General features: G+C 43.7%; 2 protein-coding genes across 4 annotated transcripts; one reads left to right on the top strand and one right to left on the bottom strand.

Moving 5' to 3' along the window:
• Positions 1 to 14,735: 14,735 nt before the first annotated feature.
• PCGF2 (polycomb group ring finger 2) lies at positions 14,736 to 89,755 on the top strand. Of its 3 annotated transcripts, none has more exons than XM_030221556.1 (10): positions 14,736 to 14,982; positions 49,457 to 49,590; positions 64,317 to 64,413; positions 64,883 to 64,938; positions 65,040 to 65,090; positions 65,196 to 65,304; positions 69,844 to 69,892; positions 71,723 to 71,818; positions 78,218 to 78,298; positions 86,721 to 89,755. In XM_030221556.1, exons 2-10 carry the CDS (start codon positions 49,479 to 49,481, stop codon positions 87,063 to 87,065), a joined length of 996 nt encoding a protein of 331 aa, XP_030077416.1. In that variant the 5' UTR covers positions 14,736 to 14,982; positions 49,457 to 49,478; the 3' UTR covers positions 87,066 to 89,755. The 3 variants fall into 3 exon arrangements, with proteins under 3 accessions (XP_030077416.1, XP_030077414.1, XP_030077415.1); XM_030221554.1 differs by having other exon boundaries at positions 71,720 to 71,818; XM_030221555.1 differs by lacking the exon at positions 14,736 to 14,982 and adding an exon at positions 38,460 to 38,464 and having other exon boundaries at positions 71,720 to 71,818.
• A 2,972-nt stretch (positions 89,756 to 92,727) lies between these two features.
• CISD3 (CDGSH iron sulfur domain 3) lies at positions 92,728 to 133,568 on the bottom strand. The gene is made up of 3 exons (XM_030221209.1): positions 133,327 to 133,568; positions 110,010 to 110,138; positions 92,728 to 94,420 (listed from the first exon to the last, which is right to left on the bottom strand). The coding sequence occupies exons 1-3, from the start codon at positions 133,381 to 133,383 to the stop codon at positions 94,229 to 94,231; spliced, it is 378 nt and encodes a 125-aa protein (XP_030077069.1). The 5' UTR covers positions 133,384 to 133,568; the 3' UTR covers positions 92,728 to 94,228.
• Positions 133,569 to 134,355: the final 787 nt, after the last annotated feature.

Below are 134,355 nucleotides of genomic sequence, written 5' to 3'. Positions count from 1 at the left end.
ACAGGTGACCATTGCCGACAGCTGTCTGTCATGCAGGTAACGAGTTGATTTGGAGCATCTACCTGGTCTGTAGGGGCCAGATCTCTTACTGGTTGGTGGGGGATCAAATACTTATTTCCCTCTGCAGAATGCAAATAAATTCATATACTTTCCACAATGTGATTTTCCGGATTTAATTTGTGATGTGCTATCTCTCACTGTTACCAATAACCTACCCTTCAATTATGGGCTGCTCATGTCTTTGTCAGTGGGCAAACTTACAAAATCAGCAAGGGATCAAATACTTATTTCCCCCACTGTAAATATCTGGATAATGGCTGCCATTATTTTGGATATTTGCTTGTGGATATCGGCCCCAAATTTCTACATGAAAGTGTTCTGCTTGCTGACAGTTAATGACATTGAAGGCTATGGTACAAGCAAGCAAAGATATCACCCTTAAGATCTGAAATTAAAGGACAGGTAGAAGGAACAGGTAAACACAATTTCCATGTTCTTGCTTTCCGCTCCAGCTTCCTCTCATATAATGGAAAGGAGATTGGGAGATGCCTAGCAATTAGGGATGGTGTCATAGTTGAAATTTCAATGTTCTTGGATACTCTGCTGTTGGAACATATCTTTTACCAACAGTCAGTTGTTTTTCTGATTTAAAAACAGTTATCTCTGCACAAACCCACATGAATTTCCGGGTTTAATGCTGGCGGTAGTCAGCAAAGCACTGATCACCGCCGGCTGAATATCAGAGCCAGAGAATATTATGATGAAAGTTGTAATTGATTTTAAGCAGAGGCTTTGATTTTAGGAAAGGAGGAGAACCCTTTGCTTCTTAATCTTCTTGCTCTGGAGTCTAAATGACTGAACATCAGATCACAGATTCCTTGGGAGTGACTCTTCTCCAAAGTCCATGGAAGTCTGCTATAACTTCTAATTAGCTAAAAAAATAAGATACATCTTATATACAGAAGTATTTGTGAATTATTATTTTCTTTCTTACTTTAACATCATTAACTAAATCATCCTTAAAGAAACAAAACACTATGCTTGTCATGAAATCCCTAGCCACCTGCCTGGGGCTACCCCACAGCCACTTAGAGGGTCTATCCCTAGCACAGCTCAGGTCTGCCTACACCTGCTGCTTGTGCTCTACACTAGCACCCTCCTCCCACCGACTGGGTCCCAACCGCCTCTAGGCAAGTCTCCCGCTCTCAAATTATCCCCAGTGATTTCTAGGTTACCGGACGCCAGTGGCGTTCCTACAGGGGCTGACACCCGGGGCGGATCGCCGATGCGCCCCGCCCCCCCAAGTGAAAAAAAAACCCAATCCCATGGCGAACCCCCCCCCCCCCCGGGTACACACCGCTGGGGAGGGTGCCGCGTGCCTGCCGGCTCTTTGTTTTCATGCTCCCTCTGCCCCGGAACAGGAAGTAACCTGTTCCGGGGCAGAGGGAGCATAAAAATGAAGAGCTGACAGGCGCGCGGCACCCCCCCAGCGGCGTGCACCCGGGGCGGACCGCCCCCACCCCCCCCTTGGTACGCCACTGCCGGACGCCACACAGTGGTCCCACAGTTCCCAGAAAGCACTCACAGTACCAACACACAAACCACCAGAAATTTTAGTCAGTCCAGACAAGCAGAGGAGATAAACTGGAAAATGCTTATTGTCAGGAAAAAATTAGAACAATTAATAGAAAAGGTGCAATCATCAAACAGTAACAAGTAACTGAAATATGGATCAATTATAAAACTAACTAGACATTTGTATACTATTTAAATAGTACCTGGGGAGATCAGGACATATAGCTGCTCACAAGATCAAACATAACTTTCCACAGGGCCTCAGCAAAGAGATCCTTCTCTCTTTTCTCCCTGGCTAAGACTGGAGCAAAAGCCAGTACATTCTAAACAAAATTGAGTTCCTGAGCCAATCAGAGCCCAGAACAACAAGTTTTAAAAATAGCTGGCTACATCACTCCAGTTTACCTCTTATCTGTGCTAACTGTAGAAGACACGGTCCAGGTGTTTGTAACAGCTTTAAACATGCACTACCTGCTGGCCAAACTAGAGAAACACAGTTCAAGAAATAATACAACTTATAGGCTTAAAACCCACTGTTTTGTCATAATGCTACATTCCAAAATCCAGGCAAAAGTTACAATTCTTCATTTAAAAGGACCCCACTGTCTATTCGGAGATACCAGTAATCCATTAACTGTTGCATATTGAAAGCCAACTCTAACTGGATGGCAAGCCTGATCTATGACTTTTAAATGGCCTGGGAATACTTTGGCAGTAATATGCACATCCCACTCAGGATAGGAAATCTCAGTCAGTTCTCAATAGTGATATCTACTGGCCAAGCTCAGGATGCACATCTGTGAGGTTCTGCACTTGAGGGACTTATGGTCTATGACCCTGGCTGAAGGCTGCCACTATGATGGCTGAGCTAGATGGGTTTGGGAGGGAGAAATAGGGGAACTCTCCTCAGGTGCTTGCAAGTGAAGCCTTATGGTGCCATAGCTGGATGATGAAAAAAAATCTGGGAAACCAAAAATAAAGGAACACACACACACACATGGTAAATGATTGCAGATAAAGACTTGCATGGTCCACCCTGTCTGCCCAACAAGGTAAGAGACTTTATTCCACATTCACTAATCAGTCTCTGATAACTGCCTACGGTGCACTTGCAATTATTCCTCATTCTACTCGCTCCTCTGTGTAGATTTGTAGATTTAGGCAATATCCCCCAGATTCTATAAACAACAACTAAAGTTGCATATGCAAATCAACACGCGTAGCTGATTTGTGTATGCAACTTAATTGTTTAACAAGTTAATCGGCGCCAATAATTGGCTATTAACAAGCAATTATCAGCAATAATTGGCACTAATTAGAATTTACACATGCAACTTTCTAAGTGTATTCTGTAAAATGGTGCACGTCAATTCTAATTGGTGGATCACAAAAGGGGGCATGGCCATGAGAAGGCCATGGGCGAGCCATAGGCATTCCTGAAAATTACTCATACTGTTAGAAAATATGCCTGATCTGCGTCTAAATAAATCATGGACATTTACACCAGGTTTTAGTTGGCATAAATAGCTGCACCTAAATTTTAATCATGAGACGGCCGCTACACATATTCTATAAACTGCGTCTAACTTTAGGCAAGCTGTGTTTTTTTGGTCAGCACCGACGTTTTTGGTGCCATATGTAGAATGTGGCCCTTTATGTGCCACGACTAGACTGTAACTCTTTAATATCTGATTGTTAATCTACTATTATGTTCTACTATTATCATGTTACCCAAGATCTTTCTGTAATACCAAATGTATATTTTCTTATGTATTTCCACTATTCATGATATATTGTAAGCCACATTGAGCCTGCAAAGAGGTGGGAAAATGTGGGATACAAATGCAATAAATAAATAAATAACTCTATAAAGTAGGGCCTGTCTTTATATGTCTGGTAGCAGTATAGAAAATATGGAGTATAAATTGGACCCCACATATTTTACCTGATTGCACAGGTATATGGGGAGCTAGATAGGCCTGTGTCACTGAATGGATGGGTAGGTGGTCAGTTCCCCAGCAGTTCCTTCCCCAGGCAGGAGTGGGAGCCTTTTGTGGGCTGAAGCAGGCTGTTGCCATGACGCCCCTCCTCATTCTGCCTGGACAAGGCCTTTGTTTACAGCAGGGCTCCCCTTGTCCAGATGACATATGTTCAATCTGTCTGCTTCTCTTTCTTAAACCAAAGATTTATTGATCAGGCTGCAGACATGAGGCAGTAATAAAATAAACCACTGAAAATCAAGGCTCAGCGGGGGCCAGTAGGGGAAGACAGCCCCCCCCCTCAACTGAAATTCAGCAAAGGTGAAGAGAGGAGGGGAGAGAAGGGGTTACCTTAATTCAGACTGTTTCAGAAGACAGAATCTCTGGCACAGTAAAGGCTGTCAAACTGGGCTCTGTGTTCTCTGGCCACAGCAATGGACTCTACTCCAAATCTCACATCCTCAAATGGACTATTGCCATTTTGCTAACATTGCTCTATCTAATGAGGCACCTGGACCAGACTGTCTGTTTTTGAAGACAGCAGGGAAATGGAGGTGCTTTTATCTAATATCTTGCCCATCTACCAAAAGAATCACAATTTAAAGATAATAGAAAGCATGTTTTCTGCTAATAAAAATCTAATTATTTTTGTTAATAACATACATACTGAAAGGTATGAGAGAAATCCAAATAAAGAAATAAATGTAAAAATGTCTAAGGTCTGGACAATTGTTTGTGAAAGCTCTGTACACAGAGGTTTCAGGTTTTCAAAGGATACACTATCCTGCTTATAATCGAACGAGAAAAACGCCCAAGTTCCGACCTAAATCGGGAGATGGACGTTTATCTCACAAAACCGAATAAAGCGGTATAATCGAAAGCCGATTTTTGGACGTTTTCAACTGCACTCCGTCGTGGATGCGGACAAAGTTTATGGGGGCGTGTCAGAGGTGTGGCGAAGGCGGAACTGGGGCGTGGTTATCTGCCGAACAAAGATGGGCACATTTCACTGATAATGGGAAAAAAGTATGCGTTTTTAGCTAGAATTTAGGACACTTTTCCTGGACCCTGTTTTTTCACGAATAAGGCCCCAAAAAGTGCCCTAAATGACCAGATGACCACTGGAGGGAATCGGGGATGACCTCCCCTGACTCCCCCAGTGGTCACTAACCCCCTCCCACCACAAAAAAAATGATGTTTCACAAATTTTTATTTTCACCCTCAAATGTCATACCCAGCTCCCTGGCAGCAGTATGCAGGTCACTGGAGGAGTTGTTAGGGGGTGCAGTGGACTTCAGGCAGGTGGACCCAGGCCCATCCCCCCTACCTGTTACAATTGTGCTGCTTAATGCTTATTAGTCGTCCAACCCCCCCAAACCCACTGTACCCACATGTAGGTGCCCCCCTTCACCCCTTAGGGCTATAGTAATGGTGTAGACTTGTGGGCAGTGGGTTTTGAGGGGGATTTGGGGGGCTCAACACACAAGGGAAGGGTGCTATGCACCTGGGAGCTCTTTTACCTGTTTTGTTGGTTTTGTAAAAGTGCCCCCTAGGGTGCCCGGTTGATGTCCTGGCATGTGATGGGGACCAGTACACTACGAATCCTGGCCCCTCCCACGAATAAATGTCTTGGATTTATTCGTTTTTGAGCTGGGCGCTTTCATTTTCCATTATCGCTGAAAAACAAAAACGCCCAGCTCACACATTGTTGAATAAAACATGGGCGTCTATTTTTTTCGAAAATATGGTTCGGTCCGCCCCTTCACGGACCCGTTCTCGGAGATAAACGCCCATGGAGATAGGCGTTTTCGTTCAATTATGCCCCTCTATATGTACAGGTTGGGATCTGAACTTACTACATTACAAACTTTGAATGTTTTGAATCTGTTTGATAATGCATGTAGCTAATAATAAAAACATTTTAAAAATCTCCTTAAGGGTATCCCTCAGTAGATACCAGCCAAAAGCCTTTTCTTGGGATTGGAGTTAGTGATTTACCTAGAGGTTATTAAAGGTCAGACCTAATAAATGAGAATCTATTTTAATCCTGAGCATTAAGTCAGTGTTTTTGACTTGTTTTGGTTTAATAATGTTTCACAATTGTTTTATCTAGTTCTATTCTACTACTACTATAAATCACTTCTATAGCGCTACCAGTTGTACGCAGCGCTTTACAATTGAACATGAAGAAAGACAGTCCCTGCTAAAAAGAGCTTACAATCTAAATCAGGACAAACAGACAGGATCAATAAGGATAAGGGAAGGACAGACAGAAGGACAGAAGGATAAGATAAAAGTGACAAGTCAGGAGTTGAAAGCAGCATCAAACAGGTAGGCCTTTAGCCCGGATTTGAAGGCAGCCAGGGATGGAGCTAGACGTAATGGCTCAGGAAGCCTATTCCAGGCATAAGGTGTGGCGAGATAGAAGGATCACTCACATTAAAAGCCTGTTTAAATATTTTCACAAATCTGTTGATCAGTTGTGGATCCCTAGATACTCATCTATATCTTAATGAACAAATGTCTCCCCTGCCTCTCCTAGGAGTACCATTACAACTGTAATTTGTTCAGTTCTATGAATGGGGAGTTTCTTTATGGTCAGGTTTTGGTGGTTGATTTTTCCATTATTATATATAGTTTTTCTTATCTTTTTTCAAGATCTTTCAAAAGGTGTCTTGGAAATATGAGCTGTAAATGCTTAAGAGACATATCATTAAGCAAAAATGAATACAATTTGAAACATGCATCTGGTACCATGAGTGATAGCTTTTGTGAAGGTGTGTGTATGAGATCTATATACAAAAAGTCACCTGAATGTTGATAAAGTAGAAGGCTAAAGCCAAATGGCAGGCTGAATTGCCCAGGATTATCTATCTGTCCATCCTGCGCCCCTGTCCTTTCTCTGTCTCTGGTTCCACTCTCTTTGATAATCTCTACCAGCAGATACATTACCACCTTTAGTAAGAGCTTAATACCTATTTTTTTTTTTTTTACTAGGTAGTAAGGATGGAATTGGTCACCAAGATGTAAATTTGACAGATTTTTTTTTAGTCATCTTCATTATATCTTATAACTCTAGTGATGTTTGCATATCTTATAAATCTAGTGATGTTTGCTTTAGAGATGGACAGAGATTCGTTCCTAAAATTATATTTCCACTATATGGATCAAGATTTCCTGGGTTCCAAGATTAAGATTTTTCCTGATCTATCGAGGAATACTCAGAGGTGTCACAAAGAATTCTTGGCCCTACAGGCTCTGGGGATGAGTTTTCTGCTTCGCTTTCCATGTACTTGTATTTCCTTTCAGAATAATTTTTATGTTTTTAGTGATCCCGGGCAACTACTAGAATTTGTGGTTTTTAAGGAAGAGTTGGAAGTACAGACTTGACTTTCCTGTAGCTGAATTAGGAGCATTGCTAAACGCTGGCTGTGGCATTTCTTTTTACTTTGACATCTTCTCATTATTGTTAATTTCCTTTTAGTAATGATTTCTATATGTTGGCTCCTGTTAACTGGAATTGTGGACGTATGGGATTGTAAGTTTCTTTTATATTTGTCTTTTTATGGGAAATTTCTTTATCTCTTCAGTTTCATTCATGTGATATGATCGTATCATTTGAAATATTAAGACAATATTTAGCCCTTTCCATCCCCATCTTAACATTACAGAAAATTCTCTACTTTATCCATTTTGAACAATAAAGCCTTGCACCTTCCTAGAGAGAGTCACTGCTAAAAATGTATTTTTAATTGCCTATTCTGCTGTTTGTACAGCTTTTATTGTAAAATTAGAACATTAAAAGTGTGTGTCCATATTACATGCAACTATTTAAACTGGTATAGTATATGCACTTCCAAATTCCAGTTCTTGAAGTAATTATATAGACATGCAATTTAAACTTATGAATGTCTTGAAGAAATGATAAGGACAGCAATTATATAGGAAGACTTCAATAGCATTGATGATGTGTGGGTGTATGAGGTGTATGTATTCTGTGGATGAAAGTGGTATATAATTACTCATTGGGTGTGCATGAGGTGTATTTTCTATAGGTGTATAAATCTATGGCATGTTATGGGTGTAGAAAGGGCCTTGGTATTATTACCATTAATCTGGATTCTAGAAGTATTAGTTGAGTCTCTTGATCACATTGGCTGATTTCTGTAGAGTGATTAATTCAGCTGCAATCAAGCATTCATCTGCATCTGCTAAGCAGGGCCTGACCAATCAATGGCTGAAATTCTCAAGGGGGCAGTAGCTATTAGGGGAGAAATTTGGTTTATAATTGCCCCCTGATCCTTGGAAATTGCTCTGAAAAGATGTTTTCGGCTGTTCTCCTTTATGTCTTTCATTTCACCCTCAGCGAAAACCATGAGCCTGGGAAAGGGAAGCGCTGCCAGGGCTTTGGACTGGAGAGGTTTAGGCAGGTATTAAAATGTGTTATTTATGAACAGTCCCATAGCCTTCTACTTGGATACATTTAAAGATCTACACTTTGTGCGGATATGAACTGTCTGTGTCCGGATAAGAAAATAGTGTGACGATTCATATGGGGACTTTACCGTGACAAACATAGCTGAAATTCAAATAAATACACCACAGAACAAAGAAAGACACTCAATAAATTCACCGATAGATAAGATTGGGGGGGGGGGAGGGGGGAAGATCGCAAGGTTTTCTATTGTATAGCCTCAAGAAGTACTGATGTTGAAACGTCGAATTCAGTTAAAATGATAGTTCAAATAAAGTTTAAAGTTTTGTAGACAGGTATGTCTTGGTTTAAACTAAGTATGAAGGGCCTGACGAAAAATCACAGCAGAGAGAGCAAGATACCGGACTATCCTATGACTTAACTGTAATATTCTTCTGTCACTCTGCTTGTATTTTCCTGGTTCTATTTTTACAAGGGACTTAACTCTCCTTGTCCTTTGAATTGTAATGTTGAGAATATTAAGGGGATTTAAAGACAATAAGGAAGTGAAAGGAGGTGCAGGGACAGAGATGCAGAAAGAAAGGCGTTTGATATCATGTGCTAAGGATTTTCCCATAGATACAAAACAGCAGAATCCCTTCGGTACATTGGCTCTTAACGCTTTTATTATTATTATTATTATTTGTAATAAATGAAGTTTACAGTTCACCGGGTAAAATCGATAGTGCCAGTTTCAGGGTTGCTTGTATTTCGGTGCAGATTTCTATCATATGAGTATATACAAAAAAAAAAAAAAAAACCCACACACATCCATCTATACTCAAAATTATATCACAAATGGGGCCCGATGTGCTAAATTTTTGTCCATAGGTTAAAAAAAATGGAAGAAACCCTTAAATAGACAACTCCCCCCCCCCCCCCGCGAAGCAGTAAGAGAAAGGGATAGATAGTGCCTGGGGAGTATTCTGGGGGAACCTTGTTCTCAAAAGCAAGAAGGAAGCTGCAGGATGACTGAAAGAAGACAAAGGGGAAGGATGGGACGTGTATAGGGAGGGAGGGAGAAAGGAAAAGCCCAGCACCTACAGAAACGGAGAGGGGGGGGGGTTCTAGCAGCAAAAGAAGGGGAGAGGGTAGCGGTTCTTTAGATCCCTGTTTTGGAAACATCTTTTCTAGAGACACCCCTGTAAAACGTGTGTCTTTGTCAGAGGTATTAGCCTCCTCCAGCAGCTTCAGGGTGGCTCATTCTTCGGGTTGCTGGGAAATGCCCTGACATTTTCCTGTACTCTACATGATTTGAACGTAGATAGAGCTTAATAACTCAAATGTGCTTTGAAACCCCGTGCAAGCTGATTTTTTTTTTAATGTTCTTTGATGGTTCAATATCGTTTTCATTAAATCTGCTTGACGAGGAGTCCAAGGATAATTCCTCTCTCTCTCTGTAAATTAATCTGTCAGTTATAGGCAGGCCGTGGCAGTGTAAAACCCCACAGCTATAAAATCTGGAAGACTACAATTAAAACAATATATATATTTTTTTAACAAAGCTGATATAATATTGTGTCGTATCAAACGAAGATGCAGCCCAATGCAGAACAGAGCCAAGCGCTCAGGCTTCTTGCTTTCATGTTTACCTGCTCCTCTTTAGACTAGAGAGACCACCGCAAATGTTCTGTGTGTGCGTGTGAATAAATGATATATATACAGACAGAAAGATGCATATAGATTAGTGTAGTTTGGATACATACTTATTGATCATTGCTAGTAGATTAATCGATGAAAATGTGAATACTAGATGCAGTATTATAGGTGTGTTCCAATTCAAGTATTTATCTGAGCCTCTTTTGCGACAAGGGTCGAAATAAGGCTCTAGAAAAAGAGGAGACTAATCTCTGAGAAGATGAGGTTTGTTTGATTGGAAGAGCAAAACCATGGAACTGCTGCAGCTCAGGCTAGAGCAGATTTCAGGATAACTGGTTGTCTTTTAGTTAATGGCCTTGTATTCTGTATACTCGGTGCTATATCTCACCCCTATCAATGCTGGATACAACTGTCTTCTGAATGAAGGGTCTTGTACAGAAATAAGACGCTATGAAAGGAAAGTCTCTTTTATGCGTGTATTTCATGGAGGACTGACTTGTTTTATTGCTTTTGACTCCGGTTTCTTTTTCTGAAATCACAATCCTGACGTTTAAAGCCTGACAGTCAATCAGAGACCAGTAAAATCCTACAGTAACAGGGAAAAAGTCTTGAAGAGAAGTCCTGCAAGAGATTGATTTACAAGAACATCCTACCAATACATGCCCCAGTTCAGAACCCCACCTGGGGCTGAAGCGCTTCCCCCACCCCAAAAAAAAAAAAATCATTAAGCCCTACGTGTGGTTAAAACCAATCCGAATCAGCAGGAAACAGATTTTAAAGAGTCGAGGCAGCGACCGAAGTGCAGGAAAAACTGGACTAGCCAGCCCAAGCCTCTTCTGGTTTATGTTTGCTGTTTGCAGTTGTTTTCAAAGAAATAGTTTTGATTGTTTGGGGCACATCTAGTTAAATCAATGGCAGTCCAGAAATAATGTGGCTACTCTTTAATAATATACTAGGATTCTTCTGAAGATGTACCTTACCCCAGTCAGTCTCCCCTCTCTTCACGTCCTTATAAAAGGGACTTCTACAATCATACCCTTGGGGGTGTCAGATCAGCTTTAGCCTCCAGTCTTACGACACAGGATAATTACATATATAACATTGTTGATCATGGGAGTTGCTCAATATCCCTTTCCCCTTTCAGCAAATATTTTTCTTGGGGAAGAAATCAGTACAAGTAGTTACGGTCAGAACTGGCCCAATCTTTCATGGGGTTCTGCAGAACTCAGAAGGCTCATCTGCCCTGTTCTGGCAGTACTTACAAGGGCATTTCTGCTCCATCTCTATGGTTCCAGCTCTTGTCCTCCCTAAAAACAGGAGATGGTCATACACGGACAAAGACGCTCCAATCTTTTGTAATTATTCTCCCCTTCATAACATTAAGTGGGTTCGTTTAATAATATACAGTGCTACAATTTTTGTCTCCATATCACATCCTAGAAAAAAAAAACGTGTCCGGGACAAATCTGTATCCCTTCTGTACTGAGTTTAATGGGGAGAGGAATTATGTATTGGGATGTGGGAACCGGATAGAACTATTTTAGCGTCTGCCTTTCATTTGAGTTATGGACGTATATCACAGCCGGTGGTTTGCAGCTTTTCAAATGACATATGCAGCTCCACTTGCAGGTTCTTTTTCTACGTTCGACCAGATTTTGTTTTGTAAGTAAGAACCCTGTAATGCTAATGGTGAAGGATCTTCGGAACTTTCTGTCCTAGAATTGATTATCCTCTTTTCTTTTATAGACCGAGATGCCAAACTTTGAGAGCAAATACTGCATTTCATGATCTGCCTTTACATTTATTGACACAAATCATTCAAGCTAGCGCATGCAGGGTCTGGGAGGACCTGGCTGTCAACTGATGAGCCGTAGCGAGACCTTGTGGCATTGTGGAAAAGGACGAGCTATTTTAAGAGCCATTGCTCTGAAAGTCCTCTTCAGTCTGAAAAGGTGTCCCGCTTTTTATCTAGAGCTGAAATAACCCCGTTTTGATGATTGAATTAATTAAATGCATGGCATTGTCTTTCCTTGACAGACTTGATAAAATTCAATAGAGAATTAGGAAGGAAATATGACTATACCGTGCAAATATATGATTATAAGAATGTAAATTCAGTGAAGCGAAGCATCTTTACTCTCTATTCAGATTGCACTGTGGTTTTTTTTCGCCGAGTAGCTAAAGAAAATGGGCCGACTGTTTATTTTTCTTTGCATATATTTTTCCCTTCCATCAGTTCTTTGTTGTCGTAGTTCGCTCTGGATTTGCCCGTAACTGTCCCTGTGATTTTTGCACTGTTACTTCTCAAGTTCTGCTTCGTTACAAGATGGAGGAAGACGCACCAGTCCGAAGTGTTTCCCACGAGTCCTACCCAGCAGCGCTCAAACTTCCGAAGCCACACTGAAGTGTGAAAAAGGAAAGACTTGTTTCTCTCCCTCCCTTTCCCCGTCCTACGATGCTTTCTGTAGCCTGGCTACTTTCAATGGTCTAGATCACCTGCGATGGAGAGCAAGTAGAACAGTGCCGGAGTCTGCCTCCTCTTCCCGACAAGATCATTTGCTGCTTGAAAATCAGGCTTTTAAAGCAAGCTTAAATTGGAAGCTAGAAAGAAGAGGCAAAAGCTTCAGTCCTCCTGGGGAGTGTCCTCCGGCCTGCTGGGGCTAGGTTTTAGGAGACTTATGATGTTGCAGGCTAACATCTGGAAATCTAGCCATGTATCTGTCAGTGTTAGCTATATGGGTGGACGTGATTATTCCTTGCAGGAGGAGGTGAAGCATTTTGTTTAATTTCTTTTAATATTTCTGTTGTCTGATAGTACAGTTTTATCTTTAGATTGGTATAGGAGACAAGCGATCGAAAATGTCCTTTCTATACACTTTCGGCCATTTCACAGTCTATTTTATTGATTTTGTTGTTCTAACTCAAAGGAAGTTCTGTAAATTAAAGTATTAAAGCAAAAGGCAGGGGTTCGAACTGTTGGAGGAGTTAATGTCCTGAGATCACCGTCTGCCAGCTCTAGAACTGAAAAGCTCAATATAGCCGGGAGCTCTGGAGCTTTCTGCTCCAGTGCTAAAATGGAATTTCCTTATCACTCTAAAGAAATACTTTAAAATTCTCTCTCTCTGGCGAGGTATTGGTGATGATAGTTCATCAGAAACTGCTGGGGCGTTCGCTCTTGGAGAAACCTAAAACAACAAAACAAATAGGAAGAATGAGGAAATGAAACAATGAGAAACCTGAAGGGTGATGTCATTACTCACAAGCTCTAGACTCCTCTACCTCAACCACCTTCTAGAGCAGAAGTAACCCGGCAACTCCTTCTCCATAACGTTAAAAGCTACGCATCAGACATATAGAAAACAATACTATACTGCTTCTTAAAAAAAAAAGTGAAGGAAAATATAATTCATAGAAAATGTTTTATAAGTCATACCATGATCTGTTTTTGCCAACAAAAAAGGGGGTGTTTATTAATGTTTTCCCTGTACTTTTGATTTCATGTCTTGCGTGTACAACAGGTATTAGACGTCCCCTCTCTTAATTTCTGACAAACGCCATGGCTGCATTTCCTCGACGGCTGGAAGGACCCTGCATCAAATGTGGGGAAGGGTCTTTCCCTGCAAACAGAAAAGGGCGGCTACTCTAGCGGTTACTTACCAGCAGTGCCTCTTAAAACTGCACATTTTCTTTCACAGGAATCAAATTGTTTACAAAATAAAAAAAAAATCTTTAAAAATATGTATTCACGCGCCGTGACATGAGCTGACACCTCCGAATTTTAAGAGGTTTTTCAGTTTCACCTTAATCTGCTCCAGGGTTTTGCTATTGCTCTAACACCCCCCCCCCCAAAAAAAAAAAACAAAAAAAAAAACCGTGTAGGTGTGTATATGTGTGTGCATAGGTTATTCACTGGAAAGAAGAAAATAAACGAGACAGAAACGCTGTAGTTTTCAAATAGATGATGAAAAGTCGTCTTCTCTCTTGGAACTCCTACCACCAAAAATGAAATGGCAAAAAACCCAAGAAACGGATCTAAACTGATTTCTGCACCTTGTCCTCCTCCTTGGTTGTAACTGTATGAACCTAGCACTACGTGCTCATCCCGACCTGATCGCAAGAATAGAAAACAGTGGTCCTATAACAGTTCATGTGCCCTTCGTTTTGTCTTTATTGAGATCATGTATTATATTGTTAAGACTTTAGCTCATTCTGTGTGTTTTATAGGAAGGAAGGCTGTTGCTTTACAAATTACAGAACACTGAAAATGCCACTTGCGCACCGGAAAATTCAGTGTAAAGGGGACATGGAAGTGAAGAAGTGAGAAAAAGGTATTTAGTCGTTCTCGTGAAATAAAAAATGTCCTTCCATAAGCTTTATCTTTGGAAAAGGACAGGCTGCCTCCCACATCTGTAGTGTGTGGAAGAAGAGAAGCTTTAAACAGGTCCATAGTACGTAGAAGCAAAGAGAAAAGGTGTGAGGACATTCTCCTAAAACTAGACACAAAGGTTTGCCAAAATTCTTGAATGGTTTCATCCCCTTTTGCAGCTGCAGAAACAGATTTATTACAATAGATTTATGTTTTCCATATTTCGTTGAACTCCGATGGGATAAAACGTTGTCGCAGTTTAACGATGCAGTGTTTAAATTGAAGAGTAATTTCGTAAACAGAGATTTTTTTTCTGACCCTATGATCGTTTCGTTTGTGCTCTTCCTTGTCGGTGAACGTCTGAACCGCATTCACTCCCTTTTATAGTTCTGGGACACAATTCTTTGCCCTGTGGCTTTTTCGCTCGGGCACTGAAGTTTGGGGGCTGCGCTTCAGTTTTGCGGGTGACTCCTTTTCTAGATATCTCAGCAGAGCTGACACACAAAGCCTGTGCAGCAGCAGCACTGGGGGTGTTTCTTTTGGTTCACGTATCGTTTATGAAGGAATCACATTTCAAGTATTTTTTCCCCTTTTCCCTCTCTTTTCCCATCTTTCCTTCTATTTTCCCCTTCCCCCTCCCCCTCTTTCCCCTCCCCCAGACTCCCTGAAGGCCGCGGGTCACGTGCTCATCAACGGGGCGGGGCTTGCTCTTGTCTGGAAAAAAAAAAGCCATATTGTGCCTTCCCCGATCCAGGAGACAGAAACCCAGGAACAGGAACCAGGAACCGGGGAGAGAAACAGGACCAGGTGCAACTGGAAAGGGAGACGGGAGAGAAGCGGGAACAGCGCAGGACCTGGATGTAGAGTCCGGCCTGGAACGGGGCCAGAACGGTGGAGATCCCGGGAGCGGGCGGGATCAGATCCTCCCTGGCAGCTGCGGCCCCCGCCGCCTTTCAGCCTCAGGACGGATTTTGCGGTTCCCACCCCAGGTGAGCAAGAGCTCGGGGGAAGGGGCTGGAATGAACAGTTCGGAGGTGGCTTCATATGTCCCCTTTTGGAGCTGGGGGGGGGGGAAGGGTGTCTCCCTAGCCCTCCCTTCCTATGACAGCGATCTCTCTTCTCTTCCCAAATTTTTACTGTTCTCTTTCCCATATATTTACTCTTCCCCCTTCCTATATGATAGCGATCTCTTTTCTTACCAAATCTTTATTCCTTCTTACGGCTGTAGGTCTCGCTCTCATTTTTTCCCCTATATTCTCAAGTCTTCCCTCCCCCCCCCCCAAAAAAAAAAAAAGCTGGAATTCTCTCCTCCTTTTTCCAGAGCTGGAAGATCTATCTCCCAACTCCCGGAGCTGGGGTCCCTTCTTTCTCTCTTGGGTAGATCCAGGCTGTGCTGTTTGCTGCCCTCTGGGGATGGGGAGGTGGGAAATATATGATGGGTAGCCTCTGTTTCTGGGTTGAGTTTTTGTTTTGCTTTTCTGTAATAAATGTTTCACAAAATGGCCGATACTGTGTTACTGCTCTACTTTTCTAGCTGCTGCTTTCCTCTGAAGGCTTTGCTGGGTAGGTAGGGATAGAGGCCTCTTCTTCACGGAGGAGTGCCCAGAGGTCAAGCTGGAAAGGCTGGAGCTAGAGCTGCATCTGCCTCCCCAGGGCTGGAGGAGGAGCAATGAGTGTATGTGGAGAGGCTGTGAGATTTCTGGTGGTCCATGTGTGGATGGATAGCAGAGCCATTAACACCTGTGTTTGGGGTTATGCATGCCTATACGAGGGCACTGGCCCCCTGTGTCTTACATGGAGGCCTTATGTGGGGTCTAAGGAGGCCATGCCTCTAGAGTATGGGATTCTGTGAGTGCCGCCCCCCATGGGCACCTTGCCTTTAATGGCTGTCCATAAGTATGTTGGGGACCATTTGACTATCTGGAGGTCTGTATGCAGAGAGAGGGGGCAGTTTCTTGGGTGTATTAAAAGCAATGAGTTCCATTTCCCTCAGACTTTCATGCACTTTTTGCTGTATTGGTGATGTCAAGGCGACCAGAGGAGTTGATGCATGTTAATTTACTGGAGATTGGATGCTATGTAGATTTGTAGTAGATGCTAACGAATCGATGCAATTTGTAAGAAGGAAGTTATCAATAGCCGAGGTCAGTGGGTGCCAGGGGCATCCTACAGGGAGCTGCCATCCCTGAATATAGGAGGAATTACCTGGTGTAACATTAACTGTAAGGAGGGGCTCTCCGTAGCGATTTAACCGTGAATTGCAAGAGTCTATATAATAGTCATCTTCAGACGCTTGGCCTCCTGGTGATTCAACACCAGATCGTTAATTGCAATTAAAACATCTCTTGTGGATTTAGCAGAAACAATGTGATTATGATAATTTTAAGCCTAGAAAAAAAAAGTTGTCTTCTTTTTTTTACCCAGCCCTGATCCCTCTAGGGAGCCAGTTAAGCACTCTCACCTAACAGATATAACATACAGCAAAACCCTGCCTGCTCTGGTTTCTTTTTGTGGATTATAAATGCATGGCTATTTTAGATCTGAACTTTCCCTGTAATTCTACCTTCTTTCTCCTCAAAGTAACACTGTGCTCATACTGAGATTTTTCAGTTATGACCTAACATTTAGTGGCTGCACTGCTTATCTGCAAAATCGATTGAAAGGCTTAAAAAAAAAAAAGCTATGTGGGCTTTATTTAAAAAAGAAGTGGTCCCAAGAAGCTAAGAGACTGGGACTGGGTTAATTGATACAAAATACACTGATGATTTTCTATGGGGGGTGGAAGGAGGCAGGTGGCAGTGACACACCCTTGTCTTTGGAATACATTATTTACCTGATACAAATGATTAGTTTCATGATTAAAGAGAACAGAGTATTCATTAGTTCAGGTCACTGCTAAACCAGAGTTGCTCAAGAGAGAGAAGGTGCAGAATATATTGTACCTGGTAGGGTGGCTAGAAAGAAGGTACAGATTGTTGTTGGTACCTTGGAGATATGGGTAGAGAGAAGATGCAGTTTGTTGTTACTGTAGGTTGAAGGAACCTATAGGTGTTGCCTTTCTATCAACCTTGACCTGAAAGAGTCCTCATGACAGTCCAGTAATCTTAACGCTTTGTCTAGCTTTCAAAAAGTCCAGAAAATGTCGCCCAATAGCTGAAAACAAAGGAGGCCCCTCTATTTATTCTGCTGCAGTAAAGAGATCACATGCCTTCAAATGTAATCCTGAATGTCTTTTTTTTTTTTTTAATGTGCACCACTGAGTGTCCCACACTGTGGAGGCTTTTTATGTGTGTATGGATAGTATGGGAATAAGCTCTACCATGCTGCCCGACATGAACATGCAGCAGCTAGAAGGAGGCTTGCAGTCTTGTTCACTTTGGCTCCATTCCCAAATATTGCTGGATAAGGAAGGGAAAGTAAACCTTTCTGCATGTGCAAAGGTGATGAGTCGGGCAAAATAATAAAAATACTTAGCAATTAAGAAAAAATATCCCCCCCTCCCACACACAGACACATAATGTATTTTTTTCTTATTTATTTATTTCTCAAACCATATATATATGCCAATATTTCAGACAGACTGCCTATCCAAATTCAAATTATTTCTTAAAACAATTCAAAAGCAAAATAAAATGGCAGGCACAACATATACTCCCCAGGATAACTACATTCAGCTCCAGACCTCCTGCACCTTGGAAGGCCATCACAACCCTACCACCTAACTCACTGAACAAGAAAGTAGCCATGTCTTTATTCCTAAAGGTCCAGTAGCTTTCCTCCAACATGATGTCCACTGATGAGTTCCTGTGAGGAATCTCATGGTAGAGGTATATGCCAGGACAGAAAAGTTAGGGGTGTTTATTTTCAAAATTATATTCCATGACTGGCAATATCTATCTATCTATCTACACACACACTTAAATGTTTTTTCTTTTTTGTTACATTTGTACCCCGCGCTTTCCCACTCATGGCAGGCTCAATGCGGCTTACATGGGGCAATGGAGGGTTAAGTGACTTGCCCAGAGTCACAAGGAGCTGCCTGTGCCTGAAGTGGGAATTGAACTCAGTTCCTCAGGACCAAAGTCCACCACCAGGCCACTCCTCCACTCCTGTAGGTAAAGGTGAAAGTGGTGTGTGTGTGTGTGTTTATCATTTATTTATTATTTATTTATTTAACACATTTATACCCCACATTTTCCCACTAGGTGCAGGCTCTATCATATGCCTGTGTAAGTGCATGTAGAAATGAATAATATAATAGATGCAGGCACACAAATCTATTTCTTCTTATGTGCTTCTGTTTGAAAGGGCAGTTAAAATAAATATTACTTTAAAAAAAATTCCTGTTATAAATATGCTTATTTTTAGAATGTTTTCCTATTATATTTTCATTTTATTTGCTAATTTGTTTTTGCCTGTAAGTCAGAAATAGTCTTCCCCTGTACAGTTTTATACACATAAAATGAAATGGCTGACCAGACAGTGGAACCAGAGATCATTAGAACCCCACATATTTAATTTCCTATAAAGCATATTATCTACACACACTCCAGTAAAATACAATATTGCAAACCCTCAATTATTGTCCTGTTTCTTCTTTAAAAAATATTACATGAATTATCAGATAGCTTATAATGAATACGGATTTCTGGTGAATTAATCTATTAAAAAATAATCAACAGAACATTTTATAATTCAATAGTGGAGATGGCATTACCTAAAGTAGCTTGTTTTGGGCATGAAGAAAGTCGCTCTACCACTGTAGTTTTCTGTAGAGCTGTGGAGACGGTATGTTCCATAGTTTGTTTAGAACTTTTAACACAAAGCCTTTTACTAGGTTGCTGAGGGAGATAAAATTATTGAGCAATAATACATAGGAAAATATGTAACTTCTTGAATATAATCATTTTCAAGATCTCATGGTATTTTAACGGCACTGTTCTGATGTCCAAAATAGAGCTGGACATACTAGAGCCTCGATGTAAACTATAAAAGACCACAGTAGGAAAAAGCCAGCTCGGAGCAGCTTTCAGCACTGAAGAGCTGGTTCACGGGTCACCGGGGACAGATCCTAGGGGCAAAGAGCTCTCCCATTTCCAGCTCTGATCTTGTCCGGGGGTCTTGGAGCTTCCAGCACGTTCCCTTTACATCTGAAAACCATTTAGACTGGAGTTGAACGGCCAGTTTCCCCTGATGCCAAGACTCCTACAAAATCTAATTATCCCTTGACAGATGAGAATAGAGTTGGGGCAAGTTGAGCAACGGCTGGCTATAGAATTTCCATTGTTATTGTTTATTTGTTGTACTATTATAATTACAAAAATCTCAATACAACTTAAGAAACTTTAGTTTCAAAAGTGGAAGTAACAAACTGTACGAGGTTTTCAGATGCACGTTCCCAGCATTGTTGAGACAAACTGGCTGTCCGGGTGTTTATTTTATGCTCAAACACCGTTCTTTTTCTTTCTTTCTTTGTGATTCTTCCACATGGAACAGATTTTTGCATCTTTTGCAGTTGGTGGTTTTGTTTTTGATCATCAACTGGGCACTTCGGCTACAAAATGCGGTGATATGTAGCGTATCCCCTGTGAGCTCAATTCCAGGTAGCTTTGCTATTTAATAATCAGGATGTCTGAGATGTACCGGCTATGATATCTTTTATCGAATTTATAAAAGCAAATGAACTTCACAGAGCAGGCAGATCCTTTCTTCAGTTGGTTTAACGAAAAATATCGCAACCTGAAAAGAATCACATTTTTTTTCCAGGATCCAGCGAATCTCTGCATTTCCCATCCAGGCTATGTGAAGCGTAGTAAGTTCAAAATGAGACATTTATCTCAGCCAGATATTAGATGTCAGAAGCCTTTAGCTTCTGTAATTATATCAGTTCTTTGCATCTTTTGCACGATCTTGTGACCGCAGCACAACCTTTTATAGCAGTGATATTGAGTTTGGTCTAGTAGATGGGTATGACTTGCCCACATTTCTGCTGCCAGGCGCGGTCAGTCAGCTATTAGGCTGTATCTGAGGATTGTGGTCTGATTTGCTGTGCTTATAAATCCATCTGTTCCCATAACTGGAACAGACTTTCTGGTTTTAACCGCAAAATTAATTTCGTCTTTAATCTGCCCTGTGCTCCTCTGCTGCTGAGTCTGAGAACTCTTACTGTTTTCTTCAACGGCGAGACGACATCATTCACATTTATGAACTCGAACTGATGTACTTTAGTTTTAGAAAGATCACACTGGACGGCCGGGCTCGGTGCCTGCCTGCCTGGGCTTTCGGTTATGAAGGCGTTTATTTCCCCATAGAAACGGAACGAAAGAGACGCCTTTCGTCGAATTTACACCGCATACGCCTTGGATTTCAGGGTCCGGCCGGGGATTAAGGTTACGGGGTTGAATGTACTGCATAGAGACAACATTTCCCAGTTGTTAAAGAAGAGGTACCAGTTTAGTTCTAGGAATTAGTGACTATAGAAGGATAGTACCCAGCATCGTAGTGGAGTGGTGGTACTAAAATAAGCAGTGGATCCCAGCCCAATACTGTGCCCAGTTGTTGGATCAGGAAGGCTCTTTACGTTGTATTCTTTTCTGACATGCGTTACTCCATGTAAATTAACAACAATTTTTAATAGCGTCCTTCATAAAAAGAGCAACCTAGTTATTATTATTATTCTTTGTTTACTGGCCTTGATATGCGGGAAATGTAGTGTTGTTTATATATCTAAAAAAAATCAATTGGGGGGACGACGACAGCAGTGATTGCTTGAGGGACGGATCCCAGTATAGCGTAGTGGGGAGTAGTGATTGGATAAGAGAAAGATCACCAGCAATCTCCGGGGGGGGGGGGGGGGGGGGGGGGGGGAGGCAATGAGTTTCAGGTGCATTCTGGCTCCGGCAAGGATAGCTTTTAATGTTTACTAATAGTGTTGGCACTTTGCCAGCTGAATTTCATGCTGGTAACTATGGAGACCAGAAGGGACCCTATCAGCTGCCAGAACGTCATGTGCAGTTTAAATTGTGAGGTGTCAGTGCCAGAGGGAGGCTCTCTGCTATAGGAGGAGGAGGAAGAAGAAAGCAGCAGTCAAAGGGGCTGGGGGCACCTCACTCATCAAAACTTTCCCTATTAAAAAAATGGACAAGTATTTTAATTGCAAAGTTTTAATAGTTATTCACCAGTTTTATTTTTTACAAAAGACTAATTTAGAGTTGGAGTGGTTAACTGATAAAGAGTTGTGGATTTAGCCATTAACATTTTACACCTGTCAATTCCATTTTTTGGAAGCATACAGTAGTTGCTTCTCTATCACCACTTCTAGCAGATATAAAATGCAAGCAGAAAGGCTGATTCCCAGTTCTCCCTCATTTGCTCTAATAGTTAAAAATAATATTCAGAACATTTGCTAACTGTTGGAGGGTGCTAGAGAAATCATAACATGGGCAACAGCAACTGCTTCTCCTCCCAATGTTCACTCCCCCCCCCCCCCCCGACTCTTTATGACATCTTACCCACAAAGTTAGTTCAACCAGTTTGAATTCAAAGTAAGTACTAAGTAGATTTATCTATCAACCCTATAATGAAATAAAATAAACACTTATGTGGAGGTTAACAGACCACAGCTTTGTTTATTGTCAGTAAGCTTCCATCAACACCCAAGCTATCATAGAGAATTAATAATCAATTTTAACAGAACTCGAACCAACCAAAATGTGGTACCCACCTTGTCAGCTAGGTAGTTTGCCACTGGCCTCATGGCTGCTGCACACCATCCCGCCATTCCCAGCTGGGGTTTAAGGAATCCAGCAATGATAACAGGTCAGATGACCCAAGCATTACACCATAATTCTCACCGCCGGGTGAAAATTAAGGAGTGCAATTTGTAAACAGACAGCCCAAAATTAGTCCAAACTATCCTGACATCCTAGGTCTCAGAAGCAGATAGTCCATCTTTCCTTTCTTAAGAGCATGAACATTTTTGCCATATGCAACACATTTTAATTAAGATCCTGTGTTTTGAAACTCAAGGGCATTTTTTAGATAGAATTTCATGCTTTTTATTTTACTTGGGGATTGAAACATTGTCTGGTCATATTTAAAAGCTGAGCTATACCTATTTCATAGCAGCCAGCTTTTCCAAACTCAGCATATGTGACCACTCCCTGCACACAGTGAAGGAATTTGCTCAGTCTTAGGGGCACTCAAGCACTCATTACATTCCACAGAGCTGCCACCTATTCCTGACTCAATAGAAAATGCAGGGTTAGTAATTATAATATCTAGAGAAGCAATAAATCAGCTGCTAGATTATGTTTCATACCTTCTCCATCAGAGACAGCAATAATCCCCTTGGATACTGGTAAAATTCCTTCCTTGGTTTTGAACACTACAAATAAACACTTCAGTTATAACAGTACGGGATTATTTAATGGGCAAAAATTCACCTCTGGTCTAATTGCTGCTTTGTTTTGCCTTTTGGGCACATAGCCAGTGCTAAGTCTGACAATCTCTATGGAAACCTAAAGAACAGGCTGCAAATGGCTTTAACTACTAAAAGAAATTGCCCATATTAAAAATATAAATACAGAGGAGACGAGGAATGCAGACAGCTGGCACGATTCCCATTTTGATTGGAAATGTTAGACTGTTCCAAGCTGTATAACTCGGCCTAGGTCTGGAGGGACAGTGGGTTGAAAGAAGAACACAATTGGGGGTGGGATAGGAGTGGGGATGCTTACTTAGTAATTCTCTGCAAAGTGGCCCCCTCCTGAAGTTTAGAGATGTGCCTGCTTTGCTCATTTGTCACTTTTCTGGCTGCTAAATTGTGTGTTCCCTTCTGCCTTGGCTTCTATGCTGCCTATTACAGTATTGTTTGTATCTTACTGACATATATCATATTTCTGTTATATGATTGTTCCACAGTGCTACTAAATGTGTATATTTCTGATGTTAGTCCTATTAGTTTTCAAGTTGCCATTTCCAAGTTTTACCTCATTGATTGTATTTATGCTTATATTTGGTCATTTTACTATCGTTATCCTGGTAACAAAATTGTAAGTTTTTTTTTAACTATACCTGTTTGTGCCTTGGGTGAATCTCTTCATAAAGGCAGTTAATAAATCAAAACAAACAAGTCCATCACTTTCTATCTATTGCCTAATCAGGCACAGATCTAAGGACATTTGGGGACAGTAATTGAGTATTTCTTCCATTATTTCATGGTTTGTTTTGGCTCTTGCAAATGCATCTGCTTCCAATTGAATATATTCATAACTTTCATGTTTATTAATTTTTTTGGACTGCTTGCCTTGCTTAAAACAAGCTGTCCAAAGTGTGTACATCACTCATGTTGCTTGCATGTCCAGTAAGCCCTGTCTCTGTTCTCCCTGTTTTTGAAGGTGTGAAAGGTAGAACAAACATAAGGACATAACATAAGCCATTCTGAGTCAGTCAAAGATCATTGGCGCTGGCATCCTGTTTTCCCCAGCAGATTCCAAGAAAAAAGGTTACCCTTGGAATGGGCTTGTCCGCATCTTGTTGTCTGCTTTTTTCCAAGTTACTTAGGGCCTTCTCTGAACATCTAGTATGGGACCGGTTTCTCCTAGATTAATAACAAAAATCCCATCACATTCACTGGAGAAAATAGTGCCTAAGTACCACAGAGCCTTCATAAATCAGCCCCTGTGGTGCTCTTTTTGAAGCAGATGGACATCTCAAAATGGCCATAAAAATGTCCATTGGCCAAAAACATCCAAATTTTAATTTTCAAAATATAGAATTTGGACATTTACACTGCAGTTTGCTCAAATAGAAAGGAGGCATTGGGGGGGGGGGGGGGGGGGAGTGTTTTGGGTGGGAATAGGGGAGACGCAAAATTAGGATGTCTATCAGCAATAATGGAACAGGAACAAATGGCCAAGTCTAAAAAGAAGGACATTTTTATCTAGATCTGTGTGATAACATGAGTGAGGATTGAGGGTGGGCATTCAGATTATACAGCCAAACAAGGTTACAAAAGTAAAGCAAAACTCTTTATTAACTCAAAAGGTTGAGGCCTATTAGAGAGATCTGTTTTGTTTTACTTTTGAGGTGGATTATTGCATGATTTTTGCACTTTTTATAGGGCATGTGTGGAGACTCTATGATGGGTATGCAGGCATGAATACTTGTCTTTGGAGGCTATTATCAGAGTAGCCCCCAGCGGATTTAGTGATGCCTTGAGCATCATCCCTGTGGTGGAAGGAGACAGTTGGACAACTGAGCATTCCCATTCATTTATTTAATTTCTTATTAGCTTTTTGATAATTTTTTAAGTTTTTTTTCTAGTATTTAATATTTTTCCTTCTAAAAATATTGCATTTTGTAGTGGGAACTCTCAAGAAGAGCAGTTAAATTATTTAAGGGAGGGGTAACTTCTCTAATCCATTACTTTGTGCATTATTTTGTCCTTTATTATTATCTTCCCTGTTTATGGGCTCTTAATCCTGGAGCTTTTTTGAAGAAAAAGACGGTAAATAATAAACTTTCTTCAATGGTGGAATATGATCCAAGGAATGCTTTAACATTTCCATCAAGTATTTTTTTTAAAGGCATTGACTGGGATCACACCAAACAATTTGGGAAAAATTAACAAGCAGAAAATTTAACCTATGATTGAAATTCTCAAAATGTTCCAATTTCTTACGTATAATCATATTTGTCCTTAACCAAGGTAGCAATCAATTCCTGATCAGATTAACTTGCTGCATCTGTAGAGAACAGTCCATCTTAAACATCTCCACACTGCTTGACAGAGTATCAATCTTACTCACAAGCACTGATAATTCAGCTGTAGTCTTGGACACTGAGGCCTCCATTTTCACCAGTACCCTCCAAATGCCCTCAAGCCTTACTCCACTCAGTGCTACAGCTGACAGCGCCTTCAATAAATGGACCCTCGGCAGCACTGGAAATCCGAAGAAGGGCTTCCCTCTGATGGTGCCCAACAATGCCTTCCATAATCCCTTCCATAATGCCTTCCACACCACTGCAGCCTTTCCTTTCACTTCTCCTGGACAGGGGGGTGGCTTGCAGATCAGAGGAGACAAAGATAGATCTAGGCCCAAACTTTCCAGCGCTCCTCTGCTGGAAAGAACCAAAGGCTCTCTAACTCTGGCAGAGGCAGAATTACTGGTTGCATACCTCTCAATGGACTGTTGCACAGGAGTGGATGTACAGCTGGCAGATGTACCCAACTTCACCACTCCTTTTCACTTGGTAGGAGGCACAACAGGAACAAAGGAGAGTGGAGGAGTGGCCTAGTGGTTAGGGTGGTGGACTTTGGTCCTGGGGAACTGAGGAACTGAGTTCGATTCCCACTTCAGGCACAGGCAGCTCCTTGTGACTCTAGGCAAGTCACTTAACCCTCCATTGCCCCATGTAAGCCGCATTGAGCCTGCCATGAGTGGGAAAGCGCGGGGTACAAATGTAACAAAAAAAAAAAACAAGACAGAGATTCAGACCCTCTGAGACATAGGAGCCAACTTTTCAAAATTATTGGGGGTACTAAGCCCAATGGAAATAACCCCTACCTGGACACATACAAGGAATTTTCTCAACATTGGGGGTGCTCAAGCACCCACAGCACCCACAGTCAGCTCCTATGCTCTGAGAGGCAATTCATGTGGCCATTTTGAATCCTCTCCAGGACATCCCAATACAGACTTGGGCATTGTCGAAAATGCCCCTTCATGTGTACTGCACTGGTCTTTGATGATAAATATATGTTTAATTTAATTCAATATAACTTTTTAAATGTTGTCAATCCTCACCAATGGCTTGCTAAAGGCAGATTACATTGGTAGGGGGGGGGGGGGAGTTATAAGATGCGGTAAAAGGCAGGATTTTACTGCACCGTAATTTACCATGATAGTCATTAACCTGTAGTATCGCAGGTTGCTAACTCTTGTGGTAAATGAATAATACAGCTTGTGAACCACCTTGCAAGCAACATTATTCAACTTGAACCCATGCTGTTGGGCCATCTCTTAAAGAGGCTAGCATCTCTATCTAGAAGAGGTGGCTAAAGCATCCCCAAGCCATGTTCCTCTAAAGCTCTCACTAAATCAAGCCCCCCCTGAAAGTGAATCCCTCAACTGCCTCCACCCACCCTGAAGGGCTCCCTATTGGTAAGGCCATCCTGAAAGTCTCCTCACTGCCATTGGAAGCCCCCCTCCCCCGAGGTCTTCTACCCTTGCAAAGGCCCCCCTTTGGCCTACCATTGTAGAATACCTGGTGGCTAGTGGTTTGGGCAGCAGCAATCCTCAGTTGGTCTTGTCCTCACCAGCACCATCATTCAAAATGGTGCTGGCAATGCCTAGCAGTAGTCTTGCCTTTATATGGAAATCTGACCCCTAGCGATAGCACTGCAAGACTACTGCTAGGGGTTGCCATGCCCTTTTGGATGATGGTGCTAGTGAGGGCAGGAGCTACTGGGGATCATAAGGGAATCCACAACAGTAGGCTTGGGGGGGCCCTTCAAGAGGGTGAGGGCCTTGGGGGGGCTTCCGGTAGGGGTTAGAAGACTTCAGGGGGGGCACTTTACTGATAGGGGGCTTGAATTGGGGGACCCTAGGGCTTACAGATTAGGGCGCTCTAGCAACCTCTTCTAGATAGTGATGCCAGCCCCTTTAAGAGACAGCCTGGCAGCATCTGGTCGCTGGGGTTATTTTACTGGCTATACTTCAGCTAGTAGTGTGCACCCAGTACACAACACATGCTGAAGTATAGTATTTATATAGTACCATTTGCATGTTTTGCATCTCATTAGTGCCTTTTAAGTAAAATTAAGGAGCAAATAACACAGGTTATTGCCGTAATGCAGCTTGATAACTTCCCCCCTTAGTTTATAAACTGCTTTGTTATATGTGTCAGGAAAAACAGTATAGCAAATTCAGTAAACCATCAACCATAAAAATATAATGGTGCAAATATTCAAACCAATTTTATAAAATCTGTAATTTACAAAACAAGGGGCCAATGCAGAAAGCCATGGGTAGACTGCTCACAGATGTTGGCTTCTACTGTGAGTGGAATACTTGCGTATGCCTTGTAGCGCTATAGAAATGATAAATAGTAGTAGTAGTATAAAGAAAGCTAAGTCTATGCAAATTTTATGAACGCAGAGCTTGCGGGCAACATGGGGGGGGGGGGGGGGGGAGCCTGCCAGATGCATGTGTTCTCAAAGGTTTTGTGGTATGTGCAGCTTATTCTGCATATCTGTGTGTTTGTATAAATATCAGCCTCACAAAAATTTCTAGCACATAAAAATTTTGTGCAGTTCATATTTATGCACAGAAAAATAGGCACCAACGTGTGCTGATATTTTCAGTGATTCCTGCTGCAGGTGTTTCATGATTTTTGTTGCTGTTCTTTTTTTTATATTGCAGCAAGAAAATAAGTTGACAGAGCAATGGAATTAAGAACACATGAAATTAGGGCTCAAATCCCATTATCCCTCCCCCTTTTTGTGTTTTCCTCGTCTTGTGATCTTGAGTATCCGAGATGGGTTACGAAAGATTGTTGTGCCATCATTGGTACATATTTACTATGCAGAAACAAGGGCTATTGCTTTTTCCATAAAAGGGCCAATTTTATGGAATAACTAGTAAACAAAGGCCCTTTACTGAGCGCAATGAAACGGGCGCTAGCAAGGGTTTCATGGCTGCATGGCTCATCGCTGTTTTACCTGCTTCGTGGCGTGCACCGCTGCTGTTTCCGTTGTAGCTCTGTGTGGGTGGCGGTTTTCGTGCCCCGCCCTCGACGTCATCGCATTTTGACGCGAGGGCGGAGCAGAGCTACAGTGTGGAAATCCGGAGTTTGTGGCCTGAGTAGATCGTTGGAGGTGAGAATCTGCTCCGCCCTCAACGTCATAACGTTTGACGCGAGGGCGGGGCCCAGAGACTGTGATTTTCGTGGCTTCAGAGCTTCGAACATACGAACCTTGGCTTCAGTGACGTCAGCAGACAATAGAACATTGAGGGTGAGTTTTATATATATAGATTTACCTGGTTATTTAAGGCTGAGTACCTTTTTACAACAATTTAAAGAGCATTGAAAACATTTTTTTTTTTTTTTTTTAATTTCTATTTATTAATTTCAAATATACATTCATATAAAATAAATGCAGAAAATCAGGAAATACAAAATAAAAAAAAGAACATAATGACATACACCCTGGCTATCGTTACCGTAGTCAAGGGTAAATAGCAATGTTATAGTTACTTAGACCACAATAATATTTGATCAAGATATAAGGTAATTAATCACAAAGGCAAAAAGAAAGAAAGTACAATAAGAGGATAAGAGCTAGATCACTGTCTGCGGTTTTAGCTAACTTCGGTTGCTGTCAAAGCAGATTCGCCGCCGCTTTCTTTTGCTATTATGAACTGCTTTAACTTTTCTGGGTCAAAGAATACATAATAAACCATTCTTAAAGAAATAAGGCATCTACATGCAAATTTTAACTTAAAAGTTCCACCTAATGCGAGAATCCGGGGCCTAAGTCCCAGAAATTCCCTTCTTCTTCTCTGAGTAGATTTACTGATATCAGGAAAAACTTGTATCTTTGAGCCCAGAAACAGAAGAGACATAAATTTGAAATATAATCTAAGTATATTATTTCTATCTGTTTCAAAGGCAAAGGTTGCAAGGAGAGTCGTGCGTTCTGTAATGGTTTCTAAGGACGTTTCAGCATTGAAAACATTTTTGTTCTCAGGCTTTCTCTAAGAGTAGTTTGATGATATGGACCTTTATTTTATACTTATATTGGTTACATAAGTATTGCTATACTGGGACAGACCAAAGGTCCATCAAGCCCAGCATCCTGTTTCCAACAGTGGCTAATCCAGGTCAAAAATACCTGGCAAGATCCCCCAAAAAGTACAAAACATTTTATGCTGCTTATCCCAGAAATAAGCAGTGGTTTTTCCCCAAGTCCATTTTAATAATGGTCTATGGACTTTTCCTTTAGGAAGCTGTCCAAACCTTTTTTAAACCCCACTAAGCTTATGTAAGTATAGATGGAGAAAGAAGAGATCCCAAGACAGAGCCCTGAGGTACACCAACTGATAGTGGGATAGAAGTGGAGGAGGATCCACCAGAGCATACACTAAAAGTGTGATGGGAGAGATAAGAAGAAAACCAGGCAAGAACAGAGCCCTGAAATCCAAGTGAGGACAGCATATCAAGGAGTAGGCGATGATCAACAGTGTCAAAAGCAGCAGATAGATCAAGAATGATGAGGATAGAATAGAGAACGCTGGATCTGGCCAGGAACAATACTTTACCAAGGGCTGTTTCAGTTGAATGAAGAGGGCGAAATCCAGATTGAAGCGGATCAAGAATAGCTTGATTTGAAAGAAAGTCAAGACAATGGCAATGAACAGCACGTTCAAGCAGCTTGGCTAGGAAAGGGAGGAGGGAGATGAGGCGATAGTGGAAGGAGAGGTAGGGTCTGATGAAGATTTTTTGAGGAGTGGAGTAACAATGGCATGTTTGAAGGCAACAGGAACAGTTGCAGTGGAAAATGAAAAATTGAGGACATGATCAATAGAAGGGATATAGAAGGAGAGATAGTGCTGAGTAGATGGGTTGGAATAGGATCAGAGGAACAGGTAGTCAGTTTGGAGAAGGAAAGAAAATGTGCAGTTTCCTCTTCAGTGATTTCATAAAAGAAAGAAAAGGAGGCAGGGGTTGAAGGAGGGTTGACAGAATGGACTAGGGGAAGGAAAGGTGGAGATGACTTGGTTGAGAACTCAAGGTTAATCTTGTGAACCTTATCATGAAAGTAGTCAGCCAGAGTCTGGGGAGAAAGTGAAGGGGGGTTGGAGGCAAAGGCACTTTGAGGAGAGAGTTCAGTGTGGCAAAGAGACATCAAGGGTTTGAGCCACCAAGAGAGTTTGTCAAGTGGATATAGTAGTCCTGTTTGGCAAGTGAAAGAGCAGACTGAAAGGAGGTCAGCAAGAATTTGAAATGTACGAAGTCAGCATGGGCACAGAATTTCAGCCAATGACATTCAGCAGAACGGGCAAAGGAATGCAGGTAGAGGATTCTAGAGGTCAGCCAATGCTGGGGTTTGGTACACCTTACAGAACAGGGAATGGAAGGCGCGAGAATATGCAGAGCAGTGGAGAGAATAGTATTATAGAAAGAGACAGCCTCATTGACAGACTTGGATAACATGGTGGTTGAGAAGAGGGTTGAAACACAGGTGGAGAGAGTGCAAGAATCAATAGCCTGAAGATTCCTAAATGTATTGGTGGAGATTGGACAGGACTGGGGGTAGAGTGTTTAAGTGTGAATGTTATCAGATGATGGTCAGTGAGGAAAAGAAATGAGGTGCAGAAACTGGAGAGTGAGCAGTCAGAAAAGAGGACAATATCAAGACAGTGGCCATTCTGGTGAGCAGGAGTAGTGGAGCACAGTTGAAAATTGAAAGAGGATGTTAAAGCGAGAAACTGAGAAGCATAAGAGTCATAGGGATCATTAGCATGAATGTTAAAATCCCCAAGAATGAGGGAAGGAGATGAAGGTTAAAGAAAGAAGGAAAGCCAGGAGTCAAAGTCAGTAATAAAAGGAAGAAAGGGACTTATCAGGGAGTCGATAAATGACTGCTACTCAGACGTAGAGGAGTGAATAGATGGATGGAGTGGACTTTGAAAGAAGGAAAGCAGTGAGACTGAGGTGGAAGAAGAGGTTGAAATCTACAAGAGGGTGAGAGTAGTAGCCCAACCCCACCTCTGCGGCCAACCGAGCGAGGAGTATGGGAGAAAAGGTAACTTCCATAACACAGGGTGGCAGCTGAAGCAGAATCTTCAGGGCAAAGCCAAATCTCATGCAAGCAGATGAAGAGTATGAGCGATAAAGAGGTCATGGATATAGGAAAGTTTGTTGGAGATAGAGTGGGCATTCCACAGAGCACATGAGAAAGACAGAGAAGATTACATTGGAGACATCATGATATGACCTGCACAAATAGGATGAGAGCTGATGTGGAGGACCAGGATTGGGATTGATATCCCCAGCAGAGAGCAGGAGAAGGAGTAAGAGTGTGGAGAAGAGTAGGAGAGGCATGATGACTGCAGTGAAGATGAGATGCACTGAGATAGAACAAAGATGGTTGAATCAAAGGAAGGAAATGCTGAAGCTTGAGAGCTGAGAAGAAGGGAGAAGATAAAAAGGATGGTGAGATGATGAGAGCAGAAGGTGGGCAATGAGATTCTGAGGTATGCAGTGGTTTCAGATGGAGAAAGAGAATAAGAAGGGACAGCACCAAGAAGAGAAATTGTACTGGAGTCATTGGGAATAGCAGAGAGAAAACACAAACATCTGGAGGGAGCGCTGGGCACCTGGATCGAAGGCCCTGGATGGATCTAGGTGGACCTGGGAGTAACCCCGGAGAAGGTTGTGAGGATATGCAGATGGCCTGTAGGTTGGTAAACAGCTGCTACTGAGCAGTACTCCACTGGAGGGATTGATGGGGTGCCCCTTAAACTGGCAAGGGAAACTGGTGTCTATGATAGTGGTCTATGGTTTCAAAGATAATTGGTTATGTGCTTGCATATAACCTCGTTATGTTACCATAGTGCAATATAACCAGGTATGTGCTGGCTCTGAACCCATCAATATTGTATACATTTATTTTTCTAAAAAAGATGTTTATGTTGCTCACACCTGTCACATAAACATCCATTTCTCTTGTGTTTTAGAACAGGCTCTACAGTGGCAAGTTCTGTTCTAAAATTATTGGTGAAATTTGAGATGCATTGACCTTCATGTCTCAATTCCTATTTCTATGACCCATCAAAACTAGGGCTAAATGTGACGTCCAAGATCACAAGGAACATTAGTCACTCCATTCCATATCTTCCATTGCCTCAGATACTCATTTAGAGGCTGAAATTCAAAGGTTTATGTTCCTAATCTTGAGTTAAACTCCTAAATTGGCTTCATTGACAATTTACTAAGGCTGAATGCCTAAAGTCATGCTTCTAGTTTCAATAGGCTTCTAAATTTAGAAGCCTAAAATGTGTGTGGCAACAGGTGGATTTAGAGTGGGGAAAAATTTGCAAGCTTAGCACTGATTTCAGCACTAGACACCTGAGTTAGGGGTCCTTTTACTAAGGTGCGCCATTTTGGGCTTGAGACCTTACCGCTAGCCACTGACTTGGAGGTAAGGTCTCATGCGTTAACTGTGTGATAATCATCTATGCACATAGAATGACAATTACTGCCCATTTTTTGCCGCGTGCCAGAAAATAAAAAATATTTTGTCGCGCGTAGCAGACATGCATCAAAAATGAAATTACCGCAAGGGCCACGCGGTAACCAGGCGGTAACTCCAAATTGATGCGCATTGGGCATGCACAGGTGCCTACGCAGCTTAGTAAAAGGGCCCCTTAAGCCCCTAAATCTAGGCAAATGAATGTCAGGCCTAAATGTAGGAGTATAACTTATAAACTCCTAATTTTAGATGACCTTCCATCTGCAAACTTGGGGGGGGGGGTCTTTTACTAAAGATTAGCTTGAGCTATATGCAGCAGGGCCCATAGGAATAAAATGGGACCTGCTGCAGATAACTCGAGCTAACCTTTAGTAAAAGACCCCCCCCCCCCAAGTTTGCAGATGGAAGGTCATCTATATGTGGCTGAAAATAGGGGAAAGATTTAGTTCCTTAACGTAGGAACCTAAATTTAAGTGCTCAGCTTGTATTGGATATCGGACCCCTTAAATTATAAGATCTTTATAGTAGGGACTTATTGCACCTGAACACTTCTAATGCTGTAAAGCCACCCTGAACATTATTTGGGAAAGATGGATTAAAAATTATTTAGAAATTTGCCCTGAGTGCTTACATGAAGATGCAGATTCTTGGAGATGATTTATAGGATTCAGGATTTTGAGATGTTTGCATCTTTTAGGTCAATGAAACTGTATGGCTCATTGGTATATAATAGGTCTTTTGCATGTGACTCTTGGAAGCTGTAAGTGATGGTAACTGCATCTGTTGATTTTCACAGAATGGCTAGGCAGTGCTGCTACCTAAATAAAGCCACTGAAAACTTCTGTAGATGCTCCAGCACTGTCTGGATAGTGCTGGGGGGTGGTCTGGAGTACAGCTGGACGTTAACTGGAAACTGGCAATATTCTGCACTGTTATTAGGATAATTCAGGATAGCAAAAAGCTGTCCTAACTTATCCAGATAACCGTGAAGTCTGTCTGCTACACCTGGATGCAGGGCCGTGCCTAGGGTCTCTGGCGCCCCCCTGCAGACTATCAGTTGGCGCCCCCCCTGCAGACTATCAGTTGGCGGCGGCGGCCCCCCCCCCCCCCCCCGTGAAAATGATCGCTCACCACTTGCCACACTGACAGGAATTGTCAGCAATATTCTTAGAAACAAACTGCTATACATTGCAAAATAAGATAGCAGATGTAAATTTTCAAAGTGGACATATTCCAAACACTAAAATGAAAATAAAATGATTTTTTTCTACCTTTGTTGTCTGGTGACTTTCTTTTTCTGATCATGCTGGCCCAGTATCTGATTCTGCTGCTATCTGTCCTCTTAACTCTGTTTCCAGGGCTTCCTTTCCATTTATTTCTTTCCTTTCCTCCTTTCTTCTTCATTTCTGGTCCTCAGCTTCTACCTATTTTCTTCATCCATGTGCAGTTTATCTCCTCTCTTCCTTTTCCCTCATTTCATCTCCTTCATCTCTCTTCCCTCCCTCTATGTCCAGCAATTTCTCCTCTCTCCCTGAGCCCTGCCTTCCCATCCATGCTCCTCTGTCCCCTGCCTCCTCCATTCATCCTATTCCAGCAATTCCCCTCTCTCCCTGAGCCCTGCCCTCCCAATCCATGCCCATCCATGCTTCTCTGTCCCCTGCCCCTCCATTCATCCTTTTCCAGCAATTCTCTTCTCTCCCTGAGCCCTGCCCTCCCAATCCTTGCTCCTCTGTCCCCTGCCCCCTCCATTCATCCATATCCAGCAATTCCCCTCTCTCCCTGAGCCCTGCCCTCCCAATCCATGCCCATCCATGCTCCTCTGTCCCCTGCCCCCTCCATTCATCCTTTTCCAGCAATTCCCCTCTCTCCCTGAGCCCTGCCCTCCCAATCCATGCCCATCCATGCTTCTCTGTCCCCTGCCCCTCCATTCATCCTTTTCCAGCAATTCCCCTCTCTCCCTGAGCCCTGCCCTCCCAATCCATGCCCATCCATGCTCCTCTGTCCCCTGCCCCCTCCATTCATCCCTATCCAGCAATTCCCCTCTCTCCATGAGCCCTGCCCTCCCAATCCATGCCCATCCATGCTCCTCTGTCCCCTGCCCCCTCCATTCATCCTTTTCCAGCAATTCCCCTCTCTCCCTTCCATGACCCCCCCCCCCTCGCATCCATGCTCCTCTTGCTCCCATGTCCCAGTTGGCCTGGCCTGGCCTGCCCTCTTCTCCCCTCTCCCTTCGCATCCATGCTCTCGTCTCTCCCCTGCCCTCCTGCTCCCATTGTTCAACTTCCTGCCCTCTTCTCTCCCCCCAACATCCCTTTTCTTTTTTTTTCTTTTTAAATTTACCTCCGTGGCGGTTCCGGCAGCGCAGCGTCAGTGAAGGAGGCGGTGCTGCGCTCCTGACGTCTCTAGCCTTCCCTTCGCTGTGTTCCGCCTTCTTCTGAGAAGGGAAGGCTAGAGATGTCGGGAGCGCAGCGCCGCCTCCTTCACTGACGCTGCGCTGCCGGAACCATCACGGAGGTAAATTTAAAAAGAAAAAAAAAGAAAAGGGATGTTGGGGGGGGGGGGGGGAGAAGAGGGCGGGCAGTCAAACAATGGGAGCGGGAGTATGCAGAGGGGAGCGCCCCCTGCCATGCTTACCTCGCTTACCGTGTTGGCACGGCCCTGCCTGGATGTTCAGTACCAATATTTGGCTAGCAGCCAGCATAGACTATTTGGATATAGTTTCAGATGCTGTGGCTGGTGTTTAAATCAGACACCAATTGTGGCGTCTGAATATTGACCCATACCTCTTTCTGTGGAATAGCAAGCAGCCTATTGTGAATCTGGTGAAGGATAAAATGCATCAAAAGAGTGTAAAACAGAGTCTCTTGCACTCAAATGCTCATTCCAATGGATTTAAATATTTGTCCTGCTTAATCATAGTGGGTATCCTGAAAACTGTGGGGGTACTATGGAATGATGGTGTCGCAAATGCATTCCGACAAGATCAAACTATAATCATTCTGAACCAGTCACATTAATAAGTAGAAATTCAAATATATAGAGAAGGCAAGTAACTGGTAAGACTATACGAACCTAATGTGCTGTGCTGGGTCAAACCAAAGGTCCAAGAACCCAGCACTAACAGATCTCAATCAGTAAATTAATTCTTTGCAGCTTATTCTCAGGGATACATGATGGCTTTTCCAAGTCTGGCTGGCTAATGATAATTTATGGACTTTTCATCTAGGAACTTATCCAAACCTCTTGTAAACTCAGCTATGCTAGATGCCTGGACAACATCTCCTAGCAACAAATTCCACAGTTTGATTGGAGAATGTTCAAACAATCTGTTTTCTTCTGCTACCTGTTAGTTTCATTGAGTGTCCCCTAGTTTCACTGCTATTTGAAAGAGTTAAATAAAAATTCTTTATAAGCCTGTTCCATCCCATTTATGATTTTATAAACTTCTATCAAATCCCCTTTCAGTTGTCTCTTTTCCAAGTTGAATAGCCATAATTTGCTCAGCCTCTCTTCATAAGGGAGCCTTTGCATCCGCTTTATCCTTTTTGAGATGAAGTGACCAAACTGTATGTAAACACACAAGGCGCTGTTGTACCATGGAACCATACAAATGTCTTTGATGTTTCCCATTTTACTTTCTATTCTTTTCCAAATAATTTCTAACATTCTTTTTGCTTTGTGACTGTTGCTATATGCAGAGATGAGGATTTTTACATATGGTTCATAATGACTTCAAGATTCTTTAACTGGTTGATGAATCTTATTTCAGAACCTACTGTATATACTGATAACAGATTGACACACTTACTAAAACTTGAGTATGATATTGTGGCTTCTTATATAAATAGGTATATGTGGAGGGGCATTTTCAATATGATGTCCAAATGGCGAAAAAAAATGTTTATTGGAAAACATGTGAACAACCAAGTCCATAATGGAAAAGGTAAATAAACATTTTCCAATATAGCAAAGATACTTACCTGTAGCAGGTATTATCTGAGGACAGCAGGCCAGCCATTCTCACATGTGGGTGACATCCATGTCACCTGGTGCAGAATACTTTCACGGTGTGTATAGCTTTAAGAGCATACGCCAGCATCCCCACTGCACATGTGCGGGTGCCTTCCTGCTCACCGCGAGATCGTGGGACCAGCAGTACAGTATATTTGCTATACAAAAACAACTCCAAGGGGAGGTGGGAGGGAATGTGAGAATGACTGGCCTGCTGTCCTTGGAGAATGCCTGCTACAGGTAAGTATCTTCGCTTTCTCTGAGGACAAACAGGCCATGACATACTTGCATGTGGGAATCCCTAGCTACCAGGCTCACCGAAAACAGCAACAGTAGGACAACTGAAACTTGCAATGGCAAGTTCAAAATAGTAATGAACCTGAAACTATATGCATACTGAGTAAGGGTGCAGCCTGGAACAGAACAAAATGGGCCTAGGAGGGTGCAGTTGGATTCTAGACTCTAAACAAATTCTGCAAAACTATGTCCAAACTTACTATTGCGTCAGGTACCTTGCTCAAAGCAATATTGAGATGTGAATGTGTGGACCGAAGACCACGTTGTAGCCTTGCAAATCTCTTCTGCAGAGGCTGATCTCAAGTGGGCTACCAATGTAGCTATGGCTCTGACATTTTGAGACTTGACATAGCCCTCAAGAGTCAGCCCAGTTGGGCGTAAGTGAAAGAAATGCAATCTGCCAGCCAATTGGAGATTGTTCGTTTCCTGATGGTGACCCCCCATCTTGTTGGGATCAGAACAAACAAAAAGCTGGGTGAACCAGCTGTAGGGCCTAGTCTGCTCCAAGTAAAAGGCTAATGCTCGCTTACAGTCCAAGATGTGCAGTACACTTTCACCGGGATAAGTATGAGGTTTGGGAAAGAATGTTGGAAAATGATCAACTGGTTCAGATGTAACTCCGATGCAACCTTAGGCAGGAACTTAGGGTGTGTGTGGAGAACTACTCTGCTATGATGAAATTTGGTATAAGGTGAATCCACTAAGAGGACATGAAGTTTACTGACCGTGCAAGCTAAAGTAACACCACCAAAAACAAGACCTTCCAGATCAGAAGAGTCAATGGCTCAAAAGGAGCTTTCATCAGCTGGGTGAGGATGACGTTGAGGTCCTATGATACAGGCAGAGATTTGATATGGGGCTTTGTCAACAGCAAACCTCTCATAAAGTGAACAACTAGAGGCTATCCACAGATGGGCTTACCTTCTACACAGTGATCATAAGTACTAATTGCACTGAGGTGAATCCTTATGGAGTTGGTCTTAACACCAGGCTCAGAGAGGTGTAGAAGGTACTCAAGCAGGGTCTGTGTAGGGCAAGAAAGAGGATCTAGGGCCTTGCCTTCACATCAGATGGCAAACCTTCTCCATTTGAAAGAATAACACCTCTTAGTGGAATCTTTCTGAAGACACTCTCAGAAAGATACAAGGAAGCAAATTCTAAGCTCTCAACATCTAGGCTGTGAGAACCAGGGACTGGAGGTTGGGATGTAGAAGAGATCCCTCATTCTGTGTTATGAGGGTCAGAAAACAAGGTTCTTCGGAGGATAACTCCAGAAGAGGAAACCAGATCTGCCTGGGCCAATAAGGGGCGATGAGAATCATGGATTCATGGTTTTGCTTGAGTTTCAGCAAAGTCTTTCACACAAGAGGAATGGGGGGATATGCATACAGAAGACCGTTCCCCCAATGGAGGAGAAGGCATCTGATGCTAGTCTATTGTGTGCCCTGAACCTGAAACAGTACTGAGGGACCTTGTGATTGAATGGTGTGGTAATGAGATCCACCAAGGGGGTGCCCCACACTCAGAAGATCTCATGGGCAACACACATGCTGAGTGACCACTCATATGGTTGCATGACCATGCTCAGTCTGTCGGCCAGCATCTTGGATTTTCCCGTGAGGTATGTGGCCCTGAGAACTGTTCTGGACAGCCCGTTGCCACATCCGGATGGCTTCCTGACACAGAGGGTATGATCCAGTACCTCTCTGCTTGTTGGTGTAATACATTGCAACCTGATTGCCTGTTTCAATGAGTACAATTTGGTTGAACAGTCGATCTCTGAAAGCCTTTAGAGAATTCCAGATTGCTCTTAGCTCCAGAAGGCTGATCTGAAGATCTGTTTCCTGGGCTGACGAAGCACCATGAGTGTGAAGCCCATCTAAATGAGCTTCCCACCCCAGGTGATATGCATCTGTTGTTAGCACCTTCTGGAGCTGAGGAATTTGGAATGGAAGTACAGTACCATGGTCAAATTGGATTGAATTGTCCACCAGAAGACGGACTGAACCAACTCTGGCATTACCCAGATGATATCTGCTAGGTTCCCAGAGGCCTGACACCACTGGCAACCTAGGGTCTACTGGGCTGTTCTCATGTGACAACGTGTCAAAGGAGTGACATGCACAGTGGAGGCCATGTGGCCTAGTAACCTCAACATCTGCCAAGCTGTGACCTGCTGGCTAGCTAAAACCTGCATGGCGAATGCGACTACAGCGTCCGCCCTCGGCACAGGGAGAAAAGTTCAAACCTGCTGCATGTCTAGTAAGGCTCCAATGAATTCCAATTGCTGAACCAGGAGCAGATGGGATTTGAGGTAGTTTAAAATTAACCCTAGTAGCTCCAGCACCTGAATAGTTCTCTGCATAGACTCCTGAGCACTGTCCTTCAATGTGCTCTTCACCAGCCAGTTGTCCAGGTAGGGAAACACATGGACTCCCAAGTCTGCATAGAGATGCTGCAACTATCGCTAGACACTTGGTGAAAATCCTGGGAGCTGACACAAGGCCAAACAGCAACACTACTACTGAAAGAAATGTGTTCCCACCCAAAATCTGAGATACTTCCTGTGGCTTGGAAGTTTTGGGATGTGAGTGCAGGCATCCTTTAAGTTTTGGGATGTGAGTGCAGGCATCCTTTAAGCTGAGAGCATAGACAATCTTTTTCCTGAATCATTGGGTGAGGGGTGCCCAGGGAAACCATCCTGAACTTTTCTTTGACCAGGAATTTGTTCAGGGCCCCCAGGATGGGATGGGACGCTTCCCCCTGTTTTCATTGGAACAAGGAAGTACCTGGAATAGAATCCCTTCCCTTCTTCGCCTGGTGGAATGGGCTTGACTGTGTGGGCCTTTAGAAGGGATGGACAATTTGAAGAACCCACTGATTGGAGGTTACAAGGAGTCAATTTTCTTGGAAAAAACTCAGTCTCTCTTCTACCAGTAGGTCATCCACAATGGTCACTGTTATGGTGGCTGTGCACTGCTAAAGCCAGTCAAAATCTTGTTTCCTGTTTTGAGTGGGGAGCTGGACTGGTCTTAGGTACAAGCTGTTGACGAGAACGAGCTCACTGGGTCTGGGCTTGCTGAAGAGGGCGAGAAGTAGTGAATCTATGCCTCAGAGTAGTAGGGACCTCTCTTAGACTTGCCCGAAAACCTCCTGGATGACGAGGTGCTGAAAGGGTCTAGCAGGAGAGAATATCGTTGGAATCAGTACATTTCTTCTCCACCTTCTCTCTGAAAAGATTATCCTCCCGACACTTGGCCATCTGCCAATCTTTGCTGGACTGCTGGGTCCAAGTCAGAGATATGCAGCCATGAGAGTCTGAGCATCAATATACTCTGGGCAGACCATCCTGGATGTCACATCAAAAGTATCATAAGTGCCCCTGGCCAGAAACTTATGAAACGTCTTCTGCTGCTTGGCCAGCTGGTGAAGAGATTCGGCCTGCTCTGGTGGGAGAGATTTTGCCCTGGAGTCCTGCAGAGCTTGCCTGTTCCTCACTATTGAAAATGTGATATTAAAACAGCACCTCCCATTGGTAGGACCATAGGACTCCCACTCAGCTTAGAGCAGTGGTTTCCAAAACTGGTCCTGGAGGCACCCCAGCCAGTCAGGTTTTCAGGATACCCACAATGAATATTAACGAGAGATTTGAATGTAGTGGAGGTAGTAAATGCAAATCTCTTATGAATATTCATTGTGGGTATCCTGAAAACCTGACTGGCTAGGGTGCCTATCCATTATTGCAAAAAAACACCCATCATATAATGCCGCCCTTCTCACGCCCATGACACCCGCCTGAAATGCCCCTTCTGAAAATGTTTTGTTTTCGGCAAATACTGGACTTAAAAACTTTTTTTTGGTATGTTTGATTATATGGTTTAAACATTTTTGTGTGAGAAACACATTTATCTGCCACTTAGACCATTTTAAAATCTTGCTACGTGTCACGTGTGTCAGAGGCACAATAGCAATGTACTTTGGAATCTACTCTTAGACGTTCTATGGCTAAGATCAAAATAATGTGGGATCTCCACTGTGCCAACAAAGGAGCATCTGAAGGGAACCAATTTAACAAAATAGTCTTACAGGCTGGCAGGGTGGTACTTCTAAAATTTTTCTAAATCTCTTTGGATACACCTGAGGTGTAACACAATGATCAAATAAAAGATCTGGGATGGGTTGTAATGAGGAAACATGTTGGTATTAGATTGTAAGCTCTTTGAGCAGGGACTGTCTTTCTTCTATGTTTGTGCAGCGCTGCCTACGCCTTGTAGCGCTATAGAAATGCTAAATAGTAGTAGTAGTTGGTATACCATTCTCCAAAAATAAGAAACCAGAGATCATGACCAAGCCACATGACCCAATGTTGTTCTGGCCTGCTGGCATTTAAAACAATCATCAGTTGACCTCAACAAGGTATTTGTCAGATATTTTTATACTGCATTTATATTTAACTTCATAATATTGGAGTGCTTATTTTGTTATGTTTCTTTATGGTCTTGTATCTTCTTGTTTAGCTTTATAGATTGCTTTGAGCTGCTGGTTTGGGAAGTAGCAAATTTAAATAAGAAATATTGCTACTTTATCTGCAATGACAACAGGGTGAGACAGGGATGTGTGCTCAGGGATGTGTGTATATGACATCCCTGTGCTGAATACGACTCAGGGTTGTGCTGTCTTATTGCCCTCTTCTGTACCAACTGTGACTTGGGGCTGTGTTCCCGTTACAGTCAGTACAGAATAAAGGCGTGAATAAACATGGGGATAAAGTCTGGTTGATGTAGTGTATCTAGATTTCAGAAAGCTTTTGATGAAGATCTGCATGAGAGACTCCTGAGAAAATTAAAGAGTCATGGGATAGGAGGCAAGGTTCTGTTGTGGATTCGGCTTTGGTTATTCAACAGAAAACAGAGGGTAGGATTAAATGGTCATTTCTCTCAATGGAGGAGGGTGAACAGTGGAGTGCAGCAGGGATCTGTATTGCGACCGGTGCTATTTAACATATTTATAAATCACATGGAAATTGGAACGACTAGTGAGGTGATTAAATTTGCCAATGACACAAAACTATTCAAGGTTGTTAAAACACGTGCGGACTGTGAAATATTGCAGGAAGACCGTAGGAAATTGGAAGACTGGGCATCCAAATGGCATATGAAATTTAATGTGGGCAAATGCAAGGTGATGCACATTGGAAAGAATAATCCAAATCATAGTTACCTGATGCTAGGGTCCACCTTGTGGGTTAGCACTCAAGAAAAGATCTAGGTGTCATTGTAGATAATACGCTGAAATCTTCTGGTGGCGGCGGCCAAAAAAGCAAACAGGATGCTAGAAATTATTAGCAAAGGGATGGTGAATACAACTGAAAATACTATAATGCCTCTGTATCGCTTCATGACCATATCTTAAAAAAAGATATAGTGGAATTAGAAAAGGTTCAAAGAAGAGCGACCAAAATAATAAAGGGGATGTAACTCCTCTCTTACGAGGAAAGGCTAAAGAGGTTAGGGCTCTTCAGCTTGGAAAAGAGATGGATGGGGGGAGATACGACTGAGGTCTACAAAATCCTGAGTGGTGTAGAACGAGTAGAAGTAAATTGATTTTTTTTTTACTTGTTCCAGAAGTACAAAGACTAGGGGACACTCAAGGAAGTTACATGGAAATATTTTAAAACAAATAAGAAATATTTTTTCATTCAATGAATAGTTAAGCTCTGGAACTCTTTGCCAGAGGATGTGGTAACAGCAGTTAGCATATCTGGGTTTAAAAAAAATTTGGACAAGTTCCTGGAGGAAACGTCCATAGTCTGTTACTGAGACAGACATGGGGAAGCAACTGCTTGCCCTGGGATTTGTAGCATGGAAAGCGAAAATACTTAACTGTAGCAGGTATTCTCCAAGGACAGCAGGCTTCATATTCTCACAAGTGGGTGACACTGATCCGCTTCGCCCAGTTCGGCATTTTTCCAAAGCTAAAAATAGAGCTTTGTGGAGCGCGACCTGTGCTCCACTGTGCATGCGCAAGTGCCTTCCTGCCCATCGTGCGAACGTGGTCTCCTCAGTTTAATACTAAAACAAAAATAATAAAGTAAAAATAACCAGAGACAACTCCAAGGGGAAGCCCGCTGTCCTCGGAGAATACTTGCTATAGGTAGGTATCCTCGCTTTCTCAGAGGACAAGCAGTCTTCTATCTTCTCACAAGTGGGAAATCCCTAGCATTCAGGCTCACCCAAAACAACAAACATTGGCCAATTGGGCCTCGCAATGGCAAGGACATAACACAGATTAACTATATGCAATCTGAATGAGGGTGCAGCCTGGAACAGAATAAAATGGGCCTAGGAGGGTGGAGTTGGATTCTAGACCCCAAACAGATTCTGCAACACTGACTGCCTGAACCAACTGTCGTGTCAGGTACCCTGCTCTAGAGACAAGCTCTGGGGACATTTGAATGACATCTTGCAGACTTCTCATGGCTTACTACCATTGAGAAGCCAGGGTCCATTGAGCTGATCTCATGTGAAGATGTGTCATGGGTGTAATGTACACTGTGGAAGCCATGTGGCCCAACCTCCTCAACGTCTGCCGAGCTGTGACCTGCTGAGAGGCACGAACCCTGGACACTAATGAGACAAGATAGTAGGCTTGAACCCTCTGTGTGTTGAGCCGGGCTCCTATAAACTCCAATCACTGGACAAGGTGCAAATGGGAGTTAGGGTAATTTAAAACGAACCCTAGTAGCTCGAGCACCCAAATAGTCATCTGCATGGACTCCCGAGCACCGTCCTCTGAGGTGCTCTTCACCAGCCAATCATCGAGATATGGAAACACATGGACTCCCAGTCTGCGTAGCATTGCTGCATCTACCGCTAGACATTTGGTGAAGACCCTGAAAGCTGATGCAAGGCCAAAAGGCAACATGCGGCACTGTTAATGATGTGTTCCCAGTTGAAATCGAAGATACTTCGGATGAGCTAGAAGTATTGGGATGTGAGTATATGCGTTCTTAAGTCCAGAGAGCATAGCCAATCATTTTTCTGAATCATTGGGAGAAGGGTGCAGAGGGAAACCTTCCTGAATTTTTCTCGGACTAGAAATTTGTTCATGGCCCTTAGGTCTAGGATGGGATGCATCCCCCCCTGTCGTCTTCTGCACAAGGAAGTACCTGGAATAGAATCCCTTCCTTTCTTCCCTTGGTGGAACGGGTTCGATCGCATGGGCATTTAAAAGTGCATAGAGTTCCTCTGCAAGTACCTGCCTGTGCTGAGAGCTGAAAGAATGAACTCTCAGTGGACAATTTGAGGGTTTGGAGAGCCAATTGAAGGTGTATCTGAGACGGACTATTTAAAGAACCCACCAGTCAGAGGTTATCAGAGGCCACATTTGGTGAAATAATTTAGCCTCCCCCAGACCGGTAAGTCATCCAGGATGGACACTTTTACTGCGGCTATGCTCTGCTGAAGCTAGTCAAAAGCTCGTCCCTTACTTTGACTGGGGAGCAGCAGGGGTCTTAGGCATATGTTGTTGACGTGTACGAGTGCACTGGGGCTGAGTTGGTTGACAAGCTGAAAGAGTGTACCTATGCCTAGAATAGTAGTAGGGACTGCTTTGTGACTTTCCAAAAACTTTCTTAGATGAGGAGGTGGATGCAGAAGGTACCCGGCAGGAGAGAGAAGAGATGGTATCAGTGTGTTTCTTGATTTGGTCTGCAACCTCCTCAACCTTCTGTCCAAACAGATTATCCCCCCGGCAAAGAGCATCCGCCAACCTCTGCTGAACAGAATGTTCCAAGTCAGAAGCACGCAGCCATGAGAGTTTGCGCATTGCTATACTTTGAGCAGAGATCCTGGATGCCACATCAAAAGTGTCATAAGTGCCCCTGGACAAGAACTTTTAACACGCCTTCTGCTGCTTGACCAACTGGCAAAAAGGCTCGGCCTGATCTGGAGGGGAGCACGTCCACCAAGTCTGAAAGTTGTTGCACCGAGTTTCACAAGCAAACACTTGTGAAGAGCTGATAAGAAATTATACAAGAGATTAGCATTGAAGCCTGGTACATCTTCCTCCCCCAAAAATCCAGGGGTCTAGCTTCTCTGCCTGGGGGCGCTGAGGCATAGTCTCTAGTACTCCTGGCTCGTTTGAGAGTGGACTCCTCCACCAAGGAATTGTGAGGCAACTGAGGCCTAACAAACCCAGGTTCACTGTGGATCCGATACTGGGTGTCAATCCTTTTGGGCACAACATGGACCGAGAGAGGGGATGCCCAGTTCCTGATGAGGACTTCTTTGAGTACCTTGTGGAGAGGGGCAGTCACAGCCTCCGTAGGAGGAGATGTGTAGTCTAGGACCTTGAGCATCTTGGCCCTGGGCTCATCCTCCACTTCTTAAGGAAATGGAATGGCATCAGCCATTTCCTAAACAAAAGATGGGAATGAAGGCTGTCTGGTGAAATTGTTTCCTTTCAGGTGGTGGGGAGGGTCCAGAGGGAATACTATAGGACTCATCTGAGGAAAAGTACCTGGGATCTTCCTCTGAATCTGATGAGTGCTCCTCCTCTGTGTTAGACAGTATCTCCTTATGGGATCTCTGAGACCGAACCCGCCTTGATACCAAGGAACCATGCCCTTGAGAGCGGCATTGAGAAGCCATCTCCCGTCTCGGCTCTGGAGAAGCTTCCTCCATTGATGTTGAGGGAGTTACTGGCTTGGAGACTGCAAGTGGCGCCGGAGGCTGCATTGCAAGTTGAGGGCCAGGCGGGGCCGCAGCGGGAGATATGGCAGGCGCAAGCACCCCCAATACTGAAGCACACTGCTGCATAAGGCCATCCAGCAGCTCTGGGAGCAAGGCCTGGATGTGCTTATCAAGGGCCGACACCGGGAAAAGCTGAGGCACTGGTTGAGGCGCAGGTTGCAGAACTGGGGTTGATGTGGGAACAGGATCTTGGCTACTTGGAGACAGGTGCATTGGCACCTCCTGAATGGAGAGACAGCGATCCTCCCAGCTCAGACGCTTCTTGGGTGCCAAATCCTTTGACACCCCGGAGCTCCCGGCACCATCTGTTGAGGGTGACCAATGACGATGCTTCTTGGCCTTCGCCCAAAGCATGTCACCAAGGCTCCTCTGTGCCGACGAGGATGACGTTGAATCCTCCCATCACCTCGGGGTTGGGTCCGATGATGGATGGTCCTGAGGGCTGCACAGCAGGAGTCCTCGAGACAGGTGGGGACCCACTTGATGCCTCACTCCCAGTGTTTAAGAGTCTCAAAGCAGCCATGCTTACCGATGCTCCTGATGCCGGTGCGATGCTCAATGCCGACGCCTCCGACCTCTATGCCGATTCTGACATTGAGGAACCAGACCTGTCTCCAAAACTCTTCTCTTGTTGAGCCTCTCAGGAAACCTGGGTCCTCTTCTTCATGCGAAGACAGGGAACACAGTTAGCAGGGCTATAGTCGGGCCCAAGACACTGCAGACACTAAGAATGGGTGTCTTTTCCCAAGATCGTCAGATTGCACCGGGTACAGAGCTTGAAGCCACTGGAGGTCTTCGTGGACATGGATGGGCTAATCGACCAAATTAAACGATTCGATGGAGCCTAAAACTGGGGCAAGGCACAGAAAAGGGAGAAAACCCGACCAAAGTCAGGGCCTAAAAACAGCCCAATGATGACGGAAAAAGAAAACAAACCCGGGCAAAACAAAACTAGGAAAATAAAGGATGGGTTTGAAAAAAGGGCCCAAATAAAAAAGCCACAAGAAACCGAGAAAAATCAGCCGGAAGGCACTGAAAAGCTCTCAAGACAGGGCAAGTGAGGAGAGATCAAAAAACGCGCACCTTCTCCTCATGTGGAAAAAAAGAGAACTGAGGAGACCGCGTTCACGCAACAGGTGGGAAGGCACGTTTGGCTCACACTCCACAAAGCTCTATTTTTAGCTTTGGAAAAATGCCGGACCGGGCAGCATGGATTGGCGTCACCCACTTGTGAGAAGATAGAAGCCTACTTGTCCTCGAAGAATGTTGCTACTAATTGGGTTTTCTGCCAGGTACTTGTGACCTGGCTTGGCCACTGTTGGAAGCAGGATACTGGGCTAGGTGGACCATTGGTCTGACCCAGCTACTCTTATGTTCTTATGTACTGTCCCCTCCATGCTGAATGTAATTTGAGACCATGCTGTCTTACTGATCCCTCCTATACTGAATGTGTTTTGGGGCTGTGCTCTCTTACTGTCCCCTCCTGTGCTGAGTGTGATCTGGGCTGTGCTTTTGGGACCCTGCTTCAGGGGCGTAGCCACGGGTGGGCCTGGGCCCACCCACTTTGGGCTCAGGCCCACTCAGCAACAGTGCAATTCAGCCAACGAAAAAGCACGAGTTCAGCTCCCTCCTCCCAGCCACCCGCCGGTGTGCCGCAGGTTTTGTTCCCTCCCGGCCTGCTCCCTCCCCTTCCATCCCCGTCGGACGTCTGCAGCGGAGCCACACACTGCCACCGCTACACAACTGCTTCCTTCCGGCCGGCCTCACCTTTTCCGATAGTCTTTCTGAAGAGGCGGGGCCGGGGCCGTCCGCACGCTGCTATGAGTGCTTCCTCTGCGCTGGCCCCGCCTCTTCAGAAAGAGTATCGGAAAAGGTGAGGCCAGCCGGAAGGAAGCAGTTGTGTAGTGGCAGCGTGCGACTCCGCTGCAGACGTCTGGCGGGGATGGAAGGGGAGGGAGGGCCTGCGGCATGCCGGCGGGTGCTTGGAGGTGGGAGAGAACGACGATGATGGCGAAAAGGTGCAGCTGCAGCATGTCAGCAGGTGGCTGGGGGGGAGAGGGGAAAAAGGTGCAGCATGCTGGCTGGCAGGTGGCTTGAGGGGTCAGGGAGAGAGGGATTGACAGGAGCACTGTTGGGATGAGGGAGTGAGACAGGGTAGTGCTAGGTGGGGTGGAGGAATGGAGAGATGCTGCAAGGGGAAAGAGAGGGAGAATTGTTGGATATGGGTGGGGTGGGGTGGGATGGGATGGGGAAAGGCTGCATAGGAGTGGTAAAGGGCCAGAGAGAAAAAAAAGTGTTGGACATGGAAGTGGAAAGAAAGGAGGGAGAGATGAGATGGGGAAATGTTGAACATGGCATTGAGGTGAGGGGAAGGAAGGATGGAGAGATGCTGTGTGGGGGGGGGGGGGGGGGGGGGGGGAAGAGATGTTAGACCAGGGTTCAAGGCATGGAGAGGGAGAAAAGTTGGACATGAAGGTAGAGGAGAGGAAAGGAGAGATGCACGAGCGGGGGAGGGGAGAAAGAGGGAAGATGGATCCAGGGAGAGAAGATGGACAATGGATGGTAGGGAAGAGAAAGGGAAAAATGCTGAACAATGGGGGAGGGGAGAGAGATGGGACAGGAAGATGCTGGTGGTGGGAGGTAAAAGGAATAGGGAGATATCAGGCTAGAGGGTGAGGATGGGAGAAAGAGGGAACAAATGCTGGGCTGGAAGGGTGGAGGGAGGGAGACACTGGGAATGGTGGAAAGCATGGAGAAGAGGCCCAAGGAGTGGAGATGGCAAGGAAATAAATGAGAGAACAGTGATTACAGGGGTAGAAATATGGTAATGATGCATAGATTGAAGATGGAAAGGAATGATAGGCTGGGAAGGAGAGAGATGGGGAATGGGAGAGCTAGTGGGTGAAATGAAATGGATAAGTGATAGATATCTGAAAAGTAAAAAGAAGGAAAAGATTTAGAAAGTGGATGAAATTTGAGTGTACAGAGGCAGAAAAGAAAGAAAGGAAAGAGCTAAAATGGAAAGATCAATATTTCAGAGGCAGGTGTAGTGAGGAAATGAAATGGCAGGAGAAAAAAGACAAATGGTCAGCCGCTTGAAGAATTAGCAGAAGACAGGAAAGCGGGAAAGAGAAATTGGAACCAACATGATGGAAAAATAAAATGTCCAGACAATAAAGGTAGAAAAATCATTTTATTTTGAATGTTTTAAATGGAATATGTTAGCTTTGGGAAATGTGCATAGTGGATGTCTTTTTATTGTGTTAAGTAGAAAAGGAAATGCGCTTTTTTTTTCTCCAGTGTTGCAGTGCATGCTGAGGGTTCCCAGTTCAATTTTGTCTACATATTTTTATTTCTAATTTGTGATCCCTTGTTCTGTAATTTGTGACGGTCTGTCAGTGTGACTGTAATGGCAGGTGAAGAGATTGAAGAGGAGAGGGAATTGGGGGAGGGGCTTCTTTATTTTCTGCCCTGGTCACCAGCATGGTTAACAGCAGCCCTGAACCTTGCTCTGGCTAGTGGGGATCCCCAAGCCTTGTCAGCTGGGGATCTCTTCTGGGGCTGGCTGGAGCTGCCTTCCGCCGAGCTTTGCAGATGGGGGCAGCATCCTGGAGCCACTGACAACTAAGCATGTATGGGGTGCTGGCATCAGTGGCTCGAGGAGTTGCTACTGCCTGCTGGGCTTGGCGGGGAGGAGTTCTGGCCATCTCTGGTGGAGGTCCCCAGCTGATGGAGACTGGGGATCCTCATCAGCTAAAGTATTTATATTTTGAGTTGGGAAGTGCTGGGGGAGAGGGGGGAGAGAGAAAATTTTGTGCCTACCCACTTTGTGCTCAGGCCCACCCAAAATTGGTTGTCTGGCTACACCACTGCCGTGCTCCCTTACTGATTCCTCCTGTGCTGAATGTAATTTAGGTCTGTGATCTCTTACTGTTCCCTCCTGTGCCGACTATGATTTGAAGTTCTGCTCTCTTACTGTCTCCTCCTTTGTTGAATGTGATTTAGGACTATGCTGTCTTACTGATCCCTCTTGTGATGTGACTTGGGCTCTGCTCTCTTACTTTCTCCTCCTGTGCTGAATGTGGCTTGGAGCTGTACTCATACTTATACTCATGTAATTTGTTTTTTGTTTGTTTAAAGGTTCCCGACTCAGCCTGTGACAATGCAGAGAAGTAGGAGGATAAAAATCACAGAGCTGAATCCCCATCTAATGTGCGCCTTGTGTGGAGGATATTTCATTGATGCTACCACTATTGTGGAGTGTCTACATTCCTGTAAGTATATTAGAGATGAGGGGATTCAATGAAATAAGTTAGCTTCTTTCCTTCCTACAATATGATGTGCTCTTTTATGAATTGCTCTGATGAATCTTTAATTCTTTGCACAGTAAAGTTTTAGTTATTTTTGTGAGGGAAAGGGATTTTGATTTCTGTACAAGTCTATGCATCATTAATCATTTACAGGGGTCTTGTAGATATGCTCTGCTACAAAACTATTGTAGATTCTATTTCTGCAATATAAAGATGGTGGGCTGGGACCACAGTGCATTTATTTATTTACTTACAGTATTTTCTTGACTGCCCTTAGTCACAACAACAATAAGGTGGCTTGCAATGCTAACCTAAAAAGATGAGGACAAATTAGAAACACCAAGATAGAAAAGCTGTGCATATCTACATGCAATACCTTGATCATATTTCGGAGCTCATATGCCTTTTGGGAGAATTTTGCGGCTTGTCGCCTCTTTCTCCCCACCCTTGACTCTCATCCAGAAAATCTGTGTGTGCAAAAAAACTGATGTTTGTTGGAATGAATGTGAAGATTGTTAATTTGAAGATGAAAGGTGATTTGTGTGCTTTATCTGAATTTCTCAGTAATTAAATCATTGGGTATCCACAAATATATGATGAGGCCCAAGTTGTCTCACACTCATATGTGACCATCTCTGGGAAAAGATGACTAAAGTCACCAGAAACAAAAAATGAGGTTTTAATGAATTATGTTAGAGCAAACAATTTGTAATAGAACAGTTTAAACCCTTATCCTTTTACATTAAAAAAATAAAAAAGTTACAGAAGTTCAAACATAACTTTTTCAGATTGCTTTTGGACCCATGACATGAAAAATCAGCCATTCTCAACATTTTGGATCAGCTACTGTAGTCACCTTTTCCCAGAGATAGTCACATATGATAATGGAATTATCCACAGTGCCATTTCACAGAGAAATTCAGGGGTGCAGTCAGACACCCAATTTTGGGTGGGCCTGAGACCCCCGCCTGGCAGCTCTCCCTCCCCTCCCCCGCTGGTGTTCTGGGATCTCTCAACTCGACCCCCAACCCCTCCATACCTTTTAAATCTTTTAGTTATTGGCCGGCAGCAAGCAGCGACTCATACCCACTGCTCACGCCGGCCCTAAGCCTTCCCTCCGACACCACTTCCTGTTTCTGCATAGGCAGAACCACGTCACAGGAAAGGATCGGGGCTGGCGCAAGCAGTGAGTTTGAGTCACTACTTGCTGCTGGCCAAGAACTGAAAGATTTAAAAAGGTAAGGAGGGGATGGGGACAGAGAGACCCTGGGATGGTTGCAGAGTTGGGGAGGGGAGAGAGAGAGGGCAGGAATCTTCAGCTGGTGGGGATGGGAGCCCTGCCAGACACACCAGATATACACCCAGGCCCACCTGTGGCTCACATTGCAAATTCTTGTCTTTTTTCAGATGGCATTAAGATCCATGACAGAGTAGACAACAGAGAGAGACAAGATAGAATGAGGGATGATTAAGAAAGCTTGAGAAATAGTCACATGCTTTGTAGCTAAGTTTTCATGCATGTAATAATGTAGAAATCCAATGAGATGAGATGCTAATGTGCATTGACCAAGAGAGAGACCTCAGGGTGATTTAAAAAAAATATAGGAAGGGGAGGGGGAAGTGACGTCACCAGGCAAGATGGCCGCCTAGTCCCGAAGCTCCGCCATCCAGCGCCTATAAAAAGCTTTTAAAAGTAATAAAAAGTGGACCTCGGTCGACAATAACGCTGGAAAAGGCTGCCGGATGATCCCCTAGACTCTCAGCTGCAATGAGTAAAACTCCCGCGACGCGGAAAAAGGAGAGCGAGCGGTCCGAAAAAAGCATGGCGGGAAAGACCGCCAAACGCAATGAATCGCCGGAACGGGCCACTCCATCTGACTCTGATTCAGCTCTGTCTGCCTCCGAACATCGCAACCCGCCTCCCAAAAGAGGTATCTCGAGCGAACTGCGTACATTTTTATTTAACATTCAAGAGGAGATAAAACAATCGAAGGAGGAAATCCTCGAACGAATGGACACGCTGAGCACAGATCTTCGCGAATTGGGGGGCAGGGTGGAAGAGGCAGAACTCAAGCTGGAAGAGCAGACAGAGACACTAACTAAACATACTGATCAGCTGCAAGATCTTGAAAAGAAAAATATGGAACTTGCCTATAAACTGGATGACTTGGAGAACAGGGGACGCCGCAATAACCTCAGATTTCGCGGCGTTCCAGAAGGAGGCGACACGGAGGATATAATGGTGATAGTGCAAACAATGTGTGCCACGCTGTTGGGCCATGAGGCGGGGGCCACGCCGGTGGAATTAGATAGAGCACACAGAGCACTGGGGCCCCGAAGAGAACAGCAGGTGCGAGACATCATAGTGCGCTTTCATAAATTTGAAGTCAAAGAGCAGGTCATGGTGAGTGCGAGGCGGGCTCAGAACTTTGAATATGGAGGAGCTAAGATACTGGTGTACCAAGACCTCTCACTATACACTTTGCAACAGCGACGCCAAATGAGGCCTGCACTGGATGTCCTACTTAAAAACAAGCAGCAGTACAGATGGGGTTTTCCCTTCTCCCTGAATTTTGCGCTGAAAGGTAGTAAATACAGAGTGCGCTCGCTACAAGAAGCTTGGGAAGCACTGCATGCTGCGGAATTCGTGAGCACAACAGTCCCGCCGGGGGAATTAGCAACAACAACACGAGCTAAACTCCAAGGCTGGCAGCGAGCAGTAGGAAATGTGAGACGAGGCAAGTCCAAGAGATGAGAGACCCGGCCTACATCCAAAGTAAGAGAGAAGCTGGAAACAATTGAGTTCTGGACATAAAAGTGGACTCTTACAGGTTATGTCAATTGAACTAAACTTGGACTGAGGTTGATAATTTATTCACTTCAGAGCTTTGGGGAGTGGATTGAGAGAGGAGAGAATGAGCTAAATGCAAACTGTACGAGAAGTGAGCAGATTTGGTAATGTATAAAAATAATAATCGGGAGGGTTACAAAGAATGTTGGGAGGGGGGAAATGGTATTGAAAAGAGATAAAAGAAGGAAGAGAAATGTGAAAGGCGTGGGAGGGTGGGAAGAGGGGCTGGGACGTCTTGGAAAGGGTGCTTCACTTCCTAGTATCCCATTCAGAGGACTAGATCCTCTGGTTGGTGTAATATGGGGGGGATGACGGAGGGGAACCTGGGGGGGGGAAGGGGTGGGGGGAAAGGGGAAAGACTGTTAAACTATGATGAAGTAATTGAGGGTCACAAAGGTACAAGTAAGAGGGCCAGGGAGTGCTATTGGCTTATACTTAAATAATAGAACATAATGGGTCATGATTTGAAGTTTATAATGTAAAAGGATTGAATATGCCACAGAAGAGACAGAAACTGTATAGAGAATTACATCAGTTACAACCAAAAATAGTATTTTTGCAAGAGACACACTTGCGGCGTAAGCATGAGCATCTTCTACGATGCCCAGGTTACTCAGGAGTGTACTGCGCATCCTCTGAAACCACAAAAAAGGGAGGGGTGGCGATACTGATACACTCCTCCATACCGGTGCAGGTTAAACAGATTAAACGGGACCCGAGGGGCCGCTTTATTTATCTTTACATGACATTGAACCAGACAGACATCACATTAGCGTCGATATATGCCCCTAATAGTGGACAGGTGGAATTTTTCACAAGGGTTCGTAATTCCTTGATTGCCTTTGTCAGGGGATCCCTAATAATGGGAGGGGACTTCAATGCAGTGATGAACCCGGGGATAGACCGAACGGGGGTAACAAGGTCTGAGGGGAAAAAGGAGGCTCAGGCACTAGGGTCATTGGTTTATTCCTTAGGGGTCCTGGACCTGTGGAGGTTGACACATCGGACAGATAGGGATTATACATTTTATTCGCTGGTACATGAGTCATACTCTAGAATTGACTATATCTTTGTGGACGCTGCATTGTTAGAAAGGGGACCAAATGCTGGGATTGGAAGTGTGACACTGTCAGATCACTCCCCAGTGTGGGTAACTCTGCCAAATATACAGGCTGGTCAACAAGATAAGAGATGGACCCTAAATACTAGCATTTTGCAAGAGGGTGATGTGCTGGTGGGGTACAAAAAAATGCTACAAGAATACCTAAAACTAAATGTGGATACTGGCCCAGCATTACATGTTGTTTGGGACACCCTGAAGGCAGTGTCTAGGGGTTATTTTCTACAACAGGCAAGCAAACGCTCAAAGGCGAGGAAGGCACTGATAACAACCTGCCTTGGCAAAATACAACAACTGGAGAAGCAACATAAAATGAATAGATCACAGCAGGTGTGGCAGGAGTTGTGTATAGCAAGGATGAGGCTGGATGCCATATACTCAGAGCATTTAGAGGTCTTAAGGGCTAGGCAGGGGATGCGCTCTTATGAGTTCACTAACAAAGCAGGGCGACTACTGGCTACAAAAATACGCAGGCAGAGAGTAGATCGGCTTATACATCAGGTTCGGGATGAGGGTGGTAGCTTGCTGAATCAAAATGAGCAAATACGCCAAAGATTTGGGGAGTATTATCAAGCGCTTTATAAACAGGAAATCAATCCGACACCCGACGCGATAGATGAATTTCTGCAGGAATGCGAGCTTCCCAACTTGGCTAGACAGCATAGGGACCTGTTGGAAAAGCAGGTTACCCCACAGGAAATACAGGAGGCGATAAGTAGCTTGCCATCTTACAAGTCCCCAGGGTTAGATGGTCTCCCTAATGAATTTTATAAGCAGTTTGCCCCCGAGTTAGCGCCGTTGCTCGCGGATCTGTTCAATCAGGTAGAGGAGGGGGAGGTTCTGCCGTTGACTATGAGAGATGCTTGGATAGCGGTGATACCCAAGCCAGAAAAAGATCACACCGAGTGTGGCTCCTACAGGCCCATATCGGTACTCAATGCCGATGTTAAGATACTGGCTAAGGTACTTGCCAACAGGCTGGCGCCTATACTCCCGACCCTTGTGCACCCGGACCAAGTGGGCTTTGTGGCCCATCGAAAGGCGATGGACAATATCAGACGTACGGTAGATTTAATGCACTTGGCAAAGAGGAATCAGAGGCCCTTGTGTCTCTTGAGTTTAGATGCAGAGAAAGCTTTCGATCGCGTTCATTGGTCCTTCATGTACAGAGTCCTGGAGGTAATGGGTTTCGGTGCGAAGTTTATAGGCTGGATACGGGCGTTTTATACCTCGCCAAAAGCATGTGTTAAACTTAATGAAAATTATTCTGGGCTGTTCACATTGCATAGAGGAACGAGACAGGGCTGTCCCCTGTCTCCTCTCCTATTTGCTATGGTTATGGAACCCTTTGCAGCACGGATACGACAAGATCCGGAGTTCGTAGGGGCCCGGGTAGCAGACAGAACGCATAAACTGGCGCTCTACGCGGACGATTTTTTGTTATATGCGACACGACCCCTGACTACATTCCCTCGACTTATTCAACTTATAGACGAGTACTCAGTAGTCTTGGGATTCAAAGTGAATATGGCAAAGTCCGAAGCCTTGAATGTAACTATAGATGAGGAAACGGTAACAGAGCTGAAGTCATCATTCCCATTTAGGTGGGCCCGGGGACAGATTAGATACTTAGGGGTTAAATTGACAGTACCACTGTCAGAGCTTTTCTCGGCAAACTATAAGGGACTGATAAAGACAATTGCAGAGGATATGGAGAGATGGGGAGGACTAGAGGTATCCTGGTTTGGACGTATAGCTATTATTAAGATGAATGTCCTACCTCGCCTCCTGTATTTATTCCAAGTGCTGCCTGTGAAGGCGCCCAGGCGATTTCTCGCGTCCTTACAAGATCGTATTGTGCGTTTCGTCTGGGCAGGAAAGCATCCCAGATTGTCGCGAACCTTGTTATATCAAGAGAAGAGGAGAGGAGGATTGGGAGTCCCAAACCTTCATTGGTATTACAGGGCAGCTCAGGGAAAGGCAGCTATGGAATGGTATCAAGACTATCCTGATAGACAGTGGGTCCACTTAGAACAGCACTCTCTTGGAGAGACGCCATTGGGGGCACTTATGTGGTTGCCAAGGTCTTTTCGCAAACTGCAAGAAGGCGTATGCCCCTCAGTGGAAGTTACTCTATACTATTGGGACAAATTATTTCCAGAGGGCAGATGTGTGCTGTCCCGAATGACACCAATAGCTTATAACCCTTTGTTCCTGCCGGGGAACACTACGGGTGTCTTCACCCGTATGCGGAGGGAGTGCGAAGGTGGGGTCAATTGTATGACAATAACAATACTGTACTAACTTTTGCGGCACTGAAGACGGAGTTCCCGGTGGTGGAGGGTGAAGAGTTTGCATACTGTCAATTGTCACATTTCCTACACAATGCAGCGACCAGAAAGGTCATCCAGCGGAAATCACTCCCCCTCGAAGAAATATGTGAAAAGTTAATTGGATCCCGGGGGCTTTTTGGGAAAATATATACAGTGGGGGAAATAAGTATTTGATCCCTTGCTGATTTTGTAAGTTTGCCCACTGACAAAGACATGAGCAGCCCATAATTGAAGGGTAGGTTATTGGTAACAGTGAGAGATAGCACATCACAAATTAAATCCGGAAAATCACATTGTGGAAAGTATATGAATTTATTTGCATTCTGCAGAGGGAAATAAGTATTTAATCCCTCTGGCAAACAAGACCTAATACTTGGTGGCAAAACCCTTGTTGGCAAGCACAGCGGTCAGACGTCTTCTGTAGTTGATGATGAGGTTTGTACACATGTCAGGAGGAATTTTGGTCCACTCCTCTTTGCAGATCATCTCTAAATCATTAAGAGTTCTGGGCTGTCGCTTGGCAACTCGCAGCTTCAGCTCCCTCCATAAGTTTTCAATGGGATTAAGGTCTGGTGACTGGCTAGGCCACTCCATGACCCTAATGTGCTTCTTCCTGAGCCACTCCTTTGTTGCCTTGGCTGTATGTTTTGGGTCATTGTCGTGCTGGAAGACCCAGCCACGACCCATTTTTAAGGCCCTGGCGGAGGGAAGGAGGTTGTCACTCAGAATTGTACGGTACATGGCCCCATCCATTCTCCCATTGATGCGGTGAAGTAGTCCTGTGCCCTTAGCAGAGAAACACCCCCAAAACATAACATTTCTACCTCCATGCTTGACAGTGGGGACGGTGTTCTTTGGGTCATAGGCAGCATTTCTCTTCCTCTAAACACGGCGAGTTGAGTTCATGCCAAAGAGCTCAATTTTTGTCTCATCTGACCACAGCACCTTCTCCCAATCACTCTCGGCATCATCCAGGTGTTCACTGGCAAACTTCAGACGGGCCGTCACATGTGCCTTCCGGAGCAGGGGGACCTTGCGGGCACTGCAGGATTGCAATCCGTTATGTCATAATGTGTTACCAATGGTTTTCGTGGTGACAGTGGTTCCAGCTGCCTTGAGATCATTGACAAGTTCCCCCCTTGTAGTTGTAGGCTGATTTCTAACCTTCCTCATGATCAAGGATACCCCACGAGGTGAGATTTTGCATGGAGCCCCATATCTTTGTCGATTGACAGTCATTTTGTACTTCTTCCATTTTCTTACTATGGCACCAACAGTTGTCTCCTTCTCGCCCAGCGTCTTACTGATGGTTTTGTAGCTCATTCCAGCCTTGTGCAGGTGTATGATCTTGTCCCTGACATCCTTAGACAGCTCCTTGCTCTTGGCCATTTTGTAGAGGTTAGAGTCTGACTGATTCACTGAGTCTGTGGACAGGTGTCTTTCATACAGGTGACCATTGCCGACAGCTGTCTGTCATGCAGGTAACGAGTTGATTTGGAGCATCTACCTGGTCTGTAGGGGCCAGATCTCTTACTGGTTGGTGGGGGATCAAATACTTATTTCCCTCTGCAGAATGCAAATAAATTCATATACTTTCCACAATGTGATTTTCCGGATTTAATTTGTGATGTGCTATCTCTCACTGTTACCAATAACCTACCCTTCAATTATGGGCTGCTCATGTCTTTGTCAGTGGGCAAACTTACAAAATCAGCAAGGGATCAAATACTTATTTCCCCCACTGTAGATGTGTCGCGGCACAGGCTCCAGGACATAGTAGCCATAGGCGGGCGTGGGAAAAAGAGTTGGGTAGGACCATAGAGGAAGTAGAATAGGAGAGTATAGAAAAAAGGGTGACGGGTGTCTCTATACATGTACCGCTCAAAGAAAACGCAGTAAAGGTCTTATATAGGTGGTACCTTACCCCGGATCGACTTCAGCGAATATACCCGACGACTACGGGACTGTGCTGGAGGGGATGCGGCCTAAGGGGAACCATGGGGCACATATGGTGGCGTTGCCTTAAAGTTAAGGCATTCTGGAAGGCAGTGCAAGATAGGCTCCAGAGCTGGCTGGGATGTTTGATACCTTGGGTCCCTGAGGTGTTTCTTTTCTCTGCACCGGTGAGAGGACTGACATCTTGTAAACAGCAGTTGCTGCTACAGGTGACAGCAGTAGCCAGAGTGACAATAGCGTTGCACTGGAAACAAAAAACAGTCCCCCCAATTACAAGATGGCAAAAGAAATTAAAGTATGTGTGTGAAATGGAAAGGCTCATAGCCGCACGAAAACACCGGACAAGTCAGTGGCACTCAACATGGCAGTTCTTTGTAAATGCAGTTAACTAGGGGAAGAAAAAAAAAAAAAGAGAGAACGTAGTTTATGAGTGTGAAGGACCAGAAATAGCACTGGGGGAAGGGGGAGGGGGGGGAGGGTTTAGGGGGGGGTGGAACTGGAGGGGGGAAGAGGGGAGGTCGATAGGTAGGAAATGGGAGGTCACTTACAGTGGGGGAAATAAGTATTTGATCCCTTGCTGATTTTGTAAGTTTGCCCACTGACAAAGACATGAGCAGCCCATAATTGAAGGGTAGGTTATTGGTAACAGTGAGAGATAGCACATCACAAATTAAATCCGGAAAATCACATTGTGGAAAGTATATGAATTTATTTGCATTCTGCAGAGGGAAATAAGTATTTGATCCCCCACCAACCAGTAAGAGATCTGGCCCCTACAGACCAGGTAGATGCTCCAAATCAACTCGTTACCTGCATGACAGACAGCTGTCGGCAATGGTCACCTGTATGAAAGACACCTGTCCACAGACTCAGTGAATCAGTCAGACTCTAACCTCTACAAAATGGCCAAGAGCAAGGAGCTGTCTAAGGATGTCAGGGACAAGATCATACACCTGCACAAGGCTGGAATGGGCTACAAAACCATCAGTAAGACGCTGGGCGAGAAGGAGACAACTGTTGGTGCCATAGTAAGAAAATGGAGGAAGTACAAAATGACTGTCAATCGACAAAGATCTGGGGCTCCACGCAAAATCTCACCTCGTGGGGTATCCTTGATCATGAGGAAGGTTAGAAATCAGCCTACAACTACAAGGGGGGAACTTGTCAATGATCTCAAGGCAGCTGGGACCACTGTCACCACGAAAACCATTGGTAACACATTACGACATAACGGATTGCAATCCTGCAGTGCCCGCAAGGTCCCCCTGCTCTGGAAGGCACATGTGACGGCCCGTCTGAAGTTTGCCAGTGAACACCTGGATGATGCCGAGAGTGATTGGGAGAAGGTGCTGTGGTCAGATGAGACAAAAATTGAGCTCTTTGGCATGAACTCAACTCGCCGTGTTTGGAGGAAGAGAAATGCTGCCTATGACCCAAAGAACACCGTCCCCACTGTCAAGCATGGAGGTGGAAATGTTATGTTTTGGGGGTGTTTCTCTGCTAAGGGCACAGGACTACTTCACCGCATCAATGGGAGAATGGATGGGGCCATGTACCGTACAATTCTGAGTGACAACCTCCTTCCCTCCGCCAGGGCCTTAAAAATGGGTCGTGGCTGGGTCTTCCAGCACGACAATGACCCAAAACATACAGCCAAGGCAACAAAGGAGTGGCTCAGGAAGAAGCACATTAGGGTCATGGAGTGGCCTAGCCAGTCACCAGACCTTAATCCCATTGAAAACTTATGGAGGGAGCTGAAGCTGCGAGTTGCCAAGCGACAGCCCAGAACTCTTAATGATTTAGAGATGATCTGCAAAGAGGAGTGGACCAAAATTCCTCCTGACATGTGTGCAAACCTCATCATCAACTACAGAAGACGTCTGACCGCTGTGCTTGCCAACAAGGGTTTTGCCACCAAGTATTAGGTCTTGTTTGCCAGAGGGATTAAATACTTATTTCCCTCTGCAGAATGCAAATAAATTCATATACTTTCCACAATGTGATTTTCCGGATTTAATTTGTGATGTGCTATCTCTCACTGTTACCAATAACCTACCCTTCAATTATGGGCTGCTCATGTCTTTGTCAGTGGGCAAACTTACAAAATCAGCAAGGGATCAAATACTTATTTCCCCCACTGTATAAAACACAATTAAAAAGTTGAAGTATATTTTGTATTTGATTATGCATGGCAAACTTAAATGTGTATTCTTTGTTATGTATCTGGCACATAGCTATGTGCAAAATTGTATTGTGAATGTGTTAGTTACGCTATGTTCAGAATTAATAATGTTCAATAAAGACTTCTAAAAATTAAAAAAAAATATATATATAGCAAGACAAGTACAACAAAGTGGTGACCAGAGCTTCAGGAATGCTAGGGAAAGGCATAACCAATAGAAAAAAAGGACATGATGATGTCTTTGTGTAAGACATTGGTGAGACCTCATCTATAATTCTGTGCTTTGTCCTGGAGGCTGTATCTCTGCATGAATACAGGCAGGGTGGAGGAAGTTCAGAGACAGGCTCATTTGAGATGAGACTTGAGGACATAAATATGTATACTCCGGAGAACAATAAATACAGGGGATATGATAGAAACCTTGATATACGCAAAAGGTATAAACAGTACAAGAAGCAATTCTTTTTCATTTGAAAGAATGCTCTAGATGAATAAGATGTCACTGCATAAGACTCTAAGGGGGCAATTGTATAAAGGTCACCTAAATTTGGGTGTTAAAATGCAGGACGCTGAGCACAAATTCTATGATGGCACCTGGGCACTCAGATTCCATTATAGAATAGAGCGTAAGTTGGCATTTGCCTGACATTTATGTTTATTATGTATTTGATAGCCCATCAATTCTGATACAGGTCTCAGTGGTTTACAATCCAAGAAAAGAAATTATAAAGGAAAGGAACATCACAATAAACAGAGTAGGCTTATTACACAGCATACATACCAAAACTAACATTAAAACTGAAGCTAAAACTAAATCCTATTTTCTCATCTCAGTTGCTGAGGTGTCGCAGGTCCACCTGTGGTCAAATTTAATTGAATACTGAATGGCAATTCGAAGAAGTGAGCTTTGAGGAAGAATTTGAATTTGGGAAAAGATAATTCAGACCTTAGATAAAGGGGCAAATTTATCCAGAGAAAGAGTGCTAAAAAAAAAATAAGCTGAATGACAGGTAGACTCATAATGGGCGTTTTTAGGTGACGGGAGAACCAAATGATAGGCATCTAGGGAACACAGCGAACCCGAGGAAACATAGAGAATTGTGACAGAAGAGAGATATAGAGGGGAACCTAAGTGTAACGATTTGTGAGCCAGACACAGAACCTTAAACCAACATCTATAACGGACAGTGGGGAGTGGGGAGGCCTGATCCCAACGTTTAGAGTGACATAGAAAGCGAGCAGCAGAGTTATGAAGAATTTGGAGATGGCAAAAAATAGGAATCAAACAAAATAAAACATGGAAAAGAAAATAAGATGATACCTTTTTTATTGGACATAACTTAATACATTTCTTGTATTAAGTTATGTCCAATAAAAAAGGTATCGTCTTATTTTCTTTTCCATGTTTTATTTTGTTTGATTTCTATTGATAACCTTAAGAGTGGACTAACACGGCTACCACACACCTCTAAAATATAGGAAGGAATCCCACAGTAAGCAGTGTTACCATAATCTATATGGATAATAACAAAAGTGTGAATGAGTGTGTGAAGAGCAGGGAAATCAAAATACTTTCTGATCAGATTCGTTGAAGCCAGAAGAAACCTTGGAATGTAAAACTGCTCCAAGATAATGAAAAGTGTTCATAAGGGTGACCGAGATGTTTAAAAGGTTGAGTGGGATGGATGAGGCAGTAAGTAGGCCAGTCACCCAACATGCCGTTGTCTTAGAGGGATTAAGGACCAACTTATAATGACACAGCCAGTTTGACAGGGCATGAAGACAAGATTGCAAACATGATAGATCTGGGGTCGAGGGCAAGACTGGGAAAATCAAGAGGATGTTGTCCATATACATAAAAAATGTGATGTTCTGGTCCTGGATAAGAAGGGCCAAACGACTAAGGAAAGTATTGCATAAAATGATTAAGAGTGGGGAAAGCATAGAGTCCTGGGAAACATCAGAATGCAAAGGTCTAGGAGTGGAGGTAGAGGATGCAGTAAAAACCGAGAAACTTCTATCAGAGAGAAAAGAAAAGAACCAATTAAGAACAGTACCTGAAATGCCAAATTAATGACGAGACAAAAGAAGAGAGTGATCCTCTAAGTCGAAAGCCGCAGAGAGGTCGAGAGACACAAGAAGGACACCCATCCTAGATTCAAAGAATGAATGGAATTCACTATTCAAAGCTGTCACTGTGGTTTCAGTGCTTTGCATTGCACAAAATCCTATTTGTCTTGGATGAAGAACAATCCGTAGACTGGAGCAACTGATCAAAAACAACTTTTTCTGTAATTTTGGAGAGAACATTAAGGTTGGAGATAGTTCAGTAATGTTCAAGGAGTTAAGGATCTAGAATTTTTAAGAATAGGTTTAACAACTGCCTTTTTCCACAGTGATGGGTCTAGACCAGAGGAAAGACTAAGGTTAACCATATGCAAGATCAGTGGAAGAAGCCCGTGCCTATTGATCTTAATCCAAGAAGAGGGAAAAGGGTCTAGTAGTGAAGTGGTGAGGCACATTGATGATATTACATTAGACAACTGTGTGAGAGATGGATGAGAAAATGAAAACGAATGCTATCACTTACACTATATAAAAGGCAGGCTTATATGTTAGTGCGTAAATGCTGCACTTTGACACGTAACTTATAGTAGTCTATAAATTACACGTGTAAGTGTTGGATTTGCCTGTGTTGCGCAGGTTATGTTTTAAGCTTGTAGAACACTGCTTAGTGCCCAACCGGCATTTATGCACATGAATGTTACATTCACACATGGAAGTGCTAAATATTCTATAATCTTAGCCTGCAAATGGTGTTTACATTTAGGTGTTAAGACTATAGAATTAGGGCAGGGGTTCTCAATCCAATCCTTGGGATACACCTAGCCAGTCAGGTTTTCAGGTTACCCACAATGACTATGTATTAGATAGATGTACATGCCCTACATCCATGGTATGCAAATTTATCTCATGCATATTCATTGTGGGTATCCTGAAAACTTGACTAGCTAGGTGTGTCCCGAGGACTGGGTTGAGAACCCCTGAATTATGGGGTTAGGTGGTAGGCATAGGAGGAACATCAGGATATTTCTGTAGGGGAGAAGGGGGGGGGGGGGGAGCAAAAATAAACAAAATTCAAGAATGCCTTGGATAAGTACTGATGATCCTACTAGCAAAAAAGGCTGGGGCTGTGACACTGCTTCAGGAAGTATACTAGGCAGAGGCTGGATGGACCTTGTAATCCTTATTGATTTTCTTCATAACAGTTTCTCAGCTTTGACTTAATTGTACTGACAACTGTAGGGGATTGGTCCTATTATGACAGATTGATTTCCTGGCATAAGGCACCTTATTTGAAGAATTTTAAGTCGGGAAATCTGGCCAGTCCTGCCTTCAACTGACTGTAATGGACCTTGCTTGATATGCTCACTTATGTGCCTATGAATATTTAGTGGTCCATTATTAGGGGTAGCAAGCATGTTAATTTTAATGCTGGCATCAGCTCTTAAGTTAATACTTATATTGTCACTTTGATATCATAAGGCCACTGCACCAACACTATACATTTAGGGCCTGATATTCAAAGGATTTACGCTCCTAAACTGGCTTCTTTGAACATTCGAGGGCTGTGTGCCTACATTTATACTCAAACGTTTACTGAATTCCTAAATTTAGGAGCATTAAAATTAGGTGGCTACATGGGTGATTTAGGGTGGGGAATAAGATTATAGACTTAGAACTGATTTTCAGCACTAGGCTCACAAGTTTAGGCAAATGAATGGCAGGCCTAAATTTATAAGTTTAACTTTTAAGCTCCTAAAGTAAGATGAATTTTCAGCTGAAAACAGGGTATAAACTTAGGAGCTCAATTTTTTTTAAATATTGGCCTTTTAGTTTAAACCTACATATCTAAATGTATAACTGAAAATCCCTGCTATCAAGATCATTTGAAAGTCCACCCTGGCTCTGCCCCAAATATGGATAGCATTGGGCTGTGATGGATTTTTATCCTTACACTATCCATATAGCAGCAGAAAACCCATTAACAAGTTATATGTTCAAACAGTGCTCAGTGAACATATAACTTCCTTTTAATATTGGTCCTCTAGTAAATATTACCCTCCTGCCCCTCTCTTCTCAGACACAACCACACTGCAGGTACTTTCATACTTCTTACATTTAAATCACTAGCTGTGGGAGTTGTGTTGCCTTGTTTTATAACACAGCTTTTTTTTCTTCTCTCAGTTTGTAAGACCTGTATAGTCCCCTACTTGGAAGCCAACAAGTTCTGCCCTATGTGTGATGCCCAAGTTCACAAAACCAGACCCCTTCTCAGTATCAGGTCAGTTGCGGCTCTGCCCATCATCCTTTTTTTACCCTTTTAAAGCTAAGGAAAAAATCACCAAGAAAGTGAAATATGCCTTTGTTATACTGATGCAAACAAGGATCAAGGTACATTTTGGCTTTAAAAGAAACAACCAACAAGAAGACCCAGGCCCATTGAAAGGTGATTTCTGTTTCATGGGCTGCGTCTCAATTGGTACAAAACAAACATAAAATTCTGTTAACAGCGCCAGACTGAATATAGAGTATTAATTTCTGCTGATGATGATCGAACACCTATGAAAAAGCACTCCAAATGACACAAATATATAACAAAGTAGATAAAAAATAAAGATCAATTGCAGATGCTTAAGATTATTTGTATCTTGTATGAGAATGAAAAACTTTCAGGACCCTGCTGGGCTCCTTGAAAGAGTTTTTATTTTTTCTTGCATTGTTCTTAATTATGGACTATTCCTTTCTTTCAGATCAGACAAAACCTTACAGGATATTGTATATAAACTAGTGCCAGGACTTTTTAAAGGTACATAAGCTACATCCCCCCTACACAGTTCCTACTCATTTCTTTGTCAGAGTCCTCTTTCAATTCTGCTTAGACTGGATTTTTTTTTTTTTTTTGGTCAGATGAAATGAAAAGGAGACACAAGTTCTACTCAGCTTACCCGCTGCCAGATGGTAGGTGTCTGTAGGATACTTTTCATGTTACCTTTTTCATTCACTATTTTGATTGAAAATGTTGTTCCTGTTTCTCACCTTGTGATGTTTTGACTTGTTCTTCAGTGCTTGGTGACCCCACTGACTCCCGTGGGGATCTGACAGATCAGGAGAAGGTCATGCTCAAGGATGATGACATAGTCAGTTTATCCATAGAGTTCTATGAAGGAACCAGGCAAGTCTTGTTATGTGTTAGGTATAGCCAAGCCTCTTTAACCTTTTCATGCAAGATGTGATTATTTTCTAAGAACAAAACATTGACAATAAAAGTGGGAGTTTTAAATCTCAAATGCAAAGGTTGGAAAAGTATTTTCTTGTAACAGAGACAGGTGACATAAAAGGCCACTTTTACCTACGGGCAAAAGTGGCAGCTTAACAGGGGGCCCATAAGTAAAAGTGGTCCTGCGCATAGGGCCCACTCTGGTCCAGCATCTCTCTTCCCTTCCCCTGGTAGAGCTGCTTCCCAGGGATAAAAAGTGTGGAGCTGCCATTGATCCATGCTACTGATGGCTCTTCCAGGCCCACCTTTCTGACATGAATTCCTGTTTCTGAGCGCAGGAGTGGCAAAGCCAACAGCTGCCCCATGGATGATTAATGTGGCCCTGGTTACTTATGGCATCAAGAAATGGTCTCCGTATTGGCTATTGCTGAAATGTTTAGTTGTAGATATAACACATGAACAAAGTCTTCTAAAAATCCTTTGAGATATGCCAGACTTACATTCTTATTTGTGTTTGTTTTCTGAAGTCTTATTCCTGGCCCTTCCTCAGTGATAACTATTTGTTAAATAAGTCTGCTTTCTCTTATTTGTTTTAAATTAGCTACCTGTTTGTTTTATGGAATGGCCCTAGACTCCTCCATATTAATCTGTTTCACACCATTCATGATTTTATAGACATCTTCTTGATTGTTTATGAGATTATTGATTTTACTACCTTCTGTGGTACAGCCCAAAGCAGTTTACATCTTTAGCATCTTATCTATGTTAGCTGAATATCCTAATGTATGCTTATTAGGTGTATCATTAGTATTATGCTAACATTGTATTATATCTCTGGTATTTGAATTCCAGTGCTGTTAAATGTGTATATTTTTGATACTGTTTCATGGTATTTCTATTATTAGGTTTCAATGTACTGATTTCAAGTTTACCTCATTTATTGTATTTAGTTTATTCTTGGTTATTTTATGTTATGCTATTAACAAAATTCTAAGTTTTATGTTAAACTGTACCTGCTTTACACCGCCTTCGGTGAATCTCTTCATAAAGGCAGAAATTGATTTCATTTGTGATTTCTGATGGGTCATGTTTGAACGGAATGTAGATCGTAACGTCATTAGCATAGATGTAGGGATTAAGGCCTTGGATAGTGATTTGGCTAGAGGTGTCATCATTAGGTTGAAAAGGGTCAGTGAAACCGGTGATCCTTGGGGTACGTTTCCATGGTGATGATGTATTCGAGTTTGCAATCACTTGGTATGTTCTTTTGTACATCTATAAAATGGGCATTCTCAAGGGTGGAATTTGAAGTTTGCACATACACTTTGAAAAGTGGAAAGTAACATAGTAAAGGTCAGATCTTCACGGTCCATCTAGTCTGCCCAACAAGGTGGGCATGTTTGAGGATTTCGGTAGATAAGGTGCAACCAGCTTAAAAATCTACCTTGGAAACCAAAGTTGTCCAATACTGAGAACATAAATGATCACTGGACGCGGTCAGACGTCTTCTTAGTGTCTAGTCATAACAGCAACATGGGCACCCTCTCTTCATGTACACAATAAACTATACGTAAGGCCTTTCTAATATTATCAGTAGTTTGTCGGCCCCTGATAAAACCTGCTTGGTCCTCATGAATTAGAGTAGGCAATACCCGCTGCATGCGTGCTGCCAAAATCTTGGTAAATAATTTGTAATCTGTATTAAGCAGTGATATGGGTCAATAGGAACCACAGCTCTGAGGATCTTTCCTGGGTTTTAGCAACAATGTAATTATTGCCAGTCGCCACGTTTCAGGCCATTCCATTGTACTATCAAAGGAATTAAACAGATCTACCAACAAAGGAGCCAAAATCTCTCGGATTTGTTGGTGAATCCGTCTGGGACTGGAATGTTCCATTGCGCAGCTCACCAATGGCCCCATTTAACTTCTTCAAGTTCTATGGGTTTGGATAGGGTATCACTTGTTGTCAACAGTAATTGTGGAAGTGCTAATTGCCAAAATATCCCTCTCTAGTTGGGAATAGGTAAATTCCTTAGTCAAATTATCCAATGATCTGTTCAGGGTGAGATTAAAGTCTTCCCCTCAATAGCAATGTACCCTCTGCATGCTTTAATAGAACCTGATGTAACCTATCTAAATAGGCTTTGTAGTCTACTTGTGGTGCATAGACATTCACTATCGTATATATAGCATTATCTATAAGCAACACTAACAACAAATATTGCCCTCCTGGATCCCTAATTACATTATGAATTTGCCATGTTTTAGTCTCTCCAAGGGCTATCAACACTCCCTTAATCTTCATCTGGAAGGTATTTGACGCATAAAATATTTTTGAGTATTTCTTATGCCTACAAAATCGCTCATGCTCTGGTCTCAGGTGCGTCTCCTGGATTAATGCAATATCCACTCTTAATCTAGTTAGTTCCTGAAAAAGCATTCCTCATTTTCTTGGGGAATTTAGTCCCCGCACATTAAAAGTTAGTAAGGTACACCCCATGTTCTGTATAGCACCTCACTTGCACTATAGGCGAGGACCCGTGCCTTATTCCCATTCCCCTCCCCATGCCATATCTGATTGCCCCCATAACCACCAAATCTCCCCCTCCCCTCTCCCTCCCAAGCTTATACTTTATCTCCTCCATTTAGGAGCAAATCGTAACTTCAGAGGAAGAGTGCTCACTACTGCAATCATAAACATTCAAGCAAAATTTGTACACAGTAATCTACTTATGTATAACAAGATTATGAACTCATATTCAATTAGCCTCCCTCAGTCCCACTTCTTCATTTAACAGTAGTATATACTTTCCCATCTATACAGTCAGGTCTTCATGTAGGCTGTGGTGACAGGTGGCTGTCAGATTGTTGCTGTTGGAAGCGCTTATTTCCATTTGCCACCCGTTGCCACTTCGGTTGCCCATACTGTCACAGTGATGATCAGTTTGGTTGACTAGAGGACCCTATAGGTTGACCTTATGGTAAAATCTACTTGGCTTCAGCAACAGACTGAACTTGATGTATTTTGCCATCCTTATAAAACACCAAAGCAAAGGGATGCCACCACTTATAGCATATATTGTGCTCTTGCAGAAATGCTGTAAGAGGACGTAATTCCGATCATCTTTGGAGCATTGCCGCAGCCAAATCTTGGTAGACTTCAACACAACAAAATTTCTCCAATTGACGAGCGGCACGCAGCACTCGCTCTTTAAGTTGATAATCATAAAAGCACGCAATAATATAATATCCTTCAGATTTTATTTCTAGTAGAGCCCAGCGCTCTATGAACTCTTTCCAGTTTCACCGTGGCAGGATTAAGCTTTGCCTTATTATCTGATAAGAGCGAGCTCACTATTTGCTGGACCACTGCTTCACTGTCTGTATATACTGGCGTCTCCGGTATGCCCCAGAAGCGTAAGCTGTGGCGCCTACTTCTGTTTTCCAAGTCCTCCAATTTATCTTGAAATAGTTGATTTTGTAGCTGTTTCCCTTGCATATTTTTGTCCAGCATCTCAATACTAACTGCATACTCATCCAGTCACAATTTTGCTTCCTTGAGCCTGTGGCTCAGTTCACTAATGTCTCCACATAAATCCGCGCTCCCAATATGGTTAGTTCTGTTCGCATTGCCTTGAAATCCATTTTTATTTCCTGAAGCCACATGTAAATTTCGGTCAAAGGTTGTATTTCTGCTTCACCATTCTGTATGCCCTCCTCAGGGCCTCTAGAGGGTTGCTCAACAGATTGAGGCCTATCCGCTCCGCCGACCTCTATGGTCTGACTTGCCATGCGGAGCCCCTTTGATAAACCGCTGTAAGCAAACCTTGTCAAGTCAATAGCCCATTGTCCCTGGGACATCACCATCTGCTTCTCCTCCACAAATAGTGGTAGGGCAGCCACTTATATAGTAAGATGGCTCTGGATTACTCTGTAGTTGTCATTTTTCTGCAATAGCTTGCACGGAGCTAAGCCTTCATGCAGCCATTCCGTGTGATGTCACTTCTCCGTCTTTCTCACCTTCTTCTGAACTGCCTCATCTTTTGATATTCTTAGTGAGAAACGTGTATTTACACCTGCTCTAAAATAGCCAAAATTCTTGTGCTGACATCGTTGGTTGCACAAGTAAGCTGCGATTTGAAAAAGGAAAGTACTTTCCCTTCTAAAATTGTTGCTTTTTACTAGTCGTAACCACATATGCGGCCAGTTCTAAAATTACCCCCTAAGTCTCTTCATTATAAGAAAGCCTGGACACATTCTTTTTTTTTATTCATGGAGGAAACTTTGTGATAACGAGGGAGGCTGCTTATATTTCAAGGATCAGAGGATTCACATGCCCGTTTCAGTGTGCCTCTTGCTGATTTACAAGAAGAGGTAGCTTGTTTTATTGGTGTGTAGGATCTAGCTAGACTCCCTGTGTCCAGACATGCAGTATCCAATTAGATAGAATGCCAGGCCATCTTAATCGTTTCTTTTTTTTTTTTTTTCACAGGGAAGAAAACAAAGAATCCATTGAAAATGGAGAAATGAAGAAGGAAAAGGTGAGGGTAAAAGTGATGAGAAGAGCCATGGACAAAGTTTCTCTAGTGTGTAGTATGGGGCTTTCTGTCCACCTTTGTGATCTACAGTTACTGGAGTTTTCAAGATATTCACAAATAGTATGCATGAGATAAATTTGTATACATTGGAGACCTAGAATATGGCAAATTTTCTCTCTTGCTCATGCAGAGACTGATGTAATGACAAATATGAGAACAGTGCACTATGTTTCAATGCTTTCTCAAAAATCTTTTACTCTTGATGCAGTAAACTAATGGCATGCAAATTACTATGGCATTTAAAAGTATACACTGAGAAAAAAACCCAGCACACGTTCTCATGGTAATTTTCAGTTTGTTGCCCTGGGAGTAAGTTCTCTGAGCGTCAATGCGTGAATGGGGCTTGGATCTTTCTTTCTGTGTTTGTACAGCGCTGCGTACACTTTGTAGCGCTCTAGAAATGTTAAATAGTAGTAGTAGTAGTAGGATCACAGACAGGAAAGTGAGACATTGGAGGGGAAACAAAACAAACCCTGCATCCCACTCCACATACAAGGTGGCCCAGTGGGCCCCAGACGTCTCTGGCCCCATCCATGAGGCTATCTGATTCAGGGCACCCTGGGTAAGGGAGGCCCTGAACCAGAGAGCCTCCATCCTTCTGGACCAGAACCCCTCCAGACCAGTCAGGTCCAAGAAGATATAAATTTGCATCCTTCTCTTCCTGATATCTTGGAAAAGGGCAGCACCTGACCCCTAACAGCACATTCTAATGCACAGCTAGGAGTTAGTTTGCCAAATAAAATTGTTTTATTTGACAGACTGATCCCTAATGATGTGCCATCAAGCACCATTTGGGGTCAGGCACTCCTTTTTCCAAGATGGCTGCTGCTGGATGCTTCTCCAGACTAGGTAAGTATTATTGGTCCAGGAGGATTCAGCAGCAAGAAGGCTCCCTGGTCAAGCACCTTTCTGACTTGGGGTGCCTGGACCAGATAGCCTTAGGGTTGGGGTGGTTACTAGGCCCCCTTGGGCTACAAGTCCTCTGAAGTGTTGCACTTCTCTTCAGATGACCTTGCCATTCCTGTGTAGGATCTTTACTTCTTCATGAAACTAAAGTAAAGATTCTGTGCTAAAGGGAAAGTAAAAAACCATGCCAAAATTCTGTGTGTTTTTTTTTACACTGAGAACAAATCCTGATTTGGCAGGGTTTCAAGCCATTTGCTCACTGACCATCCTGCCCTTTAGTGCAATGGTTTTACTGCCCATTTTTTTCTGCATTAAAACCTGTACTGTATCGGGATTAAGATTAGTGTGGCAAATCAAAAGTAAACCATTGCCCTAGAAAATAATATGGTTTAGTATGCTGGCCCATCGTGGATATCCTAAAAATTCCAGCAGGCTCCGAGATCACCAGGATAGGCTGGGGAAGTCTTAGTAGAGATCTTGTGAAGTGCCACTTTTTAGTTCAGGTTTCCACATGGAAAAGACCAACTTTCTGGTGCAGACATTTACAGAAAAGAGGTCATCGGGAGTGGTTCCTGGAGCCCTGAAGCCCCCATATATTAGGGTAGTATGGGAGATATGGAACTCTGTGTACTGAAATACTAGTTTTTGGCATGTCTACAACAAATGAGGAGATGATTTCTTCCAGACTAGAGCATCTATATGTGAAGGATCTTAGACTGATACAGGCATGTACTGGGAGATTCAGTGTTTTAGGAAGGATGCCTCTCTCTCCATTTTAGATTGTTTGTAGGACATAGCACTATGTTATATGCTCTGCTTGCTTTGTTTTTACAATTAATACATTCATTTCATGTCTTTTCATAGAAGAATGGTGTAAGGTTCCTTCGATGTCCTGCTGCCATGACCATAATGCATTTAGCTAAATTTCTGCACAATAAGATGGATGTCCCCAATAAATACAAAGTAAGTGTGTAGGGGTTTTGTCTGCAAGGCAAATGCTCGACACCTTTTCAAATCTTTTTCATCCTTCATAGCTTTACTTTGGTATATTTCCATATGCACTCCACTGCCACATGATCCTTGTTCTTGGTATCTAGAGATAGTAATATCATAAATCACTCTCAGTTCAAACTCTTTATTTCACTTATAAGGCTCTGGTATGTTGGGTGGAAGTGAATATTAGACCTTCCCTCCCAGATCAAAAAAACATCCTCTGTAGAAGTCTCTGGTGAAACCTCATTTAGAGTACTGTGTACAATTCTGGAGACCGCATCTTCAAAAAGATATAAACTGGTTGGCTACTAAAATGGTCAGTAGTCTTTGTTATAAAGTATATGGGTACAGACAGTAAACGGCTTTGTTTGTACCAGAGAAACGCAGTATATCAAATCAATGATCTTTTACCTTTTACTTAAAGATCTCAATAAGTATACTTTGGAAGAAAAAGGGGGGGAGGGGAGAGGGAAGATACGTTTAAATACTTCTGTGGAAAGAGCATAGGATGGCATGAGAGAGCATAGGACGAAGGTGAAAGGGGACAGACTAAGGCATAACCTAAGGAAATACTTCTTCATGGCAAGCATGGTGAATTCATGGGACAGACTCGCGGTGGGGGTGGGGGTGGGGGTGGAGACAAACACCATATATGAATTCAAAAAGCTTAGAAGTACATAGGATCTCTAAGGGCAAGGAATGGATAATAGATGGTATGGATGGGCAGACTGGATAGGCCATATGGTCTTAATCTGCCTTCATTTTTCTATGCATGTTTGGTAGTGTTTAGAACAGGACCATTATGTTTAAGAAAAATCTGTACAAGGAAAAATTAGTTAATTACTTGATAATTTTCTTTCCTTTAGTCCAGCAGGTGGAGATAGAGAACTCAGAGTTGTGCCTCACAAGCTCCTGCACTTAGCAACCAAGCCAGTATTTGATAACAAAGCACTAAAAGAGAGTGACTTCCAGAGAAATAACTCCAGCTTCTAGATAGAAAAAGAACTATGAAATAAAGGGCAAAACTCGTGCCTTAGAAATAAATACAAATGCCTGAAATTACATAGAACTCGGAAAAACTAAAACCATCACAGATGGGTGGGCTCTGGACTGATCCTTTGGGTCTAAAGGAAAGAAAATTATCAGTTAATTAACTAATTTTTCTATTACATCTCAAGGATCAGTCCAGACAAATGGGATGTACAAAAGCAATCCTTAAGAGGGGAGGGACTGTGATATTCCTGCAGCGAGAACTGTGGCCCAAAGGAAACATCTGCTCAAGCACATACATCCAAACGGTAATGCTTAACAAAGGATTGAGAAGAAGACCATGCCACTGACCAACAGATCTCTCCCAACGAAATTGCCCTAGACTCTGCCAAAGAAGTTGCCAAAGACTTGGTAGAATGAGCCTTGACATGCATGGGTGCAGATTTACCCCTCAGAACATAACCCAAAAAAATAGCCTCCTTAAGCCATTGAGCCACTGTTACTTTGGAGGCAGCAAAACCCTTCCGGGATCCCGCAAAGAGGACAAAAAGATGCCTGAAAATCATTTGTAGCAGTAAGATAGTGTATAAGGATGTGCTTTACATTCAACAGTTGCAGAGAATAGACCTCCCTGGAACAAGAAGCAAGAAACACAGTCTGGTTGACGTGAAAAGGAGATACAATCTTTGGCAAAAAGGATGGCTCTGTCTGTATGGAAACTCCTGAGTCAGAAAAGAAGAGAAAGGGATCCCTGCAAGAGAGAGCTTGAAGCTCTGAAACTCTATGTGCTGTCGAAATTGCAACTAGAAATACTGCCTTTAAAGTAAGATCTTTGATAGTTGCTGAACAAAGGGGCTCAAAGAGGGCCGACTGAAGAGCCTTAAGAACCACTTGAATACTCCACTGAGGACAAATATTGTGGAGAAGAGGACGCAGATGAGTGACTCCCTTGAGGAATTTTTTATTTTTTCTTACATTTGTACCCCGCGCTTTCCCACTCATAGCAGGTTCAATGCGGCTTACATATTATATACAGGTACTTATTTGTACCTGGGGCAATGGAGGGTTAAGTGACTTGCCCAGAGCCACAAGGAGCTGCCTGTGCCTGAAGTGGGAATCGAACCCAGTTCCCCAGGACCAAAGTCCACCACTCTAACCACTAGGCCACTCCTCCGCCCACATTATATAAGGATGAGCAGCCAATGAGGCATTCTGTATCTTGCCTGTATGACATACCAATGCTGCCACCTGAACCGTGAGCGAATTGAGAGCCAAGTCTGTTCTGAATCCCTCCTGAAGGAAGGATAAAATTTGAGACAAGGAAGCACAAAATGGAGAAACATCATTTTGTGCAGACCAGCTCTCAAACGTTCTCTACACTCTAGCATAAGTAGTAGTAGTGGACCGCTTTTGGGTTTGCAGCAAAGTAGTAATAACATCATCCATATAACCCTTTTTCCTCAATTGCGCCCTCTTAAGAGCCAGACCGTAAGACCAAATTGGGAGGGATACTCCATAAGTACTGGACCTTGGTGCAATAAGCCTGTCTGTGGAAGCAGAGTCAACTGAGGAGCAATTTGAAGACAGATGAGGTTTGCATATCAAGGACATCTGGGCCAGTCCAGAGCTACAAGAACAACCTTATTGGGATGACGCGCAATCCTGTGCAATGTCCTTCCCACGAGAGGCCATGGAGGAAACACGTAAAGGAGAATGTCCAACGGCCAAGGCTGTATCAGTGCATCCATTCCTAGGGAGTCTTTCTCCCAATCAGAAAGCACCATTGTGTGGAAATGAGGCAAAATGCAGTCTTTGACAGTTACCACTCCCACAGGTCCAGAGACACACTGCTGAGGAAATCTGCTTGTGAGATCAGTGAACCCGCTATGTGAGATGCTGAAATCAATCGGAATGTTCAATTTCACTCGCTGAAAAACAAGATGCGCCTCCTGGGCTAGTGGTACACTCTTGTGCCTCCTTGTCTGTTGATGTAAGACATGGCTGTAACATTGTCTGCGAGCACGTGCACCGGTCTCATACAATGAAGAGGCGCAAAAGCTAGTAGAGCTTTCTGGACAGCTCGGCTTCCACGGCACCAGCTGGTCGTAAATCCCCGAGACGAGACCACCGGTTCAACAGGGACAACTGTAGGGGCTGCATGTGGAACTTCACCCAAGGCAGAACATCCAAAGTTGCCGCCATAGAACCGAGAACCTGAGAATAATCCCACACCGTGGGCAGGGCAGAGAGAGAAGCCTGAGGATTTGCTGTTTGAGCTTGACCTGATGAAACTGAGGCAGGAAAACCTTCCCCAATTGGGTATTGAAGCACACTCCCAGAAATTCCAGGGTCTGGGTGAGGGTGAGATGACTCTTGCTCTAATTCACCACCCAACCCAGTGCAGAAAGAAGAGACAGGACTGTCTGTGTACTGCAAAGGCTCTCTTGATAAGAAGGTGCCCAAATTAGCCAATCGTCCAGGTAAGGATGTATATGGGTCTCTTGTCGGCAGAGAGGCTGCCGCCTCCGCCGCCGCCACCACCACCACCACCCCCACCATAACTTTTGAAAATGTGTGAGGTGCAGTGGCAAGGCCAAAAGGCATGGCCTTGAACTGAAAATGATCTCCTAGGATTGCAAACTGGAGACATTTTCTGTGAGGAGGCCAAAATGGGATATGAAAATAAGCCTCCTTGAGGTCCAATGAGGTGAGAAACCTGTCTGACTGGACCGAGCCTATGACAGAATGAAGAGTTTCCTTGTGGAAATGCAGCACTCTGAGAGACTTATTCAACCATTTGAGATCCAGAACCGGGTGAAGAGAGTCTTCTTTCTTTGGGATGACAAAATAGATGGCATATCGACCCATGCCCCTCTCTGCCGGAGGAATGAGCTGAATGGCCCCCAGTTGCCTTAAAGAGACTAAAGGTAGTTAGCATGAAAAGATCTGTGAGTGGTTTTGAAAATTCTAGCTTGTAGCCAGGGAGAATGATATCGAGGACCCACTGGTCTGCAGTAATGGTGGTCCACTCCTTGTGAAAGCAGGAAAGATGCCCACCTATGTCAACATACAAGGAGTGAACCTCAACCCCGTCATTGCGAGGGCTGCAAAGAAGAGGTTCTTGAGGAAGTGGAAAAGGGCTTCTTGCCTCTTCAAAAGAAAGACCAAGTCTGAGGAAAGTGAGGTTTTTGAGTGGAAGCACTAGCCTTCTCTAGTCTATACCTCCACGCTTCTTGAAAACGAGACTTAGCACCCTGGAGATGAGGCTTAGGCTTGTCCTCAGGTAGCCACTGGACCATGGAATCTCCCAGGTCTTTAACAATCTTTTCTAAATCCACACCAAAGAGTAGTTTCCCCCCAAAAGGGCAACTTCACCAGACAAGATTTGGATACCATAGCCAGTGTCGTGCCAAGGCCACACTCTTAGCTGATGCTCAGAGAATATCTTAAAGAGCATCTGACAAACAGAACAACTCTGCCTCTAGGGTAGGGAGAAAGTCTGGAGGTGAGTCCAATGTGGACAATTGTTGAATCCATGATAAAGAAGCCCTGTGTATAAAAGAAGAGGAAATTGCTGCCTGAGAATTTAATGCAGCTAGTTGAAAGGCAAGTTTCAAGGAAGCCTCAAGCTTGCGGTCATGCATATCCTTTAATGCAGTGCTGCCTTCAACAGGGACAAAGGTACGTTTAGTAACCACCATAATAAGGGCATCCACCTTAGGCAGAGCAACTGCTGTAAATCAGACGGCAGTAGGGAATATAATTTGGACAAAGTGCAAGCCACCCAGAGGCTCCTGCATAGCCTCATGAATATGGAAAGATACAGGAGGTCTCTTCAGTGGCGTAGGAAGGGGGGGCGGTCCGCCCCGGGTGCACGCCGCTGGGGGGTTTCGGCTCCGCACTGGTGCACTGCCCTCTCTGCCCCGGAACAGGTTACTTCCTGTTCCGGGACAGAGAGAGCAGTGAACCAGCGCAGAGCCGACACACCCCAGCAACGTGCAGTCGGCCCTCCCGCCCGTCCCTCGCCGCAGGTATGCGCTCTGGGGGGGGGGGGGAGGTATGCGCTCCGGGGGGGGGGGGTGCGCTCCAGCGGGAGGAGGGTGCGCCATGCTGCACCCGGGGGGGGGGGGGGGGGGTGTGCAGCGGCGACCCGGCCCGGGTGTCAGCTCCCCTCGCTACGGCTCTGGGTCTCTTAGTACCAGACATAATAGATGGAGCAAGACCAGAGATTTAAAGCCTCCATAGATTTTGTGATCAACAGAGACAGCCTAGCTACAGTACGGTCATCACCCCTGTCTGCCTCTGAAATGTTCAAGTTGGAGCCATCAGCAGAACTAGGACAGTCAGAATACACAGACAAAACCTCCTGAGTCTTGAGGAGGAACATTCTTCAAACCCTGCAAAATGGAAAGTTTTCATTTCTTCGGAAGCTGCTTCTCAAAAGCAATGTGAGGGGAAGAAGGAGAAGCAGCTTCAGATTACTTTAATAAAAAGGCCTGATATAATAAAAGTACAAATTCAGGCGAAAACGGCAGGGCAGAGACTTCTACTCCCACAAAACCAACATCCCGAGACATGGCAGCAGGTGAGAAACCCGCTGACAAAATGACTGCCAAAGCCATGCTGAGCGGAGGAGCCAAACCACCATCGGAGCGGGGCTAGATTGGAGACGGAGTACTGACAGCCAAAGTAGGCAAAAGCAGCATGTCCACAGAAGTAAAACAAAGCATGCAGAAACTGGTAGCTAAGAGCTTATCCCCACAGCACACATAAGACTTAATAGGCCATAGAGAATAATAAATATACTCACAGAAAACAGCCAGTTTTGTGACCTCTAAGGCACTGAAGCCCCACAATCTTCCCACAGTACAAGCGCTCTCAAAAAGAACCGCAGTGGCTGCTTTTTTTTTTTTTTTTTTTGAGAGGCAGGAGAAAAAGAGAAGGGAAGACTGAGATAAAGAGGTAGAAAGTGGCAACAGGGGAGCAGGGAGGGACCTAGACCACTAGGTTTTGCACCTGAGGCACAGGATATTCTCAACCCCCAAACTCAACTGAACCCGCCAGAGGACAGGAGGCCACACAGAAGTCACCACAGCGCACAGGAGCTGCTATTCCGCCTGCTGGAGATAGAGCATACTGGCTTGGTTGCTAAGCGCAGGAGCTTATGAGGCACAACTCATTAGAGAGTTCTCTATCTCCACCTGCTAGCGGATGGTCACAACCCATTTGTCTGGTCTGATCCTTGGGACATAATGGAATTCTCCATTCTATACCATCCATGCTTCCTTTAACATTTATCCAATCTGTGCAACCAATTTGCAAACAAGAAAGATGTTTCATGAAAGGTAGTTTGACTGACAGTTTTGAATATTCCTGCAGGTGGAGATCTTGTATGATGATGAGCTCTTAAAAGAGTATTACACCCTCTTGGATATTACCTATATTTACCCCTGGAGAAGGGTACGTGGAAATTTACTGAAGCATTTTTCTTAACCAGAAGAAGGTATCCTGCTTATCACTGTATTGTACATGTCTGTATGTGAAGCAGGAGTTCCCATAATTTAATGTTCAATCAAAAAGGCAGTAACATATTCATTTCTTACATGTTGAAGAGCAGCTTAAGGGCTGGAGTGGATACAGTGGCGTACCAAGGGGGGGGGGGGGGGTGGTCCGCCCCGGGTGCACGCCGCTGGGGGGGTGCTGCGCGCCAGTCAGCGTAGTTCGTTTCCATGCTCCCTCTGCCCCGGAACAGGTTACTTCCTGTTCCGGGGCAGAGGGAGCATGGAAAGAACGACGCTGACCGGCATGCGGCACCCCCCCCCAGCGGCGTGCACCCGGGGGGGAGGGTTTTTTTTCGCCGAGGTGGGGGGGTGTCCTTTCGCCAGGGGGGGCGCTGCACGGGAGGGGGGCGGGGCACATCGGCGATCCGCCCCGGGTGTCAGTGCCCCTAGGAACGCCACTGAGTGGATACTCTGCTATAAGTACTGCATCCATAGATAAAGTACAGAAATGTGTTTAAAGGAGAAATTAGGTCTTGCCTGATAATTTTTTTTCCATTAGTCCTTCCTTCTCACTATTCCAGAACCTGTGGGATAGTTGTATCCATTAAGCAGCCAGTGGAGATAGCGAACTATAAGCACAACAACCTTAAACAACTCGCTAACCTAACACTAACCAGACGAGCAAGCATGTGTGGACCTTTCTCACCTCTGGACAACTTGTAGAGAACAAGAGATATGCAGGAAGCACCATGCAATATGACAAGTCATTAACCCATGACTTCACACTGACTAAATATTTCAAGATTTTCCTTGACTAAATCCATATTGGCTTTGTCTCATTAATCAATGCTGTAATTTTGTTCTTTATAATAATCTCTACCATTTTGCCTGCCACCAACTTCAGGCTCACCGGTCTATAATTTCACGGATCACCTATGGAACCCTTTTTAAAAAATTGGCATTACATCAGCCACCCTCCAATCTTCCGGTACCATGCTTGATTTTAAAGATAAATTACATATTACTAACAATAGTTCTGCAAATTCATTTTTCAATTCTATCAGTACTCTGGGATGTATACCATCCAGTCCAAGGAAATTGCTACTCTTCAGTTTGTCAGATTGCCTCATTACATCTTCCAGGGTTACATAGATGTGATTCAGTTTCTCTGACTCATCAGCACTGAATAGCATTTCTGGCATTGGTAACTCTCCTACATCTTCCTCAGTGAAGACCGAAGCAAAGAATTCATTTAGTCTCTCCGCTATGGCCTTGTCTTCCCTCAATGCCCCTTTTACCCCTCGGTAATCTAGAAGTCCAACTGATTCTTTTGCCAGCTTCATGCTTCTAATATACCTAAAAAAGTTTTTACTATATGTTTTTGCCTCCAACGCAATCTTCTTTTCAAAGTCTCTCTTTGCCTTCCTTATCAGCACTTTGTATTAGACTTGCCATTCCTTATGCAGTTTGCAATTATTTTCAGTCAAATCCTTCTTCCATTTTCTGAAGGATTTTCTTTTAGCTCTAATAGCTTCCTTCACCTCACTTTTTAACCATGCCAGCTGTCGTTCGGCCTTCCTTCCTCCTTTTTTAATACATGGGACTATATCTGACCTGGGATTCCAGGGTGATATTTTTGAACAACATCCATGCCTGATGTAAATTTTTGACCTTTGCAGCTGCTCCTCTAAGATTTTTTTTTTTTACCATTCTTCTCATTTTATTATAGTCACTCACAAATATATTGAATAGAATTGGCCCCAGCACCAATCCTTGAGGCACTTCATTACTCACCTTTCCTTCCTCAGAGTGAGTTCCATTAACCACCACCCTCTGGCATCTGTCTATCAACCAGTTCCTAATCCAGTTCACCACTTTGGGTTCTAACTTCAGCCTGTCAAGTTTATTCAAGAGCCTGTTATGAGGAACCTGCCAAAGGCTTTGCTGAAATCTAAGTAGATTACATCTAGTGATCGTCCTCGATCCGATTCTCTGGTCACCCAATCAAAGAATTCAATCAGATTCATTTGGCACGATTTACCTTTGGTAAAACCATGTTGTCTCGAATCTTGTAACCTATTGGATTCCAGGAAATTCACTATTTTTTCAGCATCACTTCCATTACTTTTCCAATAACCGAAGTGAGGCTTACCAGCCTGTAGTTTCCAGATTCTACTGTTACCACCTTTGTGAAAAGGGACCACATCCGCTCTTCTCCAATCCCAATGAAGCTCCCTCATCTCCAAGGATTTATTAAACAAATCTTTAAGAGGACCCGCCAGAACCTGAGCTCCCTCAATATTCTGGGATGGATACCATTTAGTCCCACGGTTTTGTCCACCTTCAAATTTTCAAGTTGTTCATTTAGAACTTTCTTCTGTGAGCGGTGCTATATCCGCTCCACTCTCATAAGTATCTTTGCCAATCAACTGTGGTCCTTCTCCAGGATTTTCTTCCGTGAACACAGAACAGAAGTATTTGTTTAGCACGTCTGCTTTTTTTTTCTCCTCATAATTCTCCACATAGCGGTTCACAGCATCTTTCCATTTTTAGTCTTCTTCCTTTCACTAATATACCTTAAAAAATTCTTGTCACCCCTCCTTACATTTCTAGCCATTTGTTCTTCCGTATGTGCTTTTGCCAGACTTATCTCTCTTGGACTCTTTCAATTTCATCTGGTATTCCTTTCTTTATTCCTCTTCTTGAGTTTTTCTATATTTCATGAACGCCAACGTTAGCCTTTATTTTCTCAGCCACTTGCTTGGAGAAGCATATTGGTTTCCTTTTTCTCTAGCTTTTATTTACTCTCCTTAAATAAAGATTAATAGCCATATTTTTAGCTCCTTTCAGCCTGAACCACTGCCTTTCCACGTCTCGTATGTCCTCCCAGCCCATCAGCTCTTTCTTCAGGTATTCCTCCATTTTGCTGAAGTCAGCATGTTTGATATCCAGGACTTTTTGAGTGGCAGCCCTCCACTTTAGCTATTATGGGCACCCATTTGGACATTAGACACACTTTCCCCGTTTGTGAGAACCAGATCCAGCGTCACTCCTCTCGTGGGTTCTGTCACCATTTGTCTGAGCAGAGCACTTTGTAAGGTGTCCACAATCTCTCTACTTCTTTCCGATTCCGCAGATGGAACTTTCCAATCCGCATCCGGCAGGTTGAAATCTCCTAGCAACAGCACCTTCAGCAACCTCAACCACCTTGGTTCCCTTTCGACATGGAGACTGCAAGAAGAGAGAAGCTACTAGGTGGGAGAACTCCAATTTGTAACTTTCTGTAAGAATATCCAGAACCCTCTGGTTTGAGGTGATTTTGGCCCACTTCTCCCAAAACTCCTGAAGACGTCCTCCCACCGAAGGAAGAGTGGACCAGCCTCACATTATTGCGAAGCTCTGGAGACATTGGATGCTCTAGCTAACAGAAGAGGACTTCCTGTCCACACGAAAGGAAGACTGGCGTGCCTGAAAGCAGGATTTCTGACCATACTGCTGACGACCAGGCCGGTATCATCTGCTGTATCAAAATCGATAGCCTCCTGAAGATGAACAACCAGAGGCTTCCCCCAGTTCTTACACCAAATTACTGAGATCTTCTCCAAATAACCACTTGCCTTGAAAGGGCAGTTTAACTAGACTTGACTTTCACGCTGCATCCGTTGCCCAATGATGCAACCAGAGTTGCCGACATGCTGTGATAGCAAAAGACATACTACAGGCTGTAACCCATAACATGTTACAAATAGCATCTGCCAAGTAGGCCAACCTCACTTTCAGCTGGGCATTATGGTGCCCATCTTGTATTGCCGACTACTGATACTTGAAGGCCCAAAGAGGCAAATTCAAAGGCTTGTTTCAGTGAGAATTCTAGCTTCCTATCCTGTAGGTCTGTAAGGGCAATGCCCCCTTCCGCTGCCAAGGTGGTCGTCTTAGTCACTGCCGTAACCAGAGTCCACCCTGGGAAGCTGCAATTTATCTTTTTCCTCCGGAACTATTGGGTAGAGGCGAGCCATGGCTCTTCCCACTCTTAGCTTTGTGTCCAATAAGATCCAGTCTACTATAATCAGGTTCTGAATGTCTGGATGCATTGGGAAGGCCTTAGAAGAACCTCTAAGCCCCCTCATGGTCGACAAAGATGAAACTCCTGATGCCAAAGCAGAAGGCTCCTCAATGGAAAGCACTGCCAATGCCTCAGAAATAAAAAGAGTACTGAGCTCCACTCCTGAAGGTATAAATGAGATCACTTAGGAGCTGGGGGGGCATCGGCGTGAGAAACTGAAGCACCTTGCAGCAACTCTGACTGTCCATGCTTCAGTATATAGGCCTAGTATAAGAGCAATATAAACTCCGGAGAAAACAAAGATCCCGATGCATCTGAATGCTCTGTTGGGCCCCAAGGCTGTAAAATGGCAGCTGTGCTCTGTGCATGATCAGACAGAGGCTTCTCCTCACTGCCAGTCAGCACTGACACAATGGCGCCTGTTCCAGTGCTCTCCTGCATCAAACTACACATTGGCCCTGCCGGAGAGCCCATAGACCTTGGCATATTTGGATGCTGCGCCAAATCTGAAGATGTGCTGCTGCCATCCTTTCCTCTGTGTCTCGCAGGATTCCCGGCTTGCCTGCACTGCAATACCTAGACTGGTGGGTCCACAGCGAGAAAACTGCTTAACTGCCTCTGTGAGAGTCGCTATTCACCACGACTGTCATAAGTGCAGCGCGTGTCTCAAGAGGTGAGTCAGGATCCCTCCCTTGCACCAAGTAGAACTTGCAGCCCTACAAGCAGTGCTGAGTCAAACTTTAGTTGGAACCACTGCCGGCTGCTTCCTCCAAAGCTCAGTCTCCACAAGTCCTACCACAGATGAGAAAGGCTCAGGACCGATACTCTTTCCCATGCTTCTCCAGCAAACCTCTTTCCTTTTTTTTTTTTTTTTAAGGTTGTTGTGCTGGAAAAGGAGAGGTGAAGGAAGGAAAGAAGTAAATTTGTGGGGCACCAGAGACAGGAATCTGAAGACCCAGTTATAGCTCTACAGACTCAAGCCACTCACAAAGCTCAACTGGTGACCAACTGACCAAGTGGACCAGAAGCAAAGCACTCAGAACCAGATGCTGAAAAGTGTGTTCATCCACCTGCTGGGGATAGAAAATATTGAGGAGCTGGACTGGATGCCAAGAGAGAAATAGCTCAATTTTCAGTTCTCTATAATTTACCTGCTGGTTGATGGACACAACTATCCCACAAGTTCTGGAATAGTGGGAAGTTACGTAATGGAAACATGCATGAATCACTAACTGAAACAGTAAATGATACTGCTCTAGAACATATAACTTAATCCAGGTTCTTTTAGAGTCAGTGCTAGGATGTTCCCCTTCCATTAACAACCTTTCTTCTCCTCTCAAGCTAACATGTGGGAGCTCACTGTGAAAATAAAGCTATAGCTGTGAGTCTTGTCCAAGCTCAGGCCTTCTGGAACAGAGGTTTGAGAATGGGTTATGAAGCCAGGGGAAGAGAATCCCTCTTCAAGGCAAGGCAAAACAAAGCTGGAGTCCGATGCTCACTTCAGCATTATAAAGATGCAAGTAGAACAAAATTCTTTTATGTATTCTTTAGCAATAAAGTCACATGAAGAGCAATTCTATAACTGTGCGTGTGCAGTTACGTTTGTATGTGCACTATGTGCTATTGTATAAAAGAGTGCATAAGTGCTATACAGCACGGGGGGGTACACATGGGAGGGGCATGTGCATATTTCCAACTTATGCATGTAATTTATAGAATACAAAAAGTTACACAGGTTGCATGGTGCACTTAGGGACACACATTTACACCTGCCATTGACCTGGCATAAGTGGCCACACTTAAATTAAGATGCGCCAATTCAGGTTTACACTAATATTCTCTAATTGAGTCAGCATGGGTATAATAGGCACTCCCTAGGCTGCATTGGGGCACTGAAAATGGGATGTTCTGTTATAGAAATGGACCTCTTAATCTGTATTGAAATCTGCAAAGATCTCTAAATTTCACCAACAAAATACTATTAAAATATAGGTATATTCTAGAAGATCAGAGAGCCATTTAAAGAGGTAATTAAGGAATTGTTTACTAAGAATTCTAATGTGCATAATTATTGCCTTATTTGGCAGACTGGCCCTGTGCGGTACATCCCAGGATGCAGAGTGTGAGGTCAGGCATTGTCATTTTCCAAGATGGAAATGCAGAAGCAGGAGCAAGTGGGCATCACTCTTGCCTTCCAATGTTAAAGGTGTGCTTGGAGAGGGGGGGGGGGCAAGAGGAAATTGGACCTTCAGTATACTTTTGGTGAAAGGAGAGTGGGTGTAAGGGGCCATTTGGGCTACCAGGATTATCTTCAGGATGGGGTGAGGGAGGAACTGAGAATCATGGCTATTAGGCACATCCAGGGAAGGTACAATGGTGTGTATTGAAGGTGGGGGTTGAGGGGGAGGAATCAGATATGCAAGATCTCCAGTTGCATGTGCATAAGGATCTGTGCTAATGGCATCTGGTGAACTCTCCTATATTATTACATATTTTGGGGGGCTTCAGGCATACTGCTTTGTTACTGCATTGGGGAACTCCATTTTTGCACTACCTTTACTTTAAAACACCATGAGTTGAACTTTAGCACATGGCTCTAATGCAAGGCTACTGCATAGGCCCTTAAGGCCATAAGAATGCTGAAATGCTTCCCTTAGCCCCTACTGATATTTAATTGTAATTTTCCTTAACAACAACAAAAAACAGGTCAGGACCAGCTAAAATGGAGAAAAGGAAGCAAGTTCAAAAAGCAAACAAGTGAGGAAAGCATTCACAGCATGGCTCACAGATTTCTTTCCAATCCCTTAGTGTGTAGCGTCAGTTGTGGGGGTGAAAGTTTTATAGGTGGGGTAGTTCGCATAGCGGTAGGGCACTTGTGTGTGTGTGTGTGGGGGCTAGTTTTTGGGTTTGGGACAGTTGTGGAATATTTGGGGTTGGGAACAGTTTGCAGGGTGATGGGGTAGTTTTGGGGGTAGGGCACTTTGTGGGTTGGTAGGCCAGTTTAAGAAGGTATAGTTTTTGGACGTGGTGGCAGTTTATTTATTTAGATGGGAACAGTTTGCAGGGTGATGGGGTAGTTTTGGGGGAAGGGCACTTTGTGGGTTGGTAGGCCAGTTTAAGAAGGTATAGTTTTTGGACGTGGTGGCAGTTTATTTATTTAGATTTGCTCACACCTTTTCAGTAGTAGGGTGTTAGTGGGGCAATTGTTGTGTGGAGCAGTTGTATGGGGCGGTTTTTAGGAGTACATCAATTTGCAGGGTGTAGTTTTGTGGGGTGGAGCAGTTTATGGGGATAATAGAAAACAAAGAGAGGCAGTTTGAAAGAAGGAATTGTTTAACTGCTATGTTTTACTGTATGTAAGTCTGTATGCTGCAGCAGCTGGAACTTCTTTTCCCACAGAAATGCACTGGGCCGTTTTTTTTTTTGAGGGGGGGATTATTTCTTTGGAACCTTGGTCTGATTTAGCTCATTTCTAAACTTGATAGTCTTTTTACTGATTTTACCCACATGCCAAGTATAATCCCATTTTGTTAAATTTTCTGTGCTACAGCAGCTGAACACTTGTTCCCACAGAAATGCATTGGGCCACTTTTTGTTGGGGAGGGGGCTTATTTCTATGGAACCCCCCAGTCTAATTTGGTCCATTTCTGAACTTGATTATTTTTGTTACTGGTTTTTCTGATGTTGCAAGTTTCATCCCATTTCATTACATTTTTGGAGTCATTTTGCTGCCCCCCCCCCCAAGATAGACAGATATCATCAACCCCCTTTGTATCATTCTTTCCAACTTTTGTTGGGTTGGAAAGAATAAAAATACAAGATAGTAACCTGACAAAAAGTCAGTGCTATTAGCAGGCAGAGTGAAGAAAGGATAATGAACAGCATCATTTATAAAGAAATCTTGCTCTCGGTTTAGCAGTTTATTGATAATTTGTATATGTTTGATCTGCTCTAATAACTCCATTTCTTCTAAACAGCAGAACATAACCATGTTGCACCTGGAGTATCTACTAGGGCTGCTCCGAATATTCGTATTAGATTCGGCCCCAAGTACATTTGTATTTGGCCAAATAGTGATTTAAATTTGAATACGAATAATCTGGTGCTCTAATGTGCTAAATCCTACCAAAATAATCACTTGATCTTTGATTTCACATTGCTTCTTTTATTATTTGTTATGTTAAAGCTCAATGTCCATTATTTCTATTTGGTATTCGGCTTTGGCCAAATAATATTTTTAACTATTTGTATTCGGCTGAATAGTAAAATATTCATTCAGTACAGCTCTAGCACAGATGTTTCTTTCTTTCTGCTGCAGAGCGGCCCTCTTGCCCTGAAATATCGGGTACAGCCTACCTGCAAGCGGTTAAAACTCACACAATCTACAAATTCAGAAGGTACCAACACCAGCAGCACTTCAGAGTGCGATTCATTCAGTGAGAAAGCCAACAGCCCTGCCATTGTACCATCCACCTCTTCTACCTTGCCAAGTCCAGGAGCCCTTTCTCATGGATCACCAAATCCCAGCAGCAGCCCCCAGACCTCTCAAGCCTCCCCAGATCTTCAAGCCAATGGGACCTCTCACTGCCACCAATTACCTCCTTCTTCCAGCAGGGGGCACAAAGTGACTGTCAATGGAACTTTAGCTTCTCCCTTAACTTGATGGATTATTTATATAAATATGTATATAAAAATACTTATTTTGTACTGATTGACAATATTTAAACTATAAATAGCAACACATAAATGTGGTGCGATTTGTTTGTACTATATTTTGTTTTAATCTTATGAAGATGCATGTCATCAGTTTTATATCACGACTATGCTGTTAAGGGTTGTTTCACCAGCCAAAGCAATCAGCACAATGAGCTGAAACCTGCCTCTGAGTGTCAGAAGCAATAAGGCAAGACTCATTTGTAGCCTGGTTCCTGACTGAATCTAACAGAGATGATTACTAATTCTAAGGAATATTCTGGGTAGGTGCTTTCGCCATTCAATAAAATCTCACCCACTTCTTCCCAAGACCAAACTCTTTCCTTTTATGATGGTGTGATGGGGAAAGAAACAGTGTCTGTTTCAGGTGAGGGGACTAGTTGAGAAAAGGATGGGCCCTAGATGTCCTCATAGAAACAGAGCATAGAACTGAAGCTTGTTTCGCAGTACTAAAAGGAAGGAAATGGATGCATGACAGTAGATGTTCATGTCTAACTTCCCCTCCCCCATCTTCCATTACATCTTGTCTAGTGTGTGTAAAATAAAATGCACCCCATGTGTTTCTTTTCTGAAATTTGCCTCTGGTGGGATTCTTCAGCTGCTATATATTTATCAATTTCATGCGTGCTTCCTCTTTCCTAAAACAGGAATGGGAGTGGGATGTCTGAAGTCTCAGAGGAGTAATGAATCTTCCGCCACCCCTGGCAATTCAGGCAAACATGGAGAGGTGCTTAGAAGTGAAGGGGGATCTTAGATAAAAGCATGGGGGAGGGCAGGTTTCTGTTCATTTTTCAAAATTTTTAAAATTTGGAAAACCTGGACCCCTACAAATACCCAAGGCACAGACATAGGGTCCCAGAAAAGATCTATACGCTGGTTGGATTACCAAAACACTGACAGTCACAGAAAAATCTGATTTTTTTTTCTTTTTTGTATAAGAATGATAAAAGGCCTGTGGTGAATTTTAAGTTAGATTTTACTTTCCACAAATTGTTTTGGTTGTCTACTGGACCAAAGTTAAATGCCCACCTTGTCTTCAGTAATAACAATAAGCAGTGATAAGAGAGCACCAGGCTTAGCTGCAGACTGAGGACACAGACGATAGGGCAGAAGTGTACCTGATTGCAACATAATAAGGCAAACCTTGCATATACTGATAGCTTGTTTATAACCCAGTTGTCCTTTAATTTGTATCTGCTAAAATTCTTCAGTGAAGCCTTCTGGAAATAATTATTTTCAGAGGAGAAGCAGACGTATTTATTCTCACGTATCGGTAAAGCAGTCCCACGCTGCCCGGTCCAGAGCTTATGACAAGCTATTAAGAGCTTTGTGGAGTGCAAGACAAGCTCCACTGCGTATGCGCAAGTGCCTTCCCGCCTGTTGCGTGAGTGCGGTTACTGCAGTTCTTTTTCTACCGCAGTGAAGAGTGGTCATTTTTTTCTGCTGCTCTTTACAGCTTGGTCCAAATAGTTTTTTTTAAGTGCTTTTTGGCATGTTTTTCGAACAACCCTTTTTTTTTTATTTTCCCTATTTGGGTGACTCCTTTTCCTTCCCTTATTGTTTTCAGTTCTTTTTCCCGCTTCTAAGTTTTATTTCTTTTTCTGGTTACTGGACCATTTTTGGGTCTCAAGTTTGGCTGCGCTTTCTTTTTCTCTGGTGCCTTGCCCCTTTCAGTGGCACCATCGAGTTGTTTGATTTGGCTGCAGAGATTATTCCTTCCATGTCCACTCAAGTTCCCAGTGGCTTTAAGCGCTGTACCCAGCGTATGAAGAAAAGGACCCAATTGGCCAGAAAGGTTCAGTGGGAGAGGATTTTTGGATCCTGGTCCGAATCCTTGACGTTGGCATCAGCATCTGGAACATCAGTACATATGGCTGCTAGACCTGTGGACAGTGGGAGCAGTTGTGCAGAGTAAGACGCTGACTACTGAGCAGGGCCCCTGGGACCGACCTGAGTTGGAACCAACCCAAAAGCGATGTGGGGTTTCGACATTGTCCTTCGACACCGAGGAGCCTCGATGCCCGGCTTTGGATGAAGGCCAAGAATTGGCATTGATCCACCTCAACACATGGTGCCAGGAGCTCAGGGACATTGTGGGATTCGGCACCTGAGAAGCGGCGCATGGAGGACCACTCCCCTTTCATACATGAGGTGCCGGTGCATCGGTCTTCCAAGTCCAGCCTCTCATTTCAACCCCAACAGTTACGCAGACTGTCTCTGAGTCGACTTCCCAGCCTTTCCCATTGTCAGCTCTCGATGAGTGCATCTGGGTCTGCTCCATGAGCTGCTGGCTAGCTTCTTGCAACGGAGTGCATTAGAGGTGCTTGTGCCTACCATGCCTCCCATTGCAGTCCGGGTGTCAACTGCCACCCAAGCCTATACCTCCTCAACGTCGGTGGAGGAAGCTTCACTGAGGTGGGAGCAGACTCTGATGACCCTCTCAGGGACATAGTTCCTCTAAGTCAAGGCAGGCTCTGTCTCAGCCCTCCCATGAGGAGTATTTGACCAACACTGATAAGTGTCATGGGAGTTGGAGGAGGATCCATGGTACTTCTTGGAGGATGAGTCCTATAGCATCCCTTCCAAAGGAAAGGAGAAAGTCTCCTCCTGAGAGCTTTCCCTCTTTTGTCAAGGAAATGGCGGCTGCCATTCCATTTCCTTTGGAGGTGCAGGACAAGCCCAGGGCCAAGATGCTTGAGGTCCTGGACTACGAGTCTACTCCTAGAGAGGCTGTGACTGTCTCACTGCACGAGATCCTGCAGGACGTTCTTGTGTGGAACTGGGAGTCCCCTCTGTCTGCCCTGATATTACCTAAGAAGATCAATACCATGTACTGGATTCACAGCACCCCTGGGTTTGGTAAACCTCAGTTGCCTCATCATTCCCTTGTAGTTGAATCCACCCTCAAAATGGCCAAGAGTTCTAGGGAACTTTGATGCCCCCAGGCAGAGAAGCTACAATCTTGGACTCTTTTGAGAGGAAGATGTTTCAGGCTTCTATGTTCATGTCTTGTATACAATCATACCAGCTCTTTACGAGAATCTACTTGCAGGATTCGGTGCACAAGATGCTAGACTTAGCTGACTCTCTCATCGGAGCAGTTCAAGTCGCTTCCCCAGTTGGCCAAGCAGCAGAAGGAGTATCATAAGTTCTTGGCCAGGGGTGTCTACGACACTTTTGACATGGCATCCAGGATCTCTGCCCAAAGTATAGAGATGCGCAGATTCTCATGGCTGCGTGTCTCTAACTTGGAATCGACAGCTCAGCAGAGACTGGCGGATGACCTATGCAGGGGGATAACCTTTTTGGAGAGGAGGCTGAAGAGGTTGCTGACCAGATCAAGAAACACACTGATACCATCTCTTCTCTCTTTCACCGGGCGCTTTCTGCATCTGCCACCTCCTCTAGGAGGTCTTTTGACAAGTCAAGAAGGGTTTGAGACTCTCAGCAGATTACAGCTTGGCAGATGTTGCGGTTGTTGGAACGCATGGCATCCACAGTTTATGTGGTGCCTATGACACGTCTTCACATGAGAACTGCCCAATGGACCCTAGCTTCTCAGTGGTGCCAAGCCACAGGGAACTTGGAAGATGTCATCCGAGTGTCCTCGGAGCTTGCTCGCTCCTTGCTGTGGTGGACCATTCGATCCAATTTGACTCTGGGATATCCATTCCAAATTCCTTAGTCGTAAAAAGTGCTGATGACAGATGCATCTCGCCTCAGTTGGGAAGCGCTTCACACTCAGGGTGCTTGGCCCACCCAGGAAACAGATCTCCAGATCAATCTCCTGGAGATTCCGGCTATTTGGAATGCTCTAAAGGCTTTCAGAGATCGGCTGTCTTACCACATTGTACTAATTCAAATGGACAATCAGGTTGCAATGTATTGTACCAACAGGCAGGGGGGCACTGATCATGCCCTCTGTGTTAGGCAGCTGTTTGGATGTGGAGTTGGGCTCTCCGGCATGTTATGTTCCTTTATGCCACTTATCTGGTGGGCAAAAAGCCTGGCCAACAGCAAGGTCATGCAACCGCATGAGTGGTCTATCAACATGGGCATTGCCGTGAGATCTTCCAAGCATGGGGCACCCCCTCAGTGGATCTCTCTGCCACTCACACCAATCATAAGGTCCCTCAGTTCTGTTCCAGGCTTCCGGCCCACGACACACTAGCGTCGGATGCCTTCCTCCTGAATTGGGGGCCAGATCTTCTATATTTGTATCCTCCCATACCGCTTGTGTGGAAGACTGTATTGAAACTCAAGCAAGACCGCGGAACCATTATTCTGATCGCTCTGTACTGGCCTCGGCAGATCTGGTTCCCTCTTCTTCTGAAGTTATCCTCCAAAGTACTGTGGAGATCCCATCAGGATGAGGGTTGCCATCAGAAAATGCAAAAATCTCTATTGGCTGGCAGATTGCATTTTTTTCACTTATGCCCAGGCTGGGCTGATCCTGGAGGGTCATATCAAGGCTCACAATGTCAGAGCCATAGCTGCGTCGGTAGCCCATTGCGGTCAGCATCCACTGAAGAACTTTGCAAGGCTGCAATATGGTCTTTGGTCCACACATTCATATCACACTACTGCCTTCAGAAGATACCAGACACGACAGTCTGTTTGGACAGACAGTACTGCAGAATCTGTTTGGGGTCTAGAATCCAACTCCATCCCTCAGGCCCATTTTCTTCTGTTCCAGGCTGCACGCTCACATAGTTTGTATATAGTTTCAGGATAATCTGTTATGTTCTTGCCTTTACAAGGCCCAATTGACCAATGGTTGTTGTTTTCAGTGAGCCTGGTAGCTCGGGATTCCCCATAAATGAGAATACATAGGCCTGCTTGTCCTTGGAGAAAATGAAGATACTTACCTGTAGCAGGTATTCTCCGAGGACAGCAGACCTTATGTTCTCACAACCCTCCTGCCTTCCCTTGGAGTTATCTCCTTTTTTTTTGTCCTTTTATTTTATATGCTGTAGTTTTGTACTGTGATAACTGTGCTCTCGCAGCAGGTGGGAAAGCACTCGTGCATGTGCAGTGCAACGTGTCTCGCGCTCCACAAAGCTCTTAACAGCCTGTCATAAGCTCTGGACCGGGCACCACGGGACCGCATTATCCATATACAAGAATATAAGGTCTGCTGTTCTTGGAGAATAGCTGCTACAGGTAAGTATCTTTGCTATATGATTGCAGGGACAGGGTTTAGATCTTATAACAAGATTCCCTAGCACTATGTGAATGTATTAGTTTATGTAATAGATTGGATATTGACCTTTAATGATTCACAGACTTTTGTGGGACACAGACCACAGTGAGGCTTATTGTAGATAACCCAATGGAATGGAAGTTCACTTCTATGCATGGAATGCAGGGTCAGCCTAAACATTAGATAATACTATATGGTCTCCTAGGCCAGCAACCTCTGAGGGGAAAGAAGGGGCTGCAAAGAACAGCTGCAGTCAAAGCAAATCAATGGATCCTAAGAGGCACATAAACTCAAAGAGCCATCGGCAGTATTTTTACCTGCAAGAATGGCAGGCAATTCTCAGATAGCCCATTTGACTAAATGACTTTTGGAAACAGACCTTGTTATGATTCCCAGTTATTTATTATTATTTTTTAAGGATTAGTGTGCCATCATCATGATTGTTGAGTTTAATTATCAAACAAGCTTGGGGGAAGGGGTAAGTCTGAAGATTTGGCTAAGGTGCTCAAATAACCTTGCACTGGCTCTGATAAAATGTATTGTTTGGGAAAAAGATCACACTTATGCAATACGTTGAGTTTATGAAGATGAACTTTAAAACATTTTATTTTCAAGTACAGGCAAAAACATTAAGAACAAGTTCACCTGTATTAATATCTTTATGGTCAGGGTCTTTAACATGCCTGCTTTAAAAGTCTGATTGTCAGTAGTGTAGCAGTTAGAGTAGTGGGATGAACCACTGGGTTCAAATCCCATTGCAACTCTGTGATCTTGGGTGAATCACTTAACACTTCATTATCTCAGGTAAAAACTTAAGACTGTATGCCACCCTGGGACAGGGAAATTTGTACCTGAATGTAACCCACCTTGAGCAACAACTGAAAAACATGTGAGCCAAATTTAAATACATAAAGCTGGTATAGTACAATAAGACCTTTCTTTAGCCCAAGCCTGACATGAGGGCACAGAATCAGTGTTTCAGAATGGTACAGGCCATGGCAGAATATAACAAAAGGATTTTCTCCAGTTACATTTGAAAAAATAAAAACTATTACCTTCTGCTCTACAACCAACATCCCAAAGTTGAGCCCATTTTAATGGTTAATTTCTTTCTTGCAATACTGATCATGTAAATAGCCACAGAAGAGAGAAAGCTGTTTTATATATTGTATACAAGTTGCTGTCTTTGCTTTTTGTGTAACATTTGTTGTAGTGTAATATATTCAAATAATCTTTGATTGTTATCCTTTACACTTCTGTGTAACTCTGCAGCATTGTTTATGTATTAAACGCTAGAGTCTGTCCTACATGCCTGGCCTATCTTGTTACTATTATGGAAACTGGGTTTTATACTAGGAGTGTTGGGGTCTCATATGCCTTGTGAATAGTTTTACCCATTCATCTATTGCTACAAGAAAAGCTGGAAAGCAGGAAACTGTAGATCAAATCCTTAGCTACAGCTGAACAACAAACCTTAGAGTTTGGCGTGTTCTGGGATAAAACTACCTGTGTCTTTTGGATAGCCCATGTGATAGTAACAGACAATCAGATTCACAATAAACTAACTTCAGCCAACATCAGAAGAATCCAGTGTAGTCAGAGATCTGATGAAAGGTATAGTGCGATTGGATGGAGACTATAACAGCCGCAAAGATCAGAATAGGAATAATAAAATATCTAATCCTGAATTGAGACTTGTCAGTGATTTTATTTTTAACATTAGATTATATACAGATGAAAAGACTTAGGGCTAATTTATCTGGGAGGATGACTTTTCTTTGCTTTCAGATCAATAAAAGAAACCAAGTCCATCCTCTTGAGTAACTGAACCTATTGCATCTATGTCCCACCCTTACCATAGCCCAAGCTGGTACACTTTTCTCTGTACCCTTCCTCCCAAATCTGCTTCACTAAGTTGTGCTTTCTGGACAAGTGTGGAGCTCAGCTTTCTGGACAAGCTCCTCTTTGTGGGTGCCATCACAGTAGGGAGGGTTCTTGCTCTGTTTACATCCACAAAGCCAGACTGTCTTGGGTTCCTCCACAGTAAACCTTAGTGGAGATAAACCAGGGGCAGCTTTCTTATGTGATCCATCACAGAAGGGCTGGAAAAGAGCAAAAATGTACAGAGGTTTTTTTTTTTCATATATAGATGAACAGAGAGAAACAGAGGAGAAAGGTACACAGATAGTAAGAAAAACTGGGGGAAGGAAAAGACATCTTAAAGTTGAAATCAGTAACTAAAATGTTAAACCAACAATACAACAAATGTTGCTAACCATGTATTGACAATGTTGTGATCATAATTTTAAAAAAGTAGTCTTCCAAGAATGCAACATATATGAGGCAGGCAGTGTGAGGAATTGCCAACTGCCCTGTTTGTGATGCTAGTATTCAATCATGAAGGAGTGTAATCTGCACGGAATGGCAGGTGTGGCTCTGGACACTTTATTTGGCAGATAGGATGGACAGTGCAAGTCTTTATTTCTTATCATTTACTATGTTATTTTGAACTGTCTATATGTGAATGCCAGAAGCCTAAAAATATATCAATATCAATTTATTGTTCATATACCGTCATATCCCCTAGAAGGGTTCACCATGGTTTGGAAAGATTGGAAAATTATAATGTATAAATTTTAATGTATATATAGACACTATAGGCATCAAGGAGATGCCATATGTGATGGGGAAGAGTGCAGTAGTAGGGGGTATGCTCCTGGCCAGCATGAAGAAACAGACAGTGAAAAGCTCACAAAACTGGCAACACAAAATGTGAGATTTCAGTTACTCTAGCACTGAATAGGCAAACGTCTTATTGAGACATATTAAGAGGTAAATGACTGCTTCATGAAGCAACTCAACCTGGAACTGATGAGGGGGAACTTCTCTCATTCTAATTCTCACTGCAATGCATGATCTGGTGCAAGAGGTAACCAAGGCTGGCTAAACCGCTAGGAAAGACTAGACAGCAGCTTAGGGAGACAGCAAATAGCAGCTGCTGTTAAAGCAAAGTTGTGTAGCAGGTGTTCTCCGAGAACAGAACACAAATAAGTGAACATATATGGGTGATGTCATCTGACACAGCCTAGTGTAGATGTGTTCCCAAACACTTAGTTACTAGAAATGTTTAGAAGCAGCTACCATGCATGTGCACACATTTTCACCTGTGACTGTTGTGTGGGTCCAATCCAGGCAGTCTAATATAAAAGCTTATAGAATGCAACTCCTAGAGGAGGTGAGAGAGTATGTGTGCATATGTGCCCTGCTGTCCTTGAACACCACCTACTACAGGTGAGTAACTTTGTTTTTTCCAAAGGACAAGGGGGACACAAGATGTAAACATATGGGAATCCCTAGCTACCAGGCTAACCAAAACAAAAAGGGGAACAAGAACAAGGTCTGCAACAGGGTAGGGCCATCAACATTATCTTTATTATTATTATTTTTTGGATGCAGCCTGGAACAGAATTATAAATGGGCCTTGGAGGGTGGAGTTGGATTCTAGATCCCAAATAAATTATGCAGAACTGTCAGACCAAAACAGCTGTCATGTTGGGAATCTTGTTCTAGGTAGTAGCGAGATTTGAATGTATGGACTGAAGACCATGTTGCAGCCTTGAAGATCTCATGAATGGAGGCTGATCTCAAGTGGGCTACTGATGCAGCCATGGCTCTGACAGGACCCTCCAGAGCCAGTCCAGTCTGGGTGTAAGTAAGGTAGATGCAATATGCTAGCCAAATAGATAAAGTGCATTTACTGATGGCAGTCCCCATCCTGTTAGGGTCAAAAGAAACAAAAAGCTGAGTGAACTGTATGAGCATTAGCCTGCTCCAGATAGAAGGCCATGCCTTGCCTGCAGTCCAAAGTGTTCAATGCACTTCCACAAGGGTGGCCATAAGGTTTTGAGAAGAAAATTGGTAGCACAAGTGACTGGTTAAGATGGAATTCTGACACTACCTTAGGAAGGAACTAGGATGGATGCAAAGAACTACTCTGTTATGATGAAACTTTGTGTAAGGTGGATCAGCTACTAGGGCTTGAAGCGCCCTTCTGGGATCTGAAGCTTCCTGATCCTGTGGGCTGAAGTGACTGCCACCAAAAATAAGTCCTTCCAGATCTGCTACTTGAGATGGCAAGAGTCAAGTGGTTCAAAAAGAGCTTTCATCAGCTGGATGAGAACGATGCTGAGATGAGATCCCAGGACACTGTAGGAGGTCTAATCAGAGGCTTTAGCAACAGCAAATCCCTCATGAAATGAACAACTAAAGGCTGCAGTGAGATGAGCTTACCTTCCACACAATAATGATAAATGCCAATCAAACTAAGGTGGACCTTTACAGAGTTGGTTTTTAGACCAGACTCAGAAAGGTGCAGAAGGTATTCAAGCAGGTTATTTTTAAATACAGCATGAGAACAGATCTAGAGTCTTACCCTCTTACTAGATGTCAAACCTCTCCCATTTCAAATTATAGGATCTTTTGGTGGAATATTTCCTGGAAGCAAGGAGACACCTTCAAGCAGTCGAAGGGATTCAAGTTCTAAGCTCTCAACATCCAAGCCATGAGGGCCAGGGCGTGGAGGTTGGGATGCAGAAGAGAACCCTCATTCTGGATGATAAGGGTTGGGAAAACAGTCCAGCTTCCATAAGCTAACTCCAGAAATTAAGGGAACCATATCTGTCGAAGCTAATATGGTGTGATAAGCATCATTGCTCCCCAGTCCTGCTTGAGTTTCAGCAAGGTCTTCCCCACCAGAAGTATGTGAAAATATGTATACAGATGACCCATTCCCCAATCAAGGAGAAAGGCATCAGATGATCGTCTGCCATGTGACCCAGACTGGAACAGAACTGAGGCACCTTGTTGAAATAAGCGGCAGAGATATCCACTGAGGGGGTGCCTCACTCTTGGAAGATCTGTTGAGCTATGCCCATGTTGAGAGACCACTCATATGGTTGCATTACCCTGTTCAGTCTGTTTGCTAGAATGTTCTTCCCTGCCAGGTATGTGGCTCAGAGCACCACATCCTGACAGCTTTCTGACACAAGAGGTACAATCCCATGCCTCCCTACTTGTTCACATAATACATTGCATAATATAAGTATAACCAGGGGCAAAATATAAACCTATTAAAAAACAAAACACAATATAAAAATTGTGAATGTGATGCGCTCAGAACTCAAATGTGAACAATCACCCTTGCTAGTCACTGACATCTATCATTGCACGTCATAAGTTCTTCCCTCAAATTGTCATAATGTCCACGCAATCACTGTAAATCAATATTCACATTCTGTGAGTGGAGGAGTGGTTAGAGCACCGGTCTTGCAATCCAGAGGTGGCTGGTTCAAATCCCGACTGCTGCTCCTTGTGATCTTGGGCAAGTCACTTAACCCTCCATTGCCTGAGGTACAGACCTAGATTGTGAGCCCTCCTGGGACAGAGAAATATCCAGTGTACCTGAATGTAACTCACCTTGAGCTACTACTGAAAAAGGTGTGAGCAAAATCTAAATAAATAAAATACATAACAAAAATTGGGAAGACTTATCTGTTGAATTGCTGTTCCATAGTTACACACACCACAGCATATTCCTATAGATGCAGGACTGCATTCACCATAAAATCAATGTACCAGTTCCTAACTCGGATCTAAGTTTCACCACAACCTGATGGCTCCTTCAGGGGATAACTAAAAAAAACCAAAACATTTTTTTCAAATCAATAACAAATTCGATATATTCATTCTAAAAAACAACTTATGACTTACAGGCTGTAATGCACTCTAACTCTTCAAGATGGTGCCCTGAGAAGGAGGACACCAAATCTCCTTTTCAATCAGATCAACCCTTTGCACCATGAAAACCATTCAATATTTCTATTTAACCCACTAGGAGACACGGAGGGGCATAATCGAACAGAAACGCCTATCTCCATGGGCGTTTATCTCTGAGAACGGGTCCGTGAAGGGGCGGACCCAAGCGTATTTTCGAAAAAATTAGACGTCCATGTTTTATTCGCCAAGTTATGAGCTGGGCGTTTTTGCTTTTCAGCGATAATGGACAATGAAATCACCCAGCTCAAAAACGAATAAATCCAAGGCATTTGTTCGTGGGAGGGGCCAGGAGTCGTAGTGCACTGGTCCCCCTAACATGCCAGGACACCAACCAGGCACCCTAGGGGGCACTTTTACAAAAACAGAACAAAAGGTAAAAGAGCTCCCAGGTGCATAGCACCCTTCCCTTGTGTGTAGAGCCCCCCAAATCCCCCTCAAAACCCACTGCCCACAAGTCTACACCATTACTATAGCCCTAAGGAGTGAAGGGGGGCACCTACATGTGGGTACAGTGGGTTCGGGGGGGGTTGGACGACTAAGCATTAAGCAGCACAATTGTAACAGGTAGGGGGGGGATGGGCCTGGGTCCACCTGCCTGAAGTCCACTGCACCCCCTAACAACTGCTCCAGGGACCTACATACTGCTGCCAGGGAGGTGGGTATGACATTTGAGGGTCAAAATAAAAAGTTGTGAATCATCATTTTTTGAGGTGGGAGGGGGTTTATGACCACTGGGGGAGTCAGGGGAGGTCATCCCCGATTCCCTCCAGTGGTCATCTGGTCATTTAGGGCACTTTTTGGGGCCTTCTTCGTGAAAAAACAGGGTCCAGGAAAAGTGCCCTAAATTCTAGCTAAAAACGCATACTTTTGTCCCATTATCTGTGAAATGCGCCCATCTCTGTTCGGCAGATAACCACGCCCCAGTTCCGCCTTCGCCACACCTCTGACACGCCCCCATAAACTTTGTCCGCATCCGCGACGGAGTGCAGTTGAAAACGCCCAAAAATCGGCTTTCGATTATACCGCTTTATTCGTTTTTGTGAGATAAACGTCCATCTCCCGATTTAGGTCGGAACTTGGGCGTTTTTCTCGTTCGATTATAAGCTGGACAGTGTTCCATTCATATATAAATCGTTGTTCTTTATTCATTAAAACTTGAGATAAATTACTCCCTCTGGAGTTCTGCAAAGTTAATAGCACCACAAATCTTAAATCTTGTAAACAGTGTTTCATGAAACGCCAATGATCAACCAGTGGTGCTTCCAAGTGTGCATGTCTAATGTTACTAAGTTGTTCACCAATTCAAATCTTAATTTTACTTGTAGTTTGTCCTATATAGTATTTCCCACAGGGACATTTAATACAGTATACCACATTAGATTTATTACAATTAGTGTAACTTTTCAAATGGAAACATTTATCTTGTCCAGGAATTGGTACTTCTGCTGTAATCCATACTAAAAATCACAGTAAATACACTGTCCAACAGGGACCTAAATCTGTAGGTATTGCATCAGGGCCCTCCGCACATCCAGGAGGCGAAGCGGGAAAATCCTCTTGACGAAAAGACGGAAGAAAGAAATCTTGATTACTATGAAACTCTGACACCGCTTTAGGAAAAAAGGAAGGAATCGGCCGTAAGGAGACTCCCACCTCCATGAAACGAAGAAAGGGTTCCCGACAAGACAATGCCTGCAACTCAAGACACCCTACGGGCTGAAGCTAACGCCATCAAGAAAACTGTCTTAAGGGTCAAATCCTTCTCTGATGCCTTGCGTAGCGGCTCAAACGCAGTCCGCTCCAACGCTCGAAGAACTAAATTAAGATTCCAATTAGGACAAGGTTGTCGGTAGGGAGGCCTAAGATGAAGAACCCCTCGCAAAAAATGAGAGACGTCCAGATGTGCCACCAACAAACATTCAGAAAGCTGGCCTCGGAAGCAGGACAGACCTGCTAACTGAACCTTTAAAGAATTATAGGCCAACCCTTTCTGCAGGCCGTCCTGTAGAAAGTCCAACATTTGCGAGACAGAAACATGAGAGGGTTCCCAGCCTTGAAGGGAACACCAAGAAACAAAACTACGCCACACCTGGGCATAATCCATAGTAGTGGAATGTTTCCGAGCCTGCAACAGAGTGGTTATCACCGTATCCGATTAACCTTTCTGTCTCAATCTCGACCTCTCAAAGGCCAAGCCGTAAGACCAAAGTGGCATGGATCCTCCATCAGAATGGGCCCTTGATGTAACAGATCCGAGGACGCCGGGGAGTGAAGTGGAGTCTCCACCAGCAACCTGATTAAGTCCGCATATCACGGACGTCGCGGCCAATCCGGAGCCACCAGGATCACTAACCCCTGATGCTTGCTGATCCTGAGAATGACTCGATCGAGGAGAGTCCAAGAAAGCAAAGGGGCAGACGGTCTGCAAACTCCAAGACGGAAAATCAACAAAGCAGATCGTGATGAAAAAATGTAATTAATTAAGATATATTAAAAATTATATACAGTACAGCTGTACTGTATATAATTTTTAATATATCTATTAACAAATTACATTTTTTCATCACGATCTGCTTTGTTGATTTTTCGACCAAGGAGAGGTCACGGGGGAAACACGTACAGCAGTACTTCCTGAGGCCACTGCAGAAGCAATGCGTCCAATCCCTCGGAACCTACTTCTCTTCGCCTGCTGAAGAATCTCTGGACTTTGGCATTGGCTCGAGTCGCCATGAGATCCATTTCCGGCGGACCCCATCGACTGCAAATCATCTGAAATGCAGCGTCTGACAACTCCCACTCCGCTGCGTCCAGAAGATGTCGACTGAGAAAGTTCGCCTGCAAATTGTCTAGGGCCGCATTGTGCGCTGCTGACAGGAGGAGAAGATTCAACTCTGCCCACAAGAGCAAACTGCTTGCTTCGGAACAAAGCGCCCGATTCTGAGTTCCCCCATTGGTTGATATAAGCCACTGCCATCGTGTTGTCCGAGAACACCCGAACCGAAGACCCCTGCACCAACTCCCGAAACACCCTCAGAGCGTTCAGAATGGCACGCAACTCCAATCGATTGATGAACCAAGTCGCTTCCTCTGTCGACCAGCGCCCCTGCGCACAGCTGGACGACAGGCAATGTACCCCCAAACCAGAAAGCCTGGCATCCGTCGTGACCACGATCCACTGCGGGCTATCAGGGGCATCCCTTGTCGGAGGTGAGAGGGAAGAAGCCACCAAGACAGACTGGCCTGGGCTTGAGTCAACCAAGGAAGCTGATGCAGTCTAGGGAAACCGAAGACCAGCGACTAGCAGAGACATTTGCAACGGTCTCATGTGTGCTCGTGCCCATGGAACTACCTTGATAGTAGCCGCCATCAACCTGAGAACCTGAACATAATCCCAAACTCGGAGACTTGGCAGCTGCAAGATGCTTTTCACTTGGAGGACCAACTTGAGCCTCCTGTCGTCTGGCAGGGAGACTACCCCTCGAGCTGTAATGAAGTGCACTCCCAGATATTCCAGAGTCTGCGAAGGAGAGAGATGACTCTTGGCAAAGTTGATCACCCATCCAAGAGATTGAAGAAAATCTACCACCCTCTGGGTAGCCACACGTCTCTCCGCTTCCGACGATGCCCGAATGAGCCAGTTGTCCAAATAAGGGTGAACTCGAATTCCCTCCCTCCTTAACGTTGCTGCTACTCCTACCATTACCTTGGAGAAGGTGCGAGGCGCAGTGGCCAAACTGAAAGGTAAGGCTTGAAACTGAAAGTGCTGCCCCAGCATGGCGAACCGCAGGAACCGCTGATGTGGCGGCCAAATTGGGATATGAAGAGAAACTACCTGGAGGTCCAGGGCAGTTAGAAACTCCTGCAGCTAAACCGCCGCTATCACCACCCTGAGAGTTTCCATGTGAAAATGGCGCATCCTGAGGAACTGGTTTACCTTCCGGAGGTCGAGAATAGGTCTGACTGAACCCCCTTTTTTTGGAACCACGAAGAATATAGAGTACCGCCCGGTGTGCTTCTCCGACATTGGAACCGGAGAAACAGCCCCAATGGCCAGCAGGTTGCGCAGCGCTGCAAACACCGCCTCTCGCTTTGAAGAAGTGGTGCACCGGGATTCCAAGAAAGAATCTCCGACTGGAGTCAAAAATTCTAATTTGTAACCATCTCTGATAACATTGAGAACCCACTGGTCTGAAGTGATGTTGGCCCACTCTTGGTAAAATTGGGTCAGCCGACTCCCTATCCTTAAAGCTGAAGAGTGGACCGGCGCCCCATCATTGCAAGGATCGAGCAGCTGCCCCCTGATGGGCCGCAGAACTCGCTCCCTTTTTGTCTCCACGAAAGGAAGACTTCTGCTGAAAACGAGATCGAGGGAATGACGAGGAAGATCTACTCGGGCGATAGCACCTAGCCTCTCGAAACTGAGGCTTAGCCGCTCCAGGACGGCTTGAGGTCCTAGGCTTATCCTCGGGTAATCTCTGAGATTTGGAATCGCCCAAATCTTTAACAATCTTTTCCAAATCCTCTCCAAACAACAGTTTTCCCCGAAAGGCCATATCCGCAGCCCAATGACGAAGCCACAGTAGTCGTCGAGACGTAACAGCTAATGCCATAAGTTTTGCCGAAGATCGAACAAGATCATACAAGGCATCCGCGAGGTAAGCAAGCACAGCCTCCATCTTTGGCACAAAGGCTACGGGGATAACTCCCAGTTCCTGTTCTTGATCTGAAGACTGCTGGAGCCAATCCAGAGAAGCTCGGGCTGCGTAAGAACTATACACCGAAGCTTTGAGTGCTAAGGCCACCACTACTACTACTTCTATAGCGCTACAAGGCATACACAGCGCTGTACACCATACATGAAAAGACAGTCTCTGCTCAAAAATCTCACAATCTAAATAGGACAGGCAAATAGACAGAACAGCTAAAAGGTAAGGGAATTATAGAGGTGGGGATAAAAGGGGACAGGGCAAGTGAGTAGTGGTTAGGAGTTAAAAGCAGCGTTAAACAGGTGGGCTTTTAGCCTGGATTTGAAAATGGTCAAAGACGGGGCTAGACGTACAGGCTCGGGAACCCAATCACTGCGATATAATTTGTATCCTGGTATGACAGTGTCCCACTGGTTATCCTCCTTCCACCAGGTCTCAGAAATGCATACTATATCTATTTTTTTCATTTAGTACTATATATTCTAACTCTCCCATTTTATTTCTTAGGCTTCTGACATTCGCATATAGACATTTCAGACCTCAAAAGCCCACTTCAGGGATGCTTCCAGATGCCTGTCCTGTATGTCCTTTAACGCCACCCCCCCTCTACCGGAAGGGTGGTCTTCTTGGTGACAGCAGTCACCAAAAGATCTACTCGTGGAAGATCCAAATTATCCGCCACACTACTCTGGACCGGGTACAAACGAGCCATGGCCCTAGACACCTTGAAAGGAGCCTTAGGATCAGACCACTGATCTGTGATCATCTCCAGAATAGACTTGTGTACTGGAAATGCCCTGGCGGGCCTTCTTGTACTCGCAATGCGAATGTTCAAAGACGCTGCCCCCTGCACTTCAGGATCTGCAATGTTTAAAACCTCCAAGGTCGACAAAATAAGAGAAGACAGCTCCTCCCTATGAAAGATACGCAACAGCCTGCTTAGCCAGGGACCGCAAAGACTCCCCTGAACCCCCACGAAGCGAAGGAATAAGGGATCTGGGTGCTACAGTCATGCTCAGACTCTAAATCCAGACACATGCGTTTAGACTGCAGCCCTGCAACTGGAAAGAGAGATCCAGTAGCTTCACCTGGCGCCGGCTCAGCCTCCTGCGCACCAGAAAAAACAGGGGAGGGCGGAGCACGCTTTAAAAGATAAGCCTGATGCAGGAGCAGGACGAATTCAGGGGAAAAAGGCACCCCCTCATTTCCAATCACTGCTGACCCGCTCTGCGACGATATCTCTGCTAGAGAAGTCTCACCACTGTCCTTCCCTGCTAAATCTCTGCTTAAACTCGAGGAAGTAGTGGAGAATGGCGGCGAACCCGCATAAGGACCCGCCAGCAAAATCAAAATGGTGCTTGCGTTCTCGCGGGAATCCAACACACCAGACAGCGAAGCGCCCGAATTGGCCACCTTATTCACAGTACAGTCTGGGCTACACCTCCCCGCCCGGCGCTTCCCACATCGGGAGCAGCGCTTAACGGCCTCTGCCGCCATCCCCCAAAATAAGACTGAGAAGAGAGATTAACTTACTCCAAACGGACACAGGAAAGGGAAACGTACTCACAGCCCAGTGCAGTATTCTGATCTCCTTCTCAAAATTAATTCCCGTGCTGAATAGTTATGCTGAGAAGCACTGCTCTCTTCTTTTTTTTTTTTTTGTGAGGAAGTTTGAGCAGTCAAGCACTGGGAGATACAGCATTCACAGGGCCAGACAGGGACAGAACACCAGTATGCCTCCAAAGAGGGTCTCAGACCACACACACTCCCCGGTCTCAACTGGCAAACCGCCCAGGAGACTCTAAAATCCAGAAACTCAGGAGCTGGGACAGATCCGTCCATCACCTGCTGGAGATAGAGATATACTAATTGGCTTTAGGACTGGTACTATGGTATAGCTCTCAGCAATTTAGTTCTCTATCTCCACCTGCTTGTAAACGTATACAACCCACTGGTTTCTGGATTCATCTGCTGCTGACGCAATGGAATGAATGTTTTTTTGCTGTAAGCAACGGATTGAACATGTGTAGTAGTGCTTGATCTGGTTAAAAAGGAAATTTGGTGTCTTCCTTCTCCGGGCACCATCTTGAAGAGTTAGAGTGCGCAATAGTCTGTAAATCATAAGTTGTTTTTTAGAATGAATATATTGAATTTGTTATTGATTTGAAAAAAAATGTTTTGTTTTTTTTAGTTATCCCCTGAAAAGTTACCATGTTGTGGTGAAACTTGGATCCGAGTTGGGAACTAGTGCATTGATTTTATGGTGAATGCAGTCCTGCATCTATCAATAGGAATATACTGTAGAGTGTGAAACTATGGAACAGTGATTTAACAGCGATTCAACAGATAAGTCTTCCCAATTTTTGATATGGTTCACAGAATGTGAAGATTGACTTTCAGTGATTGCGTGGACATTATAATTGATAATTTGAGAGAAGAACTTATGATGTGCAATGATAAATGTCACTGACTAGCAAGTGTGATTGTTTAGGTTTATATAAAAGTCACATTTGAGTTCGGAGTACATCATGTTCACAATTTTGATATTGTGTTTTGATTTTTAATAGGTTTATATTTGTTGGAAAAAAATTTAGCTTCCCTCTTACCAGTAGGTCATCTGGTGCAGGTGCTGTATTGTAACTAAGCTCTCTTGGAGCCAATCTAAAGCTCGTCCCTTGCTTTGACTGAGGAGCTGGTTGGGATTTCTGTTGCTGCTATGGATGGAAACAAGCCCTGGTACTGCTCAGGGGCGAGCAGGAAGGTGAAGGGTACCTATTCCTTTGAGAGTAATAGGACATCCTCTAACTTCCACCTGAGGACTCTAGGATGTGGAGGCCGCAGAAGGAGCGGACTGAGACAGCGACTTGATGGTAACAGTCTTTTCTTGATGAGTTTAGTGACTTACTCTACCTTGTCCACCAGCTTCTCCTGAACCACCAGTTTGAGGTCAGAGACATGCAGCCAGGGGAGTCTGCAAATACCAATACCTATAGCTGAGGCTCTGGATGCCATATAGCAAAAGCGTCATAGGTTGTCCTGGCTATGTGCTTTCTGCACTTCACTCGCTTGGCTACTAGCTGGTGAAGTTCAACAGCTTACTCTGAGGGCAGAGTATCTGTGAACTCCACCAAACTGCACACTAGGATCCACAAGTGCATGCTCATGAAGAGCTGGAAAGAATGTGTGTCGGACATGAGCATAGCATTCTGGAAAACCTGTCTCCCCAAATATTCCAAAGTCTGAGCATCCCTCCCTGGGGGCACCAAGGCATGAGACTTGGAACTTTTGGCTCTCTTGAGAGCAGATTTGACCAACATGGAATAGTGAGGAAGTTGTTGCTTCATGAATCTGAGAGCCTTCTGGACTCTATACATAGAGTCAGCCTTCTTATGAATGGGTTGCACAGACAGGGGAGTCTCCCAAAGCTTCCTCTGCACAGCCCGAAGGATACCATGTACTGGCACTGTCACAGCCTCCTTGGAGAGCTTCATAATCAACATCTTGGCCCTGGGCTCATCCTTGAATTCCAATTTAAATGGGATGGACTGAGCCATCTTCCCCAAAAACATGGTGAAGGAGAGTTCCTCAGGTGGAGGCTTTCTCCTTTTGTGTGGTAGAATAGGTTTGAAGGGAGACCAACGGACCTCTCCTCTAGCTCTGGCTCCCATGAGCAGTCTGAATCAGACTCAGGATAGTAATCCTCCCCGGATGTCTGAATCTGTCCCTACGCTGGACCACTGGAGACACATTGTCACGTCTCTGGCCGTGACCACTCTCAGACCTACCTTGTTTCTGGGGGTCAGCTTTCTAGCTGGCTCCTGCTTCTTCTGTCTGTCCTTTCTGAGCTAGCTCTGGCTCTCTGTGCTGGCTGCATCCAGCAGCATGACACTAATTGCCTCACTATACTGCACCTGTGGGTGTTGCCTGGGTTAGCTCTCCCTCTCTCTCTGTGTGTGCTGGCTGCTGCCAGCAGGACTCTAATTGCTTCACTACACTACACCTGGGTGTGGGAAGCCTCTGTGTTTTACTGTGCTTTCTGCTTGCTTTGTGGCTTGTGCCTAATCAGCCTCCGTAGTTTCTGGAGATTGCTGCAGCTGTGCCTCTGGTGTGGAAGGGCTTTATTAAGCACTTAGAGACTGCAGTCTTGGCCTTTGCATCGTATAAGGTCCCTGGTATGCTAGAGTGCTCTGTGCACTGCTACATTGTCCAGTTCTGTGTGATTGCCTAGTGTTTGACTAGTTAGCTTGGGCATGGCCTTGCTTGGTAGCCTGTGTACAGCTTTACTAGTTCTTCTGTGTTTGCTCTGTGTGAGTTCCTAGTGTTTGCCTAGTTAGCTTGGGCACTGCTCTGCTTGTTAGCTTGTGTACAGCTTCTAGGTCTCCTGAGTTTAGCCTCTGGTTTTCCCTGGTGGGGTTTCCTTGGTTTCTGGAGTTTCAGCCCTAGTCTTGTCCTTTGCCAGTTCTCCTTGTTACTGGAGCTCCAGCCCTAGTCTTGCTATTGGTTCTGACCCTTGCCCGTACCTATCTACTGCTCTGCTAGCCGCCTGCCCAGAGACTCCTGCTTTGAACCTGACCACGCCTGTCTCTGCCTTTTGCCTATACTCAGATCTTCTCTGCCAGCCACCTGTCTCTGCCTATTGCCTGTACTCAGATCTTCTCTGCCAGCCACCTGTCTCGGACTATTGCCTGAACCCGGACATTCCCTGCCTGCCTGTCTCACGTTAGCCTAGGTACCTGGGAGCACTGCTGGATCCTGACTCTGGTTGTTCCTGTTGCTGGTTCCAGTTCTGGTTTTCCTGTAAACCCTACCAGCTGCTTGAACCTGAGGGCTCAACCCTCGGGGAAAGGCAGCTAAGCATAGGTAAAGCCTACTCCAGTGTGTTCCGGTCCGGTGCGTTCCAGTCCCGAGTGTTCCAGTGCAGGACTCCAGTCCGGGGTTCCAGTCCAGCCTTGTCTCTTCTCTGCTCTGCTCTGAAGGTGATCTTGCCTGCCACTGCCGCTCCTCGGCCGTGGTCCAAGGACTCATGTACCCAGGGTTCCCGGGGAAGAAGCCTAACAGAATGCCAAGGTCCTCGAGAACACGACACATATCCAGACTCTGGGTGGGAGTGCTGAGGAATGTGCTGCCTACTGGGTCCCAAGAAAGCTTCCGCCCCAAGGGGCTGAAAAGAGGCACCATTTCGACCTGCACCTGCTCTAGAACACTTTAGAGCAATGGTGTCAATACTTGGCCAACAAGCAGGACATAGGCTCCAGTATGAGCTGGACTGGCACCAAAGTCAACACCAATGCTCTTGATGCCTCAGCATCTCGCTGAGCTGGGATAATGCTCCAGTTCTAACTGTAACTGTTGAGGGCAGGCATAGGTAAAGGCTGGGCCAGCCTGAGAAGATACTGGGGCTAAATTGGAGGCCTGGTCCCAGCTCAGGGGAGGCTGGCACATGCCAAAGAGGGGAAGTAGCTCTCTTGGCTTCAACGCTTCTTGGGTACCAGTGAAACTGGTGTTCTGGAACTTCTGGCACCGTGTTTTCAAAAGGACCAATGCCGATGTCTCTTCGCCTCTGCTCAACATGTGTCACCCAGTCCTGGCGAAGATGACGGCGTTGAATTCTTATGTGTCCCCAACATGGGATCAGAGGATGCTTGGTCCCAACAGGTGCTACCCATGGTCAACATTGAGGCAAGGGGAGACCTCCTTGATGCCAATGGATCCACAGTGTCCGATGCAGCTCTGGAAGCCAGGGGACCTGATGCCTCCAATGCCAAAGTTGATGGACTGGACTTCTAAGCGCCAAAAATACTTATGCACAGTCATTCTTGACTCTTGATGGAACTCTTCTTCATCTGTGAACAGAGTTTGCATAGAGAAGCTTTATGATCAGGCAGTGGCGTAGGAAGGGGGGGCGGGGGGGGCGGTCCGCCCCAGGTGCACGCCGCTGGGGGGTGTCGGCTCCGCGCTGGTGCACTGCCCTCTCTGCCCCGGAACAGGTTACTTCCTGTTCCGGGACAGAGAGAGCAGTGAACCAGCGTGGAGCAGACACACCCCAGCAACGTGCAGTTGGGGCGGTTCGGCCCTCCCGCCCGTCCCTCGCCGCAGGTATGCGCTCCGGGGGGGGGGGGGGGGGAGGTATGCGCTCCATGGATAGAAAAACAGCTGTAGTGAAATCAAACAATTCAATAATGGCAGAAAAAAAGGGAGAGAGAATCTACCCCACCACAGTGCTCAGGCCTAAAAGGGCCAAGTGAGTCATGGAAAAATTAAGGAACCTTACTATTCACAAACTAAAAATCTAAGGAGATGGAAAGATCCTACGCCAACTTACACTAAGAAAAAATGCAAACCACAGTGAAACAGGCTGCCAGAAAAAGAGGGCTGTATGAAAAACTGAAAACTGCATCCTCACAGCTCCATGGAAAAGAAGATGACGGCCTTAGTCCCACACAATAGTCACAGGTGGGAAGGTATGTGCATGCATGATAGCTGCTCTCAAAAGCTTCTGGTAATTGAACACTAGGGAGCATGTCCACACCAGTCTCTATCAGATGTCACCCATATGTGAGCACATACATGTGCTGCTTGGAGACACCAACTCAAAGAACCATCAATGCATACTTTGACTTACAGAAATGATGGGCAATTTTCAAATTGACCATTTATCTGGATAAATGATTTTTGGAAGATATCCTCATTATTTGTGTGTGTGCATGTGATACACACTTGTGCACACACAAATGCAAAGTTTAATATTTAAAAGCATGATGTTTGGGGAGGGAGGCGAGACTGAAGGCTTGCCTAGGGTGCCTAAATACCCTTGTACTGGCCCTGCGAGTAACAGTAGTGGAGCCACCTGAAAACAGAGATCATAACTTAACAAAATAAAGACAGCAATCAAATCTAACATCTCACTGGAGGGAGGCCATTAAGGATAAACTACTGCTGTTGAATTAAACTTTAAAAAGAGACACTATGATAAAATGAGGGCATTAATTAGAAAGAAACTAAAATGAGAAGTTGCAAAGGTTAAAAGTTTGCATGTGGCATGGATACTGTTTAAAATACCATTTTAGAAACCCAGAGTCAGACAGGTATATGTTCAGACAACTTGGAACCTATATACAATTATTTTTCAAGTATGAAATGTTCTTTGTACCTGCTTCTTGCTGTAGCCACAAGCACACCATGGGTAGAGTTTATTTGCTGACAGATCCACTTGGAATGGATGTTTGGCTGCGATCACAGACTGGGCTGGAGCCTGGGAAACACCAGAAACCCTTCGTACCTGTGTGGGGTAGGAGATATTGTAAATTGGATGGTCTCCAATAAAGGCAGATGTGCTAGTTAGTTACAAGTTGATGTCCATCAATGAAAAACCTGCTAACTCAAATCTCATGGTGAACTATACCAGAGTGAAGGAACTACCTAGGCACTCCCAGCTGTGTTACAATGAGAAATAATGGATACCCAAGCACAACCACCTCATTGCTTTGAGGACTGGCATCATGTACCAGATTGATCATGACTAGATTTAGTTATAGGCATTATAGACATGTGCAAAGTGTGCCAAATTCTGAAGGTGCTCAAAAACTGGGTTCTCTGCCTATCGGTGCTGTAATCTTAAATCTAGCCTCAAGAATACGCTATATTCTTTAGAAAGTATCATACACTGGCCAGGCCAATCAGCATCTGACAGAAGTAACTTGTGATGTGTTTTGAAGATGACTTATTCATGGGTGTTTAGGATTCTAATGCAAAAAGCTTAAAAATGTTTAATTTCAACTTTAAAATACAATTGACAATTAATGAAGGATGAGTGTTACTGCTTCTCAGGTGGTGTTGAACTTTACAGCGCACGTGTGCTACAATGCTCCTTTTTTTTTTAAACGTTATTTTTATACACACAATGTAGTTGTAAATAAGGGTTAAACAGCAAAGAGGCACATTTATTAAAGTGCACTAAGCAGTGGCACAGGATTTAGTGCAGAATGGAGCAGGGATTAAGCGGGTTACTAGCAGAGATTTGGCATGGTCTATACATTATACTTAGTGGAGTAAGTGTACAAGTGACAGCAGATGTTAATTAACTCTTCCTCTTGAATTTAACATATGGTAAGAAACTTTTTTTTTGCAGTAACTGGATATGCTGGACAGGCCCCTAACATTTACCTCACACAGCCTCTGCACTTACCATATGTTACTCCCAGAGGGGCTACATCTAACTGGAGACTAACCCTACTTCAGGAAGCAGGTGAAAGCCTGGCTCTTCTCACAAGCCGTTAATACAAGTGATGACTGATTATACACTCACTCCACACCTGGACTAGCTTGCTGCACACCCTGTAACTTAGACCAGTTTCTCATATCTTGTTTAACTGTACAAAGATGTTGCCTTGAGTTTAGCTACCCATCTATTTATCCCAATTGACTCTTGGCCCCATCTATATATCTGCACTTGTCCCCTCGGCTTGATAGAAAAACGATAACATCATATCTATGTTATTTGAATATTCTAAATGTGTGCTTATTAGGTGTTTCATTGGTATTATGCTGACACTGTACTATATCTATGTTATTTGAATATTCTTCCATGCTGTCTTATTTCCAAGTTTACCTCATTTATTTTTGGTTGCTATACTATGGTTATGATGTTAACAAAATTGTAGGTTTTATGTTAAACCTGCCTTGGGTGAATCTGTTCATAAAGGCACTTAATAAATCCCAATAAATGAATAAAAGTACATAAGTAATGCCACACTGGGAAAAGACCAAGGGTCCATCGAGCCCAGCATCCTATCCACGACAGTGGCCAATCCAGGCCAAGGGCACCTGGCAAGCTTCCCAAACGTACAAACATTCTATACATGTTATTCCTGGAATTGTGGATTTTTCCCAAGTCCATTTAGTAGCGGTTTATGGACTTGTCCTTTAGGAAACCGTCTAACCCCCTTTTAAACTCTGCCAAGCTAACCGCCTTCACCACGTTCTGCGGCAATGAATTCCAGAGTTTAATTATGCGTTGGGTGAAGAAAAATTTTCTCCGATTTGTTTTAAATTTACTACACTGTAGTTTCATCGCATGCCCCCTAGTCCTAGTATTTTTGGAAAGCGTGAACAGACGCTTCACATCCACCTGTTCCATTCCACTGGTAACTGTTAGTAACCTATCCAACATATCCCCTACAGTTACCACACAGATGTACTGTGTTAGAAGCAAGTGCAGACTTTTTTGCGTCAATAAAGGAGTACAATTAAGGAGATCCTATGTGCCCTCCTTGGTGCAGACTTGATGGACTCCAGGTAGACTTAGGCATATTTTCAAAGAACTTAGCCTTCCAAAGTTCCATAGGTTTCTATGGAACTTTGGAAGGCTAAGTGCTTTGAAAATGTTGGTTTGTAGTTATTGTGCTGTAAAGTACTTTGGAGATAATACAGAAAAACAAGTTATTCCTGTAATAGTGGGGCATGGGTGTTATTGTGATTTTATCTAGCTTATGATTAAAACAGAGAGGGGGGAACTTTTATTTTTATGTTTCTTACCATCTATGAATAATACTACAAAATGGTAAGGATATTAAAACTTTGCAAATAAAAGAGATAAAGCTTATATTTATCTACTGATCTTGCATTAATTATCATATAAAAAGTGAATCTTGTTAATTGTTGGTTCTTGTGTAGATGTGCTATGCCCCACTTCTTACATTGCATTGTCACTGACACATTCATCTAAGTGGGGAGGAGGATTGGGGTTTACTTAGCATTTGAAATTGAGGAAAGTTTCAAATGGTATCTGGTCCAATACATACTTGGTGGTCATATACAGAGGCTTACTGAATTTTGGTTTTGGTTCTGGCACTGAAACCATGCCAGTGCATTTTAAGCGGAAACCTGAAGCTATAGCTCCACCCCTGCTGCCAAAAGCCAGCTTCCTCCCCCCCGGCCACTCACCACCCTCTCCCCTCCCGTAGGCCCATGTAAAGGCCCTGGTGGTCTAGTGGCGTCTTCAGGGCAGGAGCATCCTGAATTGCTCCGGCCCCTTTCCACTGCACTGAAAAAATGGCAGCGTGAATTTTTTCAGCACAGCGAACAGGGCAGGAGTAACTTGGGATGCTCCTGTCCTAAAGACACCACTAGACCACCAGGGCCTTTACAACGTAGGCCCAGGGAGACTGGCCTGCAGCAGTGGCAGCGGGACCACAGTTTCAGTTCTGTTTCTGGCCGAAACCGAGCCATGGATTCGGTTTTGACTGAAACCAAAACTGCCGGTTTCAGTCAGCCTCTAATCATAAACTGGACTTGATTTTTCTTGGAGAGTATTTTAATGGAAAATATTTACAGAATGCACATGACAAGGTACCATGGTCTGATCACTTCATAATTACGTTTTAGATGTTTATTGATTTATCCATGAGGAGTGGGAGGAAAAGTAATGCATTGAGACAGAATATCTATGAGGTTTAAGGTTTTAAAAAAGAGTGGATGGCTTCTACACTGAGGGGCAGATGCAGCAACCAAACGTAAAAAAATCTAAATCGTTAAAGTCCCTAACGATTTTAAAATAACGAAAAATGCACCAAAAAAAAAAGTCACACATGCTGAGATCGGTATTGAAACGTACAATGTATCAAAGAATCACAATACACATCGTTAATCGGCCCCCAAATCATGCGCAGAGCAGCCAAGCGTTATGTTAGCTGCTCTGCGCATGCCACAAACAGTCAAAACACAGTCAAATCACAAGCACATGGCTCCCAAATCAAAACAAAAATTAAAAAAAAGGGTCGGGAGGGGGCAAGGGCGCTCATCAGGAGCGTCCTGTACGGACGGCCTTGCCCCCCCCCCCCCCGCTGCTCCCCACTTTCCGCCGCTCCCCCCACCCCGAAAAAGCAAAATTCAAGCAGCCCCTGCCCCCCTCCCTTCCTCACTACTCTCTCACCTCAGCTCCGCCTCCCGACATCCTCCGTCCTGTGCCCCGCCCCCTTTTGGGGTCGTCGCCGCCATTCCCCTCCTCCATCGGGCCCCCCTCCCTCTTACCGGGCCCGTGCAGCGCCTCTCTCCTCTGTCCGAAGGCGCTGCACGGGCAAGAAGAAAGCTGATGCCTGCCTTCGCCCAGCTTCGATGGTGCGTCTTTCTCCTGCTGGGCCCGCCCCTGTCTGACGTCGGTAACCTACGTAGGTTACTGACGTCAGACAGGGGCGGGCCCAGCAGGAGAAAGACGCGCCATCGAAGCTGGGCGAAGGCAGGCATCAGCTTTCTTCTAGCCCTTGCAGCGCCTTCGGACAGAGGAGAGAGGCGCTGCACGGGCCCGGTAAGAGGGAGGGGGGCCCGATGGAGGAGGGGAATGGCGGCGGCGACAACCCCAAAAGGGGGCGGGGCACAGGACGGAGGATGTCGGGAGGCGGAGCTGAGGTGAGAGAGTAGTGAGGAAGGGAGGGGGGCAGGGGCTGCTTGAATTTTGCTTTTTCGGGGTGGGGGGAGCGGCGGAAAGTGGGGAGCAGCGGGGGGGGGGGGGCAAGGCCGTCCATACAGGACGCTCCTGATGAGCGCCCTTGCCCCCTCCCGATCCTTTTTTTATTTTTATTTATTTATGTGTTTTCTGACGTCCTTTGGACCAATCACAGCGCTTTTAGCTCTGCTAATGCGCTGGGATTGGCTCAAAGTTTATTTTTTCACTTAATGATTTTTCCTGGCACAGAGCTGTCCTAACGAGTGGTCCAGACCTCTCGTTAGATTTCCTGCCTTTTTCCTGCGTAAAGGCAATCGGAAAAGGTTAGTGCATGTCGTTTCAATGGGGTTTTCACACTAATTGCTCATCTCCATTCCGTTTTCGTTAGCTGCTGGCTTCCTCGGTAAAAGCCCTTTGATGCATGCAACGGATCAAATTTTCCTCGTTGGAGAGTCATTAAAGGCTCATTTAGCTTTAGTGCATCTGCCCCTGAATTCTGAATCTTTAACTGTTGTTGAAGGTGATGATGTATAGAACAATACTTTCAGAAGGTGATCTCTCCACAGGAGAACCAAAGACAAACGAACAACAGTGGATCCAATAAAAATCCTCTCACAGTTGGCGTCTTTCTAAACAAGGTCTTTAGATTCATGTTCTCTAAATCAGAAATCAGCCAAGCCTGGTGAAGGCTAGGGGGTCACAGGACAATATCTCTGTTAACAATTTGTTTACTGAGAGTCATCTGATTCCCAAGGTATTTTACATAAAGGATTAATAGACCCCTGACGCAGGCCTTCTCGGCCGAAACACGTCACGTGTCGGGTTGATTTATTGATTTGAATAAAGACCTTGTTTAGAAAGACGCCAACTGTGAGAGGACTTTTATTGGATCCACTGTTGTTCATTTCTGTAGAACAATACTTTAGCAACAGTTTTAGACCAAGTTGCTCCTTTGAAAAAAACTGGAATTGTAGATATACAGAGCAACTTTTAAGACGGGAGAAGAATTTATGTAGAATAGAGACACGTTGGAAGAAATATCCTGAAGCTTATACTTTAGAGGCTTATAAGGGTGCATTAATAAAAGGGAAATTAGGTCTTGCCTGCTAATTTTCTTTGAGTCTCTCTAGACCAGTGTTTCCCAAGTCTGGTCCTGGAGTACCCTTAACCAGTTAGGTTTTCAGGATATATGCATGAAAGATTTTCACATAATGGAGGCAGTGTATGCACTTCAAATTCATGCATATTCATTGTGGATATCCTGAAAACCTGATTGGCAAGGGGTACTCCAGGACTAGAATTGGGAAACACTGCTCTAGACCATTCCCAATGAGTGGGTATATGTCCTTCTATCAGAAGAGGGGGAAACGGAACTACTCAGTTACTTCAGCATATAGGGTACTGTACCTGGATCATTCAGTATATCTATTGACAAAGCAGTAGGTAATATACCAAAACCAGACTCCCCATAAACAAACCTAGGGGATGACGAAAACAACCTGAACAAAGTAAATATAAAACATACTTGCATCTTGGCTAATGTCTTGAAGGCCATCCCTCACTAATTTATTTTTGACTTATATAAACATGCACATGTTTGTACATTTTATTTATCTTTGACACAATATTTTGTTTTGATTCCATTATATTCCATAGTAACTCCATGTTCATATTTTTATTCTTTATTGACTTTTTATAGCATGTTTTTATGATTTAATATTCAATATTTTGTTGTATATATGTATATTTACAAGGTTTTTTTAATTTTAATTTTATCTTTGTAATTTTATCTTTGTTTTTATGTCAGACCCCTGAGGCAGGCGCTTGTGCGCCGAAACACAGCCTGTGTCGGGTCTTTGTAATACTAAAGGACGGCTGTTATCTCTCTCTTGAAGGCCCAGTGTTGCTTTTTTGTGTGTATTGTATACTTGCATCTTGAACATATAAGAAAGTTCAGACATGGCAATATATATTTTTTTACCAATCAAAACGCAGGTTTGAACCTATTATGCTGTGTGATGAATTTCCCACTCCATCCCACTAATTTCAAACTAAAAATAGTGCAGTAATACTTAGCAAACAGAACCTCAAACTTCCCAGTTGGGAAAGTACCAAAGGCACAAAGAAATCCACTACTCTTCAAAGGGAACAAGGTAATATCATTGGTTCTTGTTAGTTATGGAAAAGAGGAAAAATGAAACACCTGCAAAAACTCCACCTCAGGGAGAAAACCGGGTAGTTCAAAATTCCAATTGTTATAAGGGACAGGTAGGAAGTTCACCTCAAAATAACAAAATCTTAGAATACACCCTAACCAAACTGCAGTAATTAAAGAAAAAAACTGCTCAAACATCTGTTCAGCTGAAAAAAATCAAACCTGAACTTAGCTGTAGATGTCTTCAAGACGTATTACATTCCATGCTTGTTCCATCTGTGCAGGTAATTTTACAAACAGCTTAACCCAGAGCTGTATTACAACTGGTCGCCACTACAGGGGAGAAACTTCAGCAGACCCGGAAAGCTTCTCTTACATAATCCATTTCATAATATCGTTCAGCAAGAGCGCCTTGTTTTGCTCATAATAATGCTGCTTCAGGAAGGAAAAGTTATTGCACCAAGACTGCTACATGTCACATCAAATCCAAAATGATGTGGAGAAGAGAATAGATGTCCAGAATTTAAAAGAGCTGAGACAACCCACTGGCCAATCCCCGGACAGCAGGCAAAATCAATACCTTTCAAAGGGGTGTTTTCTAAGCACCCCCCCCCACCAATGTTAACAATAAGCATTCCACTCAAAGCTTCTATTCAGTCCATTTGGATGCACCGTATTTAATCTATACATCCATTGCTGTTCTTTGCGCCACAGTAGTGTTTTAGTGTCCCCACCTCTTTTACTCAAAATCAGCTGATCAATAACCATGCACCACAGTAGATCAAACTGATGCTTAAACTGTTGACGGTGCTTCCAATTACATTTGGGATATACAATGGAGGTGTTCTATTACACGCATCTTAAATCTGCATGTAGTATGCCCAATGTATAGCAAATCACAAGGACATCGAAAGATGTATATTACATTAGTTGAATTACATGACGTGTTGTGCTGTAAAGTGATATGGGTACCGGTTTTAGAACTAGAACGGTGCCAGGCAAAATGGTACAGACTATAGAATGACATTACAGAGCATATTCAAAAGCATGGATTAATGAGACAAAGCCAACATGGATTTAGTCAAGGGAAATCTTACCTCACCAATCTACTACATTTCTTTGAAGGGGTGAACAAACATGTGGATAAAGGGAAGCCGGTTGATATTGTGTATCTGGATTTTCAGAAGGCGTTTGACAATGTACCTCATGAAAGACTCCATAGGAAACTGGAGAGTCACGGGATAGGAGGTAGTGCTCTATTGTGGAATGAAAACTGGTTAAAAGATAGAAAACAGAAAGTTGGGTTAAATGGTCAGTATTCTAAATGAAGAAGGGTAGATAGTGGGGTTCCCCAGGGGTCTATGCTGGGACCGCTGCTTTTTAACATATTTATTTATTTATTGCATTTGTATCCCACATTTTCCCACCTTTTTGCAGGCTCAATGTGGCTTACATTACATCATGAATAGTGGAAGTACATAAGAAAATAGACATTTAGTATTGCAAAGGATCTTGGGTAAAATGATAATGAGAAAGCATGATAGTATTATAGCAAGCAAATATCGAAAGGCATTTCTGGATATATATGTGTACGAGATCACATTTGTTGATCTTTTTGGTATACCTTGCATAGCAGCCACGCTTACCAATTGACTGCTATTTGCATGCCGTGGTGCTTTCTCTACTGAGCTGCACTGAGATGGAAATAGCGAGCGTTTGTTACCAGGACTTTTGCGGAAGTTAATTCGTAGATCGCCTTTAGGTTATGCGGTAGCGCGTTCCAGAATTGTGTACTCAAGTAGGAAAAGGTTGACGCATGCGTTAGTTTGTACTTTAGGCCTCTGCAATTGGGGAAGTGGAGATTGAGGAATGTGCGGGATGGTAGCGTTCCTGGGTGGTAGGTCTATAGATCTGACACGTAGGCTGGGGCATCTCCGTGAATGACTTTGAGGCATATTTTCAAAGCACTTAGCCTTCCAAAGTTCCATAGAAACCTTTGAAAATATGCCTCTTTGTGAACTAGGGTACATATTTTGAACGTGATGCGTTCTTTGAGTGGTAGCCAGTGTAGCTTTTGTTGCACTTTCATATTTAGTTTTATCGAATATGAGTCTAGCTGCTGTGTTCTGGGCTGTTTGAAGTTTCTTGATTATTTGCTCTTTGCAGCCAGCATAGAGTACACGTTGCAATAGTCTAGACGGCTGAGTACCATTGATTGTACCAGGTTACGGAAGACAGTCCTTGGGAAGAAAGGTCTTACTCTTTTTAATTTCCACATTGAGTAGAACATCTTCTTAGTTGTGTTTTTTGCGTGATTCTCAAGTGTAAGGTGATGATCAATGGTAACTCCAATAATTTATAAATGATCTAGAGATGGGAGACTAGGCATCCAAATGGCAGATGATGCTTAATGTGAGCAAGTGCAAAGTGATGCATGTGGGAAAGAGGAACCCGAACTACAGTTACGTGATGCAAGGTTCTACATTAGGAGTCACCGACCAGGAAAGGGATCTAGGTGTCATTGTTGATGATATGTTATCAATAGGTTGCCCTTCTTCGTCAGATCGGAAATAAGCAAATGTGCTAGCTGACAGTGTATATAAGTGAAAACATTCAAGCATTACTATGACAGTCTGACAGGGTGGGAGGATCTGACGAAGAAGGGCAACCTTCGAAAGCTAATCAAGAAATGTATTAAGTTATGTCCAATAAAAAAGGTATCATCTTATTTTCTTTTCCATGTTTTATTTTGTTTGATTTCTATTGATAACCTTAAGAGTGGACTAACACGGCTACCACACTCCTCTACTTGATGATATGTTGAAACCCTCTGCTCAGTGTGCGGTGGCAGCTAAGAAAGCAAATAGAATGTTAGGTATTATTAGGAAAGGAATGAAAAACAAAAATGAGGACATTATAATGCCTTTGTATTAGGGCTGTACACTTAACATGTTTTAAAGTGATTAACGCGTTAATAATTTTAACGCATTAATCGCATCAAGCTGCTTGCTCCTGTTTCCACTACCTATCTTTCTCTATTTCCTCCTCTCCCAGACTCTTCCTCCCTCTGGCATATTTTACTTTCTTAGTGCTGCCCCCCTCCCTCCGTAGTGCTCCTGCAGCTTGTTCTCTCCTATCCCCCCCACCCACCGCCGCTGTATACCAGCAGCCTTTTCTCTCCTGCCACTCTGGCATCTCATCCCTCCCCCACCCAGCCCGCCGAACTTGCCTTGTACACACGGCGGCATTAAGCATGGGCTGCTCCTCTGTAATTGGAGCCCTCCCTCTCTAGTGTCCCGCTTCCTCTGATGAAACTTCCTGTTTCCTGCTGCAGAAGTCGGATGGTTACAGAGGAGCTGAGCAGCGTGTGCTTAATGTTGCCGTGTATACAAAGCAAGTTCGGAGGGCTGTGTGGAGTGGGGAATGAAATGCCACAACATAGGGTGGTAGGAAAGAAAAGGCTGCTGGTGTGTGGTGGGAGAGGGGTAGGAGAAAACAAGCTGCAGGAGCATCAGGGAGGGAGGGGGTCAGCAGCAGGAGAGAAAAATATATGTAGGAGGGAGGAAGAGTCTGGGAGAGAGTCACAGGGTGGCTGGAGAGAAAAGGCTATTGGAGCGCCCAGGGAGGAAGCGGTAGGAGAAAGGGAGGAAATTGTATGTGGAGATGAGATTCTGCCAATGGAGAGGAGAGAAAGGGAAGGGATGAGGTGAGATGGTGCCCATAAAGAGGAAGGGAGAGATGGAGGAGATGGTGCCCAGAGAGACGAAGGGAGAGAAGAGAAATGGAGGAGATGGTGCCCACGGAGGGGAGGAGAGACCAGAGAAGGGGTGTCTACGAAGGGGAGGAGAGACCAAAGCAGAGAGGAGATGGTGCCCATGGATGAAGGGGAAGGGAAGGGATAGAAACAAGACAGATATAAAAAGGAAGAAAAATGATAGAAAGTTTTAATGTGAAAGATATGTATAGGGGAAGAAGCGAAGAAAAGATGAAGGGAGAAAAGAAACAGTGAGAGGAGGTCCTGAAAATAGAGTTCAGAGCACAGACAGAGGAACAGAACCAGAGACATGGAATAAGATGATTAGCAAAATAAAATCAATGGGCAACAAAAATAAATGATTTTATTTTCAGTTTAGTAACTGAAGTACAGTATCCTGCTTATAATCGAACGAGAAAAACGCCCAAGTTCCGACCTAAATCGGGAGATGGACATTTATCTCACAAAAACGAATAACGCGGTATAATCAAAGGCCGAATTTGGACGTTTTCAACTGCACTCCGTCGCGGATGCGGACAACGTTGATGGGGGCGTGTTGAAGGCGTGGTGAAGGCGGAACTGGGGCGTGGTTATCTGCCGATCAGAGATGGGCGCCTTTCGCCGATAATGGAAAAAAAATATGCGTTTTTAGCGAGAATTTAGGGCACTTTTCCTGGACCCTGTTTTTCCACGAATAAGGCCCCAAAAAGTGCCCTAAATGACCAGATGACCACTGGAGGGAATCGGGGATGACCTCCCCTGACTCCCCCAGTGGTCACGAACCCCCTCCCACCACAAAATATGCCGTTTCACAACTTTTTATTTTCACCCTCAAATGTCATACCCACCTCCCTGGCAGCAGTATGCAGGTCACTGGAGCAGTGGACTTCAGGCAGGTGGACCCAGGCTCATCCCCCCCCCCCCACCTGTTACACTTGTGCTGGTAAATGGGAGCCCTCCAAACCGCCCCCCAAACCCACTGTACCCACGTGTAGGTGCCCCCCTTCACCCCTTAGGGCTATAGTAATGGTGTAGACTTGTGGGCAGTGGGTTTTGAGGGGGATTTTGGGGGCTCAACACCCAAGGGAAGGGTGCTATGCACCTGGGAGCTGTTTTACCTTTTTTTTTTTTTTTGTAAAACTGCCCCCTAGGGTGCCCGGTTGGTGTCCTGGCACGTGAGGTGGACCGGTGCAGTACGAATCCTGGCCCCTCCCACGAATAAATGTCTTGGAGTTATTCGTTTTTGAGCTGGGCGTTTTCGGTTTCCATTATCGCTGAAAAACAAAAACGCCCAGCTCAAAAAAAGATAAACGTCCATGTTTTTTTCGAAAATACGATTCGGTCCGCCCCTTCACGGACCCGTTCTCGGAGATAAACGCCCATGGAGATAGGCGTTTCTGTTCGATTATGCCCCTCCATGCCAGTTTTGAATATTAACATCTGCAGTCTATAATTTGCACTGTACAGGTGAAAATGTGTGTGGGGGGGGGGAAGACACATTATGTGATTAATCGTGCGATTAAATTTTTTGGGCGTGCCGAGTAGTGCGATTACAATTTTAAATTGACTTACAGCCCTACTTTGTATTGCTCCATACTGTGTGCAATTCTGGTCACCGCATCTCCAAAATGATATAGTGGAATTTGAAAAGGTACAGGGAAGGGCGACATAAATGATGAAGGGATGGGACAACTTCCCTATGAGGAAAGGCTAAAGCGGCTATGGCTCTTCAACTTTGAGAAAAGACGGCTGAGGGGAGATATGATAGAAGTCTATAAAATAATGAGCGGAGTGGAACGGGTAGATGTGAATCGCTTGTTTTCTCTTTCCAAAAATACCAGGACTAGGTGCATGCAATGAAGCTACAAAGTAGTAAATTTAAAACAAATCTGAGAAAATATTTCTTCACTCTCCTTTATTTTCTGACCTGGGCCCAAGCAGGTCTAACACCAGTCTTAACCCTCACTGTATAGCTGGTGAGGATTCCCAGGCATCCCCAACTAAGGACCTCCTCCAAAGGTGGCCAGAACTCCCTTCTACCAAGCTCTGGCAACAGCATTCTTGAGCCATCGACAGCTAAGCATGTGTGGGGTGCTGGCATCAGTGGCTTAGGGTCATTGCTGCTGCCTGCCAAGCTTGGTAAAACAGAGTTCTGGCCACCTTCAGAGAAAGTATTTAGCTGACAGAGCTTGAGGATCCTCATTAGCTAAAGTATTTATATTTTGAGGTGGAGGTAGGGCGGAGCACAGAAAATGTTATGCCCACCCACTTTGGGCTCAGGCCCACCCAAAACTGGCTGTCTGGCTACGCCACTGCCCTACATGCTAGAATCACTCTCATTCTCCCCCTCTGCTGGTAGGAAGACATATATTTACTCATTGGGAATGGTCTTGGGAGTTGATAAAGAATTATCAATTGCAGACAATGGCAGCAAAAAAAAAAAGCTTATTTTGATCGTAAGTTCCAGAAGGCCTCCTCTGACTCAAGGGAATTATTCACTATGTATTGTTCATTCACTTACCACTCAAAGGCAAGTACCTTTTAATTAGATTTCTAGTGATCAGCTTGCTTGTGTATTTTAGGATAAAGTATTAAAAATAACTAGGTCTTTTACTGCAGTTCAATTACCAAAGATTGCTTTTAAGGGAGAAAGAAAATCTAAATGAGAGGAGTTCTCGCTTGCTGTATGCCAGCAGGTATTAGAGCCAATTCAAACTTAAAATAATTTATCTAATTTGTTAAATTTTATGTTCAATCCAATATTTAAATGTTTGAAGGAGGAAATTGCTATACTAGAGAGAGTGATTATTAATAAGTCTTAATGGACTATCAATCAGGGCTGTGTCCTGGATTCTTTAACAAAACAAAACAAAAACAGACGGGCAACCATTGTTGAAAAATAGAACTCTTGACTGTAGAAAAGCAGAGAATTTTTGACCAATTTGATTCCTGCCATTCCTAGTAAAAGTAATGGAGAAGCTTGTATTGCATCAATTATGGTTTTTTGGTTACTTAATATACCACCTTTAGTACAATGCAGAGCAAAGCAGTATACAATTTCATAATAAATATATATAAACATAAAACAACAGAAAAGGAAAGAACCACCCCAAAGAGTCAGTAATAGTCTGAATGAAATTTACTAATTGTAGAAGAGAATTCTTAAATTGCAAGCTGTATAGTGCATGTTTCAAACCAGCTGTCAGACTGAAAACATACCACTAACCAAGAAAAGCCTGACTGAAAAACAAAAAGTCTTCTAAGCAGGTTCTTCTCTCAACTCATAGGGGAGAGAATGTCATAGTTGTGAGGCTAAAAAATAAAAAGCAGATGTCAGTGGAGACTCTAAATGGACTTGAGCGGGAGATGGTAGAGAGAGAGAGAGAAACAATTCATCTGAAGAGCTCAAGTGCTAGCAGGGACAAAGAAAAGGAGTAAAAAAACAGGGGCTCCTGAGTGGAGTGCCTGAGTGGCCAAGAGTTTTAAACTGACAACAAAGGATTGGCAGTCAATGGTACTGAAAGAGCAATGGGTATCCATGGTCAAATTTGCTATCATGATACAACAAATTAATAACTGAATTCTGAACCATCTACAGATGTTGGATAGATCTTTGTGGTAATCCTGCAAGAACTGTATTACAGTAGTCTAATCTACTAAGTACTAACACAGAAAGGGGCTCATTTTCAAAGTTCCATAGGTTACTATGGGGCTCATTTTTAAAGCACTTAGACTGACAAAGTTTCATAGTAACCTATGGAACTTTGTAAGTTTAAGTGACTGAAAATACGCTTCAGTATATAACTTTGTAAGTATAAGTACTTTGAAAATACACCTCAAAGTCTCACTTTGGATGGGAGAGGGGGGGTAGGGTTAGTGAGTGTGTTTGTAGAATGTGTGAAGTATGAATGGGGACGATTGGTGTGGGGGGGGGGGGGGGCAATAACAGAGAAAAATACATGAATGTAAAGAACCTGCATTTTAAGGACTACTTCGATGGATATGACACAACCAGTGCAGAACTTAAGAAACCATCTCGTTGGTTACTGTGGGTTGACAAATTTATTTTCTATTATCTATTTGCTGTCACTATATGTTGTGTGACTTTGCACTGTGTATGAATTAATAAAAAGTTTAAAAAATATATTAATTGTGAGGATTTTTCTAGAAGACCTCGGACAGCTCAAAACTGTCATAATGCGTAGAAACTGAGTGTTACTATGACAGAAATATGAGATTCAAATGATAGGTGTTGATCTATGATCACAACTAAATATTTAAAAGAAGACACCTAAATACTTAAAAGAACTACAAATTAAACTGGGGCACCAGATAATGTGAGTGCAGAGAATGAACAGCAAAGATGGTTGCCTAACCAAATTGCATTAGTTTTGGCTGGGTAAAGGACCAGATGGTTATTAGCAAGCCAAGAGGACACTTGGGTAAGGCAATACTGAAGTAATACAATATCGAATGCAAAAGCATTGGTATAATGAACCAAAAGAATATCAGCAGCATAGTAATGTGCATAAATACCTGTATCCTGGACTATAGTGGCTAAAAGGCTAATGAAAACCAAAGAAGAGACAGCATGGAACTCTAGAAGAGAGAAGTCGAGCAGAGGATGTGGAGTGGTTAAAAAATACTGTGAAGAAATACTTTTGAAGGAATGATGCAAACCAGTTCCAGACCATGCCTGTTAGACCAAAAGATGGTAGTCTAGTGAGAAAAAGATCATGGTCAACTAGATCAAATGCCGATAAAAAGGTCCGATGAAACTACCAAAGGCCCTATGAACTTCACTACTTAATGAAGTAATGATAGTCTCAGTGCTATGACATGATCTGAAACCTGATTGCTGTGGGTGCAAAATATGCACTTGTTCATATTATTATTACATTTTATTGATAAGAATGAGCTACTAGATATGTTTCAATTTGGCTTGTGGGCCAAGTATGGCACAGAGACATTGACTCAATGCTCGATATCCATATTTGAGCTTTGATAGGGTGGAAACATACTTGGAGCCCTGTTTACTAAGGTGTGCTAGCGCTTTAGCACATGCTAACGCTAGAAACACCCATATATTCCTATGGGTGTCTAGCGTTAGTGTGTGCTAAAAACACTAGCACGCCTAAAGCGCAGCTTAATAAACAGGGCCCTTGGTGTTATTGGATGTAGCTTCTGCCTTCAATATTTATTTAAAAAATGTATAGCCTGCATCATCTGCTATTCTGAGTGGTTTCCAAACTACACTCATAATAAAATCTTACATAAATAGAACAAAACTAAAAACTTTGCTTGTAAACTGCCTAGGGGATAGGTGGTGTATAAATTTAAAAAGAAAATATATATATATTTTCTTCTCAAGATAATCAAAGACATTAGAACCCTAAAGTAAAAACCCTCGCTCAAAGGCTTGCTTCTTAAATCGTAAATATGAAGTTATCTGCCTTAACTCCAACAGTAAAGAATTCCACAATATAGCACCAGCTACTCCAAAAACAGCAGCTCTGTGTGTCTGTAAACTAATCTGATGAAAAGATGGATCATTTAGGGGCTCATTTTCAAAGCACTTAGATTTACAAAGCTCTGTAGATTACTAAGGAACTTTGTAAGTCTAAATGCTTTGAAAATGCACATCTTAATATTTTATCAGCAGAATGTAATGAACGTACCGGTTGGTAAGAATGTAAAGCAAACCTGCAAAGAGACATCTTTCTTTAAGGCCCTATAAACCAAAGACAAAATTTTGAAATGAATCCTTCAAACCCAGGCAAAATATATCCAAAACGAGACGGCCCTAAGAGTATCCTGGCCACTGCATTCTGGGCCACCTGCAACACCTGGAAATATCCCGGTCTCCCCAAATAAACAGGCATTACAATAATCAAATAGTGGAATGATGTATGATTGTACCACTCTCCTGAAATTCTCCAGGGACAACAGGTCTCAAAGCCTCTTCATCATTCTCAATTAAAAAAAAAAATTATCTTAACAACCTTACAATTGAGATTTAAAAGACAAGGCAGAACCTAAAATCACCCCAGATAACAAGACTCTGTCAAAATTAGTATTGTAATACTCCTAATAATGACTTCAGAAGTAAAGCTATTACCACAATCTCCAGACAAAAATAAAATTTGAGTCTTTGCTGTGTTCAACTTGAGCCTATGTGCATTCATCCAAGTTTGAACATTTTCTATACAGACATGTAAGAAATCTAACATCTCAGACAGATCCTTTCTGAGAAGGAAAAGAATTGCAGGTCATCAGCATAAATTCTTTACTGCACTCCAAGATTAGAAAGGAGTGTACAAATGGGTAAGATATAAATATTAAACAACACTGATGATAAGGTTGAACCTTGCGGGACTCCTGTTGTAATCTCTTGCCAGGTAGAAAAACCATCATCTTTCTGGACTCTATATTTCCGATGCTCTAAGTAAGAAGGAGGAGAACCAGCTATAAGCTTTACCTCCAATTCCTAAGGCAGATAAGCAGTCCAATAAAAACCTATGATCAACCATATCAAATGCTGCAGAAATGTCTAATATTATGAAGAGAAACTCAGTACTTTGATGAAAACCTTTGTCTAATAATATCAGTAATAAAAAGCAACAGAGTTTCTGTAGAGAATTTTGGTCTAAATTCAAACTGACAACCACTCAGTTCCTTATTTACCTCCAAGAAATGCTGTAATTGCAGTAATGCCCGTTTCTCAAAAACGTATGCCAAAAAAAAAAACAGCAAAGAGACTGGACGATAATTCTCAGGTCTAGTCACATCCAATTTTTCACTTTTCAAAATCACTTAGTTTTGGTTGCATGATTAAGATCTTATGGGACTGCAAGTCATCAACAATTTCAAGAAACTCATGGCAACTGTAAATCTAAATGGATCACTATGGAACTGGGCATGGCCCTTTCATCAGTAATGTTTAACTTATATATGCATCTGATCTAAATTGTTGGCAGGACTAGGATTGCAGTATAGACTTTATGCTGATGATTAGCAATTTGTGTACCCATTCATGGATCAGTAATGGAGAGGTAAAAACTCTGTAGATCTTTATATTAGGACTATTCAGTCTTGAATGACTAGTAATTGGCTCTCTTTGAATGTGGTAAAGACACAGATTATGTGGTTATCTAGTAGAGTGGATAAGAATGTATGTCCAGATACTTTCCAATTTTGATTGAATTTCATTTCTGACAGTACAAGAAGTAGGGAATCTTGGTATTTTGCTAAATTCATCACTTCCTTTTAAGCCCCAGATGAGAATGGTGATTAAAACCATATTTTACAAAATAGATTGAGAAACTTGTTGAATCAGGACAACTTTTGTACTGTAGTTCAGAATTTAGTAATGCCACATTTTGATTTTTGTAATGCTTTATATCTTGGCTTGTCACAATAATTTTTGTGGGCCCTCCAAGTAGAACAGAATGCAGACACAATACCTCTTTATTATTATTTAGGATATGAAGCAGTTGAATGTATATTTCTATAAGCAGGCCTTTTCAGAAAGCTAAGGTAGTCTGGTGATTTTTTTCTTTTTTGGGGGGAGGGCGTCTGTATGTCTTAGATTTTAAGATTTAGTATTATCTTATGGGTTTTAGTTTTTATTGTAACCCACTTAAAACTACTGTATATAAACAAAAAGGTCTCACATGTAGGTTTCCCTATGAAACTGGAGTTAATAAAGCATAATATTTTATAGCACTACTGGACCTACACAGCACCGTACTGTGGTGGCAAGTATTCAGGTACAGTATGCATTTATTCCACAGGGCTTAGTTTAAGTGCATAACTGAGGCAATGGGAGATTGCGTGACTGGCATCAAGGAGGTTTAATAGACAGGAGATGAAGTGACATCAGAATGCTGAAACCAATTAGGTCAGTCTAAGTTTTCCCTTCCCAGCGCAGCTGTCATCCCCGTTCACTCAAAACAAAGCAAGCAAACCTATGAGCTGCTGCATCCACCTTGTCGTTCTTTATTGTTGGTAGCATATTTATTTAACCTCACTTATATTTTCAAACATGCCATCTTGTGCAGCATACGGATGTGCACAGAGGAAGTATAATAATGGAATAACATTTCATAGGTAGAGTAGTAATTTGTTATAAATCTTAATCAGTGGTCAGTTGGAGGGGCTGGTTACAGGGACACCCTAGCACGTGTTATATCGTGCATAGAGTTTTTTTCTCCTGGTAATGGGCCACTAAAACAGACGTATAACAGAGAGAGGGAGCGAAGCACAAAAAAGCCAAGAAACAAAACAAAAAGCACCAAGGGCCTTCAAAGAAAGGGGATAAAGTCTTTAATTGTATAAACTGATGAAGCAATACTTAAATGGACCCAACAAGGTCCGTGTTTTGGCACCCAGCGCCTGCATCAGGGGTCTATATTAAACATAAAAACAGTAATTTATAAAATATATATATATATATATACACATGCATATACATACATATGTAGTAGGAACCATAATCATTGATGTACATATATATTACAAATAAAACTAATAACATACAGATTGGGTGGCAGAGCCGGCGGTGGGAGGTGGGTCTGGTGGATGGGAGGCAGGGATAGTGCTGGACAGACTTTATACGGTCTGTGCCAGGGCTGGTGGTTGGGAGGCGGGAATAATGCTGGGCAGACTTATACGGTCTGTACCAGAGCTGGTGGTGGGAGGCGGGGCTGGTGGTTGGGAGGCGGAGATAGTGCTGGGCAGACTTATACGGTCTGTGCCCTGAAGAGGACAGGTACAAATCAAGGTAGGGTATACACAAAAAGTAGTACATATGAGTTTATCATGTTGGGCAGACTGGATGGACCATGCAGGTCTTTTTCTGCCGTCATCTACTATGTTACTATGTATATGCTCATATATTAGGAACCTTAAAAATTAGAATACATATATATAACATATATATCAAATAATATTCAAAATCATTATAATATGAAACTACAATGTAAACTGAAATCAGATTGCTAGTATATATCAAAATACATACAATCAATATCACAAGGTGTGTCTAATAAAATTACTGACATAATGCCTACGTAACTACCTCCAATATCTTGTGCAATATAAAATGAATCAGCTCATATCAGTATATATGCAAGATATTATTACAGTATTTATATACAGCATACATACATACATCCCATCACATAACTTTTTCCAAACTGTTCACCATATACTTATCTTGTGCTGGCAGCGCCTGCATATTCACCCAGCAATATAGTCAAAAGCACAACTCTCTGAAGAGCTTAATGTCCCAATATTTTAGTAATCCTTAAAGTAAGCCAAGATCATTTGGAGTTATTGTTTGGCAAAATTCAGTGTCTCGGGGGTATATAACAACAATTCATCAGCTAGGCAGTTCATTGATGCTTATAGAAAAATGTTTGTGCTTAATGATCTACAAGATATTCTCTGCCTGCCACTGGAAACTGTATCAAGCAATTACATAGCCGAAGTAATACCTTCAGCATCAGTCCTTAACAATTCTATGAGTAGACACAGGCTCATTGATCTTGTTGAAAGTGTAATAGCAGACCATGATTACACCTATATCCCAAGACCTGACCATCTGTCCATGTGTTCAGAAAGAATTATTGTATATATTACTGGATTTGTTGTTTTTAAGTTGCAAACATCTCTACATTGTGAGCCCTGCATAAACACTTTGAATGATAAAAGTGGCGGCGCACTGTATTCATTGATAACACAGAAAAGTAAAGGTCACCGTATTTTTCCCTCAACAGATGTTACTGAAATTTGTATGAAGTGTGAAAATTATTTTAGATGCTGTTTTCTATCCAGCTAGCCCAGCAGTTTCCCTTTCTCGAGTTTCTTGTTTTGAAATAGTGCAGTCTGTGTTAACAAGCTTCTCAAACAGAACTATATTCTCGGTTTTGTCAGGTCACATGTATGAATACGATCCAGTAGAAAATCATGTGCTTTTGTTAATTAAAGCTGTGGCAGAAAAATATTTGCAAGTGCGATTTTATTATGCGGAGAAACAATACACTGCCAAAATACAAAATAGCAAGCAGCACAGTATTAGTCGCCAAATTTATACAAAGTTGATTATTTTCAGTGGAAAATAAATCTATTGGCTGCCTGCTATGTGAATATTCCATCACTGTTTAATTATTGCTACCAAGTATTACATACTTAGGGCATGTGCCTTAAACATAGATTGTTTACATTTATCTAGCCCTTACATGCACATGGTATTGCTTATTAAACCCGAAAGCAAAACCAAAGTGTGGTTAAACAATTTGGTATAAACTGTGTTGTTTATGACTTTACTTGTTAAGAAATGTTTTGAGTTCTACTGATAAATATCTGTTGTGTTATTTTGGTGGGTGGAGTCAGGTGGGCTTCTAGGGAGGGAGGGGAGTATGGGAGGGGAAGGGCTCTTGGGGTATGTTCTCTATAAAAGTTTTTATTGTGCCATGTTGGATGGTTTACTGTTTTTTCTTGTTCTGTATGAAGCTTATCAACCAACATGTTTTGCTTTTAATAAAGATGATTAAAACATAAAAAATAAGTTTTGAATGTTAATGAATTCTATTATTCTGTCTCACTGTATTTCCAGTTTTGGCACAGTATGAGCCATCACAAGAAAAAAACATAAGAAAACCAATGGGCTGCATTAGGGGCTTATAGCCCAATTACGTATGTTTCAACAAATAAGAGATCTGTTTAACAGAAAATATTTTTATTATTTTGACTTATAAACCACTTGTCCCTGAAACATGCTCAAACAACAGAATAATCCATTTGTGTATCTAAAAGGTAAACTTCTACAAAACAGAAGAAACATGCTGTGGTCACACCTCTCCTTAAGAAGCCTTCACTCGACCCTACTTGTCCCTCTAATTACCGACCCATCTCCCTCCTTCCTTTTCTCTCCAAATTACTTGAGCGTGCTGTTCACCGCCGCTGCCTTGATTTTCTCTCCTCACATGCTATTCTTGACCCACTACAATCTGGTTTTCGCCCTCTCCACTCAACCGAAACTGCGCTTACTAAAGTCTCCAATGACCTATTACTGGCTAAATCCAGAGGTCAATATTCCATCCTCATTCTTCTTGATCGTTCCGCTGCTTTTGACACTGTCGATCACAGCATACTTCTCGATACCCTGTCCTCACTTGGATTCCAGGGCTCTGTCCTTTCCTGGTTCTCTTCCTACCTCTCCCTCCGCACCTTTAGTGTTCACTCTGGTGGATCCTCTTCTACTTTTATCCTTCTGCCTGTCGGCGTACCTCAGGGTTCTGTTCTTGGTCCCCTCCTCTTTTCTATCTACACTTCTTCCCTTGGTTCATTAATCTCATCCCATGGCTTTTCCTACCATCTCTATGCTGATGACTCCCAAATCTACCTTTCTACCCCTGATATCTCACCTTGCATCCAAACCAAAGTTTCAGCGTGCTTGTCTGACATCGCTGTCTGGATGTCTCAACGCCACCTGAAATTAAATATGACCAAAACCGAGCTTCTCATTTTCCCCCCCAAACCCACCTCCCCGCTCTCCCCGTTTTCTATTTCTGTTGATGGCTCTCTCATTCTCCCTGTCTCCTCAGCTTGAAACCTTGGGGGTCATCTTTGACTCTTCTCTCTCCTTCTCTGCTCATATCCAGCAGATTACCAAGACCTGTCGTTTCTTTCTTTACAACATCCGTAAAATCCGCCCCTTTCTTTCCGAGCACTCAACCAAAACCCACACCCTTGTCACCTCTCGTTTAGACTACTGCAATCTGCTTCTTGCTGGCCTCCCACTTAGTCACCTCTCCCCTCTCCAGTCGGTTCAAAACTCTGCTGCCCGTCTCGTCTTCCGCCAGGGTCGCTTTACTCATACTCCCCCTCTCCTCAAGACCTTTCACTGGCTCCCTATCCGTTTTCGCATCCTATTCAAACTTCTTCTACTAACCTATAAATGTACTCACTCTGCTGCTCCCCAGTATCTCTCCACACTCGTCCTTCCCTACACCCCTTCCCGTGCACTCCGCTCCATGGATAAATCCTTCTTATCTGTTCCCTTCTCCACTACTGCCAACTCCAGACTTCGCGCCTTCTGTCTCGCTGCACCCTACGCCTGGAATAAACTTCCTGAGCCCCTATGTTTTGCCCCATCCTTGGCCACCTTTAAATCTAGACTGAAAGCCCACCTCTTTAACATTGCTTTTGACTCGTAACCACTCGCCTCCACCTACCCTCCTCTCTTCCTTCCCGTTCACATTAATTGATTTGATTTGCTTACTTTATTTATTTTTTGTCTATTAGATTGTAAGCTCTTTGAGCAGGGACTCTTTCTTCTATGTTTGTGCAGCGCTGCGTACGCCTTGTAGCGCTATAGAAATGCTAAATAGTAGTAGTAGTAGTAAGATGTGATTCCATGTGCCCCAATGAAAGCAGAATTGAATTCTACTTCCATTTAATTTCAATATATTCCACTACAACATTTAAGAGGAACCCATCAGGAAACAGGATATCCTCAATGAAATTTGCCCATCTTTATTGTATAGTGTATTTATTTAGTTTTTAGTGTAGAAAAATGAGCACAAAATACAGAGTTTAAAATTGCTGTTTCTACAAGCTATAATAATTTTTAAGCTGTTTTAGAGATATTCAATTGTTATTTCATGATATTTATATCTACAAATGGGAAGCTTTCAAATAAATTAAAAAGCTGTCCAATAAGTAAAAAAAAATTGTCCTCCACCTTTTAAGGCACTGCTGCCTACCCAACGGAAACAGCTTTAGCCTTGTTACAAATGGACCAACCCTAAAAAAACGACAATGTGGATGCAGCAGCTCGTAGGTTTGCTTGCTTTGTTTTGAGTGAATGGGGATGACGGCTGCGCTGTGAAGGGAAAACTTAGACTGTCCTAATTGGCTTCGTTGCATACAGTGGATTAGATAGGCTCACTTCCACTCCTGTCTATTAAACCTCCTCCTTGATTGGCACAAGGTCATGAGGCGTCATAGTGGCAAAACAACCGAGATCCTGGCCAGTACACATGAGCGGAAAGGACGAGTCTCTATCATTTTATAAGAAATGCAACATATAAATCTCTTTAACATATACTCACCACACAACCTCTACTAAAAGCGTTCATTAGCGCCCCCAGAGCAAGAGACAGTCGCATGCTGACAACCACACACTGGACCTCGACCTTTCAGAGCACCTCTCTGCCCGCTAGCCCCGCCCCCTGTAGTTAAATCAGTGGCCAGTAGCCACCGCTGCCAGAAGTTTCGCGCAGAAGCCCGGTGTTTAGTTTTCGATGAGGTTTCATTCCCGCCCTTTACATCCTGCCCCCTTCAACTCGAGAACTTCCGGTGATGACTGACGAGAAGCTAGGGAGAGGAAGGCGGGAGTTAAGGTCAGGGTGGTGAGAGTAAAAGTACAATCCGACAATAGGAGTGCACCAGTAGCATAGGGAGAGAACGGATGGATATGGGGAGAGGGAATAGTATAGCAGTAGGATGGGAAGGAAGGCCCGTGTATGGGGTGGCAGTAAGATGTGGGGGAACACGGATATTACAGATAGTGCGTCAGTGGGGAGTAGAGATATGAGGGAGGACAGATACGGTGTGTGTGTGTGTTCACCTTAAGGTGGGGAGAGAGTATAGATATGGGGATGGTGGGAGTGGAATAGTGTACCAGTAGGATGGAGAGAGGGCATGGTTGTTACTTGGTTGATATATAGGGAAGTGTTGTTGAAGACCCAGATTTAGCAGGTATAATAGCTGACATTTTCTGAAAAGTGTGGTAGCGGTGAATGCTCTTTCTTCACAGATCAGTTTCCTAAAATTTAGGAATTCTGTTACCTGAATATAAAAATTGTGAACAGGACACTGGTTACTCACAAGTTTTAGGTTTTCCTATCTCTTAAACAAATGTCTAGGAATAAAAATCCATCAGTAAGGGGATAAAAATTTGTCACTTTTCAGGGAAGTGGAACTATTGGAAGTGGGCGGTGCTGGAGGCTTTTCCAGTGCACATGTGAATGGCAATTCTATAATCTTCTAAGTATCTATATTTACACTTCCTTTGTATGCATAAATGTCAGTAATATTACTTACATGCATATATGTGCATGTACAAAGTGCTAGCAGGG

The sequence above is a fragment of the Microcaecilia unicolor genome, chromosome 12 (genome assembly GCF_901765095.1).
Source record: "Microcaecilia unicolor chromosome 12, aMicUni1.1, whole genome shotgun sequence".
In the NCBI taxonomy this organism is placed as follows: Eukaryota; Metazoa; Chordata; class Amphibia; order Gymnophiona; family Siphonopidae; genus Microcaecilia; species Microcaecilia unicolor.
This window is presented reverse-complemented; position numbering and strand designations above follow the sequence as displayed.

Excerpts from the sequence above, each read along its gene's own strand:
- CISD3 (XM_030221209.1), bottom strand. The coding sequence starts at position 133,383 with ATGCGACTGTCTCTTGCTCTGGGGGCGCTAATGAACGCTTTTAGTAGA. Across the intron at positions 110,139-133,326 it reads CTTTTAGTAGAGGTTGTGTG|GTACGAAGGGTTTCTGGTGT; the intron begins GTGAGTATATGT and ends TACCCCACACAG. Across the intron at positions 94,421-110,009 it reads GTGGCTACAGCAAGAAGCAG|CCCTTCTGTGATGGATCACA; the intron begins GTACAAAGAACA and ends GCTCTTTTCCAG.
- PCGF2 (XM_030221554.1), top strand. The coding sequence starts at position 49,479 with ATGCAGAGAAGTAGGAGGATAAAAATCACAGAGCTGAATCCCCATCTA. Across the intron at positions 49,591-64,316 it reads TGTGGAGTGTCTACATTCCT|TTTGTAAGACCTGTATAGTC; the intron begins GTAAGTATATTA and ends TTCTTCTCTCAG. Across the intron at positions 69,893-71,719 it reads GAGAAATGAAGAAGGAAAAG|AAGAATGGTGTAAGGTTCCT; the intron begins GTGAGGGTAAAA and ends GTCTTTTCATAG.